This window comes from Centroberyx gerrardi, chromosome 7 (genome assembly GCF_048128805.1).
Source record: "Centroberyx gerrardi isolate f3 chromosome 7, fCenGer3.hap1.cur.20231027, whole genome shotgun sequence".
Taxonomy (NCBI): domain Eukaryota; kingdom Metazoa; phylum Chordata; class Actinopteri; order Beryciformes; family Berycidae; genus Centroberyx; species Centroberyx gerrardi.
The window spans coordinates 6,293,647-6,437,486 of NC_136003.1; the positions used below are offsets into that span (position 1 = coordinate 6,293,647).

Sequence of the window (143,840 nt, forward strand, 5' to 3'; positions counted from 1 at the left end):
TAAGCTTTCCGGATAGTTAGCAAGCTAACAAAAACAACAGTTTGTTCAGGTTAATTATGCTGACTCCTCTCAAGCTACAACTCAGAGTGTTTTGTATTAGCTAAGACAGTTTACTGTGTCACAGTAACCTACATTTGGAAACAAATATAATATATCAGACCACTTAGGCTACTATTACTTATAATGTTACTGGATGGACCTACACCCACACCATGACTCTTTTTCAGATAGCTATTTTTCTAGCCTAGACATTATTTGCGTACAGCTAATTTTCCACTGGACCTCCATGATGGAGCCAGACTTGGGAGATTTGACTGCAAAACCTCTATTAGGATTCTAACAGTATACTAACCATACTCTACACTGTAGCATGCAGCATGTGAAAAGACCACAGCTACAGTATATGTGTGTGTGTGTGTGTGTGTGTGTGTGTGTGTGTGTGTGTGTGTGTGTTCTTGTACTTCTAGTTTGAGTTTTAGACCTTCAGAGTGGGTGAAGGGAGTTAAAGATGGGAGGAAAGAGGCGGATGGGAAAAGAGGAGGAACGAGCAGCATGGTGGGGGAAGCAGGAGGAGAGGTGGAAGCGCTCCTCTCCTCTCCCCTCCTCCTCTCTTCTCCTCTCCTCTCCTCTCCAACCCTTTCTTTCGCCGCTTATTTCAATTTCGGGATCTAAGCAGAAGGAAAAGGGGAGAGGAGGCGCGGACAGCGAGTAGGGGAGGAGATGGGGAGGTCAGAGGGGACAAACGGACGGAAAGAGAGAAATTGGGAGAGAGAGAGAGAGAGGGAGAGAGGGAGGGAGGGGTGACTGCAGTGTTTTGCTGGCCTGCAGTACTCGCTTTTGGCCCTTAGATGTCCCTTGCGCACCACAGTGCAGTAGAATAGATGAAGGAACAGATATAGGAACTGCACTGCACTGAGCGTGTGTGTGTGTGTGTGTAGGGGGGGAGGTAGAGAGGGAGAGAGACAGCCATGTACTGGGACTCTCTTTCTCTCTCTCTCTCTCTCTCTCTCTCTCTCTCTCTCTCTTCTGAAGGAGCTATGCAGTTTTCCGTCCTTTTTCTTCCCACTGTCACCAGTGAAACGGGTCGCTTTCATTCTCTTGCGCTGTTAAAATAGGAATCTCTCTCTCTCTCTCTTTCTCTGTCAGTCACTGTTGGAATACCTCGCTCTATCACTCTCTGTGATTGTTAAAACAGCTCTCTCTCTCTCTGTCTCTCTCTCTCCCCCTCTCTCTCTCCTCTGTCATTGTGAATGCTGTACCTACAGTGTTCTTGTGCTTTTTGCTCTTTGCTTGCTGCACCGTTCCATCTTATAACCAAAACACACACACACACGCATGCACACACACACACACACACAGGAGATTTTCCTGTTCGTTTTTTTTTTTTTTGCTCAGTCAGCACAGCTACCAATTTATCACTGTCTCTCTTTCTCTCTTTCTCCCTTCCTAGCTGCCCCCTCTTTTTCTCTTTCTCTTTTGCACTCACACAATCTCATCTCTCTCTCTCTCTCTCTCTCTCTCTCTCTTTCTCGCTCAAAACCTCATCTCTCTCCCATTCATGTTTCATTTTTTTCTCTAATCATCCCCTCATGTTCACTCTCACCTCTCTTCTGCTCTCTCTCACGCACACACACACACACACACACATTCTCTATCATACACACACACACACACACACACACACCCCACCCACCCCCTTTTCCATTGGTGCAATGTCAAAACGGATACAGGTCTCTTCAGGTTGACTTTGTGTTATCCTATGTGTCTCTGCGTGTGTTCGTGTGTGTGTGTGTGTGTGTGTGTGTGCGTGCGTGCGTGTGTTTGCATGTACTGTGTGTATACTGTGTGTACACCGTGTGTGTGTGTGTGTGTGTGTGCTCCCCCCTCCTTTATCACTCTCATACTGCAAAGAGCTCTACAGCTCCTTAGTCAGCATGTTAACTTAATTAACTGAGTGTGTGTGTGTGTGTGTGTGTGTGTGTGTTTGCATGTGGTAATGCACTGTCCATCTCTGTAAGGTTTGTGCATGCGTGCATGTTTGTGAAAGGGTGTGTGTGTGTGTGTGTGTGTGTTTGTATGTGCATGTGTGGTTGTGAGAGAGAGGTTAATGTGTGAGAGAGCATGTGTGTGTGTGTGTGTGTGTGTGTGTGTGTGTGACTGCTCACAAGAACAAACATCCACTAACAACCCATCAGTCATTCAGAGCCTGGTGGAAAAAAAAAAATTAAGAGAAGTCTAAGAGGTTAAAACCAGTGAAGTAACTGATTACATACTGTATAACGAGATAATACTCTGTGAATGATATTGGAATTATATTGGATTAATAAACAGTGAAAGATTAATGTAACAGGATAATTATGAAGTGTAATTAGTATTACCACAGGTGTAGCTGTTAGTTAAATTCTCCTCAGAGTACAGATACTTCTCCCTCTACTTGCTATAATATGTCTTGCCAAAAGCTCAAAAAAAAAAAAAAACTCTTGCTTTTAATTCCCATGTTAGATTAATAATGCACAGAACTTAGAGTAGTAATATGAGGGAAATCTGCCTGATGGTGGCACTATAGCAACCATCCAAAGTTTAAAAATGCATTAAAAATTAGTCACATGTGCTATAAGTGTGTTCCCAAACCAGCTTCCAAATAATCTGCAGACCTTCAACTTCAAAAAGTTATATAATTTTTTTTATACAAGGTTTTAAAAAATATATATAAAAATTGAATCCGAAGAGGATTAGGGCCACATGTGAAATTTTTTTTTGAGTTCTGAATTCTTTCTCAGAATTCTGACTTTTTTCTCAAAATTCTGATTTTAAACTCAGAACTCAAATAAATTTTCACATGTGGCCCTAATCCTCTTCCGTACAGTGAATAATGTTCTTACTGTAAATTGTACTGTAGCCTACACAGACATTTTATATTTCGGCCCAATATTTGAACAGTCTCAATGAAATACGAATAAGAAAGAATAAGAATAAACAATTCTCATCACCACCTGGATGAGGTGTGAATTTTTTTCACAATTTTATCTGCAAAACTAAAATTTTGTTTGGTAAACTCCCAAACTTTTCCCCAGTCCAGATTAGACAACTGTGGAATCATTTGAGGTAAAGTACTGGTGTGAGTGGTGATTTTCGGTTAGCATAAATATTTGAATTCTAACGGCTTCAAACGTGACTCAGCCAATCAGAAGAGCTCCTTTTACTCACACGCGCCGTGTTCATGTTTCAAATCTTCCCCCACCAATATCGCTTCATATTTCTCTCTTTTTATCTTACATATCCTTTGAGTTGCAACATGCATTCATGCTACAAACCTCAGCCGATGCGGCATATTGAATATTTTTACCCTGCAAAGTCTAAAGTCTTCACTAACGGCTGGCCAAGCGGTGATTTTCAACTGCTGCTGCTGTTCTCTCCTCGTCGGAGTCCAGTCGCTGTCCGGAAAAAGCCGAATGCAACACTTCGTGTTTTTCCGGAGGAGGCAGCAGTTGTATGCTGGCGCTGTCCGTGGTGCTGAAAGCAGACGCGGTCGGCCTCTCCATCCTGACTACAGGACTAATAAGGATACCTCGGGGATTTTCTGCAAAGCGTAAATCTCCCCCTCTCTCTACTTGGCAATGCAGACTGGTAGAAAATAACGGGAAAGTATATTGTAATTTGTATGTACATATTTCAATGTTCATAGAGCAACCTGCACACTGTTCCAAAATTTTAAAAAAATTTCCAAACTGAGGCTTACTGATGCAGAAATGTTTGTTACACATTGTGCTCATTGGAAAAAAATAATAAAAATAAAACAAGTTATTCTATTCATATTATTCTATTCTATTATTCTATTAATTTCTTATTTGTTGCTTTACATTTATCCAGGTATGATTAAACCTACACCTCTTTATTTATATCTCTCTTTATCGCTCTTTCACACACACACACACACACACACACACACTTGAGCACCTCAGAGTTTAGTACATCCCCCCACCCTCTCTCTCTTTCTCCATCCCTCGCTCTCCCTCTTGTGCTGAAGTCCAGTTCATTGCAGTTTGCCTGGATGTATAAAGCCAGAGAGAGAGAGAGAGAGAGAGAGTGAGAGAGAGAGTAGTTTCTTTATTCAACAGAACAGCACTGCCAGCAAAGTGGCCGACTGAATGACCAAGACTAGAGGACATAAGAGGAAAAAAGAAAGAGAGAGGAAAGGAAGGAAGGAAGGACAGGGAGGAAGGGTGAATGAGAGATGAGATGAAAGAAGAGAGAGAGAGAGAGAGTTAAGTTGACACAGATGAAAGTGACACGTCTTCATATTCAGATCTTCATATTCTCGCTGGAATGGCGTGGCGAGAAAGAGGGAAAGAAAGAGGGAATGAGACATTTTAGAGAACGGCAAGTCTCCCAATGCAGAAGGGAGGAGGTGGAAGAGGAAGAGGGAGGGAGGGAAAGGTGACAAAAGAGATCGAGAGATGAAGCAGAGGGGTGATTTACGCCGAAGGTACGGGGCGCCGTGTGAAAGGAAGAACAGGGTCACACAGAGAGAGAGAGAGGGGGGGGAGAGAGACAATGACAAAAAGGGGAGGGAGTGAAGGGAACGAGAGGAAGGGAGGGAGAGAAAGGAGGGAGGGCGAGCGAGGTAGAGGCTCAAAGGGAGGCAGAGAGAGAGAGAGAGAGGGATTCATTCTTGCTTTCACTGCAGCAAGAAAAAAAAAAACATTCACTTTCCAACGCAGTGTCAGCATGTGTGTTTCCGTATGTATGAGGGAATATATGTAAATGTATGTATGTATATAAATAGAACGCGTCGCTGTTGTCAGGTGGAAACCTCGCATCTCCAATATGTCACCGTGTATTTTTCAGTGTGTCCAATGGGGTTTTGAAAAACACCGAAATGGGAGTTACGAGGTTTTCGCCCGGCAACAAAGATGCCGTATAGAAGACTGGAAGAATGTAAAAACCTAACGTTATGGGTTAGCGTGTGTGTGTGTGTATTTGTCCGCATATGCTTGTGTTTCACGGTCTACTATGTGTGTGGGTGCATGTGTGTGGCTGTGGGTATTCCACTGAGCCATAGCACTGCACTGTGTGCGTGTGTGTGTGTGTGTGTGTGTGTGTGTGTGTGTGTGTGTGTGAGTGACGTAGGAGAGGACCTTATACAGTAGAGCACAGTGCTGCAGACTGTTCTCAATAGACTAACACAGCACATTAGCTCTGCACTGGAGAGAGAGAGAGAGAGAGAGAGAGAGAGAGAGAGAGAGACAGGGAGAGAGAGGAGAAGGAGCAGAGATGATGAGGAGAGGAGGAGAAGAGAGCGAGGCAGAGGAGGAGAGAGAAAGAGAGAGAGTGTGTGTGTGTGTGTGTGTGTGTGTGTGTGTGTGTGAGAGAGAGAGAGCGAGAGGGGGGGAGCACTAATGGCCTGATGGTCTGCAGTCTTTTCTCCCCATTTTGTGGAGCTCAGCAAATCATCATTCTGCCTCTAGCTTCTCTCTCTCTCTCTCTCTCTCTCTCACTGCTGTTGGAGGAACTGTGTCTTGGAAAGAGAGATAGGGAGAGAGGGAGAGAGGGGGAAAGAGAGAGAAAGAGAGAGAGAAAGAAGGGAGGGGAGGGTGGGCGTGAAACACTCTATCATATCCCTCCTGCTCCGGTCTAATTGAGCAAAGTGTTTTAGTAGATTGAAAGACAGTGGAGGAAGGGAGCGATGCAGCGGAGAGAGAGAGAGAGAGAGGGAGAGAGAGAGGACCAAAACGAGAGGACAGATCAGAGCTTAGGAAAGGAAGAGACCCATTTGTCATGCAAGACACTGTTCAAATTATACTCTGGATGTGGCTACAGTGTGTGTGTGTGTGTGTGTGTGTGTGTGTGTGTGTGTGCGTGTATGTTCGCTCAATGGGTGGAGCAAGGCACCAACACTCTGTTAGGGGTTTGATTCCCACCCATAATAAAAAATGTAATGGTGCTGTAAGGTGCTTTGGATGAATAAAAGCATCTAACAAATGTCAGTTGTTGGTAGGCATGAGTTTACTGTGAGTTTCCCATAGACTTGTGTTTAAATATAATAGACTATCATCTGCAAACTGGAAAATAAAACACACATTCTACAATGTAGCACACTGCAGTCACCGGTGTGTGTGTGTGTGTGTGTGTGTGTGTGTGTGTGTGTGTGTGTGTGTATAATTGTAATAATGTAGTAGATTTCTTTGCACCAGACATATGCAGAGCTTGCTGAGTTTTTCGTTTTAACAAACAAATTACTGGCTGCCAATGAAGCGCAGATCACATTGAGAAGAAGTGCTTTGGTGCTGTAGGGCTGTTTAACATTGGTGAAACCGTTCTACAGACAGTTGCAGTCCTACAGCACACTTGAGGCAATTTGCATTTTGCTGCATCATGATTCAAAAGCTCTTCAAAATTCAAAGCATCAAGGCTTCAAAGGATTTCATTCAGGTTTCATTCATCAAGAAAAAAAAAGGTTACGCAGATGACTCCACACTCAATATGCCAGTTTTCTGTATGCAGCTGCTTTTAAATTGCAAGGAAAAAAACCCACTTAAATGTTTTTCTTTTCCATAATGAGATTTACCGGAATTATTTAGTAAGAGACATCGCTTGTTTTCAAAATGGAAAATATTAATATCTTAATTTTGAGTTTTTACAATGCTTTCCCCAGTATGAGCTCATATGATACGATACAATGCGATACGATATGATACCATAGAACTTTATTGTCAAAATTTGTTATGCATCATAGCAGCTCTGTTTTAAAAAAAATAAACACACATGTAAACAATCACATTGCACATAAAACACATAATTGCACTACACTCAATTACACATAAGCATCAGAATAGCACAGGTTACCCCCCATAATGGACTACGCCCATATATTGCACCCAAAATATTGATATTGCATATGATTTGTAGTGATGTGACTCACTTGCTTCTTTTCTAAAAGTCACTTCTGTAACTCATTAAATACTGTGATGTGATTTAAATAATAATTCTCCTGTGTTCAGCACCGTCATTTTCAAGAAGCAATGTTGCCTCTGAGTAATGTTGTCCCTTTAAATTATAAACAGGGACCTACTGTATATTCTGACTTGGTACTTCACTTTGAAAGCAGAGTGGGCAAGCTGAATATTTCATTTCATTTCATTTAAAAATGTGACAGTTCCTCTGACAAGTTGACTGCTGGAGTGAAATTAAAACTAAGGATAGCTATCTTGATTCCTTTTCTTATAAAAATAGTATAGGATTTAATTATCTTTTTTTTTTGTTAATATTCACAATGAAAATCAGGTTTTATGTTGAATGGATCCGTGGGGTTTTGTAATAAAAACCCTTCATTTCTTCCTCATCAACTGTTTTCTGAAGCCATTTCAAAGTAAAGAGAATTCATTCACTTTGTTCTAAACCCATATTTTGTGTTAGAATGAAATGATGTTAATGGATTCTCGCTCTGCGGGTGGCGGCTCTGTGATCTGCTGGTTTCCACTCTCTTTGGCTGTTGAACTGGAGCGAGAAGGCACAGTCGAGCACCTCGGGAGACTGTGGAGTTGTTTCAATGGAAAATAACAGTGGCTGAAAATGGAAAAAAAAAAAAAGTGTTTTAAAACGTCATTTACCCCAAATACTTCAAAATTCTATTTTGTTGATCCTTTGCATAGACCTAATTGGTTATTGCCAGTCTTTAGGCTAGTTCGTTCATATTCTGGTTGAAAATGTTCAATGACATTTTGAACAAAAGTTTTCAACGCAATGTGGAAACTCTTTTGGCTCTGAGGAAAAAGCCATCCAACGCACTCAAAAATAGGTTAAAAAGCCTTTATTCTATTCATTATGAAAAGTTAAAAATTGAAGAATAAAGGCTTTTGAACCTATTTTGGAGCGTCTTGGATCTCTCTTTCCTCATGACTAGACGAACCTTTTTCCATAGAGCGCAATCTCTAACATAAGACACTGTTTCTCTGTTGGTTTTTGTGGTTCTCAGGTTCTCTGGTGGTCAGACCGGACCGTAACTGTTACATCACAGGTTTGATCCCCGGGACAGCCTGTGTGTTCGTGCATTTGATGCATTATAGTGCAGTTTCTCCACTTGGGTGGTTTTGCAGGGCAGATTTACACACAGTAGGGGGGATTCACAAATTATAAAGCTGTGTTTGTATATTTCTTTGAGCATTTGCAGTGAAAAATCAAAGCCATCCTCACTTTCTCTCTCTGCTTCTCAATTAAATTCAGTTCAGTTCAGTTTTTATTCAGTTCGATTCATTCAAATTCAAAGGTGCTTTACTGGCAGCAAATACAGAAGCACTTATTACCAAAGCAAAAACAACAAAATATAAATAGATTCAGTTAACAACCATGACAGTGTGACTTTGACAATAACAAAAGGGTCCAATAATATCAAATCAATCAATCAGTGGGCAAATTTAGGCTATCTTGGTGCATAAAATCTGCATCCCCAACATTCCCTCTCTCTGTCAACACACACACACACTGACTGACAGACACACCAGACACATAGTAACACTCTCTCGCTTTCTCTCTCTCTCTCGCTCTCTCTCTCTCTCTCTCTCTCTCTCTCTCTCTCTCTCTCTCTCTCACACACACACACACACACGCACACACGCACGGACGCGCTCCCAGATCCGCAGACTCCTCCCCCCTCCCTCTCCCTCTCCCTGTCCTCCTCTCCCTCTCCTCCTCCTGTCAGTTGGCCCTGTGACTCCTGGTCGGGACGGTAGCTATAACAGTAGCCTACCGAGCGGGGAGCGGCGTTGGATGGGGAGGCACAGCGGCAGCGGCAGCAGCAGCAGCAGCAGCAGCAGCAGTCGGGCGCACCGACCGAAGCATGTTCCAGCGCAGCCATGACTTGCTCGGCGTCAGACAGCGAGAAGATCGTGATTAACTGCGGCGGGATCCGGCACGAGACCTACCGGAGCACCCTGAAGACGCTGCCGGGGACGCGCCTGTCCTGGCTGACCGAGCCCGACGCCTTCAGCAACTTCGACTACGACCCCAAGTCCGACGAGTTCTTCTTCGACCGCCACCCGGCCACCTTCGCCTTCATCCTCAACTACTACCGCACCGGCAAGCTCCACTGCCCCAACGATGTGTGCGGGCCGCTCTTCGAGGAGGAGCTCGCCTTCTGGGGCATCGACGAGACGGACGTGGAGGCGTGCTGCTGGATGAACTACCGGCAGCACCGCGACGCCGAGGAGGCGCTGGACAGCTTCGAGACCCCCGAGCCGGACGTGCCCGAGGATGACCCGGCGCTCACCGGCGGCGCGGACGGCGACCTGAAGCGGCTGTGCATGCAGGAGGACGGCCGCAGGGCGACGCGGTGGGAGGTGTGGCAGCCGTTCGTCTGGGCGCTGTTCGAGGACCCCTACTCCTCCAAATACGCCCGGGTGAGTTCTCCTTCTCTTCTCTTCTCTTCTCTTCTCTTCTCTTCTCGTGCCAGTCTGCCTCTGCGCATTTACCACTCATGAACTAATTTCTTTCTTTCTTTCTTTCTTTCTTTCTTTCTTTCTTTCTTTCTTTCATTTTTTAATTTTTTTCTTTCTTTGTGTCTCAGGTGCACGCACACGTACACACATACACACGTGTTTGGCACAGTTTGGCCACTGCGCATTGTTGCGCGTAAAGTTGCACTGCCACGGTTTGGGGGAATGGAGGGATGTTCAGTTTTTATTCCCTTCCCCATTCCCTTTTATTCTGTAAACTTCGTCTCAAATGTGTAGGATAGGATAAAATAGATAGATAGATAGATAGATAGATAGATAGATAGATAGATAGATAGATAGATAGTGATTGATTGGGTTGATGGATGCGGTCTCTGCGTCATTTTACTCCTTGTCCCTTTCTCCCTTATGTCTCTCAACCCCTCTCCTCATCTCTCTCTCTCTCTCGCTCTCTCTCTCTCTCCCTCTCTCGCTCCTCGTTTTTACGCATTACCTCTTGGTTATCGCTGCGTCTCTGTAGCACTGCAAAGCTCCCCTCAGCCAGCCAACCCCCTCCTCTCCTCTCTCCTTCTTCTCTCTCTCTCTCTCTCTCTCCTCCTCTCTCCTCTTTCCCACGCTCGATCAACCCGTCGCTCTGTCATGTCATTTTCCTTTTCAACCCCCCCACCTTTCCGTCGTTGTGTGTAGATCTCCGACGGCTCCTTCAGGACTCCTTGTCAGTGCGCATCAGTCCGTCCGATTAGCGCATTCTCTCTCTCTCTCTCTCTCTCTCTCTCTCTCTCTCTCTCTCTCTGTGTGTGTGTGTCTACTACTCTCCTCATCTTTCCTGTCACTCTCCCTTAAACCAGTGGATCTCAAAGTGGACGCCCAAGGGGAATTGTCTCTCCACATTCAGTGTGAACAGTTAAACAGTTACGCAATTCCACATAACATCCAAAATCACCATATGGGGGGAGGGGGTGGGTTTAGGGGGTAATGTGGCCTAATGAGTGTCTATTTGGGGGGTCCATGACATTAACACATTTACACATTTGAGAACCCTTGCCTTTTAAACAGTTTCTGAGTTTTATAAGAGGTACAGCTTCCCAATCACCTCCATTCATCTGGCATGCCTTTCCTATCAAGGTCTCTCTCTCTCTCTCTCTCTCTCCTCTCTCTCTCTCTCTCTCTCTCTCTCTCTCTCTCTCTCTCTCTCCATGTTTGTAGCCTACATAGTGTTGGGTTGGTCAGAGTTTAGCACGGTGTGTAAATACAGTCGGAAAGGGGGGGGGGGGGCTCCTGTCTGCTTTTTCGCTGTAAAGGACAAAAAAAGTGACCTTGTCTAACGTCCCATTGTTTGTTAGAGATGAAGTTTTTGGACAGGCAGTTGTCCAGACATGCAAAAAATAGTTTCCCCAATGAATAAACCAGTCCAATCTCGCCTTCAGACTAAGGATCGATGATTTTGACTCTCTGTTATAAGTTTCATCTGAGACAATGAAATGCTTTGGCTGTGGGAAAGAGGGACATCTGATAAGCCTGATGCTTCTAATGAGAAAGCGACTGAGAATATTACTGTTTCTAATGGACATGCTGCTGGCTCTAATGAAGATGCGAATGGTTCCACTAAAATGCTGCAGGTTTTTTGGACTGAAAACACTACCTGTTCTGCTGCGAAGGACAGCGTTGGATGATGGAGGGCGTGATGTTTGCAGAAAAACTAGTCCCAATAGCGGCTGGAAGGCAAAAGACGGGAACGGTGAGAAAGGCAAAAGGGGAAAAAACAGCTGTTAAACAGAAAGAGTGTGAGTCTAGAGGGAATGAGGACTCTTGCCTGACAGCGGCAGTGAAATGTCTCATTGTAAAAATGTCTCCGACTTGTAAAATTAGAAGCGCCTACAGTGTGGAGAGAATCAGGCTGCTGAAAGGGGTCAAAGTTGAAGACTATTTCTCAGACAAAGATGTTTTATTTTTGGATTCTGCAATGGATAAGTAGAGGAAAAGGGGGTTTCACCGATTGAAAAAAAAAAGTACAAAAACTCAAACAAAACAGAAGAGAACGAACAAAAGAACTTTAACAATGACGATTTCCTTACTTTTAAGTTATTTTCGCTATTGTTTTTTTTTCCGCAGCTCTTCTCTTTGCCCATGAGTCATTTTAAAATAGTCACTCTAAACCTAAATGTTTGTACAGGAAACTCATAGTGAAGGTTTGAATGAGGTAGACTGGAAGAGAGTAGGGGGGTAACAGGGAAGACTCATGGTATAGTCCAAGCTGTTTTTGTACATTTTAATGTTGTTTTTATAAATGTTTATGCTCCTACTACAGGGACTGATAGAATATATATATATATTTTTGGTTTTACAGTTCACAGATTGGTCCTTTGTAATGTGTTGATGGGAAATATCAAACATAAGAGCGCAGTACTGGCATTTTAATACTTCCTTGCTCTGTGGTGTTAATTTTAAAGATGGTTTTAGGTTCTTTTGGAAGAATTTAAAAACTAAAACAACCTGATTTTAAATCTTTAAGGCAGTAGTGAGAAAGGTGGAAATCAGGCAGTTTTGTCAGCAGTATACTTTCAGTGTCACAAAGGATATTACCAGAGCTATGCACAATCTAGAGATTGATATAGTGGAACTGCAAACTTTAAGAGAGTCCACAGGAAATACAGGACATATTGAAGTCCTCAAATCAAAAAAGGGTTTCACCAGGACTCAGAGGGCTTCAGTCAGGTCCCGTTTTCAGAATGTCTCTGAGATGGATGCTCCATCTAAATTTGTCTTTGGCCTGGAGAAAAAGAATGGGTAGAGCAAGCATATTCACTCTTTACACTCTGCTACAGGACAGGAACTTACAGAGCGACAAGCAACTTGTTTCTATGCAGAGCTCTATGATATGATAGACAGGATGAGGAGCTAGACTTTTCTTGAAGTTCTGCCAAATGTCTCCGAAGGTTCCAGTGATGAGATGGGGAAATCTCTGGCATTGGAGGAACTGTATGCTGCTTTGCAAAGGTATGGACGGGAGAAAGGCCTCTGGTATTGTTGGACTTACTCTTGATTTCTGTCAGAGCTTTTGGAATGTTATTGCCACAGAACTTGAATGGATAGAACAGTCATTCCAGTTCAAATCAATGTTCCAGCATGGTCAGAGTGGCGGCCATTTTGCTGTGAACCGTTGGACTAGCTTCTGTATAAAGCGACTTACAGCAAGTCACTGAGCTGAGAGGTTTTAAAGCAAGAACCAAAGCAGCTTCTCTGTCTCCTTGCTGCCATGGATTGCTAACATGCTAATGTTGACTAGGAGCTAATGTTAGCTTTCAGTTGAGTTTTGACAGTTTGCTAACAGACTCATCTGCACAGTTCTCAAGCAAGTGTGACAGACTTTACCGTCTTAATGCCCAGATTTGTGTTGTCACCATAGCAATTAACCCTTAGTAGCCCCAAAGGGACGCTAGATGGTGTTGATTTTTACGTGCCATTACTAGCGTCCCAAAGACTTCTATACAAAACGATCTACCAAGCGCTTAATTTCTGTGGCTCAAATCCTTCCTCCTAGGCCTTAGTATCATGTAGACGTTACCATCAAAGTTCCAATAAAGGCTTTCATTTTCCCAACACACAGCTTTCTGGAGCTGGGAGCTAAAGCTAATGCTAGCCAGCTGATGACGTCGTTTCTACGCTGCTGGACGCACAGTTCCCCTAGCACCTTCAGAATAAAAGTCCTTCAGCAATATGCCAAAACCTGTGAGAGTGAAGGATTGAGCACGATACTTTACTGTCACTAGGCTATTTTTTTTTTTTATTAATCTCTCTCTCTCTCTCTCTCTCTCTCTCTCTCTCTCTCTCTCTCTCTCTCATCACTGAGCGGCTGCTTTATTAATGATCCCGTACGTCTCTGAAAATGTCATAAACAGAAATAAAGTTCTCTGAGGTTCTTGTATGTGTTAGACTCCTATACTGTCTGATATGTCATGTTGGAGCTGGAGCGTCACTTAAACCAATAGCCTGGTGTGCTTGTGTGTGTATCCGCGTGTGCATATGTTCATATGACAAGAAGCAAGGGTTTATGGGAAATGTGGTCTTTAATTTTGAGAAACACTTGCACTTACAATACCGTTACCTACCATATGGTCTCAGTTGTTTTGACAGTAATTCTATTAAGGTATCCCAATTAATTTGACAATATTGATGCTGAAAAGTGCCACACGTAGGATTTTTTTAAATTGCTGGCCTCTTGTGGGATCCAAGAAAAAAAATGAAAATGACACGCATACCACTGCGTTTTCTATTGTGGTGCAGGGAATTAGTCACTTTAGAGTTCCAAGTCCATAGAAAACACACAAGGTCACCGCTGCATCTACTTTTATTACTTTTTTGTTGACGTTTCAGTCACAAGGCCTCGCTCTGGACATACAGTATGTCGCCGTTTTTTGGAGAAATTACTTTTCTCTCTGCACTTGTGATATCCACACCTGCACTTAAATACACCTGGGCTCACACACACACACACACACACACACACACACACAGACACACACACACACACACACAGACACACACACATACACATACACAAAAACGCATGCATAAATGAATCAAGGGTGTGCAGTCAGAAGGGCGTAATTGGCATTTTAGGCAAAAATTTGATCTATATAATAGTAAAGGCTCTTTATTGGTGTATTTATGTGATGATGTTATCATTATCAAATGATATTTACAGCTGTTGATCAAAGTTAGGTTCGCTTTTTTTTTTTTTTTTTTGGCTCTCCTGAAGTGGGTTTGAGCTCAAGCAGTTGTGCGTTGAGGGCGTCAAAAGGCATCTGGAATAGTATAAAGTATAGTATAATAGAGTATTTTGCTTCCTTAGATTCTGATTTTCCCCTTAAATTATCCCAACCCCGATTTAATCTCCCTCTGACTACCCTCTCTTTCTATTCCTCTCTCCCATTTTCACAATCTCCCCCTTTCTTCCTCTGTCTCTTGCACTCGTTTGCTCTTTCTATTTCTCTCGCCTTACCTTTCCACATCTCCCCCCTTATCCCTCCATTTCTCTAGCTCTGTACTCATTTTCACAACATGACATTTCTTTCCCTCTCTTCTCTCTCTTGTTTTTTCCTCTTGTCACCATCTCCCACTGGCTCTTTCTCTTTCCCTCTTCTCTCTCTCTGGCTCGTTCTCTCATTCACACTCATTTTCTCTCTCCGTTAACCTCTTTCTCTTCGTCCCCCCCCACTGTTTTTCCGATCTCACCTCCACCTTTCACCCGTGTCTCCCTCAGCCTTTCCTCTGGTTAATTGTCTCTAAAAATCCATGGCCATTTCCAGAGCCAGAGGCGCGCGCTGACCTGGATTATTGTGTGTTAAGGTGTATTTTCTGTCTACTCCGTTACACGCAGAGACGGCGTATTGACTCAGTTGCTCTCTGTGAGTTAGGATGGAGACACACACACACACACACACACACACACATACACATTGACATGCAAGCACATAGGCAAAAGCACACATATATGCATGAGTACACACTGGCAAGTGCACAAATGCCTATACACACATAGGCAAGCATGAACATATGCACACACGCAAAAGTGTAGACACAAGAAGATACACACAGACACACACACACACACAAATACACACACAAGGGATAACATGAAGGTATTCTCTCTCAACAAGAATCAGGTTTATGACTCTGAATCTGTCTGTTTAATTAAAAAAAAAAATTCCCCACTGTTTTGCTGTGTTGTGGAGTTTTAAAATGCAAGCAGGACTTTGAGCAGAAGCGCCAACCGCTTGCTTGTGAGAGATCGAAAATGAGTGGTTTAGTTCATTTGCACAGTTATAAAACATAGAAAGATGGGGAAAAAATGGCAATTTTGTGCAGGCGAGATGAAAAACCCCAAGGAGGTTATAACACATCTCGCCTTACGAACAAAAGAAGCAAACAAACAACAAAAAAGCGTAGTGGTAAAAGTGGAAAATGGTGAATCAACAACAAAATGGATAAAAAAAGGGAAATAAAATCGATGGAAATGGTGCGGATGCATAAAATAAACTCATTGGGGAACTTTCCATTAACTGATAGGGAGTCACTAGAGTTCACTGAAGCGCCATCCTTGTGCCTTGGCATAAGTTGTAGTCAGCATAGTCCAGAAGTCACACCTTTTATGTATTGGCTACAAGGCTGTATTGCTCCTCTGTTTTTAGTTCATGAAAGCTTTTACGTTTGCTGTTCTAAACACTCGGTGTCTGGTACCTCTTTCCTGGGAAAAATCCTCTGCTGCAACAGGAGGTGATGCGTTTCCGGGCCCATTCGGAGAAACTGTAAGACCTGGCTAGAAAGAAAATGAAATAGCGGCCAAACGAACGATCGAAGCGGACGAAGGGCAAATAAAGCAAAAATATTGAGTGTGGGGTGGGGGAGCATCCGTATGACAGCTGAGGTGACTTTGAAAGTGTTGCAGTCAATAGTTTCGGTGCCAGCAGGGTGACATAAAGATAGGCTGGGGGGTAGAGGGGAGTTAGGGGGGGGGGGACCGGACAGCGCAGCAGAGCCCAGGTAGGCCAGCGAGGTCAGGCAGCCAGCTTTGGTTTTAGCTGATTAGCTCTGTAGGGAACAGCGGTGGCAAAGCTCCTCGTCCCTGCCAACGTCTTCCAGCCAAAGACAGCAGCAGCTCCAGGGCAATGCCATATGTCAGGAAATGTTGGATGTTTAAAAAAATTAACGTTACACGTGCTGTACTGCAACGCATTCTGCAGAAGACAAGGAGTTGCTCATATAGGCTATATATACTATACTCTACTATACTCTACTGTACTCTACTCTACTGTACTGTACTGTACTGTACTGTACTGTACTGTACTATACTATACTATGCTATACTATACTGTACCGTACTATATTATACTATACTATACTGTACTATACTGCATTATACTATACTATACACTCTACTGTACTATACTGTACTATACTGCATTATACTATATTATACTATACTATACTGTACAATACTGTACCGTACTATAGTATACTATACTATACTATACATTCTACTGTGCTATACTGTACTATACTGCATTATACTATACTATACTATACATTCTACTGTGCTATACTGTACTATACTGCATTATACTATACTATACTGTACTGTACTGTACTGTACTATACTGTATCCTACTGTATTATACTATACTATACTATACTATACTGCATTATACTATACTATACTATATTATATTATACTATACTATACTATACTATACCGTACTGTACTGTACTGTACTGTACTGTACTGTACTGTACTGTACTATACTATTATGGGCCAAAAAATAGCTTAGCAGACTGGACGTTAGTCACTTGACATGACTTTAGTAGAATAGAATAGAATAGAATAGAATCAAGAGAGAGAGGAATTTATCTGAAAGAAGCCAAGGCACTCCAAAATTCTCTGGCTGAATTTATTTCACACACAAAATATGTCACTTTCTCTATCTGTCCTTGACATGACAAAACAGTGCATAAATAATATTTTTCTATTCTATTCTATTCTATTCTATTCAGTCTGTGCTATCTTTCTTTCTTTCTTTCTTTCTTTCTTTCCTTCTTCCCTCTCTTATCCTCTTCTCTTCTACTGTAGTCAGTGTGTGTGTGTGTGTGTGTGTGTGTGTGTGTGTGTTGAGGGGGCGTTTAAGACGGTGTGTACCCCCCCCTCCACCCCCTTTTTCTACCCGTCATCACCGCTGACAAGTCGGGCTGCTTTATTACCACGGTTGCAGGGCTGGAGTGCCGGATTGCTTATTATCGCTTTTCAGCCTCTCCTCCCCCCTCCCCCTCTTTCTCTCCATCCATTCCTCCACTCTATCCCTCCCTCTCTCCATCCCTCCTCTACCCCCACTCCCCTCTCCTCCCCTCCCCTCCCCCCTCCCCCCCTTCTCTAGTTCTCTGGTTGTGCTATAGCGTAACACTGCAGTGCCCATAGTAGCTGACTGCGCTCTAGTCTCTGCTCTGCTGCAGAGAGGGAGGGAGAGAAACAGAGAGAGAGAGAGAGCGAGAGAGAGAGAGAGGAGAGAGAGAGAGACATGAGGTGGAAGAGAAAAGGAGATGATGAGATCTCGGGGGGTGTTTTGGGCAATGAATTGAGTAAGAAACCATAGAAGAAGTATAGTATGGGGGGGTGGGGGGGTGTCACTTCAACCCCCCCCCCTCCACTTTTTCTCCTGCCCCTTTTTTTTTTCTGCTTAGCTCCGCAGGCCGTGATGCTCGTATCCGTTTATCGATCAGCCCGTACGTCTCCTTCGGCTCATTCAGGCGGACGTCTCCGCTGAATGGTGTTCCTTTGTAAGCGAAACCCCCCCTCACACACACACACACACACACACACACACACACAAGCGCTCTCACACACACATTCTTCCTCCTTCCCCTCTCTCTCTCTCTCTCTCTCCTTCCTCCTTTTACGCAGCAGGGTGTGATGGCAATTCCCAATCCCTCAAGGAGAGAAACAAATACCGACACAATGGCACACACACACACGCAGCCACACACACACACCAAAGTCCATTGTGACTCTATTAATGTCATTTCTGACCTCATTTTCAGGTTGGTAAGAGCTGTTTTGGCGCATGTGGGTTATTTGGGTTTATCATGTTGTTATGCCATATGCTGGAGTGTAATAATACCTCTACAGCAAGCCAAAACAATGGAAAACAGGTTATAAAATTTAATGGTACACAATTTCGTGCTCTCTCTCTCTTTCTCTCTTTCTCTCTCTCTCCTTTTTCAACAGCTTTCTTCCTGCTTTTAGACCCCTAAGAGAGAGATTGAATAAGAGAGGGGTCTCTCTTATTCAATCTCTCTCTCTCTCCCTCTCCCCCTCCCTCTCTGGTGGTTTCGTTGCGCTATAGGCTATATATCCACCAGGGTCCCCTTCCCCCTCTGAGCTTTTCAGGATAATGCTGCGACAGAGCTTTCTTTCTCTTGTGTGTCGCCCATCGCAGGAGAGAGAGAGAGAGAGAGAGAGGCAGAGAGAGAGAGAGAGGAGGGTGAAAGAAAGAGGAGAGGGTGCAGAGAGAGAAAGAGTGAAACCATATATTTGATGACATGTCAGAAATAAAGCGTTTAACCTCTGAGCGAGCTCCCCACTGTCCTCACGCCTCGCTCGGGGTCAATGACATAGTCAACACACACTCACACACACACACACACACACACATACACACACATACACACACACACACGCTCAGTAGCAACTAACTGAGCAGAGATAATGGCTTGTAAGCCCCTAGCCCCATATACTATATATATACAGCACATAAGCACGCACACACACACACACACACACACACACACACACAGTAGATTACTGCAGAGTTATTTACTGTGACATACTGTGACATAGTGTAACAGTAGGGAAGGGAATACAATGGAGCCCCCAATATTTTAATGTGTATCTTTACACTCTATAAAGTAAAGAGACTTCAAGTAAACCTTTAAGACCCCATGAAACGGCATCTTTACTTCCTTGATTTGATGTATTTCCTGTTCAAACAGGATGTTGGGGCGGGACATAACGTAGTGAGGGATCATTCAAAAGTCTAAACCAATGGAATATCAGTCGAGTAGAGAAAGGCAGTTTTATTTGATGGGAGGGGTGGAGGGGCAGGATTGTTCAAAGATCTGTGATGGTTTTATTGGTTGGAATTTATATTTACGCCTACTGGTGCAGCATGAGGTCACCATTAAAGATACTCTGTTTTCCGGGAAGTAAAGGTAATGGGAGTTCATTCCATGGGGACTTTAAGGAGTTTGCAACCACAGGGGAATCCCCAGATGGCAGAGTGAAGGACCTCTTCATGCAGGGTTCCCTAATGCTGACGGTGCTTCCATAAACCTCTAACATATGGGGTACTCCAAGAAAACCATTAGGGATATTTCTTCAAGTTACCCTCAAGTGCTGTTTGGTTCCCTTTGGATCTCAACACTAAAGAAATCCATCTCGATACTTGTGTCCTTGTGGAGAATGTTCGTCCCAAGTTTTCATCGCAAGAACTGATTTCTCAAGAGTGCGAGGAAAGAGAACACATCTTTACAATTGGAGATGAGTTGTGTGCTTGAGGTTGCACCATCCCACAGACACACCGGGCTTCATTTCCCAGCTGTTTTAACCATCTATGTACATGTAGACCATAGCACTTTTTGTTTGTGCTAGCTAGTTTGGATGTGACAAATCGTTTTTGGAATGAATCTTGGGGCTTCCCATTCATCCAAGTCACCATCCGATGCATCCACTGTTGGCAAGCAAACTTCAGGGATCTTTATCCATCCTTCACCCTTAGTGTTTTTTTGCCTTGGAATTGTACTTCAGCCATCGGGTATTAAATCAGACACATCATGGAGGACACAAAAACAAGAATGCATATTGACAAAAACCTTTTGGCGCAATCGTCTCAAGGCTTTATAATCCTTATTTAACCTACCTTGTCCCCTTCATCTACATCTCTCCCTCATGACTGAAGTAGATTTACGTAGATTTCGTGAAATCAAAAAGGGAACGTACTTGACCAGGATTCGCCCGGTCACTTGATTTCCATGAAGCAGCACATGTTTTGAATATTTTCTACAGGAAATCTAGAAGGAAAAGTTGGGATCTGCTCAACAGCTGTTATGTGTGCTACGCTGTACCCTGCTTGCCCTATCAGTGTTAATAGCACCATATGCTCTGCTCAAGGTGCCTGTTAGCACATAACAACAACAACCCGCGGCTCACACACACACACACACACACACACAAAGACAACAGCACTCGCATACACATTCACATGCACGCATATGCATATACACCCTCACACGCGTTCTCATTTGCCATGGTTGAGCAGGTGCTTAATGGTCTCCAGTAGAATTAAGCTGCCACCATCAAAAGCAGCCCAAAATATTACCTCTATATTGCACACAGCCTGTAGGTGCTTAAATTAAACCTGACAACAGCAGCGCACTTCCTATTCACACTCACTTATTATTAACTTATAGGACAAAATATAGGCCGACTATTAGCTCATAGCCTAGCAAAGATCCACCGTCTACCGTAAGCAAAATTCAGGGGAGATCACAACAACCGAAGAGCATAGGGATACAGAAAAAGTACACTAAAAATAAAACGGTTGCTGGAGGCTCCTGTAGGGATTCTCCGTAATGCAACACAAGCAGAACCCCTTGATGTTCCTTCAGGAGGCTGACTTGAGCCAAAAGTTCAAGTCCTCAATGGATTCTATTGAATACATTGTTACACATGGAACCCTTTAAGAGCGCCTAATATTTCTTAAAAGTCTTCAAGGAAACCTTAAGGAGTTCTTCAGATAGTAGGTCGAGCGAAGAACCTATTTTCTGACGGATTCCTGATCACTGACGCTACTTTCGCAATGCTCTAACATATGGACGTTCATCGAGAAATCCATTAAGGATATTTCTTGAAGTGAGTTACTCTAAGGTGCTCTTTGGTTTCCTTTGGAACCTTGAAGAATGCCTAATTTTTAGGGTGTAAGTCTAGTCCCTAGTCGCTCACAATACATGAATACTCAAAATGTGCTGAGCAACTGAGCAACCCATTGCTGAGATCGCTAGGTTTCAGCTAGTAGAGCTGTAATATGAAAAATAAAATGGTTTACATGGGGTATTTTTTCCCCCAGTGGTGCTGTCCAACGCTGAAACGGCTAATGTGGGTCGCTGGCACGGACTAGTGACACTGTAATAGAAGCATTGCTCGAGGTGAGGTAGTGCTGAATCAACTTCAAAAACGTAATTTTAATTTGGGAGCGCTTGTTTGCTGGCGCTTTCCACTGCTGAAACAGCTGCTGAAACAGAGGAGTTGTCCAGCGCTGAAGTGCTGAAATAGCGTCCGAATCACATTTTCGTTTTATTACATGTATTTTTTGACACCCTTTTTGAGATGGAATGTTGCTTTGTTTGGGGTGCTCGACAAAATTTCCTAGAAACTACAACCTCATCTCAAACTCTCATCTTAATAAACATTGGCCCTGTCTGAAATTTGCTGGGCGGATAGGTTTGTCAGCACGCTCAGCATCCTACCTCGTTGAAATTGAATCGCAGTGATGAGGTGTTGCTTGGCTTGTCATGTTATTGTTGTCATCCACTCCTATATAGCTATGCTGGTGTGGTCGCCACTGTATTTGATATGGCCCCCATGGCTACTTCTCATATCAGTTTTCAACCATCTAGCTTCAATGGTTGTTTGCCTGGTTGGAAAAGTCGTTGGTCGTAAAGAATGTAGGTCCCCAGACCTTCATCCTCTAAAAACTGTTGGATGCTGTTTACTCTTTCTTTCTTTTTCTTTCTTTCTTTCTTTCTTTCTTTCTTTCTTTCTTTCTTTCTTTCTTTCACTCTCTCTCTCTTTCGTTATCCCAATCAGTCACTGTAATCGCCCAGCACAAATGTACAGGAGTTTGTCTTTGTGACATTGGTGCAGACACATTGACAAATTACAGTTGCATGGTTAATGAGAGCAGCAAAGATCATTCTCCTCTAGCTGCATTTGATAATCCTTTAACCTGCCTGACCTCAAAAGAAAGACATGATCCTCATTATCTTACCCCTGTTTTGTTCTCCCTTGCATCTTTTTTAAACGGGCTACTTGCAACGTTCAAGAACACTGACTTAGTCCACTGTGTTTAAGTGGCCCTGGATGAGAGCGTCAGCTAAGAAACGACAGTGTAAATGTGTGGGCAATATGGTGGTATTTTTTCAACAGTGAAAAAAAATCTGTCACCATATGGCCTACATATGCAAAATCACATGTTAAATAATTGCTTTGAACTGCATGGTAATGTTTAGATGTATATGTGAAACAAAACTCTGAAATTGTTAAAGAATCTTGTTTTCCTCATTTTAGCAGTTTTCTAAATAAAATGTGCTTGTTATCATCAGGAAGGACGATAACAGAATTGTGTATCATGATATCAACGAGATATGATTCCACTGAAAGACGATAAACGATAATATTGAATCATTGCCCAGCCCCAGCCCCAGCACCCAGCCCTTTGGAATGAGAATAGTGAGTTGAGAGGTCAAAAACCAAATCCTGAACTTGGCTCAGACAGAATCAGTTCATGTTACATCGCTTCATTACATCATTTTGCTGGGTTCAGTCCTCGGGACTCGGAGGGGATTCAAACTTTCCCTTGTTAATACCGTCTTCCACTCACTTTCTCTCGCTATCTACATTTCTCTCTCACTTTCTCTTTCTCTCACACAATCTATCTACATTCCTCAATCTCTCTCTTTCCCCTTCTGTGTGTCGAGACTTTGCTGAATCTCCAGCCAGCAGCTTGTTTCATGCTTTTCTACCCAAACGGGACGAACTGCCCTACTAGTCCGGAAGCTTTATCTCTCGCTTTCCTGTCATTTGTTGGCAAACAAACAAGCGGTGACCAGGGTGACCCACTGAAAAGAGGAGAAACGCTGAAAATAACCTCTAGCAGGTACGAGGAACACAGTAGTAGGTAATCATAGCCTACTTTAAAAGTGTACAGGAGTGTACAGGACAGACACACACACACACACACCAATCACTTTTTGACACCCACATCGACACAAGGAATACAGCAATATAACCAAAAGGGTATAATCAGAAATTTTGCATACATATGACAGGCAAAGCACTGCTCACCTATCTCACACACACACACACACACTGCGGCCGGCTGCCTTTATTTATTCATGACAAACATGACATTTGAAGAGCTTCCTCTGGGGAGGTATTGACCCAGGAAAACCTTTCATTCTCCTTTGGCCAAACCCACAGTATCGCTTTAACACTCACTACAAGCCCCTATATGAGGCATACAGACCACATCATAGAGCTGCAATGCATAGAAAGGGCATTCTCCATTGAAATCCACAGTCATTGGTGCAATCAAGTCTTCCAGCCACACAGGAAACCGCACTCATTTTCACTACCATGATACAAGTGTCCTTTCTTTTTTCGTTCTTATTCTACAGGGCAAATTGTGTAGTCCAGTTACTCTGTTGTTCCCTTGTTCTGTGCTATGAAAACGCGCCATAAGCCGGATTTAATTGCCGTAAGCTTAGGATTTTCCAAACAATTTCTCCTTGGGGGGACGTTGGGGACAACAGTGCAACAGGGAGCAGACATAAAAATGCCGCTTTTACAATGGCTACATGAATGGCAGTGAACTGAAAAAGAAATGTGCACAAACCCTCGAATGCGCCAAATAGTGAACGACCCACCGTCTCACTTCATCTCTCTGAATCTCTCTCCCTCTCCCTCTTTTTCAAATAGCCGAAAACCCATTTGAGGATCCCTCTCCCTCCCTCCGTCCTTCCCTCCTTTCTTTCCCTCTAAATATAGTAAGGAGCATTGAGAGAGAGAGACAGAGTGCATCTCCCTCTCCCCCTCCTCATCTTCTTCTTCTTCCCTCCCTCGTTTCGACACGCACACCTCTTCCCCTCGGTGGCGGTGGGGATGTTACTGCACCGCCGATACACACGCTCGTGGAGAACGAGCCCCCTTGGTGCGCTCACACACACACACACACACACGCTCTTTCCCTCTCTCTGCAGGCATGCCAGTCGATCCGAACCAGCCACATTAGCTTCCATTTCAGCGATGGATGCAGCCCCTCCTCACACATACACACACACACCTTGCTTCCTTCCCCCTTTACCGGTACTGGCTCTTTCCAGGAGGTGGCGGAGGGTTTGGTGTCGGCTTCCCTGCGGCGGTGTTCGTTGTGGCGCTCTGCGGGGGGCGCTGTAGCAAACAGCAGGAGAACAGGAGCTGTCAGGGCTCGGGGTTGTTTGGAGCCACTTCAAAGAAATGAAAAAGCCAGTTATTGGGGAATATATAAAGAATTCGGAAAAATAAAGTGATGCCCTACTCTTCCAAAATGATTAATAGCACAAAATGAAAACAAAATATGGTCATTTTTAAAGGATAGTAGGCAAAATGTTGGCTGACAAAATGATAATTAGCCAGTTGGCTAACACTGGCACATTTACCAATCAATTAATATGCACTGTCCCTGTTGAAAAATAAATAAATAAATGAAATGAAAATGAATGAAATAACACTTAAACACACTGAATCCATTTTTTGAGATATTGAATGTTGAACAGGGAATGATTTTTGGAAAAAGAATAGCATTTTGGAATTAAAATCTTTGTATAGTTTGTATAGTCTCTGTTTTAATTATATTATATTATATTATATTATAATTATATTAGGTGGAGTTATGTGGTTTGCTGACAACATTTTGTGAACTGATGTAACTTCATTGCTAGCAGACAAGGGGTAGTTTAGTTACCATAAACGTATTTTTAGTTAACATTAAAACAAGATTTGATATGGCTCCTAGGCCTAAAAGAAGTATGCTAGGAAAATAAATAAACCCCTCTTACCTAATACACAAAAAATGAGCTAGTTAATTGGTAAACAGTGAAATGAAAGCCATACAAAAGCCCTTGTAATAAAGCAAAAAATGCCTTTTCTATCTTCTCTAGTTCTATAGTCCAGGCTATTGAACCCAGCCTGGAGGGGAATCCATCGGCACCCGATCCATTTGTTCCCAGAAACATGACCGTCTGCGAGGTGATCTTTAAGCTGAGGACATTACCTTTGAAGGCCGAGTTTGTTTTAGTTAATGAGATTAACCCCGCTGTGACCCACAGTGGAATTCAGCTCAATTCAAACCTTTATCTTCCGGTGAGGATTGGTTTGCAGACAGGGTTTACAATGTAGAAATACACCGTAGTGACACATTATTAACAAAACTACACAATAAAAACACCTAACAAATCATAATAATGTATACCAAATATCACTTGATAAGACCAGCCAGGGAAGATGTAGTGCAATAAAAAGTTGCCCATTACTAAACAACAAGCAAAAAGTGGGAGTAATAGTAATACCCCACTTGTTGAGACAAAGCAAAACAGGATATTTTTCAATTGTTGCTTGAGTTTGACTGAGATGCATAATATAGTACCATGATATGAGACATTTTACTATTATTACTACTATTTCTTTACTGTGATTATTGGTTCAGCAGTGATACAACTAGGTTCGGGTGACCAGACGTCCCCGTTCTCCAGGGACAGTCCCCACATTTGATGCTTTGTCACCAGCTGGTGCTGTCCCCGGATTTCCCCCTCTTTGGATGACATTACTATTACCAGGGGAAGTCTGCTGATTGTCACTTTTACCTCAGGACCACTGGGATTTTGTCCTGTCCGGCGGTACTAGAAATGACAGAGGATGTGGGAGTTCGCTGAACCACACATGTCCCCGCATTTGCAGGTACAAAGTGCAGTGTTGGCAGAGATTTAGTGGAGGGTTAACCCCCATAAACCCATGCTTTTATTATAGTTTACCCACAATGAATGCTTTTCTGAAAGTTTTATTTTTGTCCATATTGGTGGTTGTTTGCCTTTTGATGGTCAGGGTTAGGGTTACCTTCCTTTTTCCTTTTGCATCACCGAATACACCGAATCACAGTAAAGAACGCACTCGCAGGTAATATGGCTTTTATTCTACGCTTATCAATGCCTTTGTACAGTCTAAAAAGCTTTCTTCAATGTAGTATACAGTACATACATGACAATAATAAAACAAACAGGAGAAAGCAAGAAAGATCGCTAACTAGCTTGCTAACTAGGTACAGCAACTAGGTACTGTCAACATGTAGTAGTATGAGGTAAACCAACCTAAACTCAGTTTACTCTTTAATACAACGGCCACTGCTGCTTTTGTGCTGTCTAAAAAGTTTCCTCAAAGTAGTGTATATACATAAGAATAAATGAAAAGCAAGAGAAAGCTAAAACAATTGCTAACTCAATCACTAACTAGCTTGCTAAGTAGTTAGCATAGAGTTAGCATTGATAACAGCTAGCTGTGCTTTATGGGAATTATCAGCACAGTTAAATGAATTTTGGACCATTTGATTGCTTGGATCACTGATTGTGCGCACACACACACACACACACACACACACACATTTTAGGAGGGAGTGCAGTTTTACCGAGTACACCTTGCTCCCTCGCTCTTCTTCTTTCTCCCCACAAACTGGCTCTCTCTATCCCATGAGACTACAGTTTAAGAGAGAAAGAAGAAGAAAGAGAGAAAGACAAAGCGATGGGAAAGATTGAAGGAGAGAGAGAAAAAGGGGGACAAAGAATGAAGAGAGAAAGTAGAGGAAAGAGGGAGACTGTGCTAAAAGCATTTGCAATACAACTCCCTTTTACCTCCCCTCTTTTAACATTACTGCAGACTCTCCCTCCTTCTCTCTCTCTCCTACACACACACACACACACCATAAACCTCTCCGTCAGTCCTCATGCTCTGCGTCGATAACACAATGATTTCCGTAAAGCCTCTCTGTGTGTTTGCTGCGTTGAAATCCCTCGTGGCACGCTCCTGATTGATTGCTTATGTTAGTGTGTGTGTGTGTGTGTGGTGAGTGTGTGTGTGTGTGTGTGTGTGAGAGAGAGAGAGAGAGATTATGTGTATGTGGTGGAAATGTGTGAAAACAAGCTTTCTGTGTATGAATGTGTACGCAAGTGCTACTCCACATCTGAGTGTGTGTGTGTGTGTGTGTGTGTGTGTGTGTGTGCGTGCTTGTGTGTGTGTGTGTGTGCACATATCTGCGTACTGCGGAGAGGAGGTGTGTATGCGAAGAAAAGGAGAATCGCAGAATGACGACGGTAATGCTGCAGCACACCGTAAAGGGAGAGAGAGGTGGGGGAGAGAGATATGAAGAAAAAGAGGGGGAGAGGGACGAGGAGAGAGAGAGAGAGAGAGAGAGAGAGTGGAATAGACAGAGAGGTGGGAGAGAGGAGATGTGGAAAGGTGGGGGGATAAAGAGAGAGAGAGAGAGAGAGAGAGAGAAAGAGAACAAAAGAAGGAGAACAAAACAGGGATTTTTCTCAGGCCAGAGAAAGCGAGGGAGCTGGAGGATGGGTGGAAGGAGAAGATGAAGAGGAGGAGGGAGGGGGGTGAACGAGGGATCATTTCAGGAGAGGAGAGGAGAGAAGGAGGAGCACCAACCGGGAATTCTGGGAGGAAAAACAGAATGGAGATGAACGGGCAAATGTGATAAGAATGCAGGAGCGATGGAGAGAGAAAGAGAGAGAGAGAGAGAGAGCAGTTCGTCATTGAAATTTCACTCATCTCAATTGCTTGCCTTTACACACAGTTTAACACAAACGCATAGATACCCTCTCTCTCTCTCTCTCTTTCTCTCTCTCTCTCTCTCTTCCACCCTCTCTCTCGTCTTTTTCTCCATCTGTTTCACAATCTCAATTCCCCCTATTCATTCCTCTCTTTTCTCCCCTGACATCTTTTGAAATTCCCTTTTTCCCAGTTTTTGCCCCCTATAACCCTCTCTCTCTTCTTCAATCTCTCATCTCTCTCTTTCTCTCTTTCTCTCATTCTCTGTGTCTCTCTTTCATTCTCTTCTCTCTCTCTCTCTCTGGTGGTTTAGTGGCATTACAGTAACTTCCTCTCACGATCCTTCTCTCTCTTTCTTTTTCTTTCTCACTCCATTTATCAGCTATGCTACTTCAGTATTATGCTGAGAAATCGTTGCAGGTGTGTGTGTGTGTGGGGGGGGGGGGTTAAGGGGTTGCACGTGTGTGTTATTTGATGATGGATATGATTTAGTTTGCTGAGCACTGCTTTACAAACACACACATAATCAGATTGCACTCAGCTGCTCTCTGTGTACGTGTGTGTGTGTGTGTGTGTGTGTGTGTAATCACGTCCACTGCAAGTGGAGAGTTTCTATCAGTTGAAATAAGAAAAATGACACCTACTCTGACAAAACGAATGCTCACTATTCATTATTTGCTGTAAGTTTATAGTCTCTTTCGCTCTTCACTTACACAATAGTGACATTTTAGGGGATCATCATAATCAGAATTGTTTTATAAACACTGAGCTATGGAGGAAGGGAGAGGGTGAAGAGAAACAGGTCCTTAAAAGGTACTAAAAAGTCTCTCAATTGAAGTATTAAAATGTCTTAAAGAGTAACCCCAAACCCAAATTTGTGGTCCTGAAACCTAATGGTGAAAAGTAGGGTACTGAACTGGCCATCTGCTATTGGCTGATCTCTGGTGCCAGGTGATGTCACCTTCTATAGAGTACAACAGGTGGTGACATCAGCTGGCACCAAAGACCAGCCAATAGCAGATGGCCAGCTTGTCCTTTGGCAGTCCCAAGTGTCAGCGAGAAAGAACTGGTTGAATTTTTTGAAACTTTGAAAGACTTCATCACCCAGAAATCATGTAACGTGACATCAATAAACTGCGCACTCCTCTGACCTAAATTTCTTCTTCTTAGTGGCTGGTAAGGGTGCAGATGGTGAAAATCTTTTCCCAGCAGGTTCAGCACATTGTTAGTGATTCCAGCACTGTTCAGAAGGCCGTTTTGTATTTTGCTCTCAAGTTTTTGGTTTGTCACTTGCTGTGTGCGGAGGAGATTTCCTGCCAGTGTCCATAGCAAACAGGGTCAATCAATGATTGAGCCTGATGAGAGGTGTGTATTTTTACATAAATATCTTGCCTAGTGCAGTGATTCTCAACCTTTTTCATATCAAGGACCCCTAATTTAGTTACATTAGGGCCACGGACCCCCATTTGATCAGATTTTGTCTCTCTGACCCAAATCTGTGAATATTTTTATTGTTAAATATGATTTTGTCCAGAATTCCATGACTATCTGTATTGTAGGTAGAGAGATAACAGTGAAACTATGATCAAAATAGTCATTCTTCTACATTCTCTAATTGTGTTCACTTCTTGTAAATTAAATAATGAAGTTTAATAATTCATCAACTTGCTAGGGACCCCCTGGATCCCCCTCAAGGACCCCTGGTGGTCCCCGGACCCCACGTTGAGAACCACTGGCCTAGTGCATCGTTAAATTTGATTCCAGGTCGCATTAAAAAGTCTTAAATGTGGCTTTCTGAAACCTGCAGAAGGCTGAGGGAGAAGGGAGAGGGCAAGAGGGAAGGTTGCTGGGGTGGTAGAGAGATATAGGATGGAGGAGAGGAGAGGTGACGGAGGAGAGGAACATTTCTGCAAGGACAAATGTGGACGGTGTTGTGGAGTACTGCAGCAATCAGGGAGAACAGGAGAACTAAGCAGAAAAAAGTGCACCGCCTTCCGTTTGCCTGTCTCACCTCAATGAGCTGCGTGGGCGGACGTGTGTGTGTGTGTGTGTGTGTGTGTGTGTGTGTGTGTGTGTGTGTGTGCGCCTGCCAGGGAGGCTGTGTGTGTGTTTGTGCATGTGTGTGTGCCAGCTAGACAGAAGGAAAGAGGGAACAATATTGGTGAGCAAGCATGAGTGACAAGAATGTAAAAGAGAGGTGTATATACTGTATGTGTAGTAACTAGGGATGGGACGATATATCGAAATTCAATATATCGCGATACAAAAATGTGACAATACGTATCGTGGGCTTATCTCACAAAACGATTCGATACACGATATGCGTTTCACGATTCAATACAACCACGATACCATGTAATAAATAAAAGTTCAATGACAACAGTCTGACTGTGCAGAATTACGTTTATTTCTGAGCCACAAGTCTTTCTAGCGATGGCATTGGCTGCTAGAATGTAAACAACAATTTAAAAATGTCATTACAAAGTGACAATAATATAATTTGGATGGAGAGCTTGTGAAATTGTGATGGTCAAGCGTCTCATTTGTGATTACTACAGCAGAATAAAATGGAGCTAATATCACGATTCATTTTTCTGCCCCACGATACGTATCGTCACATAGTATCGCGATATATCGATATATCATCCCATCCCTACTTAAAATCTGCTGTCGTGTGTTTTGTCTTTGTGTCCATGTGGATTTGAATGTGTGCTGTACTTGTTTAAATTGTGTGTTTTACTTGAGTCAGAGCACAGTCCTCCTCATCGTCTGTCGTAGGTAGAAAACTTGTCTCGCCATATTCCCCATATGCTCATCTTCCTCCTTGCTGGCTCTGTTATGCTCACCTAAAAAAAAAACCTTCTATCTCTCCTTAGCTCTTATATCTTTTCCCAGTGCTTTCTCTCTTATTCCCCACCTCTATTGCCAGGACACTATACACTCCTTACTATTAGCTTATTACAGTGGTGAGGAACTGTCAGTTACAGCATCCTATATCTTACTTTCTCCTCCATTTTTCTCTCTCTCTCTCTCTCTCTCTCTCTCTCTATTTCTTTCTTTCTGTCTTTCTTTCCCACCCTCCATATTCTCATGTTCCATTATCCTGCTCTCATTCTCTTGTCGTCCCCAAGGTCTCGTGCTGTTCTTATATCACTCAAGGGACACATAGGCGCACGCACGCGCACACACACACACACACACAAATACATGAACGTGCGTACTTGACTCTCCTCTCCACCTTACCCTATTTCTCCTTCTATTACATTCTTTCTCTATTTATAATGTTATCTCTTGACTTTGTATGTGCGAGAAAGAAAGAAGGAACGTTTTTCTCGTGGTAACGTCTTGTAGTTTTCCCCCATGATCGGCCTCCAATTCATTCGTTTTCACAAAATTTAGTGTAATTTTTAAAAATCCATTTAATATCCACATAAAATACATTGGTGAGATGCATTATTTTGCAGATTCACCCAAGGGGGGGGAGCAGCGCTATAATTCCAGGTCAAAACAAAGTGACATATTTGTTCCTGCCTGGCCCAGAGGGGGACTGCATCATGCGTGGGTGTCAGCATGTTTACTGCTGCCTTGTTTGCCATTCCCCTTCCTCTCCTCTGCTGGCCGTCAACGCATCCTCTCCTCCAGGATTTAGATGACAGCCGCTCAGCGAATTCAGCTCCCATATTTGTTTCTGACAGAGAATTCCACTTGGCTGGATAAAGAGAGAAGTGTACCAGAGGGTGTAACAGGCTTCCTGAGTCTTGGACAATCTGCTTCCATGAAACAAACAAAAGCAAGCCATCGTACGTTCACTCATTGACAGTGAGCTGTGCTGAATGTAGTTTAATTCAGCATAGTTAAGGTCATTTTACCTATAACTTAAGCCATTCTAAGAATTCATGCCTAATTTACATGTTGCACACCTCATTAAAACTGTCAACATCAGTATATCTATAGAATATCTACATGGCTTTCTTATGAGTTCTATAGGGTGAAAAAAGTATCTTAAGGATGCACTAGGCAACTTCGCACCTAGGTGGCTCCACATGGCTGTGAGAGGTAACTGTTCAAAAAATTTGAACTTTAATACCCAGAAATCATATAACGTGAGGTCAGTAAGCTGCACCCAGCAGGTCTGTGATGCTTTATACTGAAGGAAACCAAAGGGATAAGAGAGGCAAAAGATCTAACAATGCTGAGTCCAGATTTCTCTGGACAGAACACTGCTCACTGCTGTTTAGGAGACAGTTTGGATTGCACTCTTAAGTTTCCATTCCCCGCTTCCTGTGGGTGGAAAAGTGTATATCTGACACCAAAATTTAATTTGAGCAATCTACGTTGGGTCAATTTAGGGGCAATGGGGCGCTCTTCTCTGTTGCAGCCCTACTTTGTGATCAAGGCTTAGGAAACTGGAGTATTCTTACTTACAAATCTTGCCTAGCGCAGCTAATAACTCAAGCATAAAGGAAATGTATATGGACTGAATGTTTGTTTTGATACATTTGTCCATTGAGTTACGTGCTTACTGGTCTGACCGCTGCCATGTGAGATTCTGTTCATGTTACTGGCCCAGTTTTTGCTAGTTGATTCAGAGTGGGCAAGTCGGGAGCCTACCAGGTGGAAAACGACGCAAACCTGATATGTCGCCGCCTGACTGGGATCCTTAAACAAGTACAATCTCCACTACCTACTGGCAACCAAAGGGGTCTATGTAGGAAAAAGCTCATAGTTTTCAGGTAGTCCTTCACCCACCATGAGACGACATTGTGAAAGAAGGACGATGACAGCGATGAGAGAAAGTGAAAAGAAAGTGGAAAGAAAGATGAATGAATAGGGCGATTGTGAAAATGGAGAGGGATAGAGAGAGAGATGAGAGAAGTTAGCAGTGAGAGCTAATCCACCTCTAAAGCTAATCCACCTCTTTACACAGGCAAATCTTTAGGGCAAATTTGGGGCTAAATTTGCCAGCAATGAGTATGAGCGACTGGGCAATGGGCAATGGGCAAAGAGGGCAATGGGCAACGGTAACTGACAAATTTGACAGGTGTGTTGTGAGTGAAAATGGATGAAATAACAAACTGCTGCCATCACTGTGATCTTGGCCTCTTCTTTTCTACTGAAAGTGTAATAATTTAATCATTTCATCAAGGTGAACCACTAGAATTTCATAACATGTATTATAGGCTAGCTAGCTAGCTAGCTGTTAACTAGCTAGCTTGCTAGTTTAAATGTTATATAAAAAGAATCATGGCTATTATTTCCTAGCTGTGTTTACTATTTAGCAGTTGGACCATTTTGACAACATTTTGTCTCTGATTGGTTGATGTTGAAACCTTCTCCTTCTCCGATGAAGCTTGGCTAGATTTCACACTTATACATTGTTTTCAATTTGTAACAGGGCAAGTTTGCTCCAAATTTGCCCTAAGAATTTGCCTGTGTATCAGCAGCTTAACAGTCATTCAGCACCAGACATATATTCTCTCTGTCAATACAATACCGCTTTCCTCCTTTTGAGCTCTACAATCAGTCACACATGTATGCACTGACGCACGCATACATTTACATACAGAGATGTACAGATTCATGCTGACACACACACACACACACACACGCACACACACACACACACAGCCAAGCATATTCCCCAACGTGTCTTTGTGTGGCTGATGAAATACAGAAGTAATCGTCATATTGCAGGTGCCCTGCAGAAGGAAGCCTTGTATATTTCAAAAAGTCACCTTGTTAATTTGTCCTGTTGATAAAACTTAAATGATCCCCATGGAGAAAATTTGCGTCACTGTCGCAGGTGAAAGAATAGAATACAGATAAGAATACAACCAAATTAGAACAAATAGAGAATATTGAAGATAAAGATATAGCTACTTTCTTTGTATTACTTTTCTTTACATCACAGTGCATTAACAGTGCTTTGACATGTCCATCTATAGATGTATCCAATTTCCTACTGGGGATCAATAAAGCTCATGTTATGTAGCCACTTTTGAACTGCATGTTTGTTGAAATACTGCAGCCATTTTGCTCCATCCTCAAGAGGAATTATTTGGAAAGTTCCACATTGTGCTCTCTGTTCAGCCGTCAGACGTTAAAAGGAATTGGTCCGGTCAGATCCCGCAACTTTCTTTTTTAAATTTACGACTTTGGACAGCTGACTCGGCGCTATCTGTCCGTCCCTTCCTCCATCTCTACGTTTCCATCCGGCCCAGGAACAAGACCAGCTGCTCGGTCTCTGGGGCTCTGCAGTATTCTGTCTGTGTGTGTCTGTGTGTGTGTGTGGGTGCGTGTGTGTGGGTCAGTGGGTGGGTGGGTGAGCTTTATCCCTCAGTCTTGCACCAGCGCCAGCTCTCCCTTTGCTGTGGTGGAGTGCCAAGATGAGAGAGAGCGAGAGAGAGAGAGAGGGAGAGAGAGTCTCACTCGTGATTAATTTCTCTGTCAGTCACATACACATGCATGGACACACACACACACACACACACACAAATATGTCCGTGCTCAAAACTGCGGGGATCTCACTGATGTCACTGTTCTATATCAATAATTTGAGTGCTTCTGTTTTTCACTAGCTAAGAAGACACGCACAAACATACCATCACACACACACACACACACACACACACACACACACACACACTGACAGATCCATATATGACCTTAGCAGAGTGCCCTCTTCAGTTGATGACCTCATCTAAGCAGCCAGTTAAAACATCAATACGGGCAAGGCAGGCGGGACCAAGCTGTCAATCATTGTCAGAGGCTACAGTGGTAGCCATAGTAGTCTATGAAGTCTCCCTTCATGCCATTATCCTCAATCTATCCTGCATTAGTAGAGCCAAATTGGAATATTGTAACACAAAACTCTAGACTTTCAATTAATAATCAATACGGCTGAAAACAGAGCAAAAGCTTGATTTTTGTACTTTTGTATTTTATATTGTGATAGTAAAGGAACATATTTTTCATGTTTTCATGAGCATTTCTCTGGGGTTGCACTCACTTCAGTTGGGCTTCTTGGGTGTAGATGTGTGTGTGTGTGTGTGTGTGTGTGTGTGTGTGTGTGTGTCCTCTTGCATGATTTCTACAATGGCAGTAGGCTTGGCCGATATCCAAAATTTAATATCACGATACTGTCCCGCCAAAATATTGTGATATACGATACAAGGCATGGGCCGATATTCAATATTATTTAATATTGAATATCAGCCCATGCCTTTGATGTTGATGCAGAATAGATGCAGGACGGGGGGATGGGGGGGCTCCACTCCATCATGGCCGCCCCTGTGTAGCAGCAGGATGTGTCACACAGCGCCCCTAGAGGCCGCTGTTCTATCCCCCAGGTACATGCAGCGTTCCCTTTCTGGCAGCAGCTACTTTTGGCCCCTCACTCTGTGCTCTGGCAGCCTGGGGCACTATTTGGCAGAGCTCTGTCCTTGCTACTTAGTGTATTGGAGCCACCTCTGCACCGAGTGTAGCACTGCAGCAATCTGCGGCCCGCGCTACTGCTACAGCTACAGCTACAGCAGAGGAATGGAAGAAAGAGGAGGCGAGAGATGCCATTTGATTTTTTTCTGTTTCTCTGCGGGTTTCCTTTTGTGTTTGCTTGATGTTCCGTCTTTCCATCGTGTCTTTTTTGGGTTCCGTTGCTTTGCTTCTCACTCTCTTCTTCTTCTCATCTCAAATGAGAAATCACAATGAATTGAAACGAAATGTCCTTATTTGTCGGTCACATGAATACACACATACACCAAAAAATCGACTCTAACAACCTTTTTGGCTTATTAATCCAACCAAGTGTGGTCTAGACACACACAGACACACATGCACACACACTCACTCACTCACTAGGTTTTGCAGTGTGACTCGGGGCTGCTTTAGTGCTGTAGCCAGCGTTCGGATGGGTGGCTTTCTCTGTGCTATAGAGCCCCGTCGGTTTGTGACTGCACCTCTCCTCCTCCTCCTCCTCCTCCTCCCTCCCTCCCTCTTTCGTTGTTCCACCTTGGGTATCCGTTGGTCCGTGTCATTATAGCGCAGTAGGGAGAGAGAGAGAGAGAGAGAGAGAGAGAGAGAGAGAGGGGAGGGCAGCTCCAGGCAGTACATTAGCTTGTATCTAGCATGCGCCCCTCTCCCCTCTCCACCCATCCCTCCCTCTCTTCCCCTCAACCCAATCTCCTCACGCACAAACTGCCTTGCTTAGCAGATTAAATTAGCCAGGAAAATATGTCTTTTTCCCCCTAAATGAGCCCCGGTGCTACAGCTCTAGCTAGTCTTTATAGCTTTACACTGCCACCACCGGCACAGTGCAGCGCAGAGGGGGAAGAAACGAGATCCCAACTCCGCCTGTCCGCCACGGCTGTATTTGTGACTTACGGCGATATGTTCTGATGGATGGGATTTAATCCATCGATTTATAATGAAAAGGCATCAAGGCGATTTTGTTTTTCATCCAAAAGAGTCCATCGATCCTGTTCCTTCCAACCAACATCCCCCCACCCCACCCCACCCCCCTCCTTGCTGATTCAGTGCGGTCCGGGCTTTGCTTACGCACACGTCTGCCGGAGGCCGGACGGCAATTACTATCGGAGTGCTTCGGGAGGTTTATGCGAGGCTGAGGAGGCCGGCTGGCCATAGTGGGAGAGTGGGAGGAAGAGGAGGGAAAAGAGAAGGGGGGGGGAAAGGAAGGAGGCTTGGAATGAAGGAAGGAGAGAGGCAGGGATGAAGGAGGAGTGATTTTTTGCTGATGGGCCCCTTGGTTGTCCCATTTGGTGACGTATTGTAGGTAAAAGACAAGAGGAGAGTGTGTATGTGTGTGTGTGAGTGCAGTATTTAACCGTAAGCGTTGCACTATCGCTATATGCTACTTATCGGCAATACAAGAGTGCTGACTTATTCTACTGTCTGCATTTATTGTGAGTCACTCTGGATAAGAGCCCGACTCCTGTAAATGAGGCTTTAAATGTGGCACAAAATGTTAAGGAGGCTTTTTGTGGGGATGAAGACAACTTCATTAACAACGTATCATAGTGTGTCTCAGTGCCCCCCCTTCTCTACACTTTCTCTTGTTTCCCTCTCTCCATTCTTTCTTCATCCACCTGATGTTCAGCCATCAAACCTAAAACGACGCCTACGGAGAAAGAGCCCGCTTCATAATAGGTTCCAATTCTCTTTTAATATGATTTTTTTTTACCATGCCTTAAGGGACAATTCCACTGTGATCTGAGTTTTTGCTCATTTTTTACATTTCCCATCCCTTTAATGTTAACTGTGGCAGTTTTTACATGCATGAGGGATGGGATGATATATCGATATATCGAAGTTCAATATATCGCGATACGAAAATTTGACAATATGTATTGTGGGGCAGAATAATGAATCGTGAAATTAGCTCCATTTTATTCTGCTGTAGTAATCACAAATGAGACGGCTTGCCCATCACAATTTATATTATTTGCACTTTTTTAAATTTACATTTTTAATAAATCTAGCAAGCCAGTGCCATTGCTAGAAAGATTTGTGTCTCAGAAATAAACATAATTCTGCACAGTCAGACTTTGTTGTCATTGAACTTTTATTTATTACATCGTATCATGGTTGTTGAATCGTGAACCCTATATTGTGTATTGAATCATATCATGAGATAAGCATAATCGTCCCATCCCTATTAAAGATATTTTCAAATCACTTTTTTCATACCCGTCATTCACTCCATTCAATTCCAAACAGTGCGCATTTGGAAACACTGCGAGAGCCAAGGCGAGACAACAGGGGGCGTCTTACTTCCGCGTTCTGCTTCTCTGATTTCTGTCTTTTCCTCTTCAAAATAAAACTTTAAAACAATAGCTAATGTTCTCTGCGGTTATGTTTGGAACCGCCTTCTGTCGATCACAACCCATCCAAGAGACAAACAAAAGCGAGACGCTTCCACCAGCTATAGTCCATAAAATTAAACGTAAAATAAAGCTTGATTTTACACGATTATGGCTTGTGAGTCGTTAAATGAGCAAGAACTCCAATCACGCTGGAATCGTCCTTTAATATCATTTTGTCAAAGTTTTCAGGTTGACAAGTGATGAGAGAGAACAAAGAGGTTGAGGGATGAACTAGACCTAGTGTGAAGCAAGCAAGCGTGAAAACTGGAGAGAGACCAAGACATAAATGGGGACAAACAAGAAGACAGACTGAAACAATACAGTGGGAAAAAAGAGAAAGAGAGGAAGACCTGGAGAGAGGGAAGCAGAGTATGCTGAGGCATCTCAGGTACTGTAGCATGCTGAGCACTAATGCACTGCAGCACTGCCTGCTGTCTTAGCAGTCAAAACAACACGCAACTACAAGACCCCATACAAGCTCTCTCTCTCTCTCTCTCTCTCTCTCTGGACCCCTCTCTCTCTTTCTCCCTCTCTTTGTTTCTATCTAGCTAAACCTCTCTTCAAGTATCTGTCTGTTTCTTTCAGTAAACTTCAGAAGCCTTTTCTTTCTTTCTTTCTTTCTTTCTTTCTTCCATTCTTTCTTTCTTTCTTTGCCTGAATGTCCCCAGTATCTCCCAGTATCTCTTCTCTCTCTCTCTCTCTCTCTCTCTCTCTCTCTCCCCCCCCTCTCTCTCTCTCTGTCTGGCTCTCTCTCTTTCTCCTTGTATCTTGTATCTCACATATACAGAGGCACACACAAGTGCACGTACACACACACACACACACACACACACACAGACTATTTGTCCAGTTAAACCCTCACTTCTGAGTCGGCAGAACTTCAGTATCAAGTCCCATGCGCCATGTGTGCGTGTGTGTGTGTGTGTGTGTGTGTGTGTGTGTGTGTGTGTGTGTGTGTGTGTGTGTGTGTGTGTGTTCAGAGGGATCCCAGCCAACATACTGCTGTATCCTCCTCTTGGGCAGTAAACAGTATGCAAATCTCCAGCCGAGCTATTTGTAGTGAAGTCACCTCTACAAGGGACATTGTGTGTGTGTGTGTGTGTGTGTGTGTGTGTGTGTGTGTCTTTTCTGCAGTGTAAGGGAGGACATCCCGATTGCTGCGTCACGGCTATGGCATAATAATCACTCCTAGAGAAAGTGTGATGTAATTAAAAATATATGAACTATAAAATTATATTAAGTTTGTAAAAATTGGGGTCTGGGCTTGCATAATTCAGCAGGAAAAAAATATCAAAATCGCAATTGTTGGCCTGAGTCGGTTCAGGTATATGGAGTTATGGAAGTAACAAATTACACTGAGTAGCTTTTTTGTGCACTGGTAAGTTTTGCACTATTTTTTGAAGTAATTTTATTTTTACTTAAGGACATTTTGATTGAATTCTTGTATTCAGTACTTTTTAAATCACATCCATTATGTTTATAGGCTCTCCATTAGCATTGCATCAGAAACCAGGCATTCGCAAATGACATCTACATCAAACTTGTGCAAGCATGTGGAGGAAATGTTACCTAAATGTAACATTATTGTTCAAACTTATCCATGATGGAAGCTTAGCTAACATTAGCCATCCAACTGCAGTATTAGCCTATTGGTTTGTGTTAGCCTGTTTGTTGTCTAGCTAGTTTGCTAGTCTTGCTAGCTAGTGGGGTAACTGAGTACAGTCTAAATTAGCTACATTTTTACTTTTACTTCAGTACGTTTTTCACCAGTAATATTATTTCTACTAAAGTACAACTCCAGTAAAGTAACAGTACTTCTGCTTGAGCAGGATACTTTGGTACTCTGTCCACCCTTGTCAGTGGGCACCTTGTATCGCAGATGTTTGGTTGAATCTGTCCCACAACACCTCCAGAAGTTAACAGTAGGTTCTGGCATCCCAGGGCCAACTGCTCTATACCTCTGTACCCGGAAAAAGTAGGAAGGCTGAACTTGAAATGTGAATGATTTATTGATCATACTTCATGTTTTGATTCCTAAGTCATCGTGAGGAATATTGTCAGGTATGTTTAGAACAAATGCACTGTATTGTCAATAATGTGCTGTAATTGCGAGTGCAGCCTTCCCGCACTGACACAGAGGACAGGATGTGGGAGCCTGTTTCAAGTTCCTCGAGTCGTTTTCTCCTACGCACCTGTCACCAAGAATAGGCTACTCATGTCTGTAGGAGCTCCACTGCTTTCCAGAAAGAAACAAGTGGAAACTAGTTTAGTGCAAGCGACACGCTTGCCAGCTGTGAACGTCTTGGCAAACAAGCCGTCTAGATTGCTACAAAACCAAGACAAGCTAAGAATGGAGACAGTAATTGACAGTAACTAAGCTGAACACGTACAAGCAACAACAGTCAAATCAAATCACCAGTAACAGCTCAGTGCTACAACTTAACAACTAAGGTTTGCTAACATACTTAGCAAGGCCTACTACCTTTTTTTCATTACACCCTTCACAAAGGATTAAGCTTCCACTTGCGATGAAGAATTCCCACAAACAAAACTGCAAAACCTGAGTCAGTTAATCTAATGGCAAGATGACAAAATGACAAGACTTCAAAATTAATCTTCTACTAGCTAGCAAAACATTTCCACAAGTAATTTGCATTGTAGAGAAACGGCAAAAGCCATCTTCCAGTGCGACTTCACTGAAAAATACTTGCAGTAACTTGCAGGTATGTATGTACTTGTAACAGCTGGTATATGAGGTTACTACAAAGGAATTTCAGACATGCTCAGTGTAACAAGGACTTAATGAAAATCCTAGAGTCTCATCTGTAACATGTTCACTTCTACTACTTGGATTTTTTCAGCCAGGATTCAAACCAGCGACCATGGATGGCAGCTTGTGATGCAAAACACATTTCAAAGAAAACTGAGAATAATATATAACCAGTGATGTGATGGAGCATAAACCCACCTACTCTAAGTTTACCCACCTTTTTATTCAAAGACTAGAGTTTACCCCAAAACTTTTCATGAGGTAAATTCATAGTGTATATCACAGTAAGCCGTATCAGACAAAAGTTACATAAAAATAGGATCTTTTAATAGGAAAAAGTGATTTTTGTGATTTTTTCCACCCCAGCTACCCACATCTCTCTTTCTCTAGTCACATTTCCTCCTCCTCCTCTCTCTCTCTCTCTCTCTCTCTCTCTCTCTGTCTCTCTCTCTCACTCTCTCTCTCTCCAGTGACACAGTTAGGTCAGTGTGGTATCATCAGACAGTGTGATGAGTTGGGAGCAGATCTCAGGCTCGGCCGGGCTAATTGACTGTAATTAGTCGCTTTTGATCCTCCATCCCGAGCTGAGCGCACTTTTCTCTTGTTTCATCTCCTTCTTGTGCCTCTTGTCTTCTGTTGTCTCATCTCTTTTCTTCTCTTTAATTAGGGCCCGAGCACCGACCGGTGCGAGGACCTATTGTAATGCAAGGAATTATTATTATTTTTCCCTCCAATGAATCGCATTTTTGAGGGGCTAAAGCTGCTCCAAAACTCACCAAACTTTGCCCAGGCCTCACAAGTGGTGAAAAATTATATATTTTATGGGTCTTGCGCATGGGTGTGGCAAAATGGCTCAATAGCGCCCCCTACAAAACTTCAACTAAATATCCCTCGCGCTACGTTTCACCTACATGTACGAAATTTGTATCATGTATCATGTCCAGACTTAAAAAAAAGGTTGATGGGTCCCATGACCTAAACCCAACAGGAAGTCAGCCATTTTGAATTTAGTGTGGCATTTTTGGCCATTTTTGCCCATTTACAGGGGTCATACTTTAACGAACTCCTCCTAGGAGGTTAATCGGATCCACCTCAAACTTGCACAGCGTATACAGAACACCTTGACGATTAAAAATTGTTAAAAGCTTGAGTTTTCCTCCAACGGCGTGGGCGTGGCTAGGCCTCCAATTTCCATGTTTCGCCACGAAACAGGAAGTGGTATGTAACTCCGCTGGACATGGTCAAATCTGCCCCAAACTTCATATGTTTGATGAGAGTCCCGGCCTGAAGACATCTACATGCCAATATTCACTTATGGTCATAGCGCCACCTACTGGCAAAACAGGAAGTGGTTTGTAACTCGGCTGTACGTGGTCAAATCTGCCCCAAACTTCACATGTTTGCTAAGTGTCCCGGCCTGAAGACATCTACAGGCCAATTTTGAATCATAGTCATAGCGCCACCTACTGGCAACACAGGAAGTGGTTTGTAACTCCACTGTACGTGGTCAAATCTGCCCCAAAGTTCACATGATTGATGACAGTCCCGGCCTGAAGACATCTACAGGCCAATTTTGAATCATAGTCATAGCGCCACCTACTGGCAAAACAGGAAGTGGCTTGTAACTCGACTGTACATGGTCAAATCTGCCCCAAACTTCACATGTTTGATGAGAGTCCCGGCCTGAAGACATCTACAGGCCAATTTTGAATCATAGACGTAGCGCCACCTACTGCCAAAAGTAAATGACATGTTTTCTCCTGAAAATTCATAGCCGCATCAACCGGTCGGTGTCCAGTAACGCCGCCGCGGCTGTGGCACACCCCGACATGCACAAAGTGCGAGGGCCCGATCATCGCTGCTTGCAGTTTTAATTTTCTTTGCATTTTCCACCCCTTATTATTCTTACCTTCTTATTCCATCTCTGGTTGTTCATCAGTACCCATTTTTCTTTCTTACTTTCCTTCCTTCCTTCCTTCTTTCTCTTGTTATTTACCTCTTTCCTCCTTTCTTTGCATCTTTCCTTCTTGCTGACTTGCATACTTGCTTTCTTGCCTTTTCTTCTCTCTCTATCTCTATCTCTCTCTCTCTCTCTCTCTTTCTCTCTCTCTCTTGCTCTTAGTATTGACGTTATTAGCTAAGTAGTCAGGTAATGAGTATTTTCTGAGTCACCGGATGATGTTTAGTGTTTTTAGTGTTGTTCCTTCCGTTGTGCTGACACACGCAAACCTGTGTGTGTGTGTGTGTGTGTGTGTGTGTGTGTGTGTAGATGCTTTTAACAAGCTTATATTTTTTGGTCTTATTTGTGAAAGAGCACTAGTAGCTAATGGCTATACCTGTCAACAAAATGTTTTATTTAAAAAAAAAAAAAGAAAACTGTGAATACTGGGAAGAGAGACAGAATGAAGAGCGGGAAGGAGAGAAAGAAATAGTTATGTAAGGAACAAAAGAAGATAAAAGAGAGGAAAGAAGGGAAGAAAGATAAAATTAGGATGGTAAAAAAAAGACAGGAAAAAGAAGAACACAAATGAAGGAGAAAGGCATAAAAAGATTGACGACAAGAGAGGAGAAAAACAGCCGAGACTGGAGGGAGAGGAGGAAGATGATGGCGAAGGTGATGAAGAAGAAGAAGAAGAAGAAGAAGAAGAAGAGAGAGCTAAAGAAAGAGGAGATTGGCTAGGGGAGGAGGAAAGGGAAGTCAGGGGAGTGATGAGGGCCCGTCGCTCCGTTAATAAGAATCAGGTCACTCTATATGACTGACGAGAGAGAGGGAACGTGAAGAAGAAGAGGAAAGAAGAAGAGTAGGGAGAGAGAGAGGGAAAGAGAGAGAGAGAGAGGGCACGGTGTGAATATTTGGGTGTGAATATTTTTCTTTGGTCAAATACAAATAGAAACTGTACGTGTTGAGTGAAATACCTTCATTGCGACCAGATTTTTTACTTCTTACATTTAGCTAGTTTTCTTATAAAATGAGATGAGATAAAATTTTAATGATCCCCATGAGGAAACTGGGGCATTGCAGCAGCAAAATTAATAGGATACAGCAGGGAAGAAGTAGAATATGAACATAAATGACAAAAATAAATATTTGAAGTGTGCAGCCGAGAAATCAACACGTTAAGTAGTAGATAAGTGGGAAATTATGGGTTCTCGCAGTTGTTACTTACAGTATTGATTGATTACTTAAATATGGATTACTAAATATGACGTATGTGCACTAGATTATAAATATATTATGTATAAACATAACATAAATATATTACAACTTAAATTCATCTCCAAATGTTTTCCAGAGCGACTTACCGTTATTGCAACAACAGTAGAATAAGCTTCATTTCATAGCTGACCAACAACGTTACAAGCAACAAATAGTAAGGAGGTCAAGGGTCAAAGGTCACAGCACCCAGATAACAGATGGAACAAAATATTTCTGTGACTATAGAATGATAACATAAGGAAGAATTGCAGTTCACACAGTTCATTTGTTTTCTGATCATGTGGATAGGGATGGAGAGTCGACTTGTTTAAGTTAAACAAATTGGTAATTAATTCATCCATTCTGATTTAGGCCTATCTATACTAACCTGTGTTTGATTGCCTTGGTCTGATCCATTTCAAAACAGGGGGGGGAGTGGGAAGGGGGGAGAAAGAAATTCAAGGCTCATTGGTTGAACGTATACCTTTTTGTGTTGATTTTCATTTGGAATAGGAATCGATTTAGAATCGACACTAGAGTTTTGTGTTGCGATGTAATGACTTGATTCTACTGAAAGAATTACTTGCAGTCAGAAGTGCATGGTCTTCAATGGAAAGTCAACCACTGGTGTGAAAGATGGCAGGAAACTAAGTTTTTGTCAGCAAGCCACAGTGGCTGGTAAATACCCCTAATTAACCAGGCACTCTCACTATTTTACCAGCCAACTAGACTTGTAGAATAGAATAGAACGCCAAACGATGGTTGGTCATCTGCCAAAGTGGCTGGCAAGATAGATGAACTTACCAGCCAGACAAATGTTAGCATCATTTGGCTGGTGGAGGGTGATTCCCACTCTGGTTAAAGATCTGATCCTCAGAGTGTTCTGTGTTGTGCTGGACAGTGGCTGGTTTAGGTTTGTATGGAATCAAATGTAACTGGAAGACAGGCTGTTTACATACACAGATACAGCTACTATACCATGGTTGCTATTGGCAATTATCACATGGCTTTGTTGAATACTCAATTGGCCAGTGAACACATTCTGAGGCTGGGTATGTTATTTCTGAATAACAGATCGCTTTCATATCTAATCATATCACTACGCAATTAACAAGTCCAGTCAATTGTGTTGATTTCTAATCAAATTAACTGCTAGCTACAAACGTTTCTATAGTTACAGTTCTGCTACAGTGTAGCATGGATGCTAGCTACAAACATTTCTATGGTTACAGTTCTGCTACAGTGTAGCATGGATGCTAGCTACAAACATTTCTATGGTTACAGTTCTGCTACAGTGTAGCATGGATGCTAGCTACAAACGTTTCTATGGTTACAGTTCTGCTACAGTGTAGCGTGGATGCTAGCTACAGACTGCTAAACTATTTTTTATTTGAAGCCTGAAGTAAATTGCATTAGCTTGTAATAAAATCATTTCAATCAGGATTGGAAACCACTGCTCTATATAATCCCTCATGTAGTAGAGTTATGTATATTCACATATTTGAAAAAGCAGAGGCTGCAGAGGTTGTTGCAGTACTGGTGGAGGAGAGCTGTGGGTTAGATGCAGGACTGCGTACGTTTTTTATGGTTACTACTGTATACAAGCATAGCATTCACTGTGGGTGACATTTTCGATGTCCACCCACCCTGTATCTATAATCTGCAGGATTTACCAAAAGGGTGGAGGAGTAGTGCAGCAAAACATTCTGAAAGCTGTATGTGAATGCAGTATGTGACCAGTTCAATATTGACAAAGAAATGGATTGAGATTAAAAAAAAAGCTGCAGTCGGTGACCCTCCAGGTAGAGTCGGGGCTCTCCAAGGCAATTTGTCATTTTGATATTAAATGAGGGGGTGGTTGTGTTTTGTACCCTCCTGTATCCCCCTTTTCCCTCCACAATTCCCCTAAAATGCCACACATGTGCGTGCGTGAGTGTGTGTGTGTGTGTGTGTGTGTGTGTGTGTGTGTGTGTGTGTATATCCAGGGCAGCTCTAGATAGCAGTGTTAAATTAGACCATGATAATAGGCTGTGGGAGTTGATCTGCTCTCTGAGGATTAGAAGAAGACTTCATCTGTCTGTCTTCATCACTGACCTGACACACACACACACACACACACACAAGTACTTGAGCATACATACGCATGCATATACTTAAACATACACATACTTGAGTGTATACACATACATACACGTGAACACACATGCACAAATGTATGTGCACATTGCATATAAGCACACACACACACACACACACACACACACACCATAAAGTCTTATGTCTTGTCAATCTTCATCACTGACCTAGCCGACAGTTGGTATTTGAGACAACACGTGCTCATTTGCACGGACACACACACACACACACACACATACAGACACAGACACTAGAACTGGTTTTGACATGGTTTTAAATCTTCTAAAGTGGCTTTCCACTCTCTAAGAGAACACAATAATCTGAGACAGCGGTAGCCCAACAGATAGAAAAGAAACCTTACATATACAGTATATATAAACTGGAGGTTTGGTGGTTCAAATCCCCCAGCTCAGGAGAAGACTGTGGTGTTGTTGTACTGAGCGTCTCCTAGTCTGAACGGTGTCAAGATGTCGCTGCAATTTATTTACTTGAGTCAACTCAAGAATCTCTGAAATGACTTTACAGAGAACAAGCCTACCTAGATCTAACTGATCAACAATCACAGAACAAAATGATGCAATACAGCAGTGATTCTCAACCTTTTTCATATCAAGGACCCCTAATTTAGAGCCACAGACCCCCGTTTGATGAGATTTTTTCTCTCTGACCCAAATTTTTACTGTTAGATATGATTTTGTCCAGAATTCCTTGACTGTCTGTATTGTAGGTAGAGAGATAACAGTCAAACTATGATCAAAATAGTTATTCTTCTACATTCTCTAATTGTGTTAACTTATTGTAAATGAAATAATGGTGATGTTTAACATTTCATCAATTTACTGCAGACCCCCTAGAACTCCCTCAAGGACACCTGGTGGTCCCCGGACCCCCACACTGAGAACCACTGCAATGTAACAAAATAAAACACAAGGAAACAAAACAAAGCACAAGACACAAAATAGCATGTTGGAAAGACAGGCCTACCTAGCCTACATACCCTAACCCTAACTCTAACCCTAACCCTAAGCCTACCCGGCACCATCTACCTTAGACCCAAGTCAAAGAGGACGGCTAAGCGTGCAGTAGGTCAAAACAATAACATGGACAATTACAAAAAAGCCTAGAAAAGGCTACATTTTCTAAAGAAAATTTAAGTGTGCTTGCCGCCCTTGCAATGCCCCTGCCCTTAGATTTTGCTAAGCGGTTCAGCATTGCAATTGTTAGCATTTTGACAGACTAGACTCAGTAAACAGAGCCAGTTGCGTTCAAAGGCACTGGGAAACTTTTCTCATCACTGCACAGCAACATGTTTGGTATCGAACGAAACTACAAATTCCCAGCTTTCCAAGGACCCTAAACGCATCACAAAGACGGTGCCGAGGCTGACAGAAAGCCCATGTGGGGAACTCATGGTCTCTGTCGCCATCTGCTGGCTGTGTCGAAGCACTGACATGAATGAGCTCGACCATTTCATTTCATGTCATTTTATACAGTAAGGTCAAGTTTTAAAAAATGCTGTCATCACATTGAAATGGTTACTATGAGGCCATATTTCATCACACATGAATGCATTTGGGCTCTTTGGATTCACAAGAGTCTCAGCTTTGCAGCCATACCCAATTTCTACAATTCCATGACTGTTTAGGTACCACAGTGTGCAGAAATAGGGAAAGAAAAAAAGGCGAGAATAACATCTTTTCACTGCATGCAGAACACTGTGTCTTTAGTACCCTGGAGCTCATATACCCTATGTAGCTGACATATGTCAGATATGGCTGTAAAGCTAAGACTCTTGCGGTTCTAATGAGCCATTCAGATATCTTAATGTGAGAGGTCAAGGGACCCGTTTGAAAATAGTCATGCCCATTTACCTTTGTCAAAAACTTCGCCGACTTTGGAGCTATGTTACATAACATGGCCGGTACCTACGTGTTCGTCTGGATGTCTAGTTTCCGCTAATAAAAAAAGCTCCGCTCTAGCTTAAAAACTGAGCTCGTGAGAAGCTCCGTTAAGCGTCGGCCGACGCGCAGAAACCACCATACTCTGTGTGTGTACCGTAGCTTCAGTTAGCTTCAGCTACTGTGTGTGAGAAACCAGACATACCTCCCGATCTCCGCAGCGCGGTCCGTCTGTCCCAAATGCATCAAGCCAGCCATTAAAAACTCTGCACTAGACTTTTAATATACAGAATAAAAGTCCAAATACATCCATACTGATCTGATTCTACCTTAGCTTCAGCTACTGAGTGGGAGCCTCCCGATCTCCGCGGAGAAACAAGGACAAAACCAAACTTAAATTTCTGGCTCTGTGATCCTGTGATTGAGTCCACACGGTTCTCAGGTTCTCATCCTTTTACAATGGGTGTGTATTGCGTCTAAAAATGCCATTGAATCATTAATATCTCAAAGAGCTTACGACAGATCTCTTAGAAAAGTAATAGCGCACGATTCCTCAATGAGCCGTGCATTTTGATGTTTAATATGTCTATGTACTGTAAAAACTGTAGGAGGAGATGCATGCTAAACTTTTGTCCGGAAGAAGAATAAGAATAAAAATAATAATAAGTATGCAAGATAGTAAGAGTGTGCTCTGCCTACGGCAAGCACACTAAAAAGAATAATAAGTATGCAAGATAGTAAGAGTGTGCTCTGCCTACGGCAAGCACACTAATTAAGGAGTGCTTCTTGGATCTGAGGTAGAAGACAGCAAAAAACATAAGATGGACAATGACAATAAGAGAACAAATAAGACAAAGAGAAACATAATGAATCCAATACCATTCAAAACCTTGGAGGAAATCTTGACTTGAATAGGGAATCTTGTTTGTTACACGGATCAAACAAACCCAACAGAATGAGGTCCACTGTGGTGTTGGATGGAAGGTTCTCTGTTTCTGAGATGCTAAAAGTTGATTTTACCAACAAAACTGCACTTTTGATTATCTATTTTTCACATCTGTCTATTTTGTGTATTCTCCTGGAGGAAGCCGTGGCATTTGGAACCCGTTTTCGACCAACCGTACCTTGGCGGGCGGTCAGGGGCGGAGCTTGCATTTCATACATATGGGTTGAAGCTATAGTTGTGACAGCAAAAATACCTTACCAGCATACTAAAATGACAGTTAATACTCACAGCTATTTTGCCACAGAAAATGCAAATGCTGATCCCCAGTGACCTGTCAAAATAACATGAGCATTTAGATGAAATTTGGTGTATTCATTTACCAATTCACATTAAGTCATGTAAGTGCCTGAATATCACAGCAACAACATGTTTTTTTCAAAATCTGTCATATTGCACCAACCCTACAAGTTTTCCATCTTTGCAAATTTGTCAACGACTGTGCCGATAAAGGTTATAAGAGTGAATTAGAGACGGAAAATAGACAATGATTGTTCATAATTCAACCTACCATGGGTGCCAGGCACCCACAGCACCCATTCAGATTCCGCTTATGCGCTGTGGTCGAGCTTTCCTCCTAAATGCAAATGAATGGCAGTGATATCTCAGTGTGAACGTCTGCATCTGAATGAGACGAAATCAGGGCTCGCTAATCTTACCCGGGTTAGAAAACGAGTCTGCATGATATTAGGAACGCTTTTCCATGAAATGCGTGCGTGTGTGTGCGAACGTTAACATCTTGTCAGGCATTTAGGAAGACGACCGCTGCTCTGCAGACACTGCGAGGACCCCGACACATCCAGGCAGCTCACTGCATTGAGCATAGGGAAAGAGAGAGAGGTATGGAAAAGGGAGGGGAAAGAGAGGGAGAGGGGATTGTGTGTGTGTGGGGGGGGGTACTGCAGAGAAAGGGAAATTGCATTACACACACACATACGTACACTATACAGTAAATGACTCTAATAATATGCTACATAAAATATATTCATGGTTTGTCAGTTGCAGGCTTTGGAGGCATAGGCAGCGGTGTGTGTGATTGTGTGTGTGTGTGTTGAGGGAGGGTGATAGGCGGTGTCTAAGATAAATAGATAATCATTGATCCTATGCTGATAGAAAAAAGACTGCTCAACCTACGTCTGGCAGATCTATGGACACACACACACGCACGCACGCACACACACACAAATCAATAGACATTTATCTGAGCTCCAGCGTACATGACATGTGTGTTTTCATAATGGCGCTCACAGAAATGCCTACATCTCCATAACTTCTCTCTCTCTTTCTCTCTCTCTCCCTTCTTCCTCTCTTCATTCAGCATCCCTGCCTCTCATTCATCGTTCATTTACCTGCTCGTTTTTTTCTTCTTTCAGCACGCTGTCTGTCCATCTTTTCCCCCTCTCTCTCTCTCTCTGTACCTCATTTCTTTTACACTCTCTCCCCCTCTCTCTCTCTCTCTGACTGTGCTGTTATCAATGGGATTGCAGCAGTCAGGACACTCGCGCTGAATTAACTGCATTCCTCCACTCTCCTTGGTGGAGTTTGTGTGTTATTTGGCGCCCCCTGTCTGCAGCCTGTTGCCATAACCACTACTGCAATGGCCCAAACCCTATAAAAAGTGTGTGTGTGTGTTTTCTTTCTGCTCTTTGCTTCAGGCAGGTGTGACTTTTCATCTGCCAGTTTCATGTACTTTAACAGCAATGATGGGCATTTGATGTATAAATTGTAACATAATCTTATTTTGTTCCATCTCCCCCTATTCTCTCTCTCTCTCTCTCTCTCTCTCTCTCTCTCTCTCTCTCTCTCTCTCTCTCTCTCTCCCTCTCTGTCTGCAGTACGTGGCGTTCGGCTCGCTCCTCTTCATCCTCATCTCCATCTCCACCTTCTGCCTGGAGACCCACGAGGCCTTCAACACCATCTACAACAAGACAGAGAACGTCACAATCGGCAACGTGACACACGAGGAGGTACGGCAACGAGTTTGAGTCTGTCAGACGGCTCGTTTGTTAACTAGTCGGTTGTTAGGTAGTTCGGTGGGTCGTTACGTGGTTTGGTTACTGAAACGTCAACATGACATCAACAGCTAGTCAGTTAGTTACTTGGTTATTCAGTCAATCAGTTGGTAAGTTTGTTGGTTAGGCAGTCAGTTCGTAAGTTTGTTGGTTAGGCAGTCAGTTCGTAAGTTTGTCAGTTAATTGGTTAGTCAGTTCCTCAGTCAGTCGGTTGGTTAGGAAGGTTAGTTAGGTGTTTTTGTTACTAAAGCTGGGAGATGAAGCAGCTAGAAAGCCAATTAGCCAGCCAGCACACCAGTACAGCCTGTATAGTCAGTCAGTCAGTTCAAATGAATGAAGTCAGAAATATGCTGGGTTATAACCCATAGTGTTAAAGAGTAACTAAACCCCAAACCCAAATCTGTAGTGAAGCCAGAACCAGAACCAAGTCTTTGGTGCCAGGTGATGTCACCACCTGTACTCTATAGAAGGTGACATCACCTGGCACCAAAGACCAGCCAATAGCAGATGGCCAGTTCAATACCCTACTCTTCACCAGTAGGTGTCAGGCTTCACCACAGATTTGGGTTTGGGGTTTATATTTACTCTTTAATGAGACGGTGATGTATGGATGAATCATAATTAGACTTTCTCTACCTGAAGGTTGTGGACTAGGTGGTCTGTGTGTCTACGGTAATGAATGAATGACAGAGAAAATCAATGAATCAATCACTGACCGCTCTCTCCCACCCTCCAGATCGTCTATGAAGTGGTGACGGACGGCTGGCTAACCTACGTGGAGGGTGTCTGCGTCATCTGGTTCACCATTGAGGTGTTCATGCGCGTCATCTTCTGCCCGGACAAGGCAGAGTTCTTCCGCAGCACCCTCAACATCATAGACTTCGTGGCCATCGTGCCCTTTTACCTGGAGGTGGCGCTGAGCGGCCTCTCCTCCAAGACAGCCAAAGACGTGCTGAGCTTCCTGCGCGTGGTACGCTTCGTCCGTATCCTGCGTATCTTCAAGCTGACGCGCCACTTCGTCGGTTTGCGAGTCCTGGGCCACACGCTGCGGGCGAGCACCAACGAGTTCCTGCTGCTCATCATCTTCCTGGCGCTGGGCGTCCTCATCTTCGCCACCATGATCTACTACGCCGAGCGCATCGGCGCCGACCCGGACGATCCGACGGCCGCGGCCCACACCAACTTCAAGAACATCCCCATCGGCTTCTGGTGGGCCGTGGTGACCATGACCACGCTGGGCTACGGGGACATGTACCCCGAGACGTGGTCGGGCATGCTGGTGGGCGCCCTGTGCGCCTTGGCCGGCGTGCTGACCATCGCCATGCCTGTACCCGTCATCGTCAACAACTTCGGCATGTACTACTCCCTGGCCATGGCCAAGCAGAAGCTGCCCAAGAAGAGGAACAAGCATATCCCGCGAGCGCCGCAGCCGGGCAGCCCCAACTACTGCAAGCCGGACGCCCTCGCCATGGCGACCGCCTCGCCGCACCGGCTGATGGGTAACGTGCTCGGGCCGGGCATGGTGGGATCCGGCAGCATGATGGGTACCGGTGACTGCCCTCTGGCACAGGAGGAGATCATCGAGATCAACAGGGCAGGTGAGTTTCGGAGGGAAGGGTGCGAGTGTGTGTGTGTGTGTGTTGGGGCATTGTGGGTAAGAGAGAGAGAGGGAGAAAGTATATGTACAAGTGCGTGTGTGTGAGTGTATGTGTGCGTGTCTGTGTTCCCACAGGTCTTGAAAGTTTGTGATTTTGAAAGAGAAAGAATGAGATGAGGGAATTGGAAACATAGAAAGAGAGTCCTTGAACTTCACCAAACAAGACCTTGAAAGTCATTGAAAAGGCCTTGAATTTGATGTGAGTGAGGGAATCCTGGTCTGTGTGTGTGTGTGTGTGTGTGTGTGTGTGTGTGTGCACATGAGATAAGGAACAACAAGATAAGAACATGGTTGAGACAGATGTGATTTAGTTTGTATCATCTGTCATTCTTAATTACTTTCAAACCCCAAATCTAAAGTTAATAATAAACAAGACTAATTTTAGTGTAAACCAAGAATAGAAATGCAAATTCCAACAGACCCAAGATGCTGCTTTATTGTCGTAAAAGCAGGATATGTTGTCAAATCTGTTCACCAACATGTTAAATGTAAGTTATTTTCGTGGCCTCATTCAAATGAATGGGAAGTAAAAATCAGAATGCTACAAACTCATCCAGCTGCATCCGATCTTGGTGATTAGTTTATATTCTGGATTTCAAGAGCCGAATAACCCCCATGTTAAAACTAAGTGGAATATTGCTTTAATTATTGAACAGATGTGAGAACTATGTTTACATATCCACTTATATATCCATATTGTTCCCGCAGTGGAGCACAGTATATTTACAGTATATTTTAGGTTACGAGAAAGCAGCGATAAAGCTTATTTTCCCCCAGCAAATCCCACTCTTTAACCCAGCCAGATACTGTACAGCCATAACTGACATGCCCAGATAATCCTGGATCGGGTCTATATAGATACATACTGTATTTCCTGATGCAAGCCATCTCATCTCTGCCCGGCTCTGCTGTTTTAATGGACATGTCCATCAGCTGCACAGATACAGGAACGTGTGTGTGTGTGTGTGTGTGTGTGTGTGTGTGTGCGTGCTTGTGTGTGTTTGTGTGTGTGCTAGTTACAGTATTACAGTATAAAGACATTACATCCACAAACACAGCAGACACCAGATAGACTCCCTGTAGAGCACTTATCCTCTCCCTCTCTCTCTCTCTCTCTCTCTTTCTCTCTCTCTCTCCCTCTCTCTCTGTCTCTCTCTGCCTAAGACAGGATTTAAGGTTTATGACTATGAATAGTCGCGAGATTGGCTTGCCACCGCCGCATTTGACAGCACCCTGACATGTAATTAAACTCTGAGAGGGGGAATGTGTGTGTGCGTGTGTGTGTGTGAGAGGATGATGAGGAGCAGAGAGGGCCGAGGGGATTAGTACAACTTAAAACTGATACCCAGTTTGAGCCTGGGGTTTTCTCGATACTTTCTAATTTTTCTGCTGTTTTGCCCCGCCCCCTTTTTTGTTTCTTCTTCTACTCTTTTTACCAATCTCTCGTGCAGCAATTGGAAAAATGAAGCAAACAAAATATGTTAAATCCCCGTTTATGTCATTCTCTTTCGGTCTTGCTTTTCTCTCTCTATCTTCCTCCCTTTCTTCCTCTCTATCTCTGTCCCGCTCTTTGTTTCCTTGTCCCTCTTGCTCTGTCGTTCTCCCTCCTCTCTCTCAATGTGTGTGTGTGTGTGTGTGTGTGTGTGTGTGTATGTGTGTGTATGTGTCCACCCCCCTGGCTTGTATCTGTAAACTGTTGAGCAGTAAGTCATGTCAGATTAGATTTGACAGCCGTGTCGAAAGCTAGAAACACTACTTCCCCTGCAGCCATCTCCTCATTTGTGTGTGTGTGTGTGTGTGTGTGTGTGTGTGTGTGTGTATGAGGGCGAGAGACAGAAAGAGAGAAACAGTCTGCATTTGTGAGATTGTACATGAGATTGTGTGTGTATTGAAGTGTGTGAGGGAGCAACAGACAGAGAAAGCGATTCCATAAATGTGTGTGTGTTTTTATACGTGTGTGTGTGTGTGTGTGTGTGTGTGTGTGTGTGTGTGTGTGTGTGGTACAGTATATTTGTACTGTTTTATGTCTATATTTCCCACTGTTTTTTGTTTTGTCTCTTGCTGTACTGTTAAATGCTTGTGTGTGTGTGTGTGTGTGTGTGTGTGTGTGTGTCTCCTACAGCCTGCTCTACTGCAGTGTTTTTGGTCATGTGATCAGGATGGCTATCACAAGGCACTAATGTTCCTTTCCTCCATCCCTCCCTCCCTCCTTCCTCCCTCCTCTTTTCCTCTTCCTTCCTTCCTTCCTTCCCTCCCCCTCTTCTTCTTTCCTTCTCTCCTTACCTCCTCTCATCCTCTATTTTACCCTCTTTGGATTTCCTATCCTACACTTCTTCTTTCTAATCTCTTTCTTTTGCAATTTCTCCCCTCCGGCTTCCGCTTCTCATCTTTTCTTTTCATCTCTTTTCTCCTCGCCACCTCCGTTCTTATCTCCCTTTTCCGTTTTTATTTCTTTTCCGTTCAACCTTCGATTCCCTCCTTCTTCCACTGCCCCCCTCACCCACCCTCTCCACTTCTCCTTTTCCCTCCTGCCCATGAATCTTCTCTTTCTCCTTTCTCCTTCCTCCCCCCTCCTCCTCCTCGTTCTCTCCAAACTTTCCCCTCTCCTTCCTTTTTTTATCCCCTTAAAACTCTTGTCCTCTTTCTGTTTGCCCTCCTTCCTCTCTTTTCTTCTGTCTCCTCTCCTACCTTCTCTCCTTTCTCCTCTCCTTTCTTCTTATCCCACCCTTCCTCTCCTCCCTTCTCTCCTCTCTCCTCCCTCCCCCTTCCTCTCTCCTCTCTTTTTCTTTCTTTACCCCATTTGACATTTTTCTTTCCTTTTCTCTCTCTTTTCTTCCACCCTTCCTTATTCCCCCTCTTCTTCTTCTCTCCATCTCCCTCCTCCTCCCCTTTTCATCTCCTCTCTTCTTTCTTCACCTACCCTCCTCTCTCTTTCCCCTTCCTCTCCTCTCTTCTTTCTTCATCACCCCTCCCTCTCTCACCCCCCCTTCTCTCCTTCCATCTCTCCTCCTCTCTCCTCTCCTCTCCTTCCCTCTCTCTCCTCTCCTCTTCTCTCCCTTCCTCTCCTATCCCCTCCTCTGTTCTCTTTTCCCTCCCTCCCTCTCTCCTCCCTCTTCTCTCCTCCCTCGCCCCAGACTCCAAGCAGAACGGCGACGCGGCGGCCAACGCGGCGGCGCTGGCCAACGAGGACTGTCCCACCATCGACCAGGTGCTGGGCGACGAGCGCAGCCCGGCCACGGGGGGCCTGGGCTCGGCCACCAGCCGCGAGCGCTACCCGCACGACCGCGCCTGCTTCCTGCTGAGCACCGGCGAGTTCCAACGCACCACGGACGGAAACGTCCGGAAAGGTAGGAGGGGGGACGGGGGAAGGCGAGAAGGAGGAGGAGGAGGAGGAGGAGGAGGAGGAGGAGGAGGAGGGGGAGTAGCGGGGGGAGGAGGAGGGGGAGGGAGGGCGGGAAGGGGGGGAGGGGGAGGGCGGTACTGGAGCGACAGCAGCGGGCTGTCGCTCGATGCATGGTCTTGATTGATATGTGTGTGTAGCGCGGGCAAACACGACGTTAACGCACGTAACAACGGACACATATGTTCCACGCACATACAGACACACACACTCAAATACACACACACACACACCCTCATGTGCATACATAATAGTATGTGTTCACAGATACACACACACAGGCACAGATGCAACTGAAAGATACCTATATGCAAATACAAACACCCATACAGTCAGCATGCGATTAAAGGATCTTTATTTCAAAATAAAAGTATGAAAGAAAAAGCTTGATAGGCCAAGATACTGTAAGTCAAATCTAAAGACATATCTACAGACAAACACACACACACCATATCTCATTTATCTTTATCTATTTCAAAATAAAAGTATCAAAGAAAAAGCTTGATAGGCCAAGATACTTTAAGTAAAATCTAAAGACGTATCTACACACACACACACACATACACACACACACATCTCCTTTCTTTCTCTCCCCCTGACACAACCCCCCCCCCTCGTCATATTGCACCCGATCAATCATTATGAATGACAGCTCAGCATCAGCGCAAGCCTCGCTCCCCCTTTAGACCATTCGACACTACGAGCCGCGCCTATGTCACCGATAAAAATATCAATGGCCGATCGTTAGCATTGATATTTAACGTGACGATTGCGCTTATTTACAACTTCAGGACTACAGCGGCAGCCATGGTAGAAGTCTCCCTTCATGCACTTACCCTGCATCTGTACTGCAGTGGTACTGCAGAGGCTGCTGCAGCATTCTGAAATGTGTCGATGTAGAAGTGACTGGGTTTATTCTACTGTAACACAGCTGACAAGCAACCAGTGAATGAAAAAAAAACAATATTTAGATTTTCCACATGATTCCTCTATGAAGTGGAGCAACAATGCTATATGAAGTTGGACTTCTATGAAAGTTATGCCTGTATGCTGTATTCTGTGTTTATGCAGGCTGATATATATACTGTTTTTGGCGCTTACAACTGAAGGGTTACGTTCCAGCTATATATCCTTTTTGGGAAAATATCGCTACCTTGCATTTATCAGTATTCCAGAAATGAGTCTATCTTCAAAACCTTTAATAAGCAAAGGTCTTAAGATGCTAAATTACAATATGAACCCATAATGTGCTTGACGTTCGGGAAACAATGAGTTCGTAAGAGTCGGTTTCTCTTTTTTCAAAAGGCGGATATGTCGTTTTGGAATGGAACTCTTCAACTGTAAATTGCAGTTAGCTGAATCTGATTTGACAGAAAAGACAGATCAGATGAGTGTCACATCAGGCTGTCTCTGCTTCTTCATGCCTCTGCTCTCTCTCTCTCTCTCTCTCTCTCTCTCTCTCTCTCTCTGTCTACCTTGATCCCTAGTTTTCTCAATTTGCTATCAATGCTCTCATTCACTGATTAACAGTTCATGCTCTCTCTCTCTCTCTCTCTCTCTCCATCCTTTTGTTTCCTGCTCTGACCTTTTCCTTCCTTTCCTTCTCCTCTTCCTCCTACTGCTTCTTCTTCTTCTACTTTCTCCTCTCCTCCTCCTCTGTTTTCCCCTCTTCCACCCCCCATTTCGTGTTTTTGCCCACCTCTTCTTCTCCTCCATCTCCTCGCCATGGCGTTGCCTGCCCCGCCATTTTGAAACACCTCCACCCTTAACACTAACGCTAATTCACCTTGACTTGAAATGTAACCCCTGACCTTTCACCCTTAACCCCGTTATACACTCCTCCGCACACCTCTACACATTCTCTACACATTCTCTACACACTCCGACACTCCACACACACACACACACACACCAGAAGGGTCAGCGTCCAGCAGTCTGACTTCCCCCCTGGGAGAGGAATGGTTCAAGCCGGAGGGGCCTCTGCTACAGCAGGACCTCAACGCTAACTCCGCCTCCTCCTGGATCAAGCCATAGACACACAGAGGGAACAGTTACCATCATACTGAGGTATACAGTGCAGAAGGCAGAGGGATTCCTACTGTACATTTAAGTGAATTTTGATATCACAACTTGCTGTGAAACGATTTTTTAAACTCATAAACTGGTTATATTGTCTAAAGAAAGAACTGAACTGAGCAGGGCAGAATACCTAAGAACAGAAATTAACTAAATGGAGTAGAGTACAGAACTGTGCGTTAAAGTCAAGAGAAGTCGAGTAAAGTGAAATGAAGTAGAGTAGGATATAGTGTAGAGTAGGGATGGGACGATATATCGATATATATATATATATTGATATATCGCGATACAAAATGTGACGATACGTATCGTGGGATAAATGTATCGTCCTAGTGTAGAGTAGAATAGAGTAGAATAGAGCACAGTACAGTAGAGTAGAATGGAGTAGAGTTGAGGAAGAACAGAATGACATGATGTAGAACAAAACACACACCAAAGAACAAACAAAGAAACCTCCGTCCCCCAGAAGCAACAGCAAACCAACTTCACACATCAAATACATCTTATATTCTCCCTTACTAACACTCTCACACACACACACACACACGCACACACGTGCACACACAGGTTGAATGTTTACAGAAGCATGCCAGTTGCTTGTCACTGTAAAGCTTTTAACTGTGGTTCAGCAATCGTATGGTGAATTTTAGTTGTGTGTAGGGTGGGGGGGCATATGCATGGTGCGTGTGTGTGTGTGTGCGTGTGTGTGTGTTCTGCCCATACCAAACACTTGACCCAAGCACTAGCTTGCCTTGAGCCATTTTATTTGGCTCAGCGATTTCACTTAACCCCACGTTCACACACACACGCACACATACAGGCCCACAATGACCTCAAGTCATCACGATTAGTTCCCTATGGGTTAGAGTTCATTTTTTCACTCACTCTCTCTCTCTCTCTCTCTCACACACACACACTCTCTCTCTCTATGATATTATTTGAGCTCCATTTTAAATCAATGAACAGGTTAATTTTAGTGTTAAAGCACTTTTTATTCAGTATATTCTATATATTAGTCGAAGAATCAGTTGAGAATAGTATGTATTTGTTCAGTTGTGCCACTGTAAGTGCAGTAAGAATATGAGTAATGGGAGAAATTGAGACATGGTGTAAGCCTTGGTCACACCTAGCAACAGCAACATTTTGTTTTAATTAAAATGAGCTTGATTCAGCCTAATCAATGCTAAAATACTAATCTTGATTTTTCAAAACTTGTATATATGTAAGTATAGACTATATTTTGGCTGCTGTTTTTTAGCAAGATTTCACTTAGCGAGTTCAGCAACTTAGTAAGAGACAAGCTAGAGAGCAAGCTAATGAAGCTAGCATTAGCTACACTGCTACTGCAGCATCTGCTGATGATTAGCCTATACTCTCATTTGATTATTGCTAGTCTTGTGTGTCAAATATAACATACAGCTAATTACAAATACCTCCTCAACATATTGTGCTACATTTAAAACTTTGTATGTGTGGGCACAGAGCACAACAAACTGGCTGACAAACGTCATGTGCTATGTAATAGGCTCAGTGAATTATGGTTGTTGTAGCTCACCAATGCGACAGAGAGAGAGAAAGAGAGAGAGAGACAGAGAGATAAGCGAGTTTAATTGTGCGTTACGCAGCCAAAGGAGCGTTAGCTAACGTGATGTAAAGGAGATGATGGTCAACTTCCTCCAAGGAGAACCACTAGTCACATTCACTGCATCACACACACACACACACACATTATAGCACCACTACATATTCAGCAGAACACACTGTGTTTGAGTGTGCGTGAAAGACACTGAAAGCATGACTGAACATGTGTGACTGCATGCATGCCCGTATATGTGCCTACCTTTTGTGTGTGCGTGTGTGTGTGTGTGTGTGTGTGTGTGTGTGATATGCCTGCCCTCTCTACACCCATGTTGGAACCACCGGGGGGCGGCGGGGGGGGGGGGGGGGGGGGGGGGGAGGGGGTTCACGGGGGTCACAGCGGGTCTAACGGTTAAAGTTCATAGTGCAGGTCCCATGTCTGACGCGTGCTGTTGCTGTTGTTGTTGTTGTTGTTGTTTTGTTGTTGTTGTGTTATTGTCTCCTTCCCCAGGTTGTGTCGTGTCATGCGTTTGTACGTTGGCTCTTGTTGCTCTGTGTTACACTGTCCATCTGTCTGTCTGTCTGTCTCTCTATTTGTTTTTTTTTGGTTTGTTTTTTGTCTGTTCGTCCGTCCTTCTGTCTGTGTGTTTGTTATTTCTCGTGTAGCTGTCTTCCCCTCCTCCTGCTCCTCCTCTTCCTCCTCCTTCTCCTCCTCTCACCCGGTCTCTTCTCACTCTGGTACTTACAGATAGGGGGCGCCACAAACCAAACGCTCACCAGGGTCCATGTCCCCCCCTCCCCGAAAGCACTTTGGTTCCAAATTCATCCCGGTTTCATTGTCAAGTCAATGGGCCGAGGAGGGTTTTAGCTCCAGACTGCTTTCTGGGAGCCAGCGCCTGGTCTTTCCATACAATGTTTTACGTGTGGAGAAAACTATATGATACAACTGCCTTGGTTAGCAGTGTAGGAAGGGCTTATAATGTCCTATTGAGATCAATCAATTGTACATGATTAGGATTCAAAGACATCTATGAACGAATATGTATTGGGGATTGCAAGTATTTGATGTGGCAATGACATTTTCTCTCAAAATCTGAATGGGATTCCTTCTAAAAAAAAATCTTCAGCAATAGGAAAGAATGGAAAAATAAATGAAGAGACAAAAGAAAAGAACAAAAATATAAGACAAAAGGGGAATTCAATGAAACGTGTTTGTGCCAGAGTGAAAGTGGCTGCTGCGCACTGGTTGGCTCGTTGCCCCGCCAGTCCAGTGAGAGCTGGTTGCTGATTGGTTGGTTGGTCGGTTTCTCTGTCCTCTCCTCTGGAACTGAGCTCAGATCAGTTTTTGCAGCGCAGCCCGCAGAGAGCACTGTCCGTCTCAGCCGGCGCAGCAGCAGTGCTGAGAGCGGACTTGGCTCCGATCGAAAAAGCGCGTCGCATTACGTTTCTTGGATTGATTGGATCCCTCAGGGAGCAGTTTGGCAAATTGAATTGCTCCAAAAGTGCTAAAGTCTGTCCATCTCGGTGGGCAGAGAGGGTTTAAAACTTTCCCCACTGCACTTTCAAATGAAAACAATTTATTTTCTAGTGGAGCTGGTTCTGACTCTCTCTCTCTCTCTCTATCCGGCTGGGCTGCAACACTGACTGCTGTAGTGCTTCGAAGGTCTGCTTTAGCCAACGTGACAGCTAATACGCTTTAGATATTTCAATATGTTAAAAACACTAAGGAGACTGAGCAGGTTTTTTTGACAGACCAACAGATAGACAGGCGGGCAGGCAGATAGGAACAGGCAAAAATCTGATCCGATGCATTCATTGAACAGTAACTAAACCCCAATCCCAAATTTGTGGTGAAGCCTGACACCTACTGGTGAAAAGTAGGGTACTGAACTGGCCATCTGCTATAGGCTGGTCTTTGATGTCACCTTCTATAGAGTTCAACAGGTGGTGACATCACCTGGCACCAAAGACCAGCCAATAGCTGATGGCCAGTTCAGTTCCCTGCTTTTCCCTACTGTCAGGCTTCACCACAAATTTGGGTTTGGGGTTTAGTTACTCTTTAAAAAAGTGAAAAGTGAGTTCACACACATACATACACACACACATAACCAGGTAAGTACTGGAACAACAACTTCGAAGGGCTGTGGTGACTAGTATAGCGGTGGCACTGTTTGCTGTGCTGCGACGGCCTCTTAGCTTCCTCCCTCTGCACTCTAAAAGCTTAAAACCCGCTGGACAGCAGACTTGGACGAACTCTTAGCTGTATTGAAAGCAAAGAAAAAGGTGCTCTTTATTTATCTTATCTCACAAGTTGCACACGTTCCTACATTTGTGGCTGGTCAAGTGTCTTGGCAGGACAAATCAAACGCACCTCAGTCAGTCATCGCCAGGTCTGCTGCACGCTGGCCCAACTTCAAAATGGCCGCCAGGCTTTTGCTTTTAAAGTGCCACCGGGGCTCTCTTCCAATTCTTCTGCGACTCTCCTCTTTCCTTCCTCCCTCCTGTTGACATTATCGCCGACCGTGCCGCAGTCGGACAGGATGAATAACAGATCTTCACGTCACGGCTGTCACTAATCCAACATTATCAGATCTGTGGTTGCGGCGGGTGGGAGGAACGAAAGACGCGAGCGTTTAGGAGGCATTCTGAATGGGCCGCGTTGCATTGTAATGCTCCTCTTTCTCTCGGTGCTCCTTTTTCCTCTTCCTCTTCTTCTTCTGTCTTTTACTGGCGCTTGTTCTTTTGTATGTGCAGCTATAGGGCAGGGGCGCAAGCTGGGAATTCTGGTCTGCAAAGACAAAAACAGAAAAATGATAGCATTGTAAAAAAAAACAAAAAAACTTTTAATGCAGAATTTTGGGCGTCCTGCTCTTCATCATTCGCTTCGCCCCTGCCAGAGGGATTCCTGTGGATTGTGGCTTGGTCATGATTTTACTTTATGAAATGCAATGCTTTGACCTTTAGTTACAGGACTATACTTTCTCTCTCTTTCTTGCTTTCTCTGTATATCAGTTTGTCTGACCGTCCGTCCAAGCCTCACACTTTCTTTCTCTCCATCTCTTTCTTTACTTTGATATACAGTATCTGTCTATTTGTCTGTCATCTATCTATCTATCTATCTATCTATCTATCTATCTATCTATTTATATATCTATCTATCTATCTATCTGTTTGTTTAAGTTGTATAATGGAAGTGTGTGTACGTTGGTGTTGACAATGTGCTGATGTGTTTTAAGTATGTTTTAAATAATTTGTTACTTCATTAAAATGACTATCTTTGGTTTGGTATGTCATTTTTGGCCTTTTATTTCTGTATTTCATGTTTATTTTATTAACCTTAAGTTGTGCTTCACTAATCCTTTGATCACTATCCCGCCATCCCCTCGCCCCTTTCTCTCTCTCTCTCTCTCTCTCTCTCTCTCTCTCTCTCTCTCTCGCTCTATCTCTCTCTCTCCCCTCCTTATCTCCCTGCTGTTGCTACGGAAACAGTGGACGAGAGAATTCTGGGACTGGTGCAGCAAAGCATTTTGGGTCAAGGCTTAGTGTTTGATTACATAATTGATTCATATCTATACAGCGCGTTTTGCTAGCCGTCCAGTGAAACCAAGGGGTACAAATGGTTGGACAAACTCAGCTATCGCACTGGAGCCTATCTCCTCTTTCTCTAAGATGAGGCAGTTTGATGAAGAAGCACTTCCCCTGGACAGTATATTAGTGTATTTTAGGCCGCGTTCACACCAAGCATGTTTATTCTAATCATTTAGGTCGGTGTACCAACTACAGGAAACCCTTGGAGTCATGATGAGGTGAACTTCTTTAGTACCTACGAACAAAGTCAAGCCGCAGTCTAGACCAAGAGAACTGCAGTGCGGTTCATTAGGAGCGAGAACACAATTGTACCAACTACAGGAAACCCTTGGAGTTAGGATGAGGTGAACATCTTTACTACCTACGGACGAAGTCAAGTCACAGTCTCGACTGATGCTCATATTCAGCTATTTCTTCGTTAACCAGTTTGAACACCAGAGAAGATCAGTTATGGCAAAGAACACTGACATGTTCGTCATGCTTAGTTAAAGTTAAAGGGACTGAATCAGACTCGTCCCCCCGCCTTTGGTTTACAAGACCTGGTCCACTTGTAATTGGGCAGTGTGAACCTAAATGAACCAATCCAATAATGCAACAAAGTCTTCTACTGGAGCCTTGCACAAGGGCACATCAAAGTTAGCTGTTGAGGGAGGGAAGAGTGTTTCTTGTTCACCAAGATTCCCCTAGATTGGACTCACACCCTGGCAATCCTCCAGTCACAAGTTTGCATCATGCACATTGTCCACTTCCCCTTCCTAGACAATGCCCACCACACTGTGTATGTTTTTTTTTAAGTGTTTATTTGATAGCTATGTTAGTTTACCCAGAAAAGAAGGCAACGCAATGAGATCCAGCTGCCAACCATCTCAATATCAGACAAATCAGATCGGACTGTAAGTTGCTCCCAACGTGTATGAATTTATAAACGCCTATACTTGTGACATTTCAAGCTAACAAGCTCGAAGGAAGCTTGCAGCATCAGTGAGCTCAAAACATCACATACTGTATAAATATAAATATTAAAAAATTAATACACATTGGGAGCAACCTGCAGTGTGCAGACTCTTATTTTGTTCGATGCACCTGGTTAAGATTAGGATGTGTGTGTTTTTACTTTGCTCGGTCACACTGATTATGACCTTATGGTGATTAAAGCTGCACTAGGCAAGATTTTTATGTTAAAGATACACCCATCCTATCAGCCTTAATCACAAAGTGGGACTACAACAGAGAAGAGCGTCCCATCCCCCCTGATAAAGATGCCGTAGATTTGCCCTATTTGCCCTTATTAATATTCTGGTGTTATGGTCACTGGCAGGAAATCTTCTCCGGGCACAGGAAGTGACGAATCAAAAGAGCAAAATACAAAACTGTCTCCAAAAGAGCAGCGAGTGAGCGATCCCTCCAGAGAAATCTGGACTCACCAACAATGGCTGAACCTCTTTACCACCTCCACCAGCCACGAATAAGAAATGTAGGTTTAGGAATATGCAGTTTGCGGTACATGACTTCTGGATAATGAAGTCCTTCAAACTTTCAAAAATTCAAACAGCTATCTCTCGCTGCCACTTGGGACCGCCAAAGGACGAACTGGCCTGGTGCAGTTTTCAGACTTTGTGGGACCTTTTTAATGCTAAGAGTTACCTTTGGCTGCCCCTTGGTGCTGGCAAAATTACCTAGTGCAGCTTTGGTATAAGGTGTTTCAGATAAAGGCATTTACATGCCAATTGATAGGCAGACTATTGACTTAATCAGGTTAAGACTGGATTGTTAGTGTCCATGTAAACATACCAACTGAGCTTTTACTAGGCCTTGCAGAATATGTTATCCGAGGCTTTAAGAATTTGTATTTATTCATTCCTTTATTTAACAGGGACAGTTCACATTAATAAACAATAAACATGTAAATGTGCCAGAATTAGCCAAAGAGGCCCATCTGCAGTCCCTGTTTAGATGTTAAAAAGGCATCTCCTGTAATGAACATTCATGTAAAACTAGGCAAAAATAAAAATCCAACAGAATGTAATAATAGTCATAGAAATAGCAGTAACAATACAGATGAAATCCTATATTGTAAGCTACAGAAAACGTTGCACTGAAACTGAAAATGGAGACAGGACATTACACAAAAGACAAGTACAGACATTAGAAATACAAAACATCAAATAAATATCAGCTGACCAACTTGATGTTCACATTTCTGACCTTCAAACAGCCACGTCTTTGCCTCCCTAATGTGCACAGGAATAGAGTTCCAATCTTGTGAAGCCTGAAAAGAGAAAGCAGACTGACTAAAAGCACTTTTCCTTTGTATAATTGTACAAATGCAGAAAAGACGAGGCCACAGATGATGTCAGAGTCACCCCCCTTTACCGCCCTGCTGGCCTCGGGTCGGATTCCACCAAAACCCTGCGTTTCCGCTGCTGTGTAGCCTGTTAAGCTTTCCTACTGTCTCAATACAAAAAAGGGTAAAAGATTAAGGGAAGTGTACTGCCTGCTTAAATGCAAAGAGGAGAGGATTGCCTGCTCTCCTTCAGGAAAAAAAAAACTGCAGAGGTAGCTACAGTATAGAGTGAGCATTGGTGCAGTGCTGCTAGCGCCCTCAGAGGCCAAGACTGCACAATGCACCCTCCCCCCCCCCCCAACTGCATTGGTTTCAAAGGCAGCAGACGCACTCTGCATTATGATACCGTGCACGTCCATCTCCTCTTTCACTCGGAAACTTTGTCGGCGAATGGGAGCGGGTCGAAGAAGGGAATGAAGTGTTCAATTAATCACTCCCTTGCTTTGTCTTTCGTTCTCTGTCTGTCTCCCACCCTGTCTTTCCTTGTCTTTTTTTCTGACCGTAATTCTCTTTCTGCGTCTGTCTCTTCTCTCTCTCTCTCTCTCTCTCTGTCTCTCAGTAGAAATGTCATTGATTCTCTCCATTGACAGAGAGAAACCATTGGACTGAAGTGACTCCTGAGTCTCACTTAGAGGCTCATTGATGTAAGGAGATATACTGCACCATAACAGAGTGGAGTGGTCCCTCTCTCTCTTTCTCTCTCCCTCTCTCTCTCCCTCCCTTGGTCTCTCTTTCTCACAAACACACAATAACCCTCAAATACACACTCTCTGCATCTCAGACACTCTTTCTCATTCACACACACATAGTATCTTTCTCTTTTGCTTTCTTACTTTTGTCTATTATCCAACCCCCCTTGTTTTATGTTTATCTTTGGATAGAATTTGATTGTTATTGGTGGTCGGAAACCCCTGAGACCTATCAGATCGCGCTCGCATTCTTTATTTACTGAGCATTGCTATGACAACGATCGAGCCACAACAGGGTCAGGAGAGTCGAGTCGATCAAGGAAAGAGTAAACTGATCAATTATGATTACAGAACTGAATCTTTGAATTGGACACCTTGTAAGCCTGGATATTTAATCCACCTTGGCCAGAGGTTGACTAGACCTTTGGCTTACGGATATCCTGTCTGGTCATAAAACCCAAAGTTCAGGTGAAAAACAGGGATTTCATTCAGAGTTCCCAAGGTTGAATGGCACAATGGTAGTACAGAAGTCGCCCACCCTGCATCGACAGGACCATTAGTGCATTAGTACTATGTACAATGGAAGTCATTGTGGAAGTCCCCCTTCAGCAATTCATCCTGCATTAGTACTGTATACAGTGGAAGCCATTAGCCCCCCCCCCCCCCCCCCCACCCTGTAGCTGTCAAGTATAGAGTCTTTGAAGTTGTGTCAGAAATCTCCAAGCAACCACAGCTGGCGCCATCATGGAGGTCCACTGGAGAATCAGCTGTGCACCAATAATGCCTAAATATAGGCTAGAAGAAGAGAGATACCTGAAAAAGATTGTTGTGGTGTGGATGTAGGTCAATTCATTACTGCTGTAAGTAAGTAGTGTGATAAGGTAGACTTGTTTCCAAATTTATTCCTACTGAGACACAGGAAACTGTCTTGTCTTTAGCCCTAGTCTCTCCTCCAAAACACTATTAATAATTAATCTGGACAAGCAGTTGGTTTCGGCATTGTTAGCTAACTCACTAGCCAGCAAGCTAATTTAGCAAAGCAACTAGTGTTAATGTTAACATGCAACTACTAGCCATTACTAACAGTTGCTTCTACTAGATACGTACGTGACACAGAAGAGTGAAAGTTAGCTAGTAGAAGCTAGTGTTAGTAGTGGCTAGTATATGTGAACATTAACAGCAGTTGCTTTGCTAAATTAACAACCTAACATTATGAACACAAAATCTCATAAAATGTTGTGTAATAAGCATGAACTCTGAAATGCAGATTACGTGTTGTGGACACAAATTATGTGAACATTACATTCCTCCACTACTTGGATTATGTGACAATACCACAAATTAGACATGCCATTTTCACCTGTTTATCACATGAAAAGGTTAGCTAATGGTTATTTAGGCAAGTAGGCTAAAGCAACTTTGGATAAGGGTTAGGGTTAAGGTTAGGTTTAGGCAACTAAAACAATTTGGTTAAGGTCAGGTTTTGGTCCTGGTTAGGGTTCTACTCACAGTAGAATATGTCTTAGCATGACTGAGGATGGGCAAATGTATCCGCCCATCCCACCCTGACCTCCACAGTCTTTCCACTGCACTATTTCAATGTCAGAACACCTGCTTGTTTCTAGTCGTGTATCCTCCACATCATTCTATCGTGGTGAGAAAACATATTTTTCTCACTTTTTAGGCGCAAAGCACAAATTTACATTTCATCATGCTCATTTCATAAAATTTTGACCAGGCTGTATGTTTAGTAACACAATGGAGCTGTGGACCTCCAGTATGGCCGCCACTGGGTGCGTTTCATCACCTGAAAGTCCTCCGTTAATCCTGCATTAGTACTGTATACAGTGGTAGCCATTGTAGAAGAACCCCAACCTTGCATCTATTCTGCATTAGTACTGCAGCATGTTCCGAACAATTCCTCATGGGGTACAGCAGTAATAGTGCAAAGAGTGGGACTTCTACTCTCCTCATCGACTGTTTAATTTTCTTCAACTGCCAGATGCAACTTCAGTATGTGAAATTAAATGAAATACGTAAATGAATTGTTATTGTCACCCCTTCTTTCATCATCTCTCTCTTTTTCTCTCCTCCCCACATCTCAGTAATGTTCTTATAACTTTGCCATCTTTTCCATACAATGAAATATTGCCCTAACCTAAGGTCTAAGGTATTATTAATCAGCTAATCCATGCAATCACTGCATTATCGATTCAGGTTGTACAGCCTACCTCTTCCTTGTAGGTGTTCTGCATGCGTGTCTCTCCATTAACCATCTATGTTGGAGTGGATTATGTGTTTTTCATGTGTTGTGCATTCATTTGTGTCTTCATACTGTTTTCCTTCATGTGTGTCTGCGTTCATATGACATAGCGACAAGGCGGTCAGTGTCTGTTTTATTCTTAGATCTCTTCCGCTTAACTCCCCTCTCCCTCTCTCTCTCCCTCTCTCATTTCATCTCTCTCTCTTTCTCTCCCCATCTTTCTCCCCCTGTCTTCATCTCAGTAATGGCCCCTGTCACTTTGTCATCTTTTCTTCTCTTTTGTCTTCTTGACTATTCTACCTTTCTCCTCTGATAAATTAACTCTGTGTGTGTGTGTGTGTGTGTGTGTGTGTGTGTGTGTGTGTGTGTGTGTGCGCGTGCGTGCATGCGTATGTCTGGCTGACCTCTAGATCCTGCGGTCTTCTTTCCTCTTCTTCTCTTCCTTTTTCAGTTGTGAATGAGCTATGTCACATACATGTACTTTATGTATATGTATGTATGTATTTACGTACCTGTACATCTACAGTTCAGTGTGTTGTGTTGTCATATTACATTTGCGAATGTCCGTGTTTGATGCAAATATTCATTCTTAATAATCACAAATCTACATGTGGTTTCAAATAAATAAAATAAGTAATATATTAAGATATAATAGTATAATATAATAAGATAAAATGAGTATGATGAGTTGATGTGTGTTTTATGAGCATAAATACAGCATTTCTATTCACTTCTAAATACCTAATGATAATCAACACTTCTCTGCATGTAGATTTGTTGTTGGGATAATATTTGCCCTTTGTCGTTCCCCACTGTGTACCCTTCCTCAATCCAAACTACTTCCCTTTCCCTCACTTTCCCTCTATGTTCCCCTCCTCCCTCCTCTCCTTCCACCAGCCCCTCCCCCGTCCCTCACTATTTCTCCATTGTCTATCCTTCATATCCCTCTAATCTCACCCTGACTGGTGTCCTGTGGAAACCTCATGAATCCAGTTTTGACTCAAAATGAGATATCATATAAATTATTTCTGGCATGAAAGTAAAATTCAATTTGGAAACAATTATTTAATTAGCTAGTTTATGACTGTTATCAACAAAATACCAACATTTTTGATGAAAGAATCTTCTGTATTATGTAGCTACTGAGCATAGTATAGTATTTAAAGCAAAATGTTTTATTTTTTTCACAAAAATTAAGATATGGCATTTTAGAAACCCTTCCTCCTAAAGTTGGATTTTTATTGAAGATTTCTATAGGACACTGACTCTGCGTTCACATTGCTAGCAACCACATAGTTGACTGCTACTGTAGCTGTAGCACCAGTAGTGGTGCAGTAATAGCTCAGGCTTATACTATAATTAGTATGTGACTGGCTGCTGATGGGTGATGTCTCCCAAAGGTTACAACTTTTTTTGTGCCGACAAACAAGAAAATTATCTGGTCTAAATTTAAGGCCTTGAAAATATTACAATGTCTTAAATACAGTTATTAGAGGTCTAATTATTTTTGCCATGTGATGACAGGCTTATTTTTAATGAAGTTTCATTTTAATGCTAATATAAAATAAGATAGTCGCATTGACAGATTCTTTACCGTGCATTTGGTAGTATTTAGTTGAGGCAGAGTTGGGATCTAAGTCAAACAAAACAACTGTGAGTGTGTAGTTAAATGTAAATATAAATGTGTAGTTTTGCCAAAAGACATAAATGCAGTACTGTCACTTTTAATACAATATGCCAACCATGTCATGTTTTCATCATAAATGCTTTAGTAAACATAATTGGACATCATGTCCCCAAGCATTTAATTTCCTGTTGTCCTTTTTCTTATACTGCCCATTTATAGTTTCAGCACTTTCATTAGTTATGTTCAATTTGAAATAAGTTATTTTTGCTGGGTTTTTGTTTCTTTATTTTGGTTGTTAAAATAGTCTTAAATTTAATTCCATATAGCATGAAAACGGTCTCAAAGTCTCAAATTTGTCTTTCTGAAACAGATACTGTAGAATGAATAGGCTTCCAATGTACTGGTTTCTCAAGTTGCTTCCACTGTGAACGCACAATGAGCATATCACTTCCCAATCACTCCCACCTGTGCTTCTCCCTCCTCTTCCTCTTCTTTCCCCTCCTTTTCCCATCTTCCCTCTTTCCTCTTTTCCCATCTTCCTCCTCCTCCTCCCTCCTCCTCCCCCCTCATGTCTACCCATCACATTCTAACATTGGTGTATCCATCCCATCCTCAGGCTATACTCCCCAGTCCCTCCCCCTGCGTTGCGTTACTAAAGTCTGACTGATCGGAGGTACGTACTACAAGTCACCACCACAGCACAGCTAACAGCTACACTGCTAGCATCGCTTGCATAGGAGAAAATATGGCTTTTTGCATTGGCTTTGAAGAGAGTTGACGAGAGATGTTTTTACAAGTGCAAAGCAGACAGAGTTTTAGTTCTACAAACCTTTATCGGAGGCAGAGCTGCTCTGTAGGCAGAAATAATATCATCTAAACCACAGTGGGCGGAGCCAAAGAACCACAGCGCAAGGTAGCTAACTGGCGAGCTTGAATGGCAAAGAAAGCTCTAGTCAAAATATAAATACAAAATATAAAAGGCAATTACTTATTTTTTCATTCATTCATGACCATGGCATTCATGATGTCGGAAGGTCAGCAGCTAGCTAACTAGCTTACCTATATAGCTATAGGGTAGTATGGCTAGTTTGAATTTAGCTAGGCTAACTAGCTAACCTAGATAACTTGTATGGCTCATTGCATTATTTCAGTTAGTAGCAGTGCTAGTCTTCACAATATCAGCTTCCTCCTCTCTTACCTCTCGTCTTTTTCACTGGGCTTCAGTCTAACGATACTTAGAAACCAGAAAAATTGTGTTGTTGGCTCCACCCATCGAGATTTAACTCAACCAATGAGATTATTTCTGCCTCTGAGGAATATTTGTATAACTAAAACTCCAATTTGTGCAAATCAGTATCTGGCTTCAAATCTAGAGCCCCATTTATACCTGCGCTCTTTAAACATAATGTATAATTTTGAACATGTGTCTAGTCTGGGACAACACACATTTGTGTCACTTGTCAACACATCCTATGGTAATCACAGCATATATTGCGTCAGTAGAGTGTGTCACCTATGTTGTGTTGAAAAGTAACAAAAATCTTTGTTTTCCCAAATTAGAATGATGTGCTAAAAAATGACACATTCTTTCAAGTGCATTAAAATCACAAGGTACATAGTTTATCTTGTCTATAGGGCACCAAGTCACATTTAAATACAAGGAAACACTCGAAGGGAATTTAATGGGTTAGTTTGATAAAATCAGATTTCATTCTTTCATTCTTGGTTGTATTGGCACCTATGTTTAAATGTGGCTTGGAATCCTTTCCTAAACAGATCTGTGATAAATCTTCTGTCTGCATGAAGACTTAAATGCTAAATGAAAAAAATTGCCATAAACTTTATCTACTTCAGTTTAAGGTGTGGCTTTTGACATCTGGTCTCCAAGAGAGCTCTACCTGTAGAGATTAGCTTTACTAAACCTTTATTAGGGTAAACGAGCAGAACATGACTTTGAATCTTCTGACCTCCAGAAATAGATTTGAAGCAAGTTTCGGCTTCTTTACACTATGAAGTATATATCTCTATACCTAGAGCGCTCCCTATCCGAAGCCAGATGTAAAAAGACTTTTTTTCGTGTAGACCATAAAGCAGACTGGGGTGAGTCGATCTCACATGGCAGTCTATCCACCATTCATTTAAATGGGTAATTTTCAACAACATGGATTAGCCTATGTCTAAGTTTTAAAACAATATTTTGAAATATTGATCCAGGTCAAAGGCTTGGTTAAATAATTAAATTTTGGACAAGAGTTGAATCAATGCCTGGCACAGGTATGTCTGACTCATAGTGCACTATACCTACTTTATAGTACATCCTGTCACCCTTTTTCAAAATCAGAATTTAAATAGTGCCAAGTATAATAAATATACAATAAATTGTCTTAGTACTGCAGTACATAGAGTACTGCACTGACACGTGGTAAACAGACAACAGTACTTCACATACAGTTGTGTTGCATTGTCATCTGCTCATGCAACTTGCCAACATGTTAGCTTTTGTGCTAAACAGAGCAGCTTTGTATTGAAAATGTTAAGGTCTCATTTTGAATTTACAGTCAGCAAATCGCCCACTGATGAATACCCTTGAATTGCATGTCATTATCTGACAAAGAACAAACGTTTCTACTTTGTTACAATATGAGAGAAAAATCTTGTTTTCTCTTTTGCATGTCTTGGTTGTTTTAACACTTCACAATCCCTCTTCAGCCTGTCTTCTTCCCTGTATCTACATCTTCCCTTCTATGATTCAAGTGTTTTTAAAGAGTAACTAAACCCCAAACCCAAATCTGTGTAAAGCCTGACATCTAATGGTAAAAAAGCATGCTACTGAAATGGCCATCTGCTATTGGCTGATCTTTGGTGCCGGATGATGTCACCTTCTATGTAGTACAACAGGTGGTGACATCACCTGGCACCAAAGATCAGCCAATAACAGATGGCAATTTCAGTAGCCTTTTACCTTTAGATGTCAGGCTTTACACAGATTTGGGTTTAGGGTTTAGTTACTCTTTAACAGTTGAAATCAATGCAGGATAAAAACTGTCACCTGGATTCACCTGGTCAATCTTTTTCAAACTAATGTAGACATACATGGGCCGTCTGGGTACTTGTGATGTGCAGGTACAGCTAACTTGCTGTCTTAATGATTGTAATCAGTTATTCTTACCATGTTAGCAGTCTGTTGACAGTAGAGACAGCCATATATGCAAAAATCAACATGGCTAACCTGATGACAGGCTTACAAAATGCAAAACCGATTTTATACATTGAACAATCTAAAAATATGTGGTTTAGATGGAATCTGACTGTGTACATTGCTACCATGTTAATTTCTTGGTTATTTACTATTATTTTTTACTAAGGATGGGACGATCTACTTCTCTCACGATATGATTCGATACAGCAGAATAAAATGATGCTAATATCGCGATTCATTTTTCTGCCCCACGATACGTATCGTCACATATTTGTATCACGATATATTGAATTTCGTTATATCGTCCCATCCCTATTTTCTTTTTTTTTTTTTTTACCATTTCTCTGTCTGTTTCTTGGTAAACAGTCAGTTTGTGATGCAGGGTATCAGGACTATAGACTGGCATAGGTGACCTGGCCTCACCACTGGCATTCCTCTGAGTGAAATTGAAATCTGCGATTGCTTTGTCAGCTTCACTGCTGCAGGGAAAAAACTACCAGGCTTCAACACAGAGAAAGGAACAGAAATGAATGCTATAAAATTGGATGATAAATACAGCATAAGCAATGTACTTACGAGGCAAGAACTGGCTCAGTGGTTAGCCTATCCGTTTGTCATTGGCCGTATAGGATATAGGATATATGATGTAGAATAGTGTCCCATTTCATCTTGATTGAGAAAGGTCATATGCAGCAAACTTCCAGTCTTCCACACAATGAGAGGGATAGGAATGGATGATATATGATAGATGACAGATTAGACTTCCTCTGCTGCAGCACTTATTATAGGTCACTCTGGATAAAGGTGACGAGTGCATGTAATTTTAATGCGAATGTTCTACATTTTACATTTTTCATTTTAGTCTTTTAAGTGATGTTCTTATCCCACGTGACTTACAGTGAGTGGGACAGTAGAATAAGGTTAGTAGAGATAGTTTCTGTTTGAACACAATAGGAAAAGGTTATGCAGCAAACATCTATTGATCATTTGAAGCAGAAAAGCAACAATTTATTCATAGATTTATATTTCATTTGCTTACTTCAAAGTGATAGTTTACTTACATGTATTACATACTTACATTACTTATATGCATTATGATTAACATGACTGTATATGAGGCAGACCAAGCCAAAAAGAGGGTTGAACAGAACAGGTAGTTTAGCTATAGGATGATACTGAATCTGTATGGCTTAGGCATTATATATGATGAAATATGCTGGTAATACCTGCAACATCATTTTTTAACGTGTGTGTGTGTGTGTGTATGTGTGTGTGTGTGTGTGTTTGTGTGCTGCAGAAATACAGCTTTTTACTGAATTATATTTGTCCTTTTCGCTCTCTGACTCACTCTCTCTCTCCCTCTCTTTCTCTCTCTCTCTCTCTCTCTCTCTCTCTCTCTCTCTCTCTCCCATCGTAAAGCGCATGCTGCTTGTCGTGCAGGAGGGCATTCTGGGTACACAGAATACCCATAATACTTTATGTTTATTGAGGGAAATATAAATGATTAAAGCAATTCAATCATTGAGGCTGTTTTATTTATTGAAGCAGCTGGATTATACAGTATTTATTGACATAAGGTGAAATGGCCTCAAAGGACATGGGTGTGACACCAAGCCCATGAAGTGGTGGCCATTTTAGACTCCCCCCACCCTCCCACCCCTAGTCCGATGTGCCTATCCTGCATTAGTGTTGTATACAGAGGTAGTCATTGTAGAAGTCATCGCTTCCTTTCCTTGGGGAGCAATAGTGCAGCAGCAGTGTAGTAAATACATAAAAAGTGCGAGGCGTCCCGGGCCCCAATCCAGCCTGGGACCTTGGTCGCCTGTCATCCCTCTTTTTCTGTTCCATGTTTCCTGTCCCTCTCTCTGCTGTCAACTCTCCAATAAAGCTCTTAAGGCTCTTAACCTTTTTGGCCCGTGACCTCTTAAAACGAAACGATGCCTACTGGCGACCCCCCATCACAGGCTGCATATGCAGAGCTGTGAACAGTTCACCCAAAGAATAATTTTCCCTTTTCAGGTTGTTTCATTTGACTATCAGATTATCAGACTATCAGTTTTCAGCCTAGAGGCTGGAAACTATTCAGTATTTCACAAGAAACAAAAGCAAAAACTAGAGAAAAATCAGAATAATATATGTTTTTTTTTTCCAATAATGCAGAAATGTAAAAGAATGTAAATGTAAAAAAAAAAGTGGAACTTGCTACATCTGAATCTTCAAAGCATCCAGAAATGGAAGTGCTGATCAAAACCTCTGATCAAAAAGATTACTTTTGTCTATTGATAATGAATGCCCATAATCATAAACAAGCTTCTGAGAATTGGAGTCTTGAACAGAGATTACAGGCTTCTATAGTAACTGCTGCTGTGTGCTTCTGCTGCCCAAAGCTGACAAACATGTTATTACTGTAAGACAAGGACCACACTACTGTAGGCTATTGATCCCAATCAATCTAACCCTGCCGCTGCTCAGCGTGTGTGTGTGTGTGTGTGTGTGTGCGTGCGTGTGTCCCAATCTGCTAAGAGCCGCAGTACTGCCGATTGATTGCCGCGGTTACAAGACTTGACATTGCAAACACAATTATTTGAATAGAGGAGAATGCGTGCTGTTATGCAATAAACATGTGAGCACATGCGCAAATACACAAATGCACACACACACACACACATACACACAGCATATATACACTCTAAGGTACACATTTTTCATTCATTTCAGAATTGCATGCCAGCATTGCAACACACGCCTACACACACACTGTACTTACACACAGCACACACACACACACAATTTTGAAAAATGATATATAATCATTACAAGTACTTGCAGTTCTCAAACATAAGACACTTTACCTTAGAGCCTTTGACGTTCTTGCATTATAACACACTTGCACGTGTGCACTCACACACACACATACACATACACACACACACACACACACACATACACACACACAGTGTGTTGAATGGCCAGGTCCTTAGAACATGGTGACCCAGATCTGTCGCTATGGTATCCAGTACCCAGAATGCCTCCTGAGTTCTAAGTGGTAGCTGAGTAAGAGATTCTCATTGGCCAATATAGTGTGTGTAATAACAGCAAAGTTAAATCTAGCACCACAGACTCATCATGGATACTAGACCATACTATACTATACTATACTATACTATACTATACTGTAGAAGTCCAAGATTACCTGTTATGGTGAATGAGAACATGGTTGATCAACCACGTTTTTTATGGATTTTCAGTTGTGCCATTTTGCATCCCCAGCTGAACTGAACCGAAGGCTTCAGGGTCAAAAATGGCTGCTGTAAAAAATGCCATCATGGGTTGCTACGACAACAAATGAAAACAAACAGTTGTTTTCATCCTTGAATTGCAGTTTCTGTTACTTGCGGTTTCAATGAGCCGAACTGAGAATGAATTGGTCTTCAAGCAAGCCTGAAAACTTGCTTACAGGTTATTTATTTAGTGGCTGCTCTTATTGGACAGTGAACAAGTCTTACCACTGCTTTCAGAGAGAGAGTTGAAGTCATTAGTGCAAATAATGTGACAATGACCTGAAGTTGGTCTGGTTTGATTCATCATTGTTTCAAAGTTGTTTCAATAAAGACCCATTATCAAAAGCTGACAGAAGCTGGGAAAAAAAAAATAATAGGCTTAATTTCAAAATGTCTAAGTATCCCTTTAACCTGGAATTGCTCAGTTCCAGATGGAAAAGACAGTGGCACATGCTTCTAAAAGAGACAACAAAAGAAGGCAATGAAAAATAAAGTCAATACTGGAGGAATTCCCCCCTGAGATTTAATGGTGGCGATGTACAGGCAACTTTTTGAGGCAATATATAGCTGGGCAATTTTGCCTTCACTGGCAAAAGGGGCCAAAATCAAATAACATGATGGAAGATAAAAAATAAAAACATGATGAAAGATAGTCCGTTGTATTGCCAATGGCGTTGCCCATCTACATTTCCTCTGAATATTGCCTGTGAATCACAGCCTGAACTGACCTCTCAACCAATCCAATCCCAGACAGGCAAATAGGTAACAGCTCTCCCACAGCAGGAAGTGTTGCGAAGTAGTTCTGGATGAGTTTGCCCTTGGATGCTGGTCTCAGATCAGTGCTTCATTTCCTCCGTATGCAACATCCAAATTTAGTTTCTGCAGAGTTGAAACTGATCCCAGAGTCAGCCCACAAGGGCAAATTCTCCCTGAAAGATGTTGACGAGTAATTAAAAACCTTGGTGTATCGTGTGTTGGTTTGTTATGTAGGTATTGATTTGTTGTTGTTTATTGTTGTAGTCTTTGTGATGATGGTGCAAGGTAAAGATGCCCTTTAATGCTTTTCTGTCAGGATTGCAAACTCCCAAACTAATTGTTAAAGGACAACATGAGGATTTTTACATGTGGGTGCCAAAAACAGATATCACATTACGCCAGTTCTGACATCACCTCACTTGTTACTTTAAGATTTTGCTGATCACTTTTAAAACATAAATAGATTTTTAGTTATACTTCTGACCTCTTAATCCCTTATGAGCCTGAGCACAACCTCAGATCCCTGAGCAGAGGCTCCTAAATCCACCCTTAAACACTTTAACACTGAAAAAACAGCTACTGGTGATGCATCTCTGGGCTCATTTTGTTGTTTGTTAGATGACGTGACATCACACTGAGATGTTTCCAGTGCAGTTACAATGGAGTTTGATAGCAGAAAATGTTTCAGCAATCTAAAACATCAACTGTAAAACAGTTTTGGTGTCAGTCCCTCAGAATCAAAGAGCGAGGGCTTCTTTCTAGAGCCGCCATTTTACACCAACAATCATACATGGGGAAATCCATCATAGAAGAGGCAGAGAGAACAATTTCTCCACTGACAGCAGCCTCAATAGACCAGAATGTAATGCAGCCACACGACATGTGTTTTGAGTAATGGCTGCAACACTTGGTTTTCTCAATTGGAACCTCACTCTCATGCTCTTACTTTGCTAAGTCGAAAGTCTTTCTGGGAAATGCAGGTACTCACTACCTGAAGTAGAAGTAGACGAGGCAGGTTGAGGGAAAGTGTGTACAACAAAAGGGTAAATTGCTACACTTATATATAAATAACTCCTGGAATGCGTTGGACATCATAGATTGATGATACACAACCGTGTAAGAGTATCCAAGGGTGGATTTTTCCTTTGAAGGCAACAAATTGCAAAAGACCCACATGTGAAAAATGCTGATATTGTTCTTAAAGTTTAGCACTGGAGGTACGAAAACTGATTTCTGGTCAGTGATCAAGGGCAGCTTCACCCTGGAGATGTGTTGGGGACGATGTCTGTATGTTTGTGTGTCATTTGGAGAGGACTTTTTCATACCTCTCAGAAAGGATCTGTCATTCCCAATGCATTTGTGAACATAGTTTGGGTCAGCATTGTTCTTGGGTTACTTATCAACGCAGCATGAATTCATAATAACAAAATTGCCAAGTTGCCTTGAAAAGCGACCCAAGATTTTTGTTGTCCCAAACTACAGCCATGGGTATGTCAAAAATGGCACATCCTCTTGAAGAGTGTTACCTCTCCACTTGCTGTTTAATGGCAGTGTCTCAAAGTAGGACTGCAGAATAATTCACCTAATCTTTTCTCCACCTAAAAGCCAAAGCAGGTCCCAGATTAGCATTCCTACTCTTAAGACACCTACTACTTTGCTCCCTTGTTTGTGTCAGATGGTGTATGTTGGACTGGGTTTCCTGAAAGCACCTCAGCACTGAGGTCAGCTCTATTCCATTGAAATTCAACAGGACGATGACGATTGGGAACTTTATTCCATTGTAATTCAATGGCAAAAACAAAATCTTACCATTAAGTTAATCTTTATTCCATTGTAATTCAACAGGAAAACAAAATCTTACCATTAAGATGAACTTTATTCCATTGTAATTCAACGGGGAAAACAAAATCTCCCCATTAAGATCAACTTTATTCCATTGTAATTCAACAGGAAAACAAAATCTTACCATTAAGATGAACTTTATTCCATTGTAATTCAACAGGGAAAACAAAATCTCCCCATTAAGATCAACTTTATTCCATTGTAATTCAATGGAGCAAACAAAATCTCACTGCTTTGGTGATTTTAGGAAACCCAGCCCTGATTACTTGACTGGCTGACTGACTTCCCAACTTCATTCACTCCTATGGGTGTGCATTCACTTGCACCATTTTGCATCCCTGATTGAATTAAAGTCAATGCTCACTACAGCAGAAGGGACACAAAATGGACGCCGTAACATAGGCGCAGGTGGGAGCCGCAAGTAAAAGCAATGGACGGAAGGCAATAATTCCCCTGACCCCAGATGAACTCTAACCCCTCTAGTGAGAATTCCAGTTTGTAAAACAGCAATCTCATCCCACCTCAGCCTGCTCCAATCTACTTTCACTTTGCAGAACTCAATAAAGTAAAAAAAGGGACCACTCCTGTGCATCCACAAAGTAAAATGTCATTAATATTTCAGCCTTCCTGTCTCCTGCTCGCCTGCTAAATTGTTTTTTTTGGGAAGCGGTATCAGTAAAGGGTTTATTTGACTGCGACTCAGGTTTGCTATGTGAGACACAAACAGTGGAGTTCTCAGAAACTCTGGGTAAATTTTGGGTCTTTAATAATTAATAATAAGGTTAGGAACAGGAGGGTTTTATATTCTCCGACTGACCGCTGACTGAGCATTGTAAAAACACTGTCAGGACAGATTTGTCAAAGAAACATCACTATGCTTCTTCAGTGGCAAAGCCCATCGCAGTATGGCGCCCCCTGTTGAAGCCCCTAATCACTGCATTTACGCAGTGATTTATCGTATTTCAGACATTTTTCCACTCAAAATTATTAACGTTTTTTATACAAGGGATGCCAGTATGTGACCTTCAAACATGGATTTAAGGCTGAACAAAGATTTGTTTAGTCAGTGAACACTGGAATTAAATACAGCTGCACTTTAAGTTAGGATGGGCTTAAAAAAGTTCCAAAAAGATTTGCCTAAAATTTGTATAGTCAAATAATTTTGAGAATTTTATCTTTAAATGCCCAACTCTTCTGGGGAATACTCAGGAATAAAATGGGAATGTTACACCAAATTACAATCTGTCTATAGCTGCAGATGTCTATACAAACAAGGAAATTTAATTTGTTAGCGCAAAAACAAAAGTATAAAAGAAGCTCACGCTAGTTACCGACAAGTCAGTATCGTGCCCCAAAATTTGCCTGAGCCTGAACAAGACATTCTGTTTTGTTAATATGGACAGAGGAAGGAAGAGAGGAACGAAGAGGGAGGTTTCTGAAGCAGGCTGAGAGGAGGAGGAGGAGGAGGAGGAGTGGAGTATGGGAGGAACGAGAGAAAGGAGTGAATGCGGAGGGGAAGGCAGTCAAACACTGTTGGACCTTGTGAAGCTGTCAGAAGCTGTCATACACATACGCAAACATACTGCAAAAACACGACCATTGAAACAAAATTATTGTGTTCATTGCAGTTTTTACCCTGTAAATGAATGGAAACACATTGAGTTTGACCCCGGCTCATGAACAAACAGCAGACGTGGTTTTTGCGTAAGGAGCCTGGCCTCTTCACCAGGTCCAAACCATTCTGTAGGGGAGTTTTGGTTTGGGCATCAGTCCCTTGTGTCTGTCTGTCTGTCTTCCTGTCTAACTGACCGTCTCCCTGTTTAACAGTAGCCTGTTGTCTCTCCTCTGTAGGCTGGCTAAAACACCTGGATTCTGAGATCCAAAGTTTTTGCATTAGAGCATTAACGTGGACGATAGTGTACATTCTCACTCAGCTCCAGATGATTTACCCATCAGAGTCTCTGAGTTTCCCAATCGACTTGTTATGGAACAAAGTGTATTTGCTGCTGTATGTGCTTTTGGGAACCTCAGAGCAGGTAGTCCAGTGGATTTGGACAAAGTTGGTTCAGTACCAAAGTCTTAAAATGGAGAGACAAATAAAAGGGACTTTTGTACATATCCACTGGACTAGCACCCCTTCCCCCACTAGACAGTGTATGTTGGTGCTGCAGAGCGCCACCACTAGGTGTCTAAGTGATGTTGTGGCAAAAAATCCAACTGATGAACTGATTTTCGTAACCCATATTCCTGTTTTGTCCTGTCTCTGTCTGTCTGTCTGTCTGTCTGTCTCTGTGTCTGTCTGTCCATCTGTCTGTCTGTCTGTCTGTCCTTTATCCAACTTCCTCCTTTGGTCTAAATATTTTACTTGGTTCCGGCTGTTTTTCTTTATTTCTTTGTTTTTATTTTTTATTTTTTATACTTTGTTTTATTTACAAATGCTTGTGATTGTAACAAATGGTTTATCTTTGCTATTTCTGACGCGCAACACTGTTAACTCATATCATAACATATTATAACATATCATAACATAACAAATCATAACATAACGTAAAACATATCATAACATAACATAACATAACATAACATAACATAACATTGCATTTCCTTCCCATAAACACACATGCCTAACATTTTATCTTACCTTATCTTACTTGTAAACTAACACCGTACCCTTCTCAATCCTCACTGTTCATTTCTGTAACCCTCACCATTGTAATCATGCCTCATAATCTATTCATGGCACCTTCATAACCCTGCTCTAACCTGTGTGTGTGTCTTCCTCATGTAGCCACGGGCTATGAGAAGTCACGCAGCCTCAATAACATCTCGGGCATGACGGGCGCCCCGCTGCGCCTCACCCCCATCACCAACTCCACCTTCGAGCCCTTCGAGCCGCCTGGCCTCAGGCGATGCCACTCCCCCATCCCCTCCATCTTGTAGCATAGCAACCGCCCGCCTCATGTAACCAGGAATTGACAGAGAAACAGCAGCAACAACAAAAAATATCAACAACAACAACAGCAACGATAAAATATAAAATATAAAATAATCTTTTCTGGGAAAGGGGAAACATCAGGAAGAAACAAAAACGACGGTGGCAACGGCATCGACATGGACAGAGTGTCTTGAAGACATTTTATTCATCCCAGCTGCTCTTTCATTCAGTCACCATTACCTTACATGTTTTATAATGATAATGATGATGACGAATAAGAGTTATTCTGGCTGTAGGCACTAGAGGGTGCTGTTTTGTCAGAAGAGTACCTCGCTAAATTAAAACGCAGAATAGCAAAACCTTACCGATTAAGCCCAGATAGATGCTTTAGCATAACCAACCGTATTTGCTTTGTGTAGTACACCGAAGTATAATACACGAACACACACGCACGCACGCACGCACACACACAAAAACACACACTCACACACCTGCCTTACTAACAGGGACTGAGTATAGGTCATTAGTTTAGACTGATATGATAGTTAAGTTAGTTTATCTCTAGGTTTCCCTGTGCTACGTCTTGCCTGTGTGTCGACTGCACTTGCACTTCGATGCTTAAAGAGTGATACTTAAGAATAGGTATAAGGTACTTTTTTCTAATACACATTAAGTCTCAAAAAGCATAGCTTGTCACACACACACACACACACATGCAAATACATACACGCGCACATACACGCTCAAACTGCAGCATGCATGTTTTTACTCATGAAAATCGCGAAACTCGAAAATAAAAGCCAATTAGTTACGTATACCTACGCATAGAAGATAAAAAAAAAACATTAAGTTTTTTACACTTATAAATCGAAAGCATATCTTTGAAAAGGAAATATCTAAAACTGTAGCACCTCTGCACCTTTAAAAAACGACGAGCCATGTAGACTGTAGATGATAGAGTATCCCCCTTTTGACGTTGTTCACTTCGTTGTGTTAAAAATTGGATGAAACGCACACGCAAACTCTCTCTCACGTACACAACAAACTTGGCACGCATGTCGACATACACAAACACACACATTCTCCAACATGTTTCCTTAGATATGCATCCAGGGAGAGAGGAGAGAGGGAGTTACGTCCGATTCTCCAGTATAACCTCCGTAATTCATGATCATTACTGACATTTGTAGAAGCGTATGGAAGCAGAGGTGTCCCCTCCTCCTCCTCTTTCTCCTCCTTCCTCCTCAGGCTTCTGTGCAATACAACAGACTCTGCTCAACCTGCAGACTCTGAAGACATCAGCAAACGCTTTACTAACAGCTTCAATGAAGAATTAAGTCCCAGAAGTAACGCTACTAAGTACGGCACACCAACTATTTTTGATAAAATGGACGGAGGGGGAATAGGCGTTTAAAAAAGCGGTGGATGTCGGTGGGTCTCTGTTAGGGTGGAGTGGGGATTATGGGATGTTTAGGGGGCAGGGGGGGGGGGGCAAAAGAATCCAAATTGTCCAATCAGGGAGTGGAAAAGAGGTAGAGTCATCCAATGGGAGAGTCTGCCTAGAGTTGGCTGCCTATAGTGAGCTAGCTGTCCCTAGACTAACACTGCAGAACTCTTGTACGCAGGTGCATGAATCACATTTTATACACTTAATAGACGAAAGCAGCTCCGGGAAAACGAAAAAAAACACTAGTAGGCAAACACACATATCGAACCCTGAGCTATGAACTTTGACCTCACCCAGACCTCCAGTGTCTAGACGTCATCGTGGAAACGATGTGCTCAAGCGTGGCCCCCGATGGTCAGATTTTTTACCACGTTTTCGCTCCTCACCTCCTCTTCATCCTCTTTCACCCGGGCTCTCGGTAAAAGGCTGAGCTGCAACATCCAAAGAGTAGCTTTATCTTTGAGAATGGGATGATCACTTTTCTTGTTGCTTTTGTCGGGGCGGGGGGAGTGGTTTTATTTAGTCATAGAGGTAACGGTTTAAGGGATTTGGGGCATTGAGTGTCTTTAAACCCCAAAACCTGAAATCTGACATCTACTGGTGAAACGTAGGGTGCTGCACTGGCCATCTGCTATTGGCTGGACTTTGGTGCCAGGTATGTCACCTGCTATAGAGTACAACAGGTGGTGACATCACCTGGCATCAAAGATCGGCCAATAGCAGATGATCAGTTCAGTACCCTACTTTTCACCAGTAGATGTCAGACTTCACCACAGATTTGGTTTTGGGGTTTAGTTACTCTTCAAGTAGGGAAAATCAGGATTGCGAAAAAGTTCCGGATGTTGCATCTCGGGCCAGAGAGCGACAACCTCAGTTTCCCTCGGCTCTGACTCCATCCCACCACCACTAACCGCCACCGCCATTACTACTCGCACTGACTCCAGGGTGACATTCCAATGGCAACGTTTTTTAGTTTTCTCCCTGTTGGCTTCTCTTTCTCCTTCCCCCCTCTTCCCCTCCTTCCTCCCTCCTCTTCCGTCCGTCCATCTCTTACCTCCGTCTCGGCCGCGGCTGCTCAGTAGGAGGCACGGTGAACGGCTACTGGAGCGACAGCCCATGGTAGAAGAGTCAACAGCAACGACAACGGCGACGACGACATGCCACCCACCACACCGGTAGAAGAGAACAAAACGACAAAGGCAACATACGGAAATAGAAATATGCAATGTAGATAAATATACTGCTGTATTTTTGATCTATGTATTTCTGTTGAGATATGTTGTGTTTGTGTATCTGCGGCACACAGGGACGAGTGCGCGCGCGGATTTGTGGGGTGTGTATGCATGTGTGTGTGTGTGTGTGTGTGTGTGTGTGTGTGTATCAAAGTGTGTGCCCAGACCTGCATCTACCTCTGTACTAAGATGCATGAATGCCAACTTGGAAAATGACCCTTTCTTTCTGTTTGCTGAGAGAAAGAATGAAAGAAAGATAAAAGTAAGAATGAGAGGGAGACAAAAAGGAAGGGCAAATTATTTTTTACTTACCCATATGTTAATTTTAGTTGTGCATAATGCCAGTGTTGTTTTGGTTTTTATTATTAGCAATATGTATGTGATCAGATGATCATGTAAGATCTCTCAGTCAGTCACTTTTGTATTCTCAATGTTTTCACATTTTGTTGAGTTCTTTTCTACCTGTCAGTGTTATTTCCTTTTGGTTTTCACCTCAAATGTTGAAACATGCTTGGTATTATTTATAATTTCAGAACTACTACTGTTATTGTTACAGTCATTCTGTGTCTCGGGAGCTCTGTTGGTTCAGTTTCATATCCGTCTGAATCCCTTCTCCTCATCTCTCGCTCTCACCCTCCGTCGCTCGCCAGCAGAAAGCGCAAGAGGGCCAGCAGAAAATCGTTCCCTTTGATTTGCATTCGACTCCCAAAAGAGAAAGAGCATCCTTTACCGCTCAATGAACAAGCACTCTGTTTAGATACAAGAATCGTCCTTTTCGCACGGACAAGACCCTCTCAACAGTGCGGAGGGACACTAACTCCTGAAAGTTCAGATTTGTCTGTTGAATATTGGCAAAAAACAAAAAAAGACATAAAAAAACAAGTTTGGGATTATTTTTTGGAGGGACTTCAGTCACATCATGACAGTTTTATACGGTATTTCTTCGCTCTTATGCGTCTGCCTCCTGTGAAAGAATCCAGGAGACAGTCGGGAGGTGAGAGCACCAAATGGGGAGAACGATTTCGGCTTGAGTTAACGCAGGAAAAAAAGGAATTGTATTTTCACATGACCCGGATGTTTGCTCTTTTCATGGCAGCTTTAACATGGAATGGACTCAGATCCTGGGTCATACATGTTTCCTGTTTCTAATTCCGCCTCACGCTCAGGGTTGGAGTCAGTTTCCAGTTTGCCTCGTTCCATTCAAGAGACAAACTGAATCCTGATTCGTGTATAAATGAATGATTTTGTGGTTTAAATCCACTGGCTCCTTTGAGTGCAGGATTAGACTCCCAATTGAACCGGAGCCCAGTTGGAAATCACTGTAACCCCCTTGTCATACTAGACATGCACACACACACATAGACACACGCACACACACTCCAGTCCCTCTACCAAACCATCTTTCTATCATTTCTCCCCATTTCTCCCTCCATCTTCTCCTTACACGTATCCTCCTGTCCTCTCCCATTGTCCGGTTGTTTGAGTGTGTCCATAGGTTTTCCCCTAAGGCCGTTGCTGATTGGTCGCTTGTGTTCAATGTACATATGTAAAGTTTGCGTTGTAGATGAATCTGCATGGGTTCCCATTGCAAGCAATAAGGAAATTGATATGACAAATTCCCCGTAATCCGAGGAGTCACGGTTTGATAAGATTTTAGTCTCAAGCTTAATGAATGTGTATATAACATTTAGACTACTACTAAGAGTGTGTATGGATGTGTGTGTGTTTATACGCATACATATGCACTAACAGCATGCAGGACAAAAAATCTTCACCTCTTCGGGTGCGAGAGGTGGGAGGGGCTGACATTATGCATGCCGAAATGCTACGATGCTATTGGTCGAAACGGACCAGTTAGGTACTGTAACAGGGCGGGGCGGGAAAGTTTATTTTTGCAGGACGGGGGGAGGGGTTCAATTTATAGTAGGTCTTGTATAGCTGCTTTCTTATCGATCTTGAGAGACTTATGATAAGAGAAACGTATTAACAATCTTAGCTTATGATTTGTTTTTTGTTTCCTTTGTTTCTCTTTTCACAGAGAACTGTTCTGAAAGCCCCGCGCTTATCAGATATATGCAAAAAGAAGCAGTAACTGTGAACTAACGCTATGAAAAGAAATGAAAAAAAAACAAAAAAACAAAATCCAGCTTCTTCCATCATTGCCCTTCAATATGAATTCCTCTTCTGCAAGAGCGTGACCCTTCTCCTCCCAAGATACCTCCTCGCCAAAGTCCCCTCTCTCCATCGTTTTTCCCTCATTTGTCCACTTCTTCGTCGTCTCTACTCTCTTTCTCCACTATCTATCGTACCTTCACCATGTCGATCTTTTCATCTCTCAACCCCATTTCCTTTTGTCCCGTCCGGTTCTGTCCTTCTCCCCATGCATTCAAACAGCGGTGAGCTCAAGAGAAGGATGTCTCCGTAATGTGATAACGCAGAAAAAAGCAGTTTCCCCCCAGAGCATCAGGATGGCTCCAATCCAAGATGTTTTCTTTTAAATGTAAGGAGAGCGTCAAACTCCCGATGGAGCATGTGTATCAGAACTTGTTAAGAGCCTGTTTAGTTGCCCAAATACTTTTTTTTAACCTCAAACCATCATTGGGGAAGTTGCAATACATCACATTGCGGAGGCACCCTTCAAAAATCAAAATTTAGAGGATTTTTTTCATCAAAATTGATTCGTTCTTGAAGTTCTTTAGCTTCCGCCCCTTCTTCCCGACTTTTCACGCCATTCACAACTCAGGTATCTCTTGCTCTATCTCTCTTTCTGCTCTATCTCTCGTTCATCCATGTTTCTTGAAAGATGCACTGTATGTATGAGGAAGGGAGAGATTCAGAAAAAAAAAATTGTGATGTTTTTTTTTGGCTCTCGCCCCCCCTTCTCAAAATGCAATTTGGCTTCCTGTGTGTCCGACTGTACTTCCTGTGTTTCCACTGTACTTCCTGTGTCCGACTGTACTTCCTGTCTTCTCCTCTGAGGTGTTTCATCTCCTCGTTTTTTTTGGGTTTTTTTTCATCCTTCGTCAATATCTGTGCCCACCTGCCCCGCCCTCCCCCCCCTCCCAATGTCCGTCATGGCAAAAACCAAAAATGAAACAAGTGAAATGGGGAAACGGGAGCGCCTTCGCACCCGCCAAAAAAAAAAAAAGATTGTCCTTACAATGGATTTCATCAAGGAGGAAGACAGGAATGGACATTTAAATGAAAAAAAAAAGACTCAAGTGATGTATTGTACATGGGGGGGGGGGAGATGTGCTATAAAATAATGTGTTTTGAGTGGATTGTCAACAAAGGAGCATCGGAGGGATGAGATGAAGGAGGAAAAAGTGTGGGGAAGAAAGAAAAGAAAGTGTGATGATGATGATGAGGATGAGGAGGAAAAGAAGCAAAAATCGCTTCTCCATGTAAGAATGTGTACCTCGCTGTTGTTCCTGTGCGCTGTCGCTTCTTGTGTTGTGTTGTCCTCACCGTGCGTGGTTCTGTGTTCATGTGACATTTTGTTTTGTGTTCTGTGTGTTTTCGTTTTGTGTGGCTCGCTGTGTTTTCTCGTGTAGCATTCCTTTCTCTTCCATGTAGCCTCTATGTGTGCCACACCTGGGTCAAATAGCATTCGCAGATGCTTTCTACAGTTTGTTTTATCCCACTTAGGTGCCGAACAAGTGGAGTTTTTACGGAAGAGGATTAGGGCCACATGTGAAAAATGTATTTGTGTTCTGAGATAATGTCAGAAATTTAAAGTCAGAATTCTGAGTTTAAAGTTAGAATCTCAGAATTCTGAATTTATTCTCAAGTCTGATTTTATTCTCAGAATTCTGATTTTATCATCAGATTCTCAGATATCTGACTTTTTTCTCAGAATTCTCACTTTACACTCTGAATTCTGACTTTATTCTCAAAATTCTGACTTTACTCTCAGAATTCTGAGATTAATCTCAGAACTCAAATACATTTTTCACATGTGGCCCTGATCCTCCTCAGTAGGTTTCCCACATAGTTTTTAGAAAACAGCAGGAAAGTATTTGAAAGTCAATTCAGCGTAATTTGTGATGTAAAACCAACCTGAATTGTACCTGAAAAGCAAACTCTGCCCATCTGATGGTCCAAGTGGGATGAATACAAATGCTAAGAATGATTTGCAACTATTATGTGGCCAAGGTCTGGTCTGTACATGTGCAGGACACACCAACTGAGATGATACTGTCTCAGCTCTTGGTCTGTATTGTAGCCAAGTCCTGGTCAGCTGCAGTCCTACGACTTCTCAACTCTGTTTTGAACGATGACCTTTGACACCTTTACGAATTCTCATTGAGGTTGTGACCTCGACGTTTCTTGGTCTCATCAGCTATCCCATTAGCAATCAAATGGCTTCTTACATCAGAGGACTAAGCAGCCCCCAAGGACTGAAACCTTCTGCAAATTGTATCAGTGTGTCTGTGTGTGTGTGTGTGTGTGGGTGAGTGTCAACATGTGCAAATGAGTGAGAGACAGAAAGTGTGTGTGTGTGTGTGTGTGTGTGTGTGTGTGTGAGACACATTAAAGCTACTCTGTATTTGGTGTACTTGCATGCCGGCTGGGCTGGGTGAGCTTTGTGATGAAGTTTCTTTCGTTTGCTTCGGTGGTGTGTTTGGCCCAATAATTTCCTCGCATTGGTGTGTTAAGTTGCTTTAACCTCCATCAAGTACAAACATGTCATTTTTACCACCATTGGAAACCACAGGGTTAGGGTTGTTGTAGATTCACACATGTAGCCATTGTAGAAGTCCCACTTTCTACATGCTTGCTATGATTCTACTGCAGGAATTGTTTGGGAAATTGTGCAGTAGTATTGAAGGGGAGGGGGTGGGGGGGTCTTCTACAATGGCTACCACTACATGTCCCATTTATAACATCAGAATTTGATTCAGATCGAACATTTCATCATTAGAAGGTGAACACGTAAGGCCTCTTTGCCAACAGCATCTTCGTGATAACTTAATTTTTGTTTGATGGTATATAATACACCAACCTTGTTTTTGAAAACAAGCTGATTTATCAACCTTCTGTGCTGCAATGGGACGATTGGTAGCAGTTTCAGCTCTGTGCCCAGTTTGTAGCACCTTATAGTCCACATGTATTATAGCTAGGGATGGGACGATATATAAAAATTAAATATATCGCGATACAAAAATGTGACAATACGTATCGTGAATCGCGATATTAGCTCCATGTTATTCTGCTGTAGTAATCACAAATGAGACGCTTGACCATCACAATTCCACAAGCTCTCCATCCAAATTATATTATTTGCACTTTGTAATGACATTTTTAAATTGTTTACATTCTAGCAAGCCAATGCCATCACTAGAAGGACTTGTGGCTCAGAACGTAATTGTGCAGTCGTACTTTGTTGTCACTGACCTTTTATTTATTACATCGTATCATCAGCATATAGCATAAAGCATATCGTCCCATCCCTAATTATAGTCATAAATACCATAGCTAAATAAACTAGACAAAAAGAGATTAAGCTATTACCAATCGTCTCATTGCATGATCATTAGCTGTAAGGCGGTATTTGCCAATTTGTCAAGTGTATTCCTTTATACCAACAAACAGGTCATTTTAGTCCTAACTGATGCTTTTGGGAAACTGGGCCCATATGTATAGTGGTTCCACATTTACCCTAGGAACAATGTCAATTCATTTTCAACTGAGGAAGTGGATATCGTAACAAATGGGTGATTTGTTCAAATTTAAATTTGGTTTGTTGGTGGTCAGGCTAATTGTCAGTTTTGCTTATTTCTCTCCAAAAATGTATTAACAAAATGGACAGATTCAGCTGATATAGCCATCTCATTGGCCAGTAGCCATGGATTATGGGTTATTTCATAATAATCAATTCCTATTCTCCCACCTCAATCACAGCTCCAAATATAACAAAATTGGACAAATCTAACAAATTGATTCGCCCCACCACCATCATCCCACTTCCTTAATGTGTACATATCACCCCAAATTAAAGGTGAACTGACTCTAACCTTCATCTGCACCAGACCTGGACATCCTAGTTACTGAATCCAATTAAATTTGAAACAAAATGACTGATTGGTATATATTAATTTGAAATGTAACACTTCTCCTCATGAGAAGTTTACCAAATTATTATTACATTACCAAATACTGCAGTTGAAATATCTGAAGCCACTATCAACCATTACTTAGTGTTATCAATCAAATTCTAATGGTCCATGGTCTGACATCTGAGGGTTGTGAGTCATTTGCTTCTCCAACTGAAATCCCCACTAACTGCTCTTCTCTCCTCTTTCTTCCTTTCAGTGTTGAGTTTCTAAAATTCCCCTTTCTCTGCAAGAAGAGGAAAAAAAAAACAACCTTAGGACGCTGCTCATCCAGCTCCCCCCAACTGGATTCGCTGTAGAAAACGGGAGGGAGAGAGAGAGAAAGAGGAAAAAAAGAAAAGAAAAGAGAGAGGACTTTTGGGACGACAAGAGGTAGAAACCGGAGCGGAAAGTGAGATTTCATTCTTTGCTGCATCTTCTCTGCTTCTTCCAGTTTTGCACACCCAGAATCCTTCATGCTCACAGACTGAAAGGACGTAAGTCACAACGTACACTCCGACCTTGACATTATCATCAGTGACTACGGAACACATTCACATGTAACCTTGCAGAGGATCCCGATTAATTACGAAAAAGCATAGGATTACATGTAAGCCATTTTAACACGGGAGTGTGAAAACGTTTACGCTCTGATATCACTCCGAACCCATTTGCAAAACAAAAAAAAAACGGCAGCATGGACTCGCCTAGTGAAGCAGCCAAAGGGCCTTAACTTATGAAAGACTTTGATTTGGAAGCCCCATTGCTAGTTTGACATTTCGTTGCCCTGTATCCCCTCAACTGTTCATTTTCTTTCACATGACAGCAACACTCAAAAAGTGTGAAAAATACAAAAGACATTAGAATCAAAGACATTAGAGAGTTCAAATGGGCCCAACGCCATTTATCTCAAGAAGCTGCTCCACTCATTCACAATGCTGTTCATTTCAAGGGGATGTTCTATCATTTTGACACCCAAAGCACTATGCAAGGTGAGGGCCTGGTCTGTCCTGATGTCTAAAGGCTCCCACTGAGTCTGATCCGGTCTAGCATTGGGCTGTTTCCATAGCCTGGCTAGAGCTATATAGGACTTTAACACAGCAGGCTCCAACGCAGCAGAAGAACTGACTGTCTATACATACATATCAGAAGCATCAGCCATATCACGTGTATATTTGACATGATCGTTTATATTTGATATCATCTGAAAGAAACGTCCCGGGAGACAGTCAGCGACTCGGGACTTCGAGTTCTGACCGACCGGCGGATCGTTTCAAAAGACTGACATCTCAGCTGAACCTCAAAGAGCCAATTGGAATCCATTGCCACCTTTCTGATGGAATTAACCCAAAGACAGATGAACGGACGAACGCGCCGTTTTGGTCCAACGTCAAGAGAGGGTGCGTTATCACGGCCAGAGGTGAACGGAAACCCTCAAAGAAGATAAAACGGGCCGTGGAGCGGGAAGACGCGATCAACTCCTCTTTCTCTTTCCCGCTCTCTCTCTTCTCTTCTCGTCTCTCTCGGTATCTTCAACCCCCCCGCCCCCCCCCCCCCCCCCCCGCCCCCTACCCCCCCCCCCTGCATCTCAGCATCGCTGCTGGCTCCTCCGTAGCAAAAAACTGCATGGCATGAATGAAACCAATTAAAACCTGAAGAAAGACAGTAAAAACATACAATGGATGGAGAAAATGAAAAAAAGGGGGGAGGGTGGGGAGAGAGAGAAGGAAGGAAGGAAGGAGTCAGAGAGAGAGAGCGAGAGAGAGATTTTTTTTTTCCACCCAACAATGTCAATGCAAAGTCACATCGTCACCATCCAGGCTATGTTTTTTTTTTTTGTTGTTTTTTTTTCAAGCAGGCTGCTAATATGTGCAAAACAGCATCTCCTGCACCAAACTGCTCTTTCAGAAGGCAATGATGGATGAGGAGGGAGGCGCTCTCTCCGTTCAGAGGGAAAAAGAGGGAGGGAGGAAGGAGATTCTGCAGACCATACACTCTATACCTCTGGGGATGTGGGGGGGGGGAGGGGGGGGAGAAAATAGAGGTTTCATAGAGAAAGCAGGTATTCAGCAGGAGAGGGAGAACATCTTTGAGAAACTATTCCAGGGACAACAACAAGAAAAAAAAAATGATTACAAAATTTGGGAAATGCGTTTTTATGACATTGTTTACCAGCATGAATATTCTGCATGACTCTTTACTTCTGCAAGCCCTTCAAAATCTCTCCCCCAATGAAAAACGAGGGCTAGAAAACGAGGATTTTAAACACACGGAAAAGTGAACAAAAGTGATTTATGTTATATGCAACTGATTTAAACAAAAAAAAAAAAAAAAAGCGTAGGATTCTGTTAAAAAAAAAGAGGATCTATATTTTGTTTTTTATTTCGATAATAAAAACAGATTCATAATTAAGAAAAAAAAACAACTTAGGATTGCAATGTACACCCGATGTTTTGTTAGAAATCTTATAAGATACACCACCCCCCCACCCCCCACCCCCACCCCAATGCTTTAAAACTACTGCAAGTACTTCTACTGCTACTACAACTACTTCTTCTTCTACTACTACTACTTCGACTTCTCACCTGGCTACTACTCTGCTTCTTCTTCCTCCTCTTCTTCTTCTTCTTCCTCAACTGCTGAGTCTTGTATTAGCATCCCGATTGCTCTCCCACGATGGCAGCTGTGTGTATCTGTATCACAATTTGGAAACCAGGACTACCACAAAAGATGTTTTGCTGTGTTGGACTAAGATGTCATTGCCTCCTGCTGTATGTGTTTTTTTTTTTTTTGATACTTTAGAATGGCCTCTTGGCAATGTGACTCATCTTTTGTACTTTTTCTTGACACTCCCTCATATCAAGGTTAGAAGGTTTTTGTTCACAAAGCTGTGCAACTTTGGAAATCTCTGATTCCCCCAAGCTCTGCAATCTGGGTTGTAGGTCAAGGAAGAGTTCCAGACGAAAACGGTAGCCTATAAACATGAAGTTTTCTATCTAAACCAGATCCAGGCGGGTCCATTAACTTCCTCAGGTGAAAAGGTTCAAGATGGCTGCCTAATCAACCAGGGTTATTATTCCACTAGCCCAGAACTACAAGAGATCTTTTTGACAAAAGATTCATGTTGTGCAGGAGATATAAGAAATCCAAGGTCTTTCTAGAAACATCTCACTTCAAGAGAGAAGACAAACTAAACAATACCAGTTATTTTATTTATGTAGCACTCTAATATTGTAGCATTGCCACTTCTGCCCACTTATTGTAAAATCAGACAATCCCATTAAGAACAGCGCTTGTAAGATTTTCTCATTAATGTATTGTTGTCAAATTAGTTGTGATGACGCTAATAGTTATAGCAAAAGAGAGCTGTGATGATCCCCCTCTTACTTTTATTTGATTATTAAGTCTCCATTGATTTAACAGTGATTTATTTAGAGAAAACCCTACTTGAGTTACCTTTAACGTAGCCACAATATAGCCTTGTCCCATGTCATTCAGCTTTCATGATACCATGACTCAGGATAAGACGAGTGTTCTTCATGATGTGTAATGCAAATAAATGTAGTTTAGCTAAAGCAGTATTCGTGAAATTCATTTGAAGACTAAGTCTTCACAGGCAGAACAGTCACAATGCCGGGCCCTGATTGGCTGATAATACCAGGTCCTCTAATTTAACTGAGTGAAAGCTTTCCAGTTCAAATGCTGCAAACTGGCCTGATTGGAAGGATTTTAGTAATTGTTTACTGAGCGGAGCCAATCGGGACGAAGTCCAGTTGTGATGCGTTGACTGGAGTTAGTCTGAAACGGCCTGTAAAAAAGAAAGTTTGTTGACATAACTTTAAATTTGCCAACTCAAACAAAATTTTAACAATGTCTTCACTAAGCATATTTGGTCGTATATGTATAGAAATGAATTGAACTCCTTTAATCAAGTGTTAAACTAAGTTGGGTCTGTTGCCTGCTGATGCAACCTGGCAAGACAACTTACCTAAAAGGCAAGAGCAGTAAATCATTTCCCTCTACTTAATCCAGTCTGCTTGAGAGAAGACGCACAGATGCATGCTGTACAGCTCATTAACCAGAGCAGCATTTATGGATGAACAGTAGCTCCTGTGCAGTGGTGCTTCCCCCCGGGTGAGAGGCAGCCATCTTGGCTCCATGTGTTCAAAAAAAGGTTGGCCAAGAACCATATTGCCATGAACAGCAGAGGGTGGCGCTTCTCAACATCAGTGTGTGTCACGCATCTTATTAGAGCAGTATGGTTGATTTATTTTAATATTTGACATCAATTCAATACATTTAATGACACAATTACCTAGCCCACTAAAACAAAAATGTCTGACAACAAATTCAGGCCATATTTTCCTGTTAACAGCTTTCTCTCATAACTTTATACACACTTTTACATTTTGTTCAAAACTTCCCTTTTATTCAGTTTGCATTTGGAAGAAAAGCAGAATATAACCCGAAACTTAGTCCACAAAATCATGTGACACGCCCACTGCTTTCCCCACACCCACCAGCCAGAGGGGTCTGTTGCAGTTAACCATGCTTGCAATAAGGGCTATCTAGCTAAAACCTGGCAAACCATTGCCGTATGGCGACGGCACCCCCAGGGGGAGAGACGGACATCTTTGCTCCATGTGCCCAGAGAGTCTGGCTGCTCACCGGAGCATATAGGGAAACAGCAAACAGGAACAGGTAGTCCATCTGTTTTCATCAGAGTGAGACAAAAATAGACTTATAAAAAAAATGATTTCGGGAGGTTGATTCACATGGTTCAGTTATTCTTTTCTCCACACTCCCAAAGCCAAGTTGTTGTCTGGAAACATGCCGTATGGTGTCAGTCTGGGTCCCTTACAATTCAACCTCAAGGCCCCATATAGGAAGTTGCAGGGAAAATGTGATTTACAGTAGTGGGTGATGTTCTTATGCTGGGTTCCATTCAAAGTCAGAAGACAGAAATTACCAACTTGTACACAACCTCTGTGTATTCCAGTGGTCCAAAACTGCAGGAAAAACACAAGATTTTCTTTGGCAAACTTAAAATGTTCTCCATGCAAATGTCACAATGTTAGCTAGCTAGTAAGCATAGACCATTAGCAACCGTAAATGCAATCTCCACTCCATATGTTTAGCCATTTACCACATGTTTTGAAAGATTTAAGGTCACGCAATGCTGAAAATTGAACTCAAGCATATTTTGAGGATTATAACCATGTTAAAAGTAAATGCGTCTCGGAAACCTCAGAGTTGAGAAATCTTACCTGAGTTTCTTACTCGGAATTCCAACTCGAAGGGCCGTTGCATTGCATTTTTCCTAGTAGGAAGTCGCAAATTTCCGTCTTTCGAACACGGCTGGAATCCAGCATAAACCCCCCAGCTGGTTACATATGAAGATCTGTTCGCAATGAGTTGTTGTGTACTGTGGAGACCATAAAGATTACTATGTGGTATCTGTGTGCAGTTACTGTACGAGGTGCTCTATTTCAAATTGCTGCATATCCATTTTGAAAAAAAAAAATCATCTTGAGCTGAAATTCATTATCCAGTATCTCTACAATATAGAATATAAAGTGTTATCATTTTGTCAACAGGACAGCTTTTCTTTTAAAGGTAGGCCTACTATTTGTTGTAATCATTGATTTTGTAAGTGTCACTTTCTTTTTTTTTTCAAATGGTGGATATTTAATTTTGGAACGGAAAATATTCATACATTATTCCCTGTATAACTCTGGAGGAGCCTTTAGTATAGCAGGGAGGGAGAGAAAAATTGAAAACAGCACTCATCTCAGGGGCAATATACCGTATCAAAAATCAAGCTTCCCTACAAAAATTCAGAGACATTTGTCAGAAACATGGCTTCTATCTATGTTGGGGTGATGAGACGGGGGTTGGGTGGATGTTATGGTTCAATGCTGCACCGTGTAGTTTCAGGAAAGTAATTTGAAATTTCAAATAAAAATTATGATTGTTTCCATGAGTAAATATCCCTGAGGTGGTATGTGATGAGATTTGAAATCAGTTCTCATCTAGCCTAATTATTGTTTGAGTCATTTTTCTTCCTAAAATTATACAGTGCAGCTACAAAAAAAAATCAAGAATAATAATAGCCTACCATGTACTGTAGCAACACAGGGACAAAACACCACTTTATTTAACTGAATGAATTGTGTCAGTTGTATTTTGTCTTCTCTCAACTTTTGCTCCCTTGCTCAAACTGTATTTTTGGTTTACATGTCATGTGTTTTGTATTTTTTACACACACAATTATGATGATGAATGATGACAATTATAGCAATGCATCCATAAATGCTTTTGTATTCAAGCGTGCAGTTTGAACATGAACTGAGCAATCGCCTATGCAAGCAACAGTCGGACCATGTACCAGTGATTATACTGTAGGAGAACATTGTGTTGGAATCTGTCCAAGATGTAGCCATTATAGATGTCCCACTTTTTACTGCATTCTTGCTTAACTACTGCTGCACTTTGGCTCCATCCTCAAGAGGAAGTGTTTGGAAAAATCAAGTTTTGATCCCGTTTCAGCTACTGTAAAAAAAAAAAAAGCTACAAAGGAGGGATCTGGTAGCTAGTTAGTTGAGACACTAGTGCTTTGTATTACAATACACTAATTTGGTTATACTATGTGAAATTCAAGAAAGAATTGTCTGCAGTACTATTGCAGGATAAATGCATTCAAGGGGACTTCTACAGTGGCGCCCACTGTAGACGGGCAACTCTCCCAGCAACAAAGCAAGACACAAAAGTCCAAAGTATATTCGAGTGTCATCTGTCAACAAGATGATCGCATGTGATTGAGGCAGCATTGCTAAGGCAGCTCCTTGGACACTGTCGCCCATCGGAGTTGCCCGCAGAAAAACAGCCTTCTGCGCTGTGTTTCTCAAGCATAATCTAGCATTAAGATCATATTGCTCCACCTTCTGCTAGCCGTGGCTCTCAAACTTTTTGGTTCACAGCCCATGAAACGTGAAGGTTTGCCATGCAGAGAGATGGTGTCGTGGTTCAGACCTCCACCTTACGGAAGCACATGAACCCCATGATGGTTTAGGATTGAGATCCCACCAGAAACTCTCCTGCGTCTGCCTCTCTCAGCCTTCCTACTGTCTGCATTAAAAGAAATTACCATTCACCTATCAAAAAGAACTTTAATTTCCCCATTTCAGGCCTCTTCCTTTGATTAATCATCAGAGGACGCCTAGAGGCTGCAAATTATTGATTTCACAACAGAAGCATTTATCTATATTATCCTCTGGCAACCCTCAAAAATTATCTTGTGACATCCTCAGTTTGAGAACCCTGACCTGTTGGAGCAAAGGTGATCTTAGTACTTAAATGTCTTGTTTTAAGAGGCAGAGGTGCCTCATGGATATGGATGTGCACAGCCCTATTGTCACAACTGGATCTCTCTCTCTCTCTCTCTCTCTCTCTCTCTCTCTCTCTCTCTCTCTCTCTCTCTCTCTCTCTCTCTCATCGCCATATGACTGATTCTAATTTCCATCCACCCCATGTCTCCATTCCTTCCTTTCTTTTGCCTCCTATCTTGTATCCACCCTCTATTTCTCTCTCTCTCTCTCTCTCTCTCTCTCTCCACCACACATTTATGAAGGCATGTTGCTCGACATCAGAAGAACAAGCGTAAATAATGAGACATGATAGAGACTTATAGGGTAGGTGCACTACCAGCTACTGCACTAGACGTTACTGAGATGAAAGGATAGAAAAGGAGAGAGAAGAAGGGATTAGGAGGTAGGTGATGAGTCGAGAGGAGAGGAGAAGAGGAAGAGGGGATGGGCACGGCTGTAGAAAGAAATTACAAAATGGATCACAAACCCTGTCATCTCGCTACTGGCATGACTTCAATGGAAACCTTGATTATTCCACTGTACTGTATAGGCGAGTTTTGTTGACAGAGCAATAATGTGGTACAAACCCCTGTTTCCATAGGGAATTTCTGGGGTCAGTTGTGTGTGTGTGTGTGTGTATGTGTGTTTTTGTCTGTCTGTATAAATGGCTTATGTGTAAGAGGAGGAGACTGCATCACCATTGCACCGACAGTAATCTGAGCTAAGCCACGCCCCTGTGAGAAGACTGACAGCTGAGCTAACCAATAGTGCAACTTTACTTGAAACCCAAACTACCAAACATATCAAAACGAGATGCAGAGTGAACGCTCTGCCCACCGTCACACCCTCTCTCCTCTCCTCTCCACCTCCTTCTCGCGCAGACTGGAGTTTTTAGTTCTACATACATTTCTCGGAAGAAGTGCCGCTCTGGAGGCAGAAGTAATCTGATTGGTTGAGTTAAACCTCAGTGGGCAGAGCCAAACCAGAACCACAGTTTTTTTTAGAGCGCAAGTTAGCTAACTGGCAGATTTGAACGGCAAAGAAGGAACTAAAATATAAATAAAAAATATAAATGGCCATGACTTGGCTAGCTTAACTAGCTTACCTAGCTAGCTACAGACTAGTATGGCTAGTCTGAGCGTGGAAGGTCAGCTAGGCTAACTAGCTAACCTAGATAACTTAGTGTAACCAGATTGCATTTTTTTCAGCTCAAAAAAAGCATTCTAGGCTTCATAATTTTAGCCATAATTTTACCTTACCTCTTGCCCTTTTCACAGGACTTCAGTCTAACGTTACTTAGCCAGAAAAACTGTGGTTCTTTGGCTCCGCCCGTTTAAGTTTAACTCAACCAATGAGATTATTTTTGCCTCCAGAGCAGCTCTGCCTCTCAGAAATGTCTGTAGAACTAAAACTCCAGTCTGCCTCTCTCACAGCACCTCCCCTCTCTCCATCCCTCGCTCCTCACCTCTCCTCACTCTCTCCATCCTTTCCTCCTCTTCCTCATCCTCCTTCCTTCCTTTGCGTTGTTTTGAGGAAGAAGCTCCTTTTTGCATCCCTTGTTCTTGTGTTTTTCTATCCTATTGTTTGGAGATGAATTCTAATGCATGCGTGGGAAACTTTAAAAAGACGACTTTAACTTATCTGTGAATGGCCAGGATGGGGGAAGCCTCTCCTCAGTCGAAAAAAAACAAAAGTCTCTCGTCTTCCCTCCTTCCTTTCTCTGTCAGGTTAGTGAGTGGCGAGAAGAGATAGCATGGGAAATACACAAACATATGAAACAAAATATTCTTCTTTATTACTTTTCTATTTATCATTCCTGTTTTTGTGTTTTATGCTTATTTCCACGTGGGAATACATTCGTGGACGTTTGACTGCGGCAGTGTCAGTTTTCACAGAGCAGCAGAGTGCGACTCCATCGCATTTCTGGTGGCAAACCAGGCTCAGTTTCATGAGTCTATTCATATTGACAGTTTCATATAGACACAGAGCAGAGTTTTCCAAAACGCTCCCTAGCCCTGGTGTCATGGGCTTGGTGCTGGTTTGGGAAACCAAAGTGGAGAGATTCTCCATCTGCGTGTGTGTCAGTGTTTCCGATGACACCTCATGGACATTCACTGGACATCTTTGTTTTTGTGTTTGTTCCTGTTTCACGCCTTTTTACTCGTAACTTTTCAGTGAATCGTGGATACCGAGATGCTGTTTTTCACTCGTGGAATTCCCTTCTTGGCAAATTCCTTGTCGTTATTTATCCATCGTCGCACAAACTGTCTGTCCATTCATCTGTCTTGTAAAATCGGCTTCATTTCTACTGGTAATATTTTTTTTTTCATCATTCATTTTGTTTTGTTGTTTTCTCTTATGTTCATTTTTGCTGTGCCTTGTCAATATTTGTTTTTCAAGCTATCTCTGAGCCTTGTGGCTTTTCACTGCAGATTTTTGAACCTAATTTCACCATTTTCAGCCAAAAAGAAAAACAAAACATTACACCATAAGCGCAGATGCAGCTAATTATTCTGTTGGATTTCAATGAACACACTGGGGTTGATACCATTGTGTCAAAACTGACTGACTGATTGATCGGTCAGTCAGACGTACCACTGATCAGAAATCAGTGGTACGTCTCCAGTGTGGTCAATGCCTTAGTGTTGCCACTAGGAGGGCTTAAGAAGCCGCTATACCAGCCTCCAAAGACTTGAGAGACAGAGAAAAAGAGAGGGACGACAGAGAAAGAAAGAAGAGAAGCTTCCCTCCATTAACACTGAATGGGGTTTATGCTATAAAGACTGATGCTGGATACAATTTTAATGTCATTACACTGGAGAGAGTAAAAAAAAGAAATAAAAAAGAATCAAGAACTGTATAAAATATATTTCAACGGAATGTTTATTATTTACCTTTTATATTTTTGAAACATGTAAAGAACAAAAAAGGTTAATAAACTGTAATAATTCAACAGCATTTGTGAAAAAGAGACTTATAAAAACAGTTCTATTATTAAAAAGTATGAAGGTTTGACCGTGAATGCTGATTTACCTGAGCAACTCTTCTCCTTTACTGATAGGATAAATAAAAACCAGAAGAATAAGAAATAAAAAATTAAAAAATCACAAAACTACTGGGAAAAAGGCAAACAAATCCAATTTAAAGAGAAAACATCAAAAACCTAATAAAAACATTAAAAGCTTATGCCAAAATTTTCAGTCTGTGTCCTGTCCATTTCTTTTGAATCACATTTGAGTTTGTTGTAACTTTGTGGAACCGTTATTCACACATTTTGATGTCAGATTTGAACATAATTAGTATTATTATATGAGTATTTTACTGTCATGTCATATTTATTGTAAAATTGCCAAAAATATGACACACATAATTACATTCTCCATACAGTTTTCCTCACTAAATATATAAATATATTTCATTTTTTCTCATATGTGATAACATGAAGGGGAGTTACAGTGTAGATGGTCCTGAATCTGTGATTTGGTAACATTGTGATCCATCCAACAGTGAATTCAGAATGACTGAACTCTGGAATTCTGCAACCCATAAAAATGACTTCATACTCTAGATATCCTAATTTTGCATTTCACTGTATCTCTGAGAATTTAGAGGATTCAAGATTCAATACAATGACAGGAATTTGCCTTGTGCTGCTTCAAAACACAAAGCAGCATACTGTGTTTTTGTCACACAACACCATACATACACACTATCCACTCTAATGTTGACGTTCAGAAGCCAGAGTAAAAAACTGATGAGATTAATTTATTGGTAGTTTATAAGGCTCCGTTCACACTGCAGCCAAAAGTGTCTCAATACTGATTTTTCCTCTCACATGTGATCTGATGTTTTCTAATTAGTATGAACAGCAGATAGCTGCATGGAGCCACATTTCTTCATATCTGATCTGGACTACATGGATATGTGGGACAAAATCAAGAGTTGCATCAAAAGAAAATAGATCTGAACAGCCGTCCCCAAAAAAAATCAGATTTGATCAGCAATTTGGAATTGAGCACGAAGGCCTGTGGTGTGATTTGTGAATGTCACAAATCACACCACCAAATCAAAGAGTCAAGGCATGAACTCCTGAGTGCTTCAGACTGTACTACAGCATGTTTATCAGGCATCACACAAAGGAAAACTCTGCCTCACAATGTTCACACTGGTTTTATTCATCCAGATTGGAAATTATTAAACTGGGTTGGAACACAAGGTGGTTCGAGTTTGAGTACTCTTCAAAATGTGACTTCTTTTGCACACACACATACATACATAGACACAGACGCATTCGGCATTCGGACAGACATTCACAAAAACAGATGAACAGACACACATTAACACTCAAATTTCATGGTTCCAAAACTCGATCCTCCCTCTTTCAGCCCCTGTTCTTCACCTCTACTTCAAACCAACGCCATCTTCTCGCATCCGTAGCTACTGTTCTCTGTCGCGTACATCTTTGGGACTTCCAAGATATGTTTCACGGCACCAGTCCCGGTCCCAGCACCTCCACCCCCGCCCGCAGCATCGGTGCTGTCCCAGCCAGGCAGAGCGGAGGCCCGGGGCCCGGTGGGCGCCGGGTGAGGAGGAGGAGCGGTGAACGTGTCCCGGTACTCACTGTCCTTCCCGGCGAACGGGAGCGTGACGAGGGGGCGGAGCAGATGCCGGACGCAGGATGATGATGATGGTGATGATGATGGGATGTCAGAGGGCGGGGCTTTCTGCAGAGGCGGGCGGAGGTGGGCGGAGCTTTTCGACAGGTTAGCAGGAGAGACGTCCATGCCGGAGAGCTCAGAGCTGAAGGGGAAGAGAAAGGGGGGTATAGAAAGAAAGAGAGAGGTTAGGGGTGAGAAAGTGAGTGTGTGTGTGTGTGTGTGTGTGTGTGTGTGTGTGTGAGAGAGAGAGAGAGAGAGAGAGATGGTATAAGAAAAGGGGAAGAAAGATAAAGAAAATGTTGACTAAGGGAAGAGGTAAGAACATGCTATTATTGTCCTACACCCCCTAGTGGACACACACACACACACACACACACACATACCGTTTGAAACGCCTGTGGTGGGCATGAGAGGTGCTAATGAGAGGCTCTACGGAGCGCGGCACCTGCTCACGCTGTCTGTACAGTGCCTGAGAGAAATGGTTCAAGAACACACAAAGAAAATATAACAATCATTAGTTTCGCTCCCTGGGTTAAAGGGGAATACACACTTAATGAGATAGTTCACATGTTACTCCTGAGTCAAGATACTCTGAACGAGTACAAGTATTTCAAAAAAGAAGAAACTAATCCATTGTCTGGGAGCCACAGAAATTAATGATTATCTATCTATCTATCTATCTATCTATCCATCCATCCATCCATCCATCCCTCTCACCAGTAGAGTATCATAGCGCTCCATGACAGGAGCCTTGGGGCGAGCCAGGCCTCTGTAGCTGTCCTGGGCCTCGCTGACGGGAGACGAAACCAGACGGCGCGACGGACTCTCTCTCAGCTGCATGGGAGGAGGAAGCAGAGGGTCAAACACCGTCCGAGAAGAAGAAGAAGAGGAGATTAGAGGAGTGGCCTCATATCTCAAAATTTGTTTGTTTGAGGAGGTGGCAAATTTCATTAGGGATTTTTTATTTTATTTTTTTCTGCATCATCTCCTTTTGCGGCACCTTATGGTTAGCTACTGTATATCCGGTGATGTAGTGTTAAATAAAATGGTGGGTAAACTATGTCCTGCAGTCAGTGACCATCACAAGGCAAACATCCACCAATATAAATAAAAAACAATTATATTTTCAGAAAGGCATTCATTTGTGAATTTTTTTTAATTGTTATTTTATTTTATTTTTTCTGCTTAAAACACCATATAGATTTACATCATAAAAAATGTCCACTGAGTTTTTACCAACCATTACATCCCTGTATATTTTCACATCACATAGTTTAAAATAATATGATTTTAATTTGATTAAAAATGACAGCCATGATCATTCAAGTGGGGCAAGTTGGTGTACAGATGGGAATTCCTCTTGAATTCATATGTGAACACAATAGGAAGTCACACATCCATTTTTTTACATAAACTTTACTGAAGCACCATTGACTAACCGCAGCTGAGAGGGAGATGAAATTCTGAGAACATACAAACAAATGCACACACACACACACACACACACACACACACACACACACACACACATACATGTACACACACTCACACAGACACACAGTTCTACTGTGCTGTCACCATCCTCTCCAACAGCCCTACCCGCTCCTCACCCGTTTGGCCAGGTCGTTCAGGTAGTGTGTGCTCCAGTGTGGCGGGGGCTTGGGGTAGCGGGTCTGGGCCTGCCAGGCGCCCTGGGGTGTCCCGCTGTGCGCCGAGCCGGAGGTGGTGAAGGACAGCCTCGGAGCGGCACTGGACGATGCCTGGGCCCTCCGCTGGAGGATGGGGGGGAGGGGAACTTCCTGGGTGGGACAGACAGTGGAGACATTTAGATTCTCTTTGTTGTTCTTGACAGTCTGCTGCTCTCCAAAAACTATGTTCTTCAGGATTTAAGAGAACACTTTCTCACTGATTCTCATGTATTTCTGAAATGATAGTTTTTTAACAGGTTTCAAGGGCCCATATGTCATGAAACTCACTTGCTACATCAATGGAAATGTAAAGTTTCAATTAAAGTAAGAACAGTGTGTGTGTGTGTGTGTGTGTGTGTGTGTGTGTGAGTGTGTGTGTGTGTGTGTGTGTGTGTGTGTGTGTGTGTGTGTGTGCGTGTGTGCGTGCGTGTGTGCGTGTGTGTGTGTGTCTGCATTTCAAAGGCCCAATGTCTTTGGACTTAATAAGGACTTTGTAACGTTAATTCACTAGTTGTAAAAGCTACAATTGATCACATTTGATGACTAATATTTTGCCTAATTTGATTATCAACAACCTGGAATGGTGGCAACTTCAGTGACTGTCGCTAACAGTGCAGCAGGGCCACAGTAAAAGAAGGGTTAAAAAAAAAAAAAAAAAAAAGAGAGGTATAGTATCATTGTACAAACCTTGCCGATATCCACGTTAAAAGCCGGGGCTTGTGTGTACTTGAGGCCGATGTCATAGCTCGTCTTGCCGGACTGCCCCCTCCGGGGCTCGCGCTGGACCATGGTGGTGACGGACTACAGCCAAGTCCTTCCGCCGCTCGGTTTTTCTTTTTTGCGGAGGAACTAGTCGAGTTTTTATTTAAATGCTGTCTTCACCATAAATTAGCCTGGGGAAAATGTACTAGATCCTCAAACAACAGGATATTTTTTGCAGCACACAGCGGAATTTTTTAGTTTCTGTTTAAGGAAGTGTCGCCATGGCAACGGGGCGCAGTAGAGCGCTCGTTACGCACGCGCCAGTTAAACAGGGCTAGTAGAATATTTATATTCAATACATTTTGAAGGTTTCTGGCGGTGTGTGTGTGTGTGTGTGTGTGTGTGTGTGTGTGTGTGTGTGTGTGTGTGCGTGCGTGCGTGTGTGTGTGCAACGCCTTGCCATTTGGTAACCCGAAACGTGATACTGGCTGCCCCAACTCTCAAGTTCAAATTCAGAACTCTATATTTTATTTTTATGTTTTTATTATTTTTTATGTCTATGTATTTATATATATATACAATTATATTAAAATATTCAAGAATGAAGTAAGTACGTTTCTGTCTAACCATGGGATGCAGATTGTATGTAACAGACGCAAACCACCAGCAGAGGGCGCTGTGGTCCAAAGATATGAAAGGCCCAGCTAAAGGAGCAAAGTTGTTGTGGTTTCACAGATACAGACAGCAGTCACTGAGTTTCAGAAATATTAACACACCTTCCTAATATTGAGCTGCACTGCCTTTTGCACAATCCATGTCTAAACTGTCTACATCTGTCCTCCATGGTTTAAGTGGATGTAAGTGGAGGAAGTGGCACAGTTTCCACCTGACTCACCTGCTCGGTTTATTTCATAGGAAGAGCAGGAGAGTATTTCACAAAGCAGCATTAGAAAGTTAGATAGAATTTTGGAAAACATTAGGCTATGCTATATCCTGGTGATACTGATTTGAATCTGTAAAACAAAACTTGAAAATTAGGTTTAGGAATATGATTCAGTCATGCATGTTGGTGATTGCTAATAATAAACAAAATTTCAGAAGATATTACGGAACATTTTTTAAAGGTATAGCTTGCTAATCCTGCTTTGTGAAATTCTCCCCAGGAAGCCATAATAGAATAACAGTTACAATTAGTTAACAATTTATTAGCAAAGTACTATCCATGTTAAATGCTTTTAAATACGTATTGTAAATAATACATTTTGTCACTTTCTGTATAGATAAGTATTGTTTGGATCCCCATTTTAAAGGTGCTTAGTAAATAGTAAGTGGTTTGTAGAATATAAATGAACATTATCTGAGCCCTTATAAAGTTGGAAAAGTAATGAATATCAGTTTCAATTGTTTTTATAATTCAGTTTTATAATAGGGGCCCACATAATGCTTGTTTATGTTTTACTTTTTTTTGTATCCTTGCTGTTACAAGTTACAATAGCATACTACAGTATGTTATGTAACAATGAAAGCAATATGTGAATAGGTAGATGGAGGAAGGGAAGGATGGAGGGAAGGATGGATGGAGGGAGGGTTGGTTGGAGGGATCGATGGATGGATGGATGGAGGGAGAGGGAAGAGATATAGATGTTGGAGGGGGAGAGGGTGGGTGGGGCAAGTAAGCTGAGACAAACAAGAGAAGATGGGTTAGAGTGGTACAAATAGGCTGGATAGGTAATTAGAGGTGTGGTTAAGGCATGGTCCATGCTCCTGAACCTAAGTTAAGTTAATAACTTAATTTCACAAGCAAAGACCACCCCACAACCAGTTAATGATTAACAGTTTAATGAAGATAAAAGTTGCGTAGTAGATTGCAGAGAACTGGACAGATGGATGGAGGTTTGGAAGGGTCGAGGTGGATGAGGGTTGATTGGAGTCTTCGGGGATGAGCTGGCCGTTGGGGTAGAACGCATAGGAATCCAGGGAGGTTGAGACTCAGTGTGGGTGTACCGTGTCTCGCGGACACAGAGTCATCTAAGACTTTCCCCAAAAGAGCCTCGACCAGAACTGAGATGAGCATGAGCTTGGCCCAGTTCGTTGAGATTGTTGCGAATGTGATGACCAGCGTCTGAGAATTTGGATGGTCTGATCTGAGATTCCTAGTGTGGCGGCTGCGGAAGCGGTGCCAATGCGGAAAGAATGGCCAGAATAATGTTTGGGAGATATGTCGGATTAGGTGAGGACTTGGCTGAAATGTTTGTGGAACCAGAAACGTGCAGCCATTCTCTCTGTTTCGGTTATGAAGAGAGGATCTTGAGGTGAGGCTTTGAGGGCCTACCTGGAGCTGATGTAGTTGGCTAAGGGCTGGAATGGACTGAGATAGGAGTTGAGGCGGAAAATGTAAATGGGAAACAGGGGTCCCAGTTGGTCAGTTTTACTGCGCTTGAGGGTGAAGATGAGAGCGTCAGATGTTGGGGCGAATTTGGACATCTCAAGAAGCCGAAGAAGGCCAGGAAGAACATAGATTCCAGCGTTGAGTCGACCATGGGGGACGAATACCCCGATCGCAGGGTTTGAATACAAAGCCCGAGAAGATCGAAAGTGAGTGGTAAGCACCTTGGTGTGAGAGGTGCTTCTTGCTTCCGTAAACCTTTGATTAGCATGGAAACATGAGAATGCGAAGTAGATGGACAAGGACTCCCGGTGACCAATTTGATGAACAGATTGAGCACAGGAGTGGTTTCAGGGTGGAATGAGCGTGAGTGGTAAAATTACAAGTGGACATGACATCGAGAGAGGGGAATGCAAGCTGGTATGTAGTACGGAAGGCCTTGAAGCAATTCCGGCCCGTCAGGTATGAAGAGAGAGTGCTCATCCTGGTATTTCTGGATGGGCTTGCAGAGTGGCTAATGGCAGGAGAAGAGGTGACGGAGGGGCAACATTTGGCCAATTTCGTCATCATAAAAGACAATGTGCGATTCCACCATAGTGCTTCCAAAACCATGCAAGGATGTCCATGATGTTTCTCCCACCCTTACTCACTGTTTCTCAATTCAATTTGAAGAATTCTTTCAGCATGGCGTTGGGGAGTGTATGACCATGATCCACACGGTCAGGCCACTCTCACTGATGCAATGCTCTTAGCCTGGGATGGCATCACCGCTGAGGCATGTCAAGGTTGGATACGCCACAGAAAGCTTTTTTATCCCTGGTGTCCAGGTAGGGAGAATATAAAATTAAAAATCTATAGAACTGCAGCCTAAAACACTGCCAGTAATGAATTAATGAATTAAATGCAGTAATGAATCCAGTGTTTACCTTACTATTCAATTGGTGTGGGTTCAATTGGTGAAGAATTTTAGTGTTCCATGATGCTCAAAATGTCCCATACTGATCCTGGGACAGTCAGGGACAGTCAGACACAAGCTCTGCCACTTCTGACTGTGCTGACTGTAGCTGAGACTATAGATTGTCCCTGTATGACTCAGTTGTTATATAAAATACTACCATTATGTAATAAGTCTTAATAAAACTGTCCCTTTCATCTCTACATTAGCCCAGTTTCCACCACTGGGATCTTTAAGTCAAGTCAGAGCTTGCTTATTTGTCAGGCCACTTAACTTTTTAATTCCTTTTTTTTTTTTTTGGTTAGTTAGATGATTAGTCCATCCTGTGCCGCCTGTGTGTGTAAAACATATTATCTGCAGTATGTCTTTCCCTCATCTGCATCTGTTTCTCCATCATCTCCACATTCCTCACTCACCTGTCTTTCACCAGCTTCCTCTCTCCATTGTTGATACAACTGTATCCGTTTTTAATTCACCTGATAAATCCAATCAATCCACTTCCACCTGCCCGATAATTCCAAAATAAATAGACGATTCACTCACTTCTTTCCCTGTCCACAGCCTTTGTGGACCCGGTAAATACAATCAATCAACTGCTGTCAGTCCTGATATTCTACTTAATTCATAATAATTAATTGCAGTATGTAAGGCGGATGTTCATTGTGTCTCACCAAACAATCATCAGGCTAATCTAAAGATTATCAGTTAGTACAGGGTGAATAGGATATACTGCGAGGTATGAAGTATTGACGTTGCTGCCAGTCGTTGATCGTGACTGTGACTGTGTGTGTGTGTGTGTGTGTGTGTGTGTGTATGAAAGAGAGTGTGTAAAAAAGTGGAGGTGTGATGAACTGTTAAGTTGCAGCTCAGTCGCTCTCTCTCGTCTTTCTTTCCTGTCACTCCCTACCCTGCACTACCAAACAAAGCAGAAATACCATGTAATTAACTGAAACAATTAATGTTTGGCACTGTTGAGATATTGTCATGTCAAGTGAATGGCCATGAGCTTAAAAAGAAATATGTATGTAATCATTAGTCCTCCCTCTCTCTCGGTCTGCCTCTCTCTTGCTCTCTCTCATGTAGAAAACAAACTGAACAATGTTCACTGCAATTAGGAAAACAAAGCAGATGAGAGGCATTTGTTTTGTGTAAGGGGTCCCAAGTCACGGAATGAGATGTTTATGAGAGGCTGTGTAGGAGATTAATTTTTTAGATTTAATTTTGTTCTTCACACTAAACACTCGCACAAACGCATACTAGTAAATACCCATATAAATATATAAAACCATTGTACATATATATGTAAAATACCAGGTTTCATGCTGTATTGTACTTCCATTATAGGCAAGAGAGATCGTACCATTGCGGCTGGCGTGACATTGGCTCAGTTTTTCACTATTAGTTTCTATTAGTTTCTTCAGTAACGCTTTATTTTACAGCCCGCTAATTACGGTGTAACTAGTTTGTAATTATGGGGTACTAATAAAATAACAATGCTGTAGTTACAGGGTAACAAAACAAGAAGGGGTAACAACGTTGTAATTATGAGAGACTTATAAGGTAGTTATGGTGTGATTGTTTTCGTAATTACTGCATACTTAAAAAATAATTACAGGGTACAATGACGTAATTAGGGGGGACTAAACAAATGTTATCGGTGCTTAAAGGTTCATGGACTGGAAAAAGGCCATTGTAAAGTGCTACCCATGTTTCTATTAACTACTTGGGTTGATGCACAGGTTGTTCTGGAAAAAATAAATTCTACACAGCTGAATTGAAGATGAATAACTTTTCTTTTTTATTTTCCTAAAGTATCTCCCCAGATATGATAGTAGGTAATAGTAAGAGGTAATAGTAATATATAGTAGTAATAGTAGTAGGTAGTAGTAAGATTAGAGTTAGCTAACTTGTGGCTTAAAACAGTTAAAGTGCAATAGGAATTAGCAATTAAATAGATGTTTTCCACATAAAAATTCTGGTATCTTCAACAAATTCCAAATATTCAGTTATGTGTTTTTTAATCCTATGTAGTTTATAAACCATATACGAAGTGAGACATCTCTGTCATCAAAGTTTACTGGGGCCTGAACTTCATCTGATGAATCATAATGCAGCTGGACAGAATGCAGCAGAGTTCATAGAGTTTAGAATGTCAGTGTCATAAAGACAGATTGAGCTGAACACAGACACAGACTCTCAGTTTCATCTCTGAACGGTGTTCACCTGCACATTGAGACAGAAAACTCACGTTGCATTTGTAGTAGGAACACTTGTTTCAATATGAATGCAGTACTTCCTCTTAGTTCTCGACACACCCCCACAGCATTAGATTGACTCCTCCCTGGTCCAGCCCTCCAATTAGCTTGTCAGGGTATTTAAGGCAGCTGTGGCATCATGGCTGCTTTTCCTTTTTCTCTCCCTGTTGGTTGCCATATTGGCCCCTCTTTGTGACTCTGAGGTAGGTGATGCAGTCATGAGGTTGAGGTTGTTTAAGGGTCTTTTTATGTACTCAATGACTGAGTTTTATTTTGTTTGTAATAGTCTCCTGTCTGCCTGGTCGTACTGGTGTCTGCTGGCTGAGATTTGTGACTTAAGGTATGTTTTCCAACTGTTTGTGCACCAAGCACATGTGAAGTGGTACTGCAACTGATCAATCTTATCTGCTGTAGTTCCTGTCTGCCCTTGGGTGCTGTGGATTCTTACCACCCTGAGTCTGCTTAGCCAACGCACATTTCGTCAAGGTACTGGTCACTGTAGTTAGGGGTAAGTAGGGTGCGATAAATACCTGAGGTAATTGTTATTATAGTGTTATAGACCTGTTACTAATGTGTCTCTTGTATTGTAGGTCTCTATCAGCTGCTGTTTTGCCTCTATAGATAGTTTTGTATTTATTGTGTATGTGTGTTGACTTGCTTGTTTTATCTTGTTGCCAGTTGTGTCTGGTACTTTTAGTGTGAGCCAACTGGTTTGTTACTAATGACCTTTTCATATTTTGTTCGAGTAATTTAATATTTCTGTTATCTCCCTATAGTGGAGCAGAGTGCTGGCTGGTTGGGGAGGCTAGACACCCTGGTGCGGTTCCCTTCACAAGCTTGTAATGGTAAAAGAGCACTGGGACACTGTTTTTCACCTGTTTGCCGTGATTGCTGTTTTGCAGTGAATACACGTGTGGTAGGTAAGTGGTTGCACCCCTGGACACGCCCTCAGTTAGTCTGCCTCTCCATTGCTGGCCTCAGCCCACGCTCCCCTTTGTAAGTACTGGAAGTGTTTTAGTAAAATAATTGCATTTGTTAGATATTGATTAAATTATTGTAATAAATATTTTGTTACTTCCTTTCACATAGGTTTGATTTATTTTTCATTTGTGTTTAACCCATCCTATCCACAGACCCTTCCAGTCATTAATTATTCAATAAATTTGCATTTCTTTTGGAATCACGTCTCTGTCTTCCTTCAGTTATCGAACTTGTGTAGCCTGTGTATGACTGAGGTATTAGTCCAGGTTCCTCAATATACTTCCTGGGGTGAAATTCCCCAGGTGGCGTTGTCGGGTTAGTTATATTCTGTTTGCTTATATCGCCACCTCGCCACACATTCATTTGGAGAAATATCAACGACATCTACCTTTTTAGAAAGGAAAACATGGAGAGTGATTTCCATCCTGGTAAGCCACATGTATTTTTTTATTTTATTATTTAACAGGAAAAGATTAGACAGAGGATTTTGCTGAACTGACAAACAAGAGACAGACAGTCAGGATAGACTAGGTGTTTGTGTTGAAGGATTTACATTTGTGTCTAGTACTTCCTTTACTTCCTTTGATTTACAATTTGTAAATTGACAGTTAGATTTGTTGAAACAAAACTATGATGAAAGGCATAAGATGAAGCTATGATGAAGCATGTTGACCTTGAATGAAGCTACATCATGTGGCCTCATGGTTATTTGTTTCATTAAAATGTTGCCATTGCATTTCTTTCAGCATCAATGCAAATGGTCGCTCGACTCAATGCCCTTAATGACGATCGCCATGACAACATCAACTACATGTTTGCGAAAGTCCTGAAGAAGGAGCGGTACCTTTATGCTGAAGCCTCTAGTTTCTCTGGAGTTCCTGCTGAGCTCGACTGTGACCTGTCACCTAATATATGGGAGCCAATAGTCAGCACAGCTTCATCAGCATGCAAACTTCTCTTGGATATGGACAAAGGAGACCTTCCTCCCACAGAGAAAGAGTCTCCTCTCATGACCGAGGACACAGCGTTAGGTAATGCTGGAGCATCCATCCACCCAGCTCAGCATGTTGAGGCTCAGTCTAACCTGCTCTGCCTTGTTGAGGCTCCAGTGACTGGTGACCTCAAACTCATTGAGAAACTGAGTCAGCTTCAGCACTCCCCCAATGGTTTTGACGATGACTACCACCTGGAGGCAGTTGGAAAGAGATACCTCTATGCTCCCCCATGTGACACATCTGGATTTGTGGCTGACTGCTGCTCACCCTGTGGATCCACTCTGGGCTGCCTGGATGAGTGGGAGCCACTGGTCAAATCCCACTTTGACTTGGAGGAGGGAGGGATTTGGTGAGGAGCTCCTCTACACTTCATCACATCTCTCTAGATTTGTGCTTGACTGCTCCTCACAGCATGGGTCGACTCTGGAACAGCTTGACAAGTGGGAACCTGTTGTCAGCACTGATTCTCACCTGATGCAGTTCCTCTCAGTCCTCCTGGAGGAGGAGGAACTTGGTGAAAAGCACATGAATGATTCCTCATCAGTGAGTTCTACATTTATAGCTGCCTGCGCTGCACACCATGCCCCTACTCAAGATCATCTTGATGAATGGGAGCCGATCGTCAGAGCTGATTCTGAACTGATGCTGTTCCTCCAGGACTTGGAGAAGGAGAAAGAACAATGTCCTTTTATCATCAAGACGGAAACGTTCAGCCCTTGTGCTCAGACTGAGGCCGCTGCTGAAAGCTCTGTCACCGTCCTGCATCAACCTGAATGTTGCGAGGGAACAGAAGTCACTGTGCTCTCTGCTGGACCTGACAATAACTCCACCTCAGAGGAGGCTCTCCCTGTCTCTCTTGCTGAATACACCCTGATTCACCTGCTTAAGGAAGGATCAACCAACCTCCTTCAGGAGTCAGAGGCTCCAGCCATCCAGGTTGAGGTCAAAGCTCCACCAAGCCTTTTGGTTGAAACTGTAAAGGACACCAAGGACCTGTCCTGTCTGACCATGGCAAAGACACTTCCAACTGGTCAAGCCCAGGACCTCAGAGTTCCAGTGAAGAAGAAGGAGAAGAAGGAGAAGGAGAAGAAGAAGAAGAAGACCCACATTTTCAGGGGGAAGAAGAAGAAGAAGACCCACATTTTCAGGGGGAAGAAGAAGACCCACATTTTCAGGGGGAAGAAGAAGAAGAAGAAGAAGAAGAAGAAGAAGAAGAAGAAGAAGAAGAAGAAGAAGAAGAAGAAGAAGAAGAAGAAGAAGACCCACATTTTCAGGAAGAAGAAGAAGACCCACATTTTCAGGGGGAAGAAGAAGAAGACCCACATTTTCAGGGGGAAGAAGAAGAAGAAGAAGAAGAAGAAGAAGAAGAAGAAGAAGAAGAAGAAGAAGAAGAAGAAGAAGAAGACCCACATTTTCAAGAAGAAGAAGAAGAAGAAGACCCACATTTTCAAGAAGAAGAAGAAGACCCACATTTTCAGGAAGAAGAAGAAGACCCACATTTTCAGGGGGAAGAAGAAGAAGAAGAAGAAGAAGAAGAAGAAGACCCACATTTTCAAGAAGAAGAAGAAGAAGAAGACCCACATTTTCAAGAAGAAGAAGAAGACCCACATTTTCAAGAAGAAGAAGAAGAAGAAGAAGACCCACATTTTCAAGAAGAAGAAGAAGAAGAAGAAGAAGACCCACATTTTGAAGAAGAAGAAGAAGAAGAAGAAGAAGAAGAAGAAGACCCACATTTTCAAGAAGACGACCCACATTTTCAAGAAGAAGAAGAAGAAGAAGAAGAAGAAGAAGAAGACCCACATTTTCAAGAAGAAGAAGACGACCCACATTTTCAAGAAGAAGAAGACGACCCACATTTTCAAGAAGAAGAAGAAGACCCACATTTTCAAGAAGAAGAAGACCCACATTTTCAAGAAGAAGAAGAAGAAGAAGAAGAAGAAGAAGAAGAAGAAGAAGAAGAAGAAGAAGAAGACCCACATTTTCAAGAAGAAGAAGACGACCCACATTTTCAAGAAGAAGAAGAAGAAGAAGAAGAAGAAGAAGAAGAAGAAGAAGAAGACCCACATTTTCATGGGGAAGAAGACGACCCACATTTTCAAGAAGAAGAAGAAGACCCACATTTTCAGGGGGAAGAAGAAGAAGAAGAAGAAGAAGAAGAAGACCCACATTTTCAGGGGGAAGAAGAAGAAGAAGAAGAAGAAGAAGAAGAAGAAGAAGAAGAAGAAGAAGAAGAAGACCCACATTTTCAGGGGGAAGAAGAAGAAGAAGAAGAAGAAGAAGAAGAAGACCCACATTTTCAGGGGGAAGAAGAAGAAGAAGAAGAAGAAGAAGAAGAAGAAGAAGAAGAAGAAGAAGAAGAAGACCCACATTTTCAGGGGGAAGAAGACGACCCACATTTTCAAGAAGAAGAAGAAGAAGAAGACCCACATTTTCAGGGGGAAGAAGAAGAAGAAGAAGAAGAAGAAGAAGACCCACATTTTCAGGGGAAGAAGAAGAAGAAGAAGAAGAAGAAGAAGAAGAAGAAGAAGAAGAAGAAGAAGAAGAAGAAGAAGAAGACCCACATTTTCAGGGGGAAGAAGAAGAAGAAGACCCACATTTTCAGGGAGAAGAAGAAGAAGAAGAAGAAGAAGAAGAAGAAGAAGAAGAAGACCCACATTTTCAGGGGGAAGAAGAAGAAGAAGAAGAAGAAGAAGAAGAAGAAGAAGAAGACGAAGAAGAAGAAGACCCACATTTTCAGGGGGAAGAAGAAGAAGAACACCCACATTTTCAGGGGGAAGAAGAAGAAGACCCACATTTTCAGGGGGAAGAAGAAGAAGAAGAAGAACACCCACATTTTCATGGGGAAGAAGAAGACCCACATTTTCAGGGGGAAGAAGAAGAAGACCCACATTTTCAGGGGGAAGAGGAAGAAGAAGAAGAACACCCACATTTTCATGGGGAAGAAGAAGACCCACATTTTCAGGGGGAAGAAGAAGAAGACCCACATTTTCAGGGGGTAGAGGAAGAAGAAGAAGAAGAAGAAGACCCACATTTTCAGGGGGAAGAGGAAGAAGAAGAAGAAGAAGAAGAAGAAGACCCACATTTTCAGGGGGAAGAGGAAGAAGAAGAAGACCCACATTTTCAGGGGGAAGAAGAAGAAGAAGAAGAAGAAGAAGAAGACCCACATTTTCAAGAAGAAGAAGAAGAAGAAGACCCACATTTTCAAGAAGAAGAAGAAGACCCACATTTTCAGGAAGAAGAAGAAGACCCACATTTTCAGGGGGAAGAAGAAGAAGACCCACATTTTCAGGGGGAAGAAGAAGAAGAAGAAGAAGAAGAAGAAGAAGAAGAAGAAGACCCACATTTTCAAGAAGAAGAAGAAGAAGAAGACCCACATTTTCAAGAAGAAGAAGAAGACCCACATTTTCAAGAAGAAGACCCACATTTTCAAGAAGAAGAAGAAGAAGAAGAAGAAGAAGAAGACCCACATTTTGAAGAAGAAGAAGAAGAAGAAGAAGAAGAAGAAGAAGACCCACATTTTCAAGAAGAAGACGACCCACATTTTCAAGAAGAAGAAGAAGAAGAAGAAGAAGACCCACATTTTCAAGAAGAAGACGACCCACATTTTCAAGAAGAAGAAGAAGAAGAAGAAGAAGAAGAAGAAGAAGAAGAAGAAGAAGAAGACCCACATTTTCAAGAAGAAGACGACCCACATTTTCAAGAAGAAGAAGAAGAAGAAGAAGAAGAAGACCCACATTTTCAAGAAGAAGACGACCCACATTTTCAAGAAGAAGAAGAAGAAGAAGAAGACCCACATTTTCAAGAAGAAGACGACCCACATTTTCAAGAAGAAGAAGAAGAAGAAGAAGAAGAAGAAGAAGACCCACATTTTCAAGAAGAAGAAGACGACCCACATTTTCAAGAAGAAGAAGAAGAAGAAGAAGAAGAAGACCCACATTTTCAAGAAGAAGAAGAAGAAGAAGACCCACATTTTCAAGAAGAAGAAGAAGAAGAAGACCCACATTTTCAAGAAGAAGAAGAAGACCCACATTTTCAAGAAGAAGAAGAAGAAGAAGACCCACATTTTCAAGAAGAAGAAGAAGAAGAAGAAGAAGAAGAAGAAGAAGAAGAAGAAGAAGAAGAAGACCCACATTTTGAAGAAGAAGAAGAAGAAGAAGAAGAAGAAGAAGAAGAAGAAGAAGAAGAAGACCCACATTTTCAAGAAGAAGAAGACGACCCACATTTTCAAGAAGAAGAAGAAGAAGAAGAAGAAGAAGACCCACATTTTCAAGAAGAAGAAGACGACCCACATTTTCAAGAAGAAGAAGAAGAAGAAGAAGAAGAAGAAGAAGAAGAAGAAGAAGAAGACCCACATTTTCAAGAAGAAGAAGACGACCCACATTTTCAAGAAGAAGAAGAAGAAGAAGAAGAAGAAGAAGACCCACATTTTCAAGAAGAAGAAGAAGAAGAAGAAGAAGAAGAAGAAGACCCACATTTTCATGGGGAAGAAGACGACCCACATTTTCAAGAAGAAGAAGAAGAAGAAGAAGACCCACATTTTCAGGGGGAAGAAGAAGAAGAAGAAGAAGAAGAAGAAGAAGAAGAAGAAGAAGAAGAAGAAGAAGAAGAAGAAGAAGAAGAAGAAGAAGAAGACCCACATTTTCAGGGGGAAGAAGAAGAAGAAGAAGAAGAAGAAGAAGAAGAAGAAGAAGAAGAAGAAGAAGAAGAAGAAGACCCACATTTTCAGGGGGAAGAAGAAGAAGAAGAAGAAGAAGAAGACCCACATTTTCAGGGGGAAGAAGAAGAAGAACACCCACATTTTCAGGGGGAAGAAGAAGAAGACCCACATTTTCAGGGGGAAGAAGAAGAAGAAGAAGAACACCCACATTTTCATGGGGAAGAAGAAGACCCACATTTTCAGGGGGAAGAAGAAGAAGACCCACATTTTCAGGGGGAAGAGGAAGAAGAAGAAGAACACCCACATTTTCATGGGGAAGAAGAAGACCCACATTTTCAGGGGGAAGAAGAAGAAGACCCACATTTTCAGGGGGTAGAGGAAGAAGAAGAAGAAGAAGAAGACCCACATTTTCAGGGGGAAGAGGAAGAAGAAGAAGAAGAAGAAGACCCACATTTTCAGGGGGAAGAGGAAGAAGAAGAAGACCCACATTTTCAGGGGGAGGAAGAAGAAGAAGAAGAAGACCCACATTTTCAGGGGGAAGAAGAAGAAGACCCACATTTTCAGGGGGAAGAGGAAGAAGAAGAAGACCCACATTTTCAGGGGGAAGAGGAAGAAGAAGAAGACCCACATTTTCAGGGGGAAGAGGAAGAAGAAGAAGACCCACATTTTCAGGGGGAGGAAGAAGAAGAAGAAGAAGACCCACATTTTCAGGGGGAAGAAGAAGACCCACATTTTCAGGGGGAAGAAGAAGAAGACCCACATTTTCAGGGGGAAGAAGAAGAAGAAGACCCACATTTTCAGGGGGAAGAGGAAGAAGAAGAAGACCCACATTTTCAGGGGGAAGAGGAAGAAGAAGAAGACCCACATTTTCAGGGGGAGGAAGAAGAAGAAGAAGAAGACCCACATTTTCAGGGGGAAGAAGAAGAAGAAGACCCACATTTTCAGGGGGAAGAAGAAGAAGAAGAAGACCCACATTTTCAGGGAGAAGAAGAAGAAGAAGAAGAAGAAGAAGAAGAAGAAGAAGAAGAAGAAGAAGAAGAAGAAGAAGAAGAAGAAGACCCACATTTTCAGGGGGAAGAGGAAGAAGAAGAAGACCCACATTTTCAGGGGGAGGAAGAAGAAGAAGAAGAAGACCCACATTTTCAGGGGGAAGAAGAAGAAGAAGAAGAAGAAGAAGAAGAAGACCCACATTTTCAGGGGGAAGAGGAAGAAGAAGAAGACCCACATTTTCAGGGGGAAGAAGAAGAAGACCCACATTTTCAGGGGGAAGAAGAAGAAATCTGCTGACAACATGGCTGTAAAAGCAGAGATGCCACTCCAACAGACCTGCCAGACAAGCAGATGAGCCAAAGCCCTGCTTGAACTCCCTCTCACCTGCAGTCCACTTCTGAACTCCTGTCATCTTCCTATCCACTTTACACAATTGAACAACTGAATCATTTTATTTGAATACATTTATTTGCACACTACTGTTACAGTGTCTTTGTGCATTTCTTCAAAACACACCTTTATTCCTGCAGTAATGGGTAACCTGTAGCCTAAAGCAGTGAAAGTGTAATGGAATTAGTAAATATACAGTATGTTCTTTACCTCTATTACTAACAATATAATCAATATTTATTCTAAATGTCGCTGTTTTTTCACTGAGAGTCCATTTTGCTTTTAATATACCACTTGTTTTCTGTAAAAAAAAATACATGCCCCACAGTAAATACAGTTTAACAGAAAGTCACATACCTCCCTCTGGTAATCGATGTTAGGAGAGCAGACCCTAGACCAGCTGTTTGGTAACATTTCTGTAACAATATAGCATACACAAAAAATATGGAACTTCAACACACAGTGACAGAATTAATTGAACATACAAGAGCTTTATTGAATGTAATATACAGTATGTTGAGATGAAATTTTAATTTAAAAAAAAAGGAATTTTGCAGACTACAACTTGCAAGTATCCAATAATGCAAGTATTTTACTTATATTTGTATATGATTGAGTACTTTATAGTATGTGTGTTTGTACAAGTGTTAGATATGTGTATGTATGTGTATGAGTATTTCTTATATATGTGTGTGTGTGTGTGTGTGTGTGAACTTTTCGTGTGTGTGTGTGTCACAGCCTCTCATATATGTTTAAGAAGTGACAGACATGCAAGCTCACACATGCAAGCTCACACATGCAGCTACCCCATCACACACACACACACACACACACACACACACACAACACAAACACAGACCTTTCTCTCTCTCTTACTCTATGTCTCTAATACACACAAACACAGACACACACGAAAGGCAAAGGTCCCAGCAGCAAATGATTGAGTGATCTAATTATGAAGTGGGGAAAGCGTCCAGTCATGTTTACTGCCAGTATTCATTACCCTTTAGTGGTGCTACTCAGCGGGGGGGACTTCAGTGGAGACCTGTAAGATATGGAGCTAACTAATGTAATATGGATTCAACGCTTCTGGGCAAAGAACTGGGCAGGCGAGTTAAATCATGTGAGAAAGATACACACACACACAGTCGCATGCATGCATAAACACACACAAACTCACTCACCCTGTTAAGTGAGCGATATTTTTGCCATTTTTGCTGCCATTTCATAGCCTGAAAGACAGCTTCTTTTTCCCATATAATAATAATAATAAGGAACTTTATTTATACAGCACCTTTCAAAACAAATGTTACATTTTACATAACTGAAATACTACCAGGCCATGGTGGTAGAGACCCGAGGAGACTTGTGAACATACTGGCAAACCATTAGACTGTGTTTGATGAAATGTATACACTCTTATTTTTTCTGTGTTTGTTTTAAATTTGAGTAGGCTAGTAACATGATAATCTTTTACATCTGAAAATCCAAAAGGCATAAGCCTGCTGATAAGATATTCATAGCAATGTTTTTCATTGAGCACATCAGTGTGTGATTGGTTGTTAGAAAGATGTATTCTTGCGTCTAGTCTTGTTTATTTATATAGCCCTTTATCACAGTCTTGTCTCAAAGGGCTTTACATACCATCATATACATGTCATATACCATACTGCATCATACACATCATATACATCCTGTACAAGGTCATATACATACTTTATATACAGTTTACTACATCATATACCAACTATACATCATATACCATACTACACACAAATGCCTATGGGCAATTTAGAGTCTTCAATTCACCTCACCTGTATGTCTTTGGACTGTGGGAGGAAACCAAAGAACCCGGGGAAGAACATGCAAACTCCATACAGAAAGGACCGGGGCAGAGATTTGAACAGTACTAACCACAGTGCCACATCATTTTGAATGCAGTGTTTGGTTTTACAAGAGATTTGTGGAGTTTTGCATTTTGCGTTAGTGTTTTTGTGTTTTGTGTTTAGGGTTTTGAGAAAATGAGCCTCAGTTTCAGGAAATGAATGCAAGAAAAATGCAAGAGCCCTAATAGCAAATGTACAGGCACTAGGCAATTTTGCACATTGGCGGCCCCAAATGGCAGCGAGAGTTAACTGTTTGAATTATGAGGACTTCAATACCCAAAAATCATTCAGTAAACTACACCCTCTTCAGGTTTAAACTTCTTCTTATTGGCTGGTGGGAGTATGGAGCTATATTTCCCCTGAAAACCCAAAGTCAGTTCTGTAAATCTATAAACAGGATTGTAACCCATGTTTTACAAAAGAAGTCCCTAAGTCACGACTACGAATGACTATTTATGCCTTCAGTTCTCATTTTGCATCTCTGTTTATCCGTTTACAGATTCTTTTTTTACATTCAGACTTTAGCTGTTTGTATCCTCACTCGTAAAGCACAATTCGTATGTAGATGGTGTTTTCCTGATTCTGACACGAAAGTAATGCGTTTTTAATGTAGTTTCAGCTTTGACATTTTCAAAATAACAACCACTTTAAACACTCCATTATCCAGAGAGAGACAGAAGGCAGAGAGACAGGCAGACAGATAGACCGAGAGATGGAGACAGAGAGAGAGAGAGAGAGAGAGAGAGAGAGAGAGAGAGAGAGAGAGAGAGAGAGAGAGAGAGAGAGAGAGAGAGAGAGAATTGAGTAATGAGGTCAGAGGAGAGAGACAGACTGATCAGACAAACAAAAGCTGATTGAGGTGATGATCTGACCAGAGTACAGTGGTAAGTCTTGGGCATGAATATGTGTGTGCATGTGTGTATGTGTGCTTTGCGCGTGTGTGCGCGCTTGTGTGTGTCTCTGTGTACGCATAGATGTGTAAGGTGACAAGAAATTGCCTCTTGTCACCTCCAATACTCGACCTGGGAAAAGGATTCCTTTCAATTTTCACCAGCCACTACTCATATAAATTAGGTGGCTGTGCAAAACTTCCTTTGTTCCTTTGTTTCAGAACAATACCAGTGTGTCTTGGCATGTTTGTGTTATTTGAAATATAGTGGAGAGTTTGTGGAAAGGTGGAGGTGAGGGTGTGAGGAGACGACATGCAAATGAAGTCATGAACCGGCCCAAATGGAATCTGTCGACTCCTAAGACTTTTGCCTTCACATTCACTTCCATTCACCATTAGCAGGGCCTGGGTTTCACTAATGTTTTTGTGTTGATTACTTGAGAGCCGAGTCGTGCATTCCAGTTTCTTTCGCCTCTCAAGCAAAAGAATCACCTGGACATCACATGAAAAAATAATCAGGAATTAGCCTGAAATGAGTTCAAGAAATCTTACGGTGTCTTTCCATTTCAAGGCAGGTATGTTGTGTTTGTTTATCCCCGGAGAGACTGGGGACGGCCGGAGTGATGCCTCGTATTTTGTTTGGCAAAAACTGCCCCCTTGGTAGTTAACTGGAATGAAGCTTATGGATGGCTCGGTCCACAGGTTGTTCACAAGAGTGTAAAGACAAGAGCAGTGAGAGACAGACTGGGTGTGGAGCGAAAAGAAGAGAAAGCAAAATCATCCTGCATTTTACTCAAAATTCCCAACCCAGGGAGGTAAAAAATGGGTCCACAAATAATTTTGTAGAAAGTATATCAAACAATTATTTGCTGTTATGGTGTCACAGCTTCCCAAGTCTCACAACAGGGCGGACTGCATAAATACAGTTGGCTAGTATCTTAGTAGCACAAAAAAAGGGCAAATAGGATGGATGAGCCAACACGATAGTTTGGAGTTATGATACATTTCCACGAAGAAAATACAACATAGAGTATGATTCAACTTACCATAAGAGAACACTCCTCTATATGATTTATGTCCAACAAGCCTTTTAATTCATGTCTAGAGTCTTTATAATAGACTGGGGAAATAAGCTGAGTAAGTTTGCATTCATCCACTGTATTCTCTGATCGATCCTGTGAGTGCCGTTTACAGCAAAATAAAGCAAGTGAACTCAAAACGTCTCTCACTTTTTAATTCCTTTGTTTTCGCAGCCTTGGATCAAGTGAAAATTATATCTCTCGCATATCGTCCTTGAGCAGATTCAAACTGCTGAACAGTGTCCATGCTGAGAGGATCAATCAGTTAGGGTAAGTAGAATATGAATAAAAAAGAGCAAAATTATATGATACAATGCAATGCAAAACAATAAAATACTATACCATACTGCACCATATATCATATAGCATACTATACCATACTATACTATATCATATCATAGCATATCATACTGTAGCATAGCATACCATTGTCCCAAAGGAAATTCGGATGCAAAAGGCCAACACAGAAAACATATATCATACACAGTCAGCAACAGTTATATCCAAATTGTTTCTAATTTCAGATCATTTCAATATTATCCATTTATTTTCTTACAATTCAATTTTTATAGTTAAAACAAAAATTTGGTTATCAACCCTGTAAGTACATGTGTGCATGAAAGCGCCAGCGCTAAAAATGACAACGGACATCTTTAAAAGCTGCAGAAACCAAATGGCCTGAACTGAGTTTTACCCCAGTGGCGTCTTATAGCCCTCAGATCATCTCCGCTGCATTGTGGGGTCGATGAAACCAAGATAATGTCGCTGCTAATATGCGGTGAGGGAAAACCCTGCGCTCTAATCGTTGCCTTTAAAACAAAAAATCCACCCTAAATCAAAATCCATGTGTTGCTCCTATTATCTCAGACAATTCATTCAGCGAATTTCTCCCAAAGCTCAAACCCGGAGAGCCAGGGATTTCACCGAGAGACAAAACATGGAGCTGCTCCAGTGACGATGACTCGGAGAGTGACTTTGCGAACATTTAAGCTTTTACATCCAAATGAGCTTTGTTTATTGTGTATTCATTGCACTGCCAACAAATATAAACCAAAAATAAATTGTGTACCCATATATCCCACCTTGGGTGCTGCCAATGAAAATCCACAAAGCTGGTCTTAGCTGAGGGTCGTTACAGCAGTGTTAACGTCAATGTGCAAATGAAACCCAGTGGTATAGTGGTCTAATCTTTCCTTAAAGGTCTCCTCTGAGAGCTTCATTGGCAGCAGCTGCTGAGAGTGACGGCTCACAATAGGTGCAGAAGGCGGTTAAGATACTGATGACTGCCAAGCGGCATCTATATCACGCCTGAGAGAGATGGAGGGAAGAAGGGGAGAGAGAGAGTGGGTTCAGGGTTAGACCGATATAATGGGCTGATACTGGCCTTTTATTAAAGGCATACAGAGTAGGATTTTTCCAGTTGTGGCTTGTAAACACAACTTTCAAAGTTTACCCCTCCAGCTCAACAAGCCGCGAAGCACACAACCCCTGAATGTGGTTGTCAGAACGGTGAAAAAACGCAAGTGCAGCGAGGCGAAATGCAAAACGAGTGAATCTTGGGTTGGTTTTCACCTGTTGGCGAACATTGAAGGAGACGATGGGGATGAAGAGAGACACAGAGTTGGCCTGTTTTCTGTTGGACAGGTAGGTGCCCGTTAGCTTAGCTAGCTAGCTAGGTATTAGCTTTTCAACTACAACAAAGCTATGCTAACAACAGTAGCTAGCTGCCAGCTCACGACACACACTAGCTCTGACCAGAACTCCAGTTACTCTGTATTAGAGTTTGGGAGTTCGCTAGAGATGTAGAGAGTTTTAGAGAGAGTTTTAGAGAGAGTTTTAGAGTTCGCTACCATAGCCAGCGTGGCTTTTAGATATAAAACGATTTAGCAGTGTTATTGGTTGTAGGCGGACACACCTGCTGCCAAAAGGTCGATGCTCAGAAACGTTCCCAACATTCAGAAATAAGAAAATCCAGGCAGAAGGCAGGCTCTCTGCAGACACACACACTGTCACACACTACCAATGGGCCAGTAATGATTGAGTAGGATCATTTTTGGACGAGTTTATGCTATTTCATGGGGCTCAGTATGCCAACAGATATCGATGTGTCAGTGTCGTCCACCTCTGATATAATGGAGGTTCACCCTGACCACAGCTACAACAAAAACAGTCTGTAACCTGCTATAAAGTTTTATTTTCACTTTTTGTGTTTTCATTTAATTGCTCAACCATGCTGTTTTTGTAATTAAATTCTTCACTTAAAGGCAGTAATGTATCCTAGAGTTCACCTACCATTGAATAGGCGCAGTGGGTCACCCTGACTTAAAGAGCTGCTAACACTAAAAGAATGTTTTTATTAGTGTGGTTTCAATAGGGAACTTTAGTGTCACATCTAAATGCTGTTTCAGAGGCATTTCAGTCCTGCCAACAGTAGAATTCTGTGGGAAACATCAAATACTTGTAATTTTTTTTATCTGAAAATGGTCACCATAATGGTCAAACTCTCAAGTTGTTTTGAGAGGCAAGCACATCAAAAGCATTAAGCATGAGCAGGGTTCAAACTTCATACTTTAGATTCCACTCTGGTGGATCAAAACCACTGAAGAAAGAAAGAGAGAAAGAGGCAGAGACATGGACAGACAAAAAGTCAAAGAGAGACACTGTGAGTTAGCATTTAGCTTCCCTTCGTTATTCAGTGTGAAATCTGCCAGTGCCAGTGGTTTACATGATGCTAAAACAAAGGGCATTAGTCATATTGGATTTCAACAATGACCAATCAAAAAATAAATGGATAAAATGAAGAAATAATTTCCAAAACACAGCATATTCATTTTTTTTTCATTACCTTGAAGTTCATCATTCAATATTTCCAAAATATGGAGGATCCGCTCAATTATCTTTTAAGTACCACAACTTACGTTAAGTAATGTAAAAGTAATTCAAGTAATGTGATATTTTTGTTTTTTGTAAGTATGAATTGTGTGAATTGTATGAAACTTTCTTTCCATTGTTTTCTGTGTGTGTCAAAATGATGACAGTTGTCTGTGGTCAATGATAAGATTTATATGTTGTCATGGCAACACTGACAAATTCCAATTTGAGTGTACAAATACAAGTCACACGTTGGTTGCATACCTCAGCAGCTGATTTTGTCCCACATATCCATGTCTTCCAGATAGGAATTGAAAAGGAATTGGAAAAAAAATTCATGCAGCTTTTTATTGTTCACACCCATTAGAAAACATCAACTGTCATTTCATTCATCATTATAAAAACTGTATCAGCCACACAATCTGGCTGGTCAGACGGTGTGTGTGTCTGACTCAGACCCACACACTCCACCCAAGCTGAGAATTCCCAGCTCCTCCGCTGTGCTGATGTGTTGCAGATTAATTGTCCTGCTCTTCCTCCTCTTCAAACTTCGCATCATCCTCATCCACATCAGATGAGTCATTAACATGATTCAGAGGTTGGCACTTCTTATTAGCACAGTTTCAAAGTGTGCATAATTAGTATACTACATAATCAGTACTGAAAAATAGGATATAATCAAATTACTCTGAAATTACTGTTTTTAAAGAAAGGGTAGATAAAGCTGAACCTAGTAGAAATAGTTTTAAGCTTTTGTCCAGAGAATGGACTGTAAGTACTACACATAAAAACTAAATACATGGGCTAAGAACAGAGAATCAATTGACTAATTATACAATTCAATAACATTTTAAACAAAATTCATAATAATACGATTAAAGCCGAATATAAATTGCTTCAAACCATGTCCTCTACTCCTCCAACGGCATTGTGAACCATACAGATGAACAATTATATGAGTCACTGCATCATCATGCTAGGATTGGCAAACATAAGTGAGATATGCACTGGGAGATTTTTTCCTGCGATCCCTGCAGGTATCCAGTTTTGACGTCAAGGCAGGTAGTTTCCAACTCATTCACCCAAAGCAGCATGTGATTCTTCGATGTCAGTGCCAGTGTTAGAATGTCGAAGATAGCTTTACAACATAAGCTATGAACCACATCTAATCTCTATACACTTTTAATGTTACATAGCTGAGAAGTTGCCTTGAAGTCGAGATGAAACGGCATTTCGAGAGTATCTAACTTCCGTATCGTGACGTATTTCCGAGTGAAACAGGAAAGACAGGCGGGACATAACGTTGGGAGGAATTTGATTTGAACGTTGAAAAGTGGGTGTGTCATAACACCCGAAGACACACCGAAGTACCATGCTGTTGCTAGCTAGCTAACTAATGAATCTTAGCCTCTTAGCTCTGTGCGCTAAAAGTTGAAGATTGATTGATGGGTGGATGTCATGATATTATTGGTTGAAATTAGTTACGGGCATGCTTACGTAAGCACACGGCATATTTTGTTTTACAGGAAGAAAACATGATTGAATTTTGATATAAGAATACAATGAAATTGATTTTTGGTATTTTTTTTGGCATATATTGTTAAATAGGTGCACAGTATGACCGGGGATGTGATCTAAAAGGGTTAAAAAGGCATTTTTCATTTCATCTCGTCTTTAAAGGAAAAATCCACACTCAGATAGTCTTACACTGTTATATTACGCTGTTATATATTATCAATCTGCAGAGGTGTGACCAAGTCAACTTTGTCCGAGTCCCAAGTCAGTCTCAAGTCTTCAGTCTAAATTTAGATTACCAAGTCAAATCCAAGTCAAGTCCATGTCATTAATGTCAAGACTCAAGTCAAGTCAGAACAAATCAAGAGTCCAGTATCAATTTAATATCTTAAAGAAAACTAAATTCAGAAAATAGAATTCAGTCGTCTGGTGGAACAAATTTCATCACTTTCAATCTAAGTCATTTGATTGAAATGATGTTGCTTGTATATAATTTATATTTATATATTATAGTTTCTATTTTTTACACTCAAAATGGGCAGTTCGGCTTTTGAATGGTGCAGCAGTGACTTTATGATATCAGAACGGGCAGCCATTCTAGAACTGTCATGTTCTGTCACTTGGTTGCTGGTGACTTTGCCAGATGAAGCTTGACTACACTGCAAAGTATGCGCTTGTAGAGAGATTATTTTTTTGTGCATTTTTTCCCAAAACTATTCCAAGGATGCTCTGCTGGCCTTGCACTCGCCGAAAGGTATGTTTCACAGAAGTAACGTTACAGATTTTCAGCAGTAATTAATACTTTTAATGTAACCTTGTAAATGGAGAATGTTGGCATTACCCAGACTTGCATCGACAAGTGTTTTGAAGATACTCTCTTCTGTGAGTTATGCTAACTCCTATCAGTTGTGAAAGCAGTTTATGCCATGTTTGTCATATTTAGCCATATTTTCTTTATTCCAATCAGCACAAAAGAACGAGCCCTGATGTAAAGTTTGTTGTCGGCATTTTGACGAACCCCATTTGGACTCATTGTTAGCAGCAAGAGGCAACGGAGCTCGCTGTTTCAACTGACAACTGACTCTTGAGTCAATATTGTCTGTGGGTCCAAGTACTGCAGGTATGTAAGAGACAAATTATTTATAGGTCCAAAATCGACAAACTTTAAGCGGTTTGTTTCACCATCTTGTCTCCCCTCTCTCCCTTTCTACTCCACATCCCTCCTTCTGTCTTCCTCTCTATCAACTTCTGCTCCTATCTCTTCCTCTCCACCTCTTCCCCTTCATCCCTTTCATGTCTTTTCTGTCTGCGGCGTGCTGGTCTGGAGGCTGGAGGCTGGAGAAGGTGCAGGAAGCCTGTGGTTCTGTCCAGAGAGCTGCTGCTGAGCTCCTGACCGCTGCCAGCCCTCCTTCTGCCTCAGGTGCTGTAGTGAGATTTACGCTTGATCTGGTGCTTGAATGAAATGATTTGTCTTGAGATGACAGCGATGCTTGTGTAGCAAGAGAAACAGTTTAGTGACAAATTGTCTCATCCTTCTGTGATCCCGTCTTTGCAAGCAGAGGAAACATTACAATATGTTAACTTGTTACTTGAAATGAAATATTGATTGACTTTAGAAATGTAGTGCATACAGTATTCTGTATATTTAGAATAGTGGAATATGGATGGTGACATTTGCATGTGAAATATATACACCCACAATCAAGTTTAGTGAAATATATTAAATACTGAATAGAAACACTCATATTCTCTGCTGTTTTTCCCATTCTTTTATGATCCAGACACATGGAGCAGAGGAGAAAGACCCTGTGGTGAGGATAGAGGTAGAGATAGATGGATAAGTACTGAAAGAGAAACAGAGAGAGAGAGAGAGAGAGAGAGAGAGAGAGAATGAAAGGAAATATTAAAAACCAAATAGCATGCCACAGACAGTCGTGTGCAGCTCAGCTGATAATTATAATGTCTAAATTGAGTTAAATGGATTCAAACACATGCTGGGAGTGAAGTGAGTCAGTGTGTTCACTGTGTGTAACAGTTAGTAACTATCAAAACAATAATTGATTAATTTTCTCTCAATCAGCTAATTAATTAAGGTAATTGATTAATCGACTAATCGTTTCAGATAGACATATAGATAAGTCTCAATTAAGGGTGGAAGTTTTTTTTTGTGTATGTTTTTAAATCAGTAATTTACTTTTACTTAAAGTTATAATCCACAAGATTCTTGTATTTCTTGATACACATTTTGGTGATGAGTGTTTGTTGTTTAGGTGTTTTGCACTCGATGTTTACACCAATACATTTACCTTTACTTAAGTAAAATTTCAGCAAACTAACAATACCTGCACTTGAGTAGGTATTTTTTCCACCCTTGGTCTTAACTAATGATGTGGAAGAGACAGATAGAGAAACACCACAAATGCTGACGTTCTTTGGATTTGCCAATTTCCCCACACACATCTCACAGTCCACATGATTTCTTGGTCAGATTCCAGTTCAGAAGGACAAGGGTCTTGAAAAGGATTCTGGATGTCATCCATCTAATGTTAATGAAATCCACTAATACTGTACTTGTGTGTGTTGTCTGTCACCAAGTGCCTGGACCTGAACCCACCATGACCCAAACGCTGCGCTTCAGGCTCCCTAAGAAGACCCAGAAGAAGGACTGCAGGTAAGTATAGTTTCTCTCTCTCTGTCTCTCTCTGTCTTCCCTCTGCAGGTGATGAAGGTGGAGGTGAAGGTAGAGGAGGTGGAGGAGGAGGACGGACTACCAGTGCATCCAGTAGGGCTGTCAAAATTGGCCAAAAATGCTGTTCGATTATTCCTTCTAAAAAAACACATAGGTTCGAACCATTCGAATATCTATTTTTGCACATTATGTCCATAAGAGGGCAAACCAATACGAGACATAACTACTTGTATAGTATTTATTTCAACATAAACATGTCTTTTAAAAGATCTACATACCTACACATTACAAAATAAACAAATAAAATAATGTCCTATACCGTAAAACTTCATTTAAAGACCGCAGACCTCTCTCTCTCTCTCTCTCTCTCTCTCTCTCTGTCTCTCTCTCTCTCTCTCTCTCTCTCTCTCTCTCTCTCCGTGGTTGGTGCTAGAGTGAGAACTGAGAACGCGCTGTCTCTCGGAGCGAGATCAAATGAATGATTCGTAATTGATATGTTATTCGATAGCCTAATTTTTATACAGGTTAGGTAATATTCATACTGGTTTAAATAAACAATTTGATACAACTTTATCTTGAGGTTCCACAATTTTGCCGTCTGACCAAAATCCGAAGTATTTCCAAACAGGGCTTTTTAGATTGCTCGGAGGGGGTTGTGAACTCTCTGCCATCATTACCACACGGTTGTTGTTGAATTATTCGCTCGTTTCAGCTTGACCTACATTTCATTTTCAATCAATGAAAGTGACGTTGTGTGACTTCTGTCCGTCATGCAGTTTTGTTTTTTTTCACAATCGAATATTAATTTTCACAATCGAATGTCTGTTTTTTTTTACAATTCGATTATATAATCAAATTTAGAATATTCGTTGACAGCCCTAGCATCCAGTGGCCTGAATTGAAAAGAAAATCCCTTTCAATCTTCCTCCTCCTCAATCTTCCCTCATCCTTTATTTTCCTTCCTGCTCCTACCTCTTCAATCGTCCCTCCCCATCCTCCTCGCTCTTATTCCTCCCTCTCCCTCTTCCGTCACCCATCTTCATCCTGCTTCTCCTCCTCCTCCTCAGTCTTCCCCTCTCCATCCTACTCACATTTCCTCTTAAAGCCTGCTTCTCCTCTTCAACCCTCTCTCTCCTCCTCCTCCCTCCTCCTCCTCACTCATCCTTGTCCTTCCCGCTCCTCCAGAAGAGTGAGAAGGACGTTGTTTTCCATCCTTTTTCCATCTATACCAGCTTTGGGCCTTTGGCTTGCTCACTGGGGAAGGTATTCCTTTAAAAAAATGATAGAAATAAATCATCTCTAAATAAAGACTATTGTTCCTTGTATTTTATTCACTTTCAGTACTAGTGTCACTATGTAAGGTTGAAGAAAGGCTCAGTGTTCAGTGAATCCCATAAGTGTGTGGACAGCAATAATAATAATAATCATAATAATAACTTTTATTGATATAGCACTGTTCAAAGCAGTTACAAAGTGCTTTAACGTCAAAATAAAAGAATCTCCAAAGACAATGATAACTACTAAAAGAGAGAGTAGTAAAATAACAATAAGATGGAACAATAAAAGGCAAAAACAGCAGAACAAGCAGCATGAAAAAAAAGTAAGCAAGGATCGTAAACAGACATAAAACCAGTAGAAATCAAATGGTGGCACAAAAGCAGAACAGACTATAAAAAGGCCTTGGGTTTTGAGATGGGATTTAAGTTCCAGAGCTCAGAGGCTCTTATAGCAAAGATTGTATACTTGTTCAGTTTGTGCTGCTGAATGGGTGTTTTACTAAGGCCCATCACAGTGTTCATCTGCTAAAAAGACATCAGGCTGGGTGGATACAAGCAAGAGTATTAACATGCATGTGGAGTAACTTTACTCTCTGCATGGACATTAGGTGTGACCAAGTCAACTTTGCTCGAGTCCCAAGTCAGTCTCAAGTCTTGAGGCACAAGTCCAAGTCGAGTCCATGTCATTAATGTCAAGTCTCAAGTCTAAATGTAGAACAGCAAGTCAAGTCAGAACAAGTCAAGAGTCCAGTATCAATTTAATATCTTAAAGAAAACTAAATATCTAGGACTTTTCAATGCAATATGGTTTTAATAGGATAAAAACTTGGTAAGAGCATCATGAGTTTGATTTCTTTTTTTTTGTGATCAATTGTTTTTAATTATTTATATCATATAATAAAACAATACAATAATACAATAATAATACAATAAAACAGAACACTAATAGACATTACACCTTCCCTAAAATACACCATACATTACTTGCCTCAAGCACCAATCAAGGTGATGGTATGCAATATTCAAGATATACATACATTAAACAAAACAACAACAACAAAATAAATAAGTAAATAAAAATAAAACAAAATATTAGTGAGGCAAGACTAAAGAGAAAGGAGAACACATGAGAAGAGCCAATGTCAAACATAAGGTAGCGTTTCTGGCTGATATGTCCCTGGCTTACCATAAGGGCAAAATGAACAATTAGGAGATTGTAGTATTTTCATTAGGGAGAGTTTCCTAGGAGAATGATAGAATCTATGTATGAACTTATAATGAATGAATTGGTGATCGAGATTCCTTGATGAAAGAATTCTATTTGACCATACTAACTGCCAATTAATATCTAATATAAATGGTGATAAATCTCGTATCCACAAAGTATTTAAGGAAAGGGCTAATTGTTTATGTTTTAAGATGAACTTATAAAGGTTTGAGACCACTCCTTTAGCGACTTGCTTGAGGATTTTAGTGATTGGATGAAGTCCCAAACTACTCCCCCCTAGTACTCCATAAGTACGCAGTGCGGTACGTAGTTGCAAGTAGAAAAAAAAGGAGGAACTGGGGAGGTTAAATTTTAACTGGAGATCTTGAAAAGTAAGAAGACCATCTTGTCCCAAGATGTCCTGCAAGATGAAAACTCCCCTGTTACTCCATTCATAGAAAACAATGGGGCGACCTCCCACTAAGATGTCATGATTATGAAATATTGGAGTATCTGTGTGCCATTTATTTTCAATTTTAAGTTCTTGGCATACTGAGCGCCATACCGCAAGAGTGTTGTAGATGATGGGCCCAAACTTAACCTTGGCTAATTTCAAGGGAATATTGGAATGGACAAGGTCTTGCAACCTAAGAGGATGCACCATGCTCTCTTCAACAGAGCGCCATGCTGGGCACGATGCAGGGTTGAACCAAACACTTAATGGACGGAGCATGAAAGACCAATAATATAGTTGGAAGTTTGGCACCCCTTTGCCCCCTGATGTCTTTAACCTCTGTAAGGTAGAGATTTTGATTCGTGGCCGCTTCTGCTGCCAAATAAAGTTATTTATATTTGCCTGCAACTTCTTCCAATATCCAGAGGGAGGAGCAAGAGGGATCATCGAAAAGATGAAATTCAAACGAGGGAGTACATTCATCTTGATGATTGATATCCGGCCTTGAAGTGAAATTGGAAGTTTTATCCATCTTTCAATATCAGACGAAATGGCTTGGTAGACCTTGTTGTAATTTCCATGGGCTGTCGAAAGCAGGGTGGAGAATATGTCAACACCTAAATATTTAAACTGACTCACCACCTTCAGGTTAAGATCCCTAAGAGGTGCGGAATCCCCTATATTAAATGGCATTATTGTGGATTTTGACCAATTAATTTTATATCCTGCCACGTGATAAAATTCATCAAATAATTAATGATGAGGGGTAGACTTCAGTACATTCTGCAAAAAAATGATGGTGTCGTCTGCAAATAAAGATAAGTAATGCTTTGAGTTGCAGACAGTGATTGGCTCATGACCAGAGGATTGACGGATAGTCTGAGCCATTGGTTCCAGAGCGATGGCGAACAAGAAGGGGCTTAATGGACAGCCCTGTCTTTGGCCTTTCGCAAGGTTAAACAGAGGGGAATATATGCTGCCGGTTAGGACTGAAGCAGTGGGATTGGTATAAAGGACCTTGATCATATTGATAAAACCCTGCCCAAAGCCCATATAATCCATAACTGACCACAAATACTGCCACTCAACCCGGTCAAATGCTTTTTCAGCGTCCAAAGAAAGGATAGCACTGGAGTTAAGACTTCCCACAGAATGTATTACATGTAATAGACGACGTACATTATCGGAGGCTAAGCGTGATTTTATAAAGCCGGTTTGATCTGGGTGTATTAAAATTGTCATAAGAAGCTCCAATCTCAACGCTAGGACTTTGGCATAAGCTTTTACATCTGCATTTAAAAGAGAGATTGGCCGGTAACTTGCACAGTCTAGAGGGTCTTTATCTTTCTTTAATAATAAGGAGACAACAGCAATATTCGTATTAGAGGATAGAGAACCCTTTTGAATGGCAGTGTTGACCATGGCTAACATTGGTGGTCCTAGCAGAGGCCAGAAAGAGAGATAAAATTCAGGTGGAATACCATCGATGCCAGGTGATTTGTCCTTGTTCATACTTAATAGGGCATTCTTGAGTTCGTCAAGGGTTACAGGGGCTTCCAGCGAGGCTGATATGTCTAAAGGTACTTTATTTAATTGGAGTGGATCTAAAAAACGTTTGCATCTCATCTGATCATGTTCTATTTCAGAAGCATATAACTTGGAAAAGAATGAACAGAAAGTAGCATTAATATCTTTGGGTTGAGTAAGGATATCCCCATTAGATCGGATAGCAGCAATATTAGCCAGCTGTTCGTTTGCTTTGATCTTTAGGGCTAGCATGTGGCTAGGTCTAGAGCTATTCAGATAGGAATTTTGTCTTGTTCTATGGATAAGAAATTCGGACTGATGTCTTTGCAAGTGATTAAGGTCCTTGATCAACAATGCACGTTGTGCAGCTGCTTCAGGGGATGAACCTATTAACATGTTTTCTTCAGCAGTGGCTAATTTAGACTCTAAGTCATGTACTTTTTTATGTCGTAAACGATTGAGGTGAGAGGAAAAAGCAATAGATTTATCTCTGATAAAACCTTTAATTGCATCCCACAGTATCCGAGCGCCCTCTACTGATGGCTTACTGATTAACATAAATTCAGAAAGTTGGTTGGAGAATTCTTTAATAAAAGTATCATTCTTGAGTAATGTAGTGTTAAATCGCCATCTGGGTGCTCGTTTAGAATTTTAAATTTTTACCTTACATAGAACAGGGCGATAATCCGAAAGGGATGTTGGTAAAAGGTCAGCCTTGTGAACTACTTCGAAGGTATCTCTAGAAGAAAAAATGTAATCAATCCGAGAGAAGGTTTTATGCCGTGATGAAAAGAAAGTGAAACCTTTATATGAAGGGTTCAGGGTACACCATAAATCAAACATTCCCACTTCCTCAGCCCAAGTCCGTAGAGCTCTTGAAGCCATCCTCTGGTCCCATGTCTCAGATTGCCCTGTCCTATCCATATCATGATTCCAGACAGCATTGAAATCTCCACCTACAACCAGGCGAAAGTCTACCAAGTCAAGCATTAAAGAACATATATAGTCGTAAAAGGATTGACAAAAAGAGTTTGGAGCATATACTGATAGAAAAGCAATTTTCAGGCCATCAACAACCATCTTAACGAAAGTTACCCTTCCCTCAGAATCAGCACCAGTACCTAAACAGGTATATGAAAGGCTCCGTTTTACTAGAATCAGTACTCCTTTACTTTTAGAAGAAGAAGCAGAAGAAGCAATTACCTTAAAATATTTATTTTGCATTCTGACGATGTCCTTTGGCAGCAGATGAGATTCCTGAATCATGGCGAGATCTACCTTCTGTCGATGTAAGAATTCCAAGCAACTCACACGTTTCTGAGGGTTTCTGAGGGAAGAGTTTGATTTCTATACAGTTTCAACTTCAATAAATTCAATCGTTCCATACAAATTCAGAAAACAGAATTTAAATTCAGTCGTCGAACAAACCTCATCACTTTCAATCTAAGTCATTTACACAAACACAAGATCTTTTGTCAAGACTTAGAAACCTTTTCAAGTCATCAAAGTACAAGTCAGAGTCAAGTCCCAAGTCACCAGAACTTGTGCCTGAACTTGTTGCATTCAGCTGTGGGCTATATGTGTTGGTGGAGAGAGCAATAGTAGTAACGATAATGGAGCAAGAGCTTTTCCAGTTGAGAAGTTATGCATGGGAATAAGAAAAATACACCAAACAACAAAATGGGCCCAGAAATGTACATCACCAATAGCTGTTTTTAACAGTGTTAAAGTGTGGTAGCGTGGATTTTTCCTTTAACTGTGTCTTGCTATAAGATATTCAATCATGAACCAAAGTGCTACACATGATCCATCTTTTAATTCTGCATTCTCTGGGGACATCCACTTTTTTTTATCTTGGTCATGACCCTCTATGATTTTGAATTGTTCCTGATTGTCAAAGGAGACTGATTGCAGCCAATGATTTCTTATATGGGCTACTATCAAAACAATGAGTCACCTGGAAGCTCCAACCACTAAGTATTAAAATCAAAGAAATAGTCACTCGTGGATATGTAACTGAACTCTCAGTGGTCAATAGTTTGCTAATGATGGATGCCAAACTTTTAAGACGAGGATTGAGGATAGGCTCCAGTCCCCCAAAGACACCGAATAGTAATAAGCAGGTATGGACAATGAATGAATGAATAAAACATAATAATGAAACCCTGGATATTTTTTGCTCCAGCTCGACACAGGGGGTAATCATCAAGATATTCATAATTGTACTTGAACTACATAGTAAATTTCAGTGTTTCTTGTAGAGATATAAAGAGGGAGCTCCACACCCACTTCTGCAATTGAAACTCTTCATTAAAAACATTGTGCCGGTTTCAACATTTTTACTATTGCAGTTACTATTCTGGGAAACATGATTTTTTTTGTATTCCTTAGAAGTTGCTCTTGGATGACAACATATATCTTTAAAGTCTGTAAGTCTGTTTCAAGCTGCAGCACACCGGACAAAAGAACCACTACACAGGTGGATGCAATGGGTTCATCAGTCTTTTGAATCATTACTGTTAGGTAGAAATAGTACAAATCAGACGTGGGGACTCGTGTCACATGACTGGACTCGAGTCAGACTCAAGTCACAATTTTAAATACTTGAGACTTGACATGATGCATGAAGAGAAGACTTGAGACTTGACTTGACTTGGGTTCTGGTGACTTGGGACTTGACTTTGACTTCTCCTCTGATGACTTGAAAAGGTTTCTAAAGTCTTGACAAAAGATCTTGTGTTTGTGTAAATTACTTAGATTGAAAGTGATGAGATTTGGGACTTGACTCAAGACTTGGGCCTCAGACTGACTTGGTACTCTAGCAAAGTTGACTTGGGCACACCTCTGGTACAAATCAATACCAAAAACTACAACATTGCATTAAGAGAAGGTCTAAGTATTTATCCAAATAACCAATCACAACATCATCTTTCGAATCATTAATATTGGTTACAGATACCATACATAAATATAAAGAGTTTACAGCATCACATTGAGGATAAATTAATCATTAATGCCCCTTTGTTGGATTGTTTTAAGTGTAAAAATCCAATATGTTATGTTATGTTTTGCTATGTTACCTCCCCTCTCTGGAAGTCTGACTTTTTCAATGCCACAAAAGTGAAATGTCTTCAAGTCATGTTTGAAATAGTTAAAATGGACTTAAAAATGTATTTATCCAGAGGGAAAGTCGACTGAGCACACTTGTTCCTTTCCAGCAACAACCCTAGTTCACATTCATACAGTTCCACACATTCAAAACTGGGAGCTTCCCACTTCACCCTATCATTCAAAATTAAAATAATAAAATCTTTACACCCTTTCTCCCTGGCACTGATTTATTTAGCATGTCTCTTTTGTATATGATCATTGTAGAGACTCTGGAATATTTGTTCCATCTATTGTCAGAGGTCTATGGCTTTGACCCTTGCACTCCTTACTTTCGGTTGCTGATTATGCTAATGTGCGAGAAATTTCAGATTATTGTACTATGTTATTACAGAAGTTATTTTAATTCCATGAAGTCCATCATCAAAACCAGAGTTTGGGTAGCTTTCAAGGGGACGAATGTGGGTGAGACCAACACTGCGGCATTTCCAAACAGTTTCTTTCAGGTGTGATCCGGTCTTCAGTGACATAAATGGTAAATGGCCACTTGAATACAATTGGAACAGATGAACAGGAGAAACAGGTTCTAATTTGATGTTTGAAGCCTGTCATTACCTCACAGACATATGCAGAGCTTCTTAGTTTGTGCACTGAAGTATTAGATGCGTGTGCATGTTTCTGTGTGTGTGTGTGTGTGTATGTGTGTTTGATCTGTGTGTAAGTGTATACATGTGTGTTTCTGTTACATTCTCTATGTGTGTCTATGTGTGTCTATTCATGTGTCTGTTGCTTTCTCTCTCTCTTTGCATGTGCATATCTTTGAGTGTGTGTTTGTGTCTGTATATCTATATCTACTGTATATGTCTGTCTCTATACTGTGTGTGAATCTGCATCTGTGTGAATCACAAGTCTCATTTCATCCAACCCTCCTCAGCCCTGAACCCTAAATGAATCTGCAGGAACATCCAGTTTAACTTCCCCACTGATGATTAAGTTGAAGATTTAGGGTTAGCCAGGCTGATCCCTGGTCAGCTGCTAGACAGATAGATGGAGGCCAGAGGCTGCTGAAGGGAATGCATATAGATGGGTTCTTGGGAAAATACTGTTATTGTGTCTGTCCTCCATCCTCCAAGGAGGTTTTAGATAAGAATGGCGTGACATTTCAAATGGGCCACGCTTACAAAGTGCGGTACAAGTGCAAAACCCTATTCAATTTCTGTGAGCAAAACAATAAATTGACATTTTCTGTGGTTGCTTTTTGTGTTCTGGTAATTCATGTGATGTTGTTAATTGCCCATAACCTTTTCACGACTGTCAAACAACTGCATAATCATTATAATTTAGGGTAATTATCTGGAAGTCCCAAAATGCTAACAAGCTAGCAAACGTCCGTACAAGAGAGGAGTCATGCTAGCATTTTGAGACTTAAAGAAAAAAACATTTTAATGGTCATGCTGTTGTTTGACAACCTTGAAAACGTAATGACAAATTATTTACACCATAAATTAGTAGGACACATTAAAACAACCACAGAAATGTCGTTTTTACTGTTTGTTGCTCGTAGAAATTGAATAGGGTTTCGCACTTGTACTGCACTTTGTAGACGCGGGCTTTTTTCCGCGTCATCGCCGTTCAACCGGATATTACGTCAAACGTGTCATGGAGGACACAAGAAAGCTACATTGAGAAAGCACTAGCTTAAAATGTTGACCCAGGAGTTTAAATTTATTCTATTTACTCGTTGTAGGTCACTCTGCGTAAGAGCCTGAGCTTAATGTCTAAAATGTAAAATGTAGCCTAATGGGGAATGTAGTTCTAATGGTGAATGTGTGTGTGAGAGAGAGAGCGCGAGACAAAGACCTTCATTCTTGTCTACGGCTGTTGCTGCAGCGATCATTTCCAGTCTGCTGTGATCCTGTTATGTCTCCAGCTGTGGTGAAGCCTCCCAGGTCAGGACTCCGCCGCCCGGAGTCACCTGGAAGAGTCACACAAACTTAACATGGCGTGAATCCATCACGGCCGCTAATAAAATTGCACCTGCAGAAGGTGACACAGGCCATAAAGATGACACGAACCATGATTGTGAACGCTTCAGTTTGGGCTTGGAATAAATGACTATGTCATTTCTTTATGTCCCGGTGATTTGGAGTGGTATATTGTGTCCAATTTACCTATAAATTGAAGAATGTCTTGCCTGTGGTCCTTTTTTTTTGCCCCTCATGCGGTCTGAACATTGTCCTAATAACTCAAAACACACACCGGAGTCTCATAGATCAGCTCCTCGCGCGCGCGCGCGCGCTCCAGTGTTCATTCACAGCGTATCCCTCCGCTTAATTAGCTTATCAATCACTCACGCGCGGGCGGAGGGATAATCATAGGTGAGTAATAGAAACAAACGAAGCTGAAAATCAACACATCCATCATTCACAGTTTGGGAAATGGTCAGATGGCGTTAGATAAGGCGAAGTTTACTCACCGGTTGCGCACAACGCGACGCGTCTGCGTCAGACAAAACAAAAAAAAAAGAAAAATCACCACCGCAGGATGTATACGTTTTAATATGATGTTTTGGGGGGGAGTGGGGAGGAGCGAGGAAAGGGGTTTAAAAGGGCAAACGGGTATCTTCAGCACGCAACCGCAGAAAGCGCAGGGGAAGAGACTTTTTGGGCATCTGTATGCGTCCACATCTGGGAAGCGTGCGTATTTTCCCCCACTTATTCTAGTTTGACCAGCCACTTTACTGGTTGAAGATGGAGGCTCTGAAGTTTGTAGTGCTGCTGCTGGTGGCGGTGTTTGTCCAGGTTTACGGCGCGCTGGGGACTCCTCTCTCCGGCGAAGAGGACGGACAGATGTGGACGGTGGACAACTGGCAGGTAAAAAGACATTTAGACATGGATTTAGAGCTTTATATGGGGGGTAAATGTGGAAAGAGGGACGAAAAATGTTTGGACGGTCTGAATAAACATCACATCTGTGCCACAAATGGATCAAAATGAGATTTTCCGTTATTGCGGAAATGCACCCTAACGAAAAATCACTACCGGCTAATAATAACAAATATTCCTACAGGGACTATAAATAACTTGTGGAACTAAATAGTGAGTTTATAGTAACCTTTATCGGTATTTTGTTCATCTCCTATGGTATCCCTATAATATTCCAATAACATTCTAGTGGGGACTTTAGTATTTTTCTAAAGTTTATTATAGGATTACCATAGTTGATTTTCGTAAGGGACAGCCGGTTTCCCTCGAGGAAGAATTGTTTTAGCCTAAATCAACGCGGGTTAATCCTAAAAAATTAAAAAAAGAAAGAAAAACCACCTCTCTCCTTCGCCTTTCTTTAGTTCTCCCTCGATTCTCAGTTCAGCACCTTGGAGAGCGACTCCTCTCTCGGATCAACAGCGGCATCAAATAGTTGGAGGATGGATTTGTTGCATTAACTCAATAATATATAGCCTATATATATATATATATATATATATATATATATATATATATATATATATATATGTATAGATATATATATACATATATAAAACTATTAGAAAAAAATATTCCTGGCTTTAAAGTAAAGCACATCACAGTTTAGTATTAAAGTTTTGCGTCATCTGAACAGCTTTGCTTACCCTATCCCTATAAATTACCTTGAATCTGAATGTACGAAATATTAGGGACGCTTACTCTTTTCATGAAGCACACTGATGAGGTGAATCCAGGTAAAAGCCATTATCCCTTATTGATTTCCCTCATTAAATCTACACCAATCACAAAGGAGGAGATGCAGATAAAGAGAAGCAGAGAGTTAGAGAAGGATTTTGAAGCTTTGAGCAAACTGAGATGTGGATTGGGCAAAAAGGGGCTGCAACTCAGGAAGATGTCAGTCATATTTTTTATACAATTTCTGATTCATTTTTAATTAATCCCATCAACATGTATTTGTGCTGGTGCAGGGCTACCCGCCAGAGAGAGCAATAACCATCCGGCTGGCAGACCTCATCAAGCGGTCCAAAGCACAGCAGTTCCACGGCCTGATGGGAAGAAGCTCAGGTAAAAAATACATTAAAAAGCAATATAAAAGTACTATAATATCCTATAATATTTCTGCGACTTATAATGTCTCTGCAGCACTCTATAGTGAGTTCATAGTGGCCGAGTGGTACTTAATAGTATTTTTTTTAAAATTGGTATCACTATAATATTCCTATAATATTCCTATAGGGACTTAGTGTCTCTGCGGTACAGTGTGTTTGTAGTGTAGTGTGATCGTACTTTATGGTGTTTTTTATCTCCTATAATATTCCTATAGAAATTTATCTCTGCAGTACTGTGATTTTATATCAGCCTTATGGTATTTTATAGTATTTTCTTTTATCTCTTATGGTATTGCTACAACAGTATTTACTCCTTCCTTATTTCAGGGGCTTCTCAACCTGTGAGATTGGGCAGGAAAAGTGAGTATATTCCATTCAACGGCTGGCGATAAGACAGACGTGAATGCTGTTTTAAGTAAATTATTGTGATTATTGCGAGTCTACGTGGTTTCTCTTGATGCTCTCTCTCTCTCTCTCTCTCTCTCTCTCTCTCTCTCTCCATCAGGGAATAAGGGGGAAATGTTTGTTGGACTCATGGGCAGAAGGAGTTCAGGTGGAGGTAATTTAGATTTACTCAACTCACATTTAGGTTCCCAAAAAAATCTTACTTTGGTGAACTGGAAATCTGGATATATTTTTTTTATTAGATATTTTACAGCTGTCTGTGGAGGAAATTGATTCTGTTTCAAGATTTCAGGATTCAGTTTCCATGTCATTTTTCTATTACATGTAATTTCATGCTTATATAGGTTAAAAATCCAATCTTCCACACCTGTGTATGCTTGATCCTTGATTCTTAGATCAATACTATCACCTTGCCACCTACACCGTCTCATGCTTTCCTGCTGGACAGTCGACTATAATCTATTTAACAATGTCTATAATCTCATAATCTAGTGCTATGATGTTAAACGTCTTCCGCTTCAGTGTTTATCCAAGTAACGGATGAAGAGAGAGGGGAAGGCTCTTTCCTATTGTGTGTGTGTGTGTGTGTGTGTGTGTGTGTGTGTGAGAGAGAGAGAGAGAGAGAGAGAGATTGAACTGAAACCACTTTCCTAGTCTTCCATCATAAACTGGGAATTGCAGGGAAGTGGCTGCTTCCATTTTATAAACTCCCGAGTCTAATGTTTTGTTCCTTTTTCTCTACTTCCCAGAGATGGAGGAGGGATGGAAGTCTGACTACTACTAGAGATGAAAATAATGAAATCAATAACCACCTTAACTGCCATAATCGATGCTCTGATTCAACTGTAATATCCTCTCCAATCATCCGTCTCAGTGATCCTGCTGTACGGTCCTGCGGCATCAACGCCACGGGACAAAAGCTCCAAAAACAATATAACACCATAACAATAACAACAATAACAATAGAACAAGTATAACACAATCTGGTCAGGGGAGATGGTGTGAACAGCCATTGCAATTAACTGAAATTATAGCAAGTTGCTGCAAATAACTGAAACCGTTGCCTATCCATCACTGTTGAACTGTAACCACTGTTTGTCGATGATGTTCACTGTTATATTCGAAACCATGTACTCGTAAGCCTTATGTCGTCATTTAAGGGAGTTCGCTTCATTCACGCCAAAGCAAGGAAGGTTGATAAAATTGACTAAGTGTGTCTTTCTTCTGTGTTGCAACTGTAAGGAATGCTGGGGATGTGGAAATATGGAAAGTTGCTGTGTGGAATTGGAGAGTTTGTCATTTTATGATTTCATATCCAGTACCTTCGGGGCGGGGTGTGCCAATTAATTTACTTCATTGCTGATTCAAAGCCATTCACTGTTGGAAAAACAATACATTGTTTTAACACCTCAGCACGGTATTGGCAAAATGTTGTTGCAGATACATGAATAAAATCTTATTTTGTTCACATAGTTGTCTGATGTGTCACTGTGCCTCGCAATGCGTCTTCCCTATTTGCCTAACAAAATATATCCAGTATATAATCCATGTATTGTGTGTTTGCATTGTGTGGCTGGTAAATATCTGTGTGCCTTGCAGAGATAGCATATTCATAACTGCAGAGCCACTCCCTGTCTCCAGGCTTGAAAAGAACACTCTTCTGTAGTGTAGTGTGTAGTTTTCTGCCTGGGTCTTGTTTCTTTACCTGGCACTGCTTTGTACATAGGAACACAGAAATTTTGGCTACATCTTTGCCTTAAACCCTTGCAATCCTTACACTTAGTTGCTTGACATGTTTATAATCTAGGAATCAAAGGTTATTCTTCTGTTGCACACATTCTAGTGTCAGCTAAACACCTAAGATGTAAATGCAAATCATGTCATTCAGTTAGAATTTAACATGTCCAAGAAGCCAGTGTGTTAGCCCATTGATTCTCAACCTTTTTCATATCAAGGAGCCCTACTTTAGTCCACATTAGGGCCATGGACCCGTTTGATGAGATTTTGTCTCTCGGACCCAAATCTGAGAATATTTTTATTGTAAGATATGATTTTGTCCAGATTTCCATGACTATCTGTACTGTAAGTAGAGAGATAACAGTGAAACTGATCAAAACAGTCATTCTTCTACATTCTCTAATTGTGTTAACTCCTTGTAAATGAAATAATGGTGAAGTTTAACAATTCATCAGTTTGCTGGGGACCCCCTGGAACCCCCCCCCCCCCCCCCCCCCCAAGGACCCCTGGTGGTCCCCGGACCCAACGTTGAGAACCACTG

The 143,840-nt window shown here is 41.9% G+C and overlaps 2 protein-coding genes across 4 annotated transcripts; both read left to right on the forward strand.

Moving 5' to 3' along the window:
* Positions 1-8,766: 8,766 nt before the first annotated feature.
* LOC139911914 (voltage-gated potassium channel KCNC1-like) lies at positions 8,767-81,769 on the forward strand. Of its 3 annotated transcripts, XM_071899531.1 has the most exons (7): positions 8,767-8,794; positions 8,872-9,395; positions 50,353-50,484; positions 51,266-52,127; positions 55,321-55,533; positions 59,752-59,772; positions 81,618-81,769. In XM_071899531.1, exons 1-7 carry the CDS (start codon positions 8,767-8,769, stop codon positions 81,767-81,769), a joined length of 1,932 nt encoding a protein of 643 aa, XP_071755632.1. The 3 variants fall into 3 exon arrangements, with proteins under 3 accessions (XP_071755632.1, XP_071755634.1, XP_071755635.1); XM_071899533.1 differs by lacking the exons at positions 8,767-8,794; positions 59,752-59,772 and having other exon boundaries at positions 8,853-9,395; XM_071899534.1 differs by lacking the exons at positions 8,767-8,794; positions 59,752-59,772; positions 81,618-81,769 and adding an exon at positions 57,505-57,620 and having other exon boundaries at positions 8,853-9,395.
* A 58,045-nt stretch (positions 81,770-139,814) lies between these two features.
* Positions 139,815-142,346, forward strand: tac4 (tachykinin precursor 4). Its single transcript, XM_071911338.1, has 5 exons — positions 139,815-139,937; positions 141,017-141,113; positions 141,485-141,517; positions 141,663-141,716; positions 142,312-142,346. The coding sequence occupies exons 1-5, from the start codon at positions 139,815-139,817 to the stop codon at positions 142,344-142,346; spliced, it is 342 nt and encodes a 113-aa protein (XP_071767439.1).
* The last annotated feature ends 1,494 nt before the right edge of the window (positions 142,347-143,840 follow it).

Bases quoted from the DNA above. Each gene is read 5' to 3' on its own strand.
- LOC139911914 (XM_071899531.1), top strand. From the start codon at position 8,767: ATGGGGAGGCACAGCGGCAGCGGCAGCA. The intron at 8,795-8,871 runs GCAGCAGCAGCA...GCTCGGCGTCAG, and splicing joins GCACAGCGGCAGCGGCAGCA to ACAGCGAGAAGATCGTGATT. The intron at 50,485-51,265 runs GTACGGCAACGA...CCCACCCTCCAG, and splicing joins GCAACGTGACACACGAGGAG to ATCGTCTATGAAGTGGTGAC.
- tac4 (XM_071911338.1), top strand. From the start codon at position 139,815: ATGGAGGCTCTGAAGTTTGTAGTGCTGCTGCTGGTGGCGGTGTTTGTC. The intron at 141,114-141,484 runs GTAAAAAATACA...TCCTTATTTCAG, and splicing joins CCTGATGGGAAGAAGCTCAG to GGGCTTCTCAACCTGTGAGA. The intron at 141,717-142,311 runs GTAATTTAGATT...TCTACTTCCCAG, and splicing joins CAGAAGGAGTTCAGGTGGAG to AGATGGAGGAGGGATGGAAG.